Genomic DNA, 144,179 nt, shown 5'->3' with positions numbered 1-144,179 from the left:
ATCTTCTCAAACCATCTGGACTTACTTCCAGCTTTTCTTATGATTAGTGGGAAGGTCACCTGCCCCCCACATTCACGTTCAGTGCCTATAAATTAAAATTATCTTGTCAACATTGATTTTACTGAATTCAGAGTCTTGTCGTCTCTCCTTCCTTACCACCTTTTAAAAAAAAAAATTTCTTTGCTTAAACAGAAAACATGATTTTACACACTCTCATGAGTGACGGAACTATCCTGGTTGTCTCCAGTACCCTTCATAAGAATATGTTTTTATAAAGTGAAGCAGGAACATGGCTAAGATCCTTCCTGCCCTGGTACAAGACTCTCTGAGATTGAAGTTTCCAAACCCCTGGATGTGAACAGATTTCCTGAGTTCCGAGCTTCCGCCGCATGTGCCCCAGTGGTCCTTCTGTCTGGGTGAGAGACAGCACGCGAACCCCCAGACAGAGATGGCTGTCCTTCATGCGTGCCTCTGGAAAGCCACCCCAGCAGCTGGACCACTGTTATTTTTATGCAAACTCGTGTTTGAGAGATAAGGAGAGGTCTGCTCTGCTCTCTGGGGAGGAATCTTAACTCTAAAATGGTCAATTAGATTAAACGTCCCTTCTGGAAAGAACAAAATAACAAGCAAATGGAATTTGTGTTATGTAAAGATGGGTGGCTTAGATTTTGTTCCAGATAACTTCTGAATTCACTAACAGGACTCCCTCTTCGCAGGAACAATTAGGCAAGAATCCAGCAGTGATGATCTCAGAAACATTCAAATCTTGTTCATTTGCTGGCTATATTCAGATCACAGCAGGGCTCCTCCGTAGTCCTTGTCATGGGCTTACAGATCTGTGGGTTGGAAGAGTCCCCCCCCCACACACACACACATTTATGTTCGTGCATTGTCATGCTATCTGGGGAAAGTTATCAGAAGCAGAATCACTCTCCCCATTTCACGGGGGAAGGGACTGGAACACAGGCTCACGCAATTGGGTGTTGGTTGAACTGTCCCCAAACTGAGACCTTTGCCGCCTAAGAGAGAACTCTGCTGCATCATAATTCTTTTTATAGCTGCTGATGTATTTTGAATATAAGCTGTCAGAGAAGGTGGTAAGTACCACTCTCACGAGGCCGCTTGTCAATTCTAACTGTTCGTTTGTAATGGATTTGGCCATTTATGTTCTTTATAATATAAATTTGCGGGTGGGGAGAAAGTGGCTCCTTGTCGTCCAGTTAGGTGACTCGACAATCCCATTGCAGTAAGGTCTGAGCAGATGAGGTCTTGGGAGTGGTGAGGAGGAGAGGCAAGAAGGCAGCCAGAGGAGATCCCTAATCAAAGCCAGTGATCTGGAATGAGGCTGTGAATTAGGCTGCTTTGGAGGCAGAATTAGGCTTCAAGCTGTAAAATATGGTGACGGTTTTACTCCAAGTAGCTTTTTTACAAAGTCCACATGAATCTACTATACTTTACAAACCTGAATTAATTCATTTTAATCCCATTCTACAACGAGGTGTTATTGTACCGTTTTACTCCTAGGAAAACTGAGTAAGTAGCAAAAATAGAATGTAAATGGTGGCATTTTTAAATTTGTTACATTGTGAATTACTGATTCATAACAGTATTTAGGAGACAGAAATAAATTTAACTCTTGGCTTAAACCTTGGTTAAATCCCTAAAGAAATGTCAACCTCAAAATATAATTCAGGAAATTATCTAATAAGTTTACCTTTTTTTTTTTTCACTATATAATAAAGGGGGAGGGGACTTAAGTTGAAGAAGAGAAAGAAATAGCAGATATGATGAGGGAATGAGCTGGTGAACTGATGTGAGCGGTCAGCATTGTAGTTCAGGCTTCCAAAAGCGAACAGAACATCTCGGTTAAGGGCAGGAAGCTAAACACCTACCATCATCTACAAATGCCCTTTGATACTTTGAATTCCTTCTCCTGAGCCCAGTTGCCATCTTTTGCATCCTCCTTAGTGCTTTCTTGGAATGCTGGCCACACTAGTGAACTGAGAGGCACTCCCCGATCACCAACTCATGTCATTGTTTGGACCCCAACAGAAAACAGAGCTTTGGAATGGTGGAAGGTGCCATAAAAGTGTGCTATAAAAAGACAGGCAGAGGCATCCCTGGGTGGCTCAGTCGGTTAAGCATCTGCCTTCGGCTCAGGTCATGATCTCAGAATCATGGGATCAAGTGCCACATCAGGCTCCTTGCTGGGCGGGGAGCCTGCCTCTCTCTCTCCCTCTGCTTGCCACTGTCCTGCTTGTGCTCTCTCTCTCTCTCTCTGTGTGTCAAATAAATAAATAAAATCTTCAAAAACAAACAAACAAAAAATAAAAAACAAAATAAAACAGGTGGAATTCCCTGACAGTGGACAGAAGGTGGAGGGGAGGGAGGGAAACAGTGAAAGGAAAAACTAAACAGAGCTTCCGTCTAGATAAAAAGCAGAAAAAAATTGTTAAGGGTGATACCACATGCAGAATACTATTGATATATGAAGATTAAAGAGAAGTAAACATTAAGGGTACGAATTTGCAACTAGTCGATAAATAGGGTCTGAAGATCCAGGGCACAGCAATATTGTACTGCATTGTGAACTTCAGAATTGCTAGGCGAGGAGATCCTCATTTTTCTCCCCACAAAGAGATACGCGATGTGATAGAGGAGCTCAAGGACGCTGCGGTGGTGATCAGATCTCAACACGTAAATGTCTTCCATCAACACATTGTACGCCCTACGCTTGCACAATGCTCTCTGTCAAATATATCTCAATAAAAATAAGAAGAAAATCATTATTTCTTCAAGGATCAGTGAAGATATAGGAATGGGGAAGGTCTTCCCTAACAACATTCATCATCCTTGATAAGAGTTGACTCCGTGTCCAAGATTTTTCCATGCTCTACCTCAGTTCATCTTTACGGCCTTTCCTATCATCACTGTTTCAGTGAGGAGGAAAAAGAGGCCCAGAGAGATCAAACAGCTATCCCAAAGGCACCCAGCCCCTGCAAAGAAAGTCCTTTCTGAAGAAAAATGAGTAAAAAAATAAGGAGAGCCAACATTTATTGAATGTTCCTCTGTGCCAAGCATGGTTCAAAGCCTTCCACGTGTATTATCTTTTTCAGTACAACATCTGAGGCAGCCGCTATTTTATCAATGAGGAAACTGAGGCACAGAGCACTTCAACTGTCCATGGCCTCCAGTTAATGCACAGTCAAACCAGGATTCAAATCCCGACTGAAGAACCTTGGCCCTTTAGAGTTAACAATTATACCAACCTCATTAAGTTGTTCTGTCAAATGAGTTGACACCTGTAGAAGGTTTAGCATTGTGCCTTGTACATAATAAGCATTTAAGAAAATTATTTAATTATATTATTACTAATAAGATCATACGCTGCTGCTTCTCAAAATGTAGACTGTGAAGCAGGCGGAAGTAAAACCGGAAAGATCAACATTCTAGGAAAAACTCTCTACAAGAGAATGAGCAACAGATATAGAAATAAGGGTGTTTCAAGGATAACTCACCTTGGATTTGAACGCCGGAATATTAATGCTCAGAGGAAATGCATCCAGGATACTGGGCATGAAATTGAGGAGAATGATTGGCCGGGAACACACTGAACCGAAAGTTGCCCGGGATAGAGTTTGGGGCTGGAAATCCAACACAGAAGGAAAATCAACTTAATTCCAGCAGGTTGTGTTTTTTGAGGAAAAGAAAGGAGTATAACACATTTCTAGAGCTCCATCTCCATCATTGCCCAGGGTCCTTGCCTTGTCTTCGAAGTGCCCAGAAAAGAGAGTGACAACTGTTTTTACCCTATTACCATCAATGAGGAAAAATTCATGCCACAGGAGCGAATAACTGAGGCTGTGGATGGGAGGGTCTCATCTGCGCGTGCATCTCCAGGTAGACTCTTGTTCAAGTTCACGCTCATACATGTGGGACAATGACTTATCCTTCCTTTTGAATAATCAGGTTGTATTCCTGGTTTGGACCTCTGCAAGATGAAGGGTAGTGGGTCTCTTAGCCTGGGTCAAAGAGCAGAGAATTCCTGTTTGATCTTTTGACCTTGCTTTGTTGTCTAAGATGAAATTGTGTTGACAGCAAAGCCAGCTTCCTGGGCCAGCAACCTGTGCAATCAGCCCAGACCCTGTGCTCAGAAGGACCCTGGGTTTGATTTAATGCTCTGCTGTCACTGTCTTGCAACTCTTTAAGAATTTTATCTTTGGACGGATGTTTTTTAAGTGAAATCCAGTGAGACAATGAGGAATATGCGAGCAGAGGAAACACACAGAGTGTTCCTCTGTTCCCAGTTGTCCCATTCTTGTCTAGCCTTTGGGATGCCCCTTGACCCTGGATGTGTGGAACTCACAGAGGTTCGAGGAGAGCGTGAGGTAAGCATGTTGCATTGCTAGAAGTTGCAGGTACCGAGAAGGGAAATAAAAACAGCTGAGTGCATTGTGTGTGGCATTTCCAATGTTCTGAAAAGCATAAACCACATATGCATATATGAGTGCTGAAACAGGCATTGTGTGATTTCCGTGCTTAAGAACTAAACGCTCCTCAAATTTCTTTGAAAACTGGCATCCCACGCTATAAAGATGAGTGGTACAATCTGTGCTAAGAGTTTAAATTTTTAAATTTTCTTTACCTAGAATGACATTAAATAGCACAGAGTCTCTGGAAGAAGAGAGAAGGAGTTTTAGATTTTAATGCCTTTAATGGCACTTTTTTCCTGCTCTCTGAGCAAGAGGCCCCCATTTTTATTTTGCACTGAGTCTGCAAGTGATGTAACCCACCCTCATTGACATGTTCCCTGTGCCCGAGAGCCATGGTGTTTCCGAGGCACCCCTTTCTTGTTGAAATTCATCCCACACAGCCTGAGTCACTACTTAGCCTCAGACGCTCTTGGTGTGTTTGGAGAAGCAAGACCAGTTACACTCCCAGTGCTCTGGAGTGACTGGTTCCACCGTACCTGTTCCCTCATTCACTACAACTCCCTTGCCTCGGTTGGACTAAATCACTGTCTTGTCCATTCCCAGAGTCCTCAGTGAGCATCACTAGATCACTTCTTGTTCTGCATTGGCTTGGCTTCCATGTTTTCTCTTCCCATTGGACTGTTAAGGAGTTCTTGGATGGCAAAGACAAGAAGTCTGTGTCATTTCTCTTGTCCAGTCCAGACCTTGAACACCAGTCACTCACAAACACTGTTACACTAAATTACGTCTCCTCCCCTCAATGTACACTTCCCCATTCCCCTTCATCACCTCCTCACACATGCATAACAAAACCCTTTCTCCCCTAGTCCCTGACAGTAGAGGAGAAAACTGTTTTCTTGTCTTTGCATTATCCCACTGAACTAAATACAGCCGCCAATAGTCGACCTAAGAAACACTCCCTCGAAACCCATGACCAACCCCTTCCTCCATCTTGTGGCATCTCTCAGTCTACCATGCCCCCATCTCCGAGGGCAATGGAAGACATAAATAACTGCATATGGTTTTATGGGCCAGAGTTGGATTCCCAGATTGGCTTCTAGCTCATGCCTCTGGCCAAACCAGTCAAGTTTCCCGAACTTCAATTTCCTCATTTTCTTAAACAGGCGTGCTAATCGTAGCCCCAGAGAGTGTGGTTGCGATATATGCCTGTCATTTCTACAGTGTTTGCTGTGTATTTTGTAGATCCAGACTACATAACTGGTGTATTATTACTATTCCTATCTTCAGGAAGTTTCTATTATTAGGTTTCAAATCAGTGAGACACCTGCTGAATGTTTGAAGACCCAACAAAGACCAAGGAGCTAAATAGCACCCACCCCCTGAGGTGGTCAGTAGGCATTGGTGCTGTGACTGCACACCCTGCTTCCCTCATTCAGAAGATTGTGCAGATGAGCTGGAACCTAAAATAAACAGGTCTGGTCTATAACGCTAAGTAGAGAGTAGGCACACAGGTTGGGGGAAAAAAAATATATAAGCGATGTATGTACGTGATTCTGTTCTTATTCCTGGTTATACCAATCTGTGTGCACACGGTAGGCTGGGGGCAAAGGGAGCAGCAACCCAAGAACATTTTGTTTTGAAGGCTGGGCTAGAATGCTCTAGGCTCCTCTTCCGTTGGAGTCGTACAAACCTGTCACTACTAGGCCTTGGCCAATGAATTCTGTTCAATGTGTGTGTGTGTGTCAGTAGAGAATATGGGATATGTAACTTAGACCGTGCAGTCTGTATCTCAACACAGGATATGTAGAGATAGGGACTATAGTCCTTTATTTTAGGTCTCCCTTCCAGTGGGCCAAGAGCTGCTTGCTTGATTACAGTTAAGGGTGGCAAGCACCAGTGTCCAGAGGCATCCTTGGGCTTCTGCTGGCCAGGTCATCCTCTGACTCACCTTCCCAGAAGAAAGCATTTTTAGGAAGAATCCTTTATTTATTAATATCTAGTGAGCACCTACTTTGAGAGCAGATTAACAAGTTAGCTGCCCTGCCCCTAAGAAAACTCAGTCTTTCTCAGAATGTCAGAAAAAGATACCGACCTATTTCACTAAAGACAGAGTGGACCTCTTCAACTGAATATTTGGACTCATGTTGCAAACTTTAAAATTAATATTTAAAGCCACAGGCTGTGTGCGGTGTTGTGTGTGTGTGTGTGTGTAGTGTGTGCGTGTGTGCACGTGTGCAGATGGACAGCTGACGAGGGAAAGTAAGCCGAGATTAGAAGATAAGGCGACTGTGACAGTTAATGAGTCAGCAGCTGCTGGTGGCAATGACTTCAAGAACTGGACACAAAAGCAGAAACTATTTTTAGGCTCCAACTTCTGTTCCTGCCAACTCTTTGCAAAAGAGCGTAGATCTTCTTTACAAATCATGGTCCTCCTTTTCCGGACTTTTCTCGTCCTTACCTGTAAGTCATCTTTGGAACAACAAATACGTAAGGCCCATCTGGAGATTTTTTTTTTCCAGGCTCTGCCTTGGCCGCGATTGGTCTGGCCTCCCAAACAAAAGAAAACTTCTTAATTCACTAGTCCTTTATTCGGTTACTTTCTTAGCCCTCTCCAGGATGGCTCCAATAAGGACGGCGTCTCCCTGAAGGCCTTTTTTAGCCGTATGGAGAGAAACGTCTCCCCAGACTCTGTGCTGTGTACACTCACCAGTCCTATAATGGAATGCCAGCAATGTTGCCTAAAGCAACCTGACACACACAACAATATATGTATTCATTGGCCTATTTAACAGTGAAACAATTCCACAGCGTAGGCTTTGTGATCCGTGGGTCACAAACCCTCAGATTCTCACTCTGTCCTTCGGCACACATCACCCCCTGTCCCCAGAACACGCATTTTATTGCACGTTTTGTGGCAAGATTTATGACAATTATCCCCCAAATCCATAATTAGCAAGTGGTAACAGATAGGCAGATAGACCCACCTAGAGTGACATCTCTGACAGACTGATACCCCTCCCCCCTTAAAAATACCTGCAAGGCTTCTCATTTTGAACGTGGCTCTCCTCACAGTGTTGGCAAGCCTAGTCTCGTGTTCACAGAAGGGGAGGGGGCTGTAAAAGAAACATGTTCTCACAAGCATGGCAGAGCCCATGCATAAACCATTGGGCTTTGCAATTAAAAACAGGTTTGGCTTCCCTCTGCATCAGTTAGACGACGTCAGAGCAACAGTCATCCCGAAAACTTTCCCTTGTGAATTCAAATGAACTGTGAGTCTTGGGTTTCTCTCTGTTTGCCTGTGCATGCCTGGAGAGTGGATTGTTGGAAGGGGTCTGTGTGTTTCTTTCCAGGGTCATGCATTGATATGTACGTTTTGAATCATTGCGACCAGCTTGGTCTCTGTGACACTTTCCATTCTGTGTTCCTTGGGTACATGGGTAGCATTCTGGATTCGTTCCGTCAGGATGATGAGGACAAGTAAAGTAACTCTCCGAGTCTGATCCTTTGGCTGTAGGAAATGAGCCCTCATTCTACAGATCTGCCTGAGCATTTGAGTCACACAGCTGAGCGTGAGTTTCAAAGATCCTGAAAAACATGAACACGTTTGCTCCTAGGAAGTTGAGTCAACTTGCCTACAATGACGGCTAATCTTATCTTTGCCGTTGTCATCCTTGGACAGTGCACTCAACTGTGAGATCGTATAATATTTGGAGAAATCACTCCTGCCCCTTGCTTTATAGTGAAGAGCCTGGAAGAGACTGCATCACCAATTCCAGTTCCAGTGAAATCACCTATTTTGTACAAGGCAGTTTGCTTCCATGCTTTTCCTCTTCTTCTTTTCCCCATTCAACTAAACAGAAAGGAACAAAACAGACACTGCTCTTGAGGCGTTACTGCTAAAAGACAGGTTTGGAAGTTTGCCACAGAAGAAACTACAAAGTAGCCAAACCTAAGCCAAGATGCAAAAACTGTCAGAGCACCGGCCACTGTGTCTGTGAAGAGGTTTCCCCAGTAGAACAGGCCGCCGGCACTCGGACCCCTCCACTGATGTGCAAAGAAAGTTCTGTGTAAAGTCCATATATGAGGAATGTCCAATTTTCAATAACGATGGTGGTGATCAACATTAATTAAAAGAGAGAGACAGACAGAAAACAACAATTAATCTTAGTGCCCTATACTTGCTCTAACAGCTATCCTGGCATGACTCGGCCCCTGTCTAACTTAGAAGTCTCACCAAACCCCACTTAAGAAATTCTAGTCTGCTCAGTGTTTCTTTGGGCAAAATTATTTTACCTCACGCAACCCCTCCAAAAGTTGTTCAATAGAATAATTGTTAACATACAGATGGACTTTTTGTTGCATCATTTGGAAATGCATAGTTTGAGACGAATGTAAAACATTTTTGTAATGTATGAAGTAAAAAAATTATCAGAACAAAGTAAATAAAAATATGCTAAGACACATAATGGTATGTGTCGTTGCACTGAAAAACTTAAAAAAAATGTTTAACCTATTTTGTCATACATTTTACCCTTAGATGCATGCATATAATTTCATATTTCTCAAAAATATATATTTTGCCTGTTTTCGGTCTGTGGACTCACTTCGAATAGAAAAAGAGAAAATAAATTGTCCTAAATACAAATTTTTATTTTTGTCTTGTTAAAGGAAATCAATTTCCTCAATTAGTAAGGTATTAACTATAAAGAAATATTTTCCATTTTCATCAGTTCCACATATCAGAGATTTTGTATTGATTTGGGCTCCCACTTGCTAGACTGTGTGTTTTAGAACATGGTACATAAAAGGGTAAAGCATAAGAAGCAACTTTAATTTCAGTCCAGCTAAGGCAGAGAGATAAATTCAACTTTTAGTATCATGAAAATCACATTATAACTTCGTAAAAATTATGCACATAAAAATAAAACAAATATCTATGTGTAAAAATAAAATAAAATAAAATAAAATAAAATTTTATAAATTTTATAAATTTTATAAATTTTATAATTTTATTTTGTAAAATAAAATAAAAATAAAATAATTTCACACATCTCTTAGTAGCTGGAGTCTCCACTGCATTTGTCAGAATAATGAGCAAGGAACTGCCATCGACTCGTTTCAATATTGACGAGAGGGGAGAGAAAAACTATGCCTTTTGTACGCTTGTAAGTTTTACTGGAAAAGTTACTTTACACAAGTATATTCTTTACTACTGCAGTGCTAACAGCTTCAGTTCCTCCCAGTTATGGATCTCAAGTGTAGTAGGAAGAAAAGAGGAATAAAGGGGGTGATAGGTCTCTAAGCTCACGTTTTCAAAGACCCAATAAATGACCCGATCCAGCGATTAGAGAAAGTGACTGAGCTGGAGAAGGGTTAAATAATGGAATGCTCAGAACTCATTAGGAATTGTGATAATTACTTCTTGCGAGAGCTCCCGCGGACGGAGGGCGAAGGACGGCTTCCAGGAGTGGGCTGGAGAATCGGAAAGTTATTAAGGAAAATTCCTAGATCTTAATCACGAGCTTACGTTTCTGTACATTAAACGCCCTCCCTGCAACAGAAAAGGTGTGCACGTGTCATTGATATCATTATAGCCAACGTGTTGCATGTCTGAACTGAAAAGTCCCACTGCCGGAGTGCCTCCTGGCAGCTAGAGTGACAGAGCGGTGTTTAAGCAGCTCGTGGGTGTTTTAGTTTTGTTTTTTAGCCACGCAGCCAACCTTACAAGTTGGAGACTTTGCTTTCCTCTTTCTGAGGAGGCTTTCTTGGTGAAAAGGAGAAGAAATGAAAGCACCTGCGGATCGTAGGGCGCTGATGACAGTGGCCCATGCGAGTAAGCAGGCGAGTCCTGCCTCCCTCCCCTGCGCTGGAGAACCAGGGACGGGACTTGAACGTGAACCTCTGTCTCTCTTCCTTTTTATTTTTGCTCGCACACAGCCTGTAAAAACAAGGCTGAAAGCACAGACTTACCACACAGGTGTGTTTTGGAAGTCGCTAGTAAAAATGATTTTAAAACTTGCAGAAACTGCCAAGCTCTGAGAAAATGCTCATTAAAGACCCATAAGCTTGTGAAAATTGAGGAGAAAACATCCAGTAAACTTTTTTTGGTGTGCTTTAAAGAAGTCGGTGTAGTCTCTGCGCATGTGGGCTTGGCTGTGGTGAACTTGGGCAAGAAAAACAAGCTTGGCCATTATTTCTCAATAGAGCGCTGGGGAGAGTGAAGACAGCAGCTTGGTATGCACGAGGTCGGCCGGGAAGGCAGTGGGTCCTGCCCTTCGCCCTTATAATTCTGCACCCATCCCTGAGCACTCCCAGACAGTGCCCACGATCTCGATGCTAAACCAAGTAGGAACACTGTCACATGAGCCGGACGGTGGTCGCTGAGTCCGTTTCTGCCAGAGATCTGCAGCGGGAGGAGGGGGACTGAGCCAACTGGTGGGTGTTTTTCACCACTGGCCTGGGATTCTTTCGTGGTGACTGTGATGAGAATCAGACTCGCATGGTCTCCCAGCCCCCGATGCTGCGTCGGCAGTCTTCTAAGAGCTTACGGTTTCACAACCAAAAGGAGGGAATTTATTTCTCTAATTTTGTGACACCTGTAGAATGTTTATTTTTTATTTAAAAAATTATTATAAGCTTAAAAAAATAAAAAGAAATAAAACAAGAATTATTTCAAGCAAAAAAATTGTTTTTTATTTTAAGCTAACTCAGTCGGCTAAATTCTACGTGGTCACTTCATTTCTGAGAATCTAGGGACTCCGGTCTTTATTCAGCAGCATGTTTTTCAAACTTGCATAAGCCTGAGACTCTCCTAGGCTGCTTGCTAAAATACAAAGTCCTGAGCACTGTCTTAGTCCCAAGGGATCAAAATCTCTAAAAAAGAGTCCTGAACATAAGACATTTTTTTAAGCATTTTAAGTATTGCTCGTGATCAAGCAAGTTTGGAAAATCCAGCTTAATTTGAATCGATTCAATGTTGGAAATAACAAAATGTCCAAGGAGAAGACAGAGAGAGCCGTCTCTATCATTATATCTCCAAGAAGCGCAGTGATCTCGTTCCTTAGAGACTCGCTGAGGTCTGGTGTACAGATTTAGAGATAATACACTCCCACAAGAGTGGGTATTCCCTCCAAACATGCATAAACACACATACGAAAATATTTTCGAAAGCTGTCTCACAAGCTTTAAGGAAGTATATAGGGTAAAAATTATAAGAACCTCAAACATAGTGACCCAAAAAAATGTTAAATAATGTTGAGTGAAACAGAAAACTACCCAGTCACATAATAATACCTAATTATCCAGTAGCTACTAGGCATCTCATGAGAATCCATTCCAACGTAGTGAATTTAATAAACCGTAGGGATGTGAGCCTGAGCCGTGGGTGCATCTGTGCTGAGATGTGTGTAGACCTCCAAGAACCCAGCTTCTAGAGATGAAAGCTGGTAACAGTATATTGCTTTGAGTGAGATGGACTAGCACAGTCACAAAAAAATATATAGTGCTTTCTTTTAAGTATTATTACTTCTGTACTGAAAATAATATAGGTTGCAAAGCCAAGAAATGCCAGTAAATAAGTCATCTGAAAATTATTATTTTTGTTTTGCCTTCTGGTTAACAAAACTATAGCCAACAACACCAGACCACAGGGCTTAATAATTCTGATTTTTTTGTTTGTTTGTTTGTTAAGGAATACAAAGTCACCCAGCCTGCCTAACGTAGAAGTTTACATAACAAACAAGTAAAAAAGAAAAAAAAAAAAGTATGGGTTCTGTTGGGGCAATTCACACAAATTCAGTGTAATACAGTCCTCTCTAAAGTGATACCTCTTTTAGGTCAAAGACCCCTTCCTACTCCCCAACTCCCCCAGAGACACAAAGTCGAAGTGGTGGAGTGTAAACACTCTTTTTTCTCACCATTGCAATTCCTATTCTAGATACTTTTCCCAGAGAATTCTTCTGAATAAATTGCTCCTGCCGCTGATCAAGGTAATACTCTTTTTGTGTATCAGAAACATAGTAACATTTAACAAATCAATGGCTTCCTCTCACCTTATTACCAAGGCAGAAGCTGGGGTACAGTCAGCTGATTTGCCTGTGTTCATGGGGGCCAGAAGGGGTTTTAGGTCCGTGAGGCTGATCAATATCCCAGAAAGACCAGGGTGGCCAGCAGGGAGTGAACAGTAAGTACTGCCGTTATTAGTGTTATCTGTATAGTCCAATTAAATAATTGTCATTTCCATAAACTTCACAAGGGAAAAACTGCACTGAATATTTAATGCAAAAGTACAAAATGAAATTCCCGCCTCCAGAAATGTTAGTGACTGGCTGCAGTGGCAATCTTGCCACAGACATCGCTTGCCCTTTCACTTAGCTTAAATGCCTCCAGGGGATCCTAATAGCTAGATGATATGTTTGCTTTGGAATCAGATACCTGGAACGGTTAGCAGATGACCTGAACAGTCCGTGATAAATTCAACCTTGTCTGTTTGCTTGTTTGTTACCTGTATGTTGTGATTGAACATTCCCACTCCAAGATTGGCTTTAAAATTAAAAGCAAGAGTCTGGAAAATTGTTCAGATGATATTCGCAGGCTGAGGTCAAGGGTAGTACCTTAAGTCTATTTCCAAATGGAGATAAAAAGGAGCTGTACCTGCCTCTCCATTTTTTTTTTCCTTTACCTATAGACAGAGAGCCTACTTTGCCACCTGCTGAGAACCCCATCCCTTGTGAAAATAAGGTTGAACCTCCAAGCTATGTCTTCTTTCTCTTTTCCCTGGATTTGGCTGCAGGAGAGGTGGGAAGTGAGACCAGACAGCGACCCAAGGAGCTTATTCTTTATCTGTTCTCATCTCCCTACTCCCACCCTCCCCAGGCCACCGGTGGGAGCAAGGCAATGCTGTAAATCCAGTGGGAGTTCATGGGCCAAGGCGTAACGTCTCCTGGACTCCCAAGTAGAGCAAACTTGAAATTGCTCCAACAATGGATATTCCTGTGTATGGGGATGTCAGATATTAAGAGAGGGGAGTGACAGGAGGAAAATCCCGTCAATGGCAAACCACACAGCCCCTGGAAAAGAGACACCTCATCCTGCTGTTGCTGAGTACAAACCCACCTGCAAAACAGGACCTAAGTTTGTTATCGTCAGGGCATCCAGGTCCCAGAGAGAACCTCTCTTTATGACGTATAGAGGACCGCCGCTGGGACCCAAAACCAGCCTAGATCCGATCCAGGCCCCCAGGAGTTTATAATCTCCGTGAGCAGGAGATTTAAACATGAGGACATCCTTGCCAAAGAAGTGACCCATGAAAGGTAGACAACTGAAGTATGACTATAGCAATAAACACATCCTATGGGATTTCCAAAAAAGTGAGATCAGAGGCTCCCAACATGGCCAGGAAAGGAGAAATGACAGAGTTTGCACCATTGAAGACCTAAGGGAGTCTCGAGGTAGGACAAACCCTCTGAATAATTATGCTCAGGATTTTCCCTGAACATCTCGTTGTCCCCGACCCACCTTACTTCATCGAAGATGCTCTCCCAGAGGAAGCGGCCACAGAAACAAATGTTAAAAGGGCCTTTTCCTTGTGTTACGTTTTCAGTTTGTTTGATTTGATTTATTCCTTCCCTGTAGCAGTGTTTGAGGCTGGATTCGCCGGCTGCTCTCGGAAGGACGAGGCAGGGGTGTTGAAGAAATCTCTGAGCGCACCGAGTAATTATGCTGTTTTCCTTCGCTTGCCCTCCTGATATCCCAGTCTTCGGAGCTCGAACAAGTCGGAGCAGATTTGCAAAAACAAAATTAATGAAGAAGTGAGACGACAGTCAGCTCGTCATGTTTTTTTTTGTTTTTAAGTTCCTTTGTTATGTCTAGCCATTCTAGCCCAAACTTCTCCACAATTCCATACTTGTTTCTAACACTGACTTAATGTGTTCAGACAATTTCCCCACTGTACATTTTCACAACTCTGTGCTGACGGGAATGTCTCCCGAGCCCCGTGGCAGAGAGAAACCTCTACTTCCGCAGCTGCCCACAGTGCAAGGTCATTTCAATGACTATCGCACATGCGTCAGAGCTGAGTGTCCATTATAAAAAATAAAAACAGAAGAAGGAGGGAGAAAGGAAGGGGAGGATGGGAAGAGAGAGACTAAGAGGAAGGAAGGGAGGAAAAAAAAGAAAAAAGAAGGAAGAAAAGGAAGGAAGGGGAGGGGAGGGGAGAGGAAAGAAGGGAGGGGAAGGCAGGAGAGGGGAGGAGAGGAGAGAAAAAAGGGAAAGAGAAAGGACAGAACAGAACAGTGAGCGGGCATGGCTTCAGAGCCCTGTCTTGGCTTGTCACAGATGTTTCCCTTGACTGAAATAATAGTGCAATAAAGTTAGAGCATCAGTTAGTTTAACAGCAAGCCTCCCACCCACACAGCCCTGCCATTCAAATGTCTTGCTCGTTTTTCTTGTTACCTTATTATGATCAGTCTCTTAGTCAAGCCTCAGTTTGACTACCTATTGCCATAGGTACCAGCCCATCAACCTTTCATCCCATTTAACAAAGCAAGGCTGTGGCCCGAACACTCCTGCTGCCTCCACTACTCTCAAGGCTCCCACCAGACAATCTGGCTAATTCACTGTGTCTGAGACTGCGAAGGGGTCGGTCCTTTAGGACCACAGACTCTTTTTCTTTAGCCTTCCTTTTACAGCAAAGGTGTAGCTTGGGGTCAGTTCTCACTCAGCGTTCAATCCATTGAGACAAGTATTAAGGAATATGTCGTTTTTTCCCTCTTCCCATTTACCTTTGAAGGAGGGACACTTCAGTCACGTGTAAAACTGTGACCAGAACTGTGATTAGAAATAAAAATGATGGTAATCACTGACATGTTGTTTCTCATGTGCCATGGAGCTCTGAGAAGTTTACCCAGACCAACTCGTGTACTCCTCCTCACAGTTCAGGGGCATGGGTGCTGTGATAACCCCCATGTTAGAGACCAGAATCTTTGGATGCCGAAAGTGGGTTGTTTTTGCCCAGGGTCACACGGTCTCTAAGTGGCACAGTCAGAATTGAAATCCAGGCAGCCTGATTCCAGACGTACACTCTTTCTTCCTCCTGTTTTGCTGGAAACAATTCAGGAACATGGCTTTGTAGAGTTTTTTTTGGCAATCAGCACACTTATCAAATCTGATCCAAGTAAAAATTCTAAATATGAAAAAGTCTTAGGAAAAAGTGGCGTATGGGGTCAAAAGGCGATTTCCTCACATCTGTTGTTGAATTCTGGGACTCTGAATCCACGCCTTGAATTTTCTCCATTGCAAGCACCATATGGTTAATACATTTCACATCCAAGAAGCACGAGCCGGGTTTCCCCATCCATGTAATGGAACAACCCGACCTCGCAGGGTTGTTGAGGGGATAAAGGTAATGCCGGCCGAGACCCTGGCATAGTGGCCGATACACGCTAGGTGACCAGTATGTGCAGCTACTATTTATAACTATTTATTGGATTTCCTCCCTGTCTTCCTTTGCTATCAGATCGACCTTACACTTAGGTGTCTATTCTCGCTCCAGAAGGCAAGTGAATGTTCCCACTCACCCATCAAAACCAACCACAGTGCTATGAACTGATATCCTCAACAGAACCCTGATTGGGAAATAATGAGTACCCAAGCCAGTGTTTCCTGGACTCAATAGTCAGCTTTCAAATGAAACACTTACATCGGATGGTGAAAGTTGTGTTAGAAAGATCTGTTAGAGCAGATACAACGGTGAAAAGTTGGATAGGCGTGCTAGCCGAAGGAAGAAAAGTTACAGCCGCGCAGCTATAATTAGATAAGGCGCATCCAAATACATTTACGATCTGGTAAGGGAGCTCCGGGTGTCTGGGGAGCCGTCAGAGCGTCTTTCCACCGCACATTCTTCTCTGCCAATTTCCTCTGTCTCTCCCTCCCCTTCAGAGAAGAGCAGGTATCAGATCATGGGAAGGAGCAGGGCTCCTTTTCCTCATTGCCCTGTTCACAGCTTGCCCACTCCGAGATGGAGTCTTCCTTCCAGGGGCCCCAGAGGCACAGGGTTCCAGGAGCAACCCAAGACGGTGTTTCTCATCCCTTGATCCAGAGCACATCAAGTTAACCCCCGTAAATTCTCAAGGGCACCTAACCCAGTTCACACCTCCCGACTTCTGGCCAGCATTTTCACTTCCCACACGGAGAGAGATCGAACCTTCATTCAAGTAGATGTGACCAACATGGGTTTCATAGGGAGGGCAGAGACATGCCTGTGTCTTTGCCTTTGTCGGTATGCTTGTGTGCCTGACTTTGTATGTGTCTGTGTAGGCATGCATCCTAACATACGTGTGTCCGTCCGTGTGTCCGCCTAGATGCGTATGTCTGTGCATTTATGTGTATCTTTCCATCAGTCATGTCTGTATGTCTGTATGTGTGAATCTGGAGGCACACGCCGGTCTGTGGGGCAGGCATCGCACTCCCGCAGAGAGAAATACAAATGCGTTCTAGAACACAGAGGCCCTGTTTAAGACACCAGCCCCTAATGCCTGTGGGATCCACACTTGGCCTGATCTAGGGGAGAAGAAGAGGGGAAAGAAGAATGGCGGGGCCATAGTGCTAGAGCCAAGGACCCCGTTCTCTGATGCCTTTGTGGCTGTGCCTGATTTATGCCACTCCCGGCCATGGTGCACGGACTGCCTCTCGCCCAGGTTTGAAGTGATGTACAGGAGCATGTCCCCGGCGCCACAGCAGGTCCCACTTCAGGAAGGCAACACTCAAGAAGACCGAAGAGAACTTCTCCCTCCCCCTCCTAGAACACATAGTAAGTGCCCACGAGTCCAAGAGGAGTAACAGTAATGTTAGTTCACTGGGTGATTTCAGAACAGGTGTCACGACCTTTCCTTCCAAAGCTTGCCTTATTGCTTAATCGAGCTAGCATTTTCTTTCTTTTTTTTTCTTTTTTAAAGGTTTTATTTATTTATTTGACAGACAGAGATCACAAGCAGGAAGAGAGGCAGGCAGAGAGAGAGGAAGGGAAGCAGCCTCCCCGCAGAGCAGAGAGCCCGATGCGGGGCTCGATCCCAGGACCCGGGATCATGACCTGAGCTGAAGGCAGCCGCTTTTAACCCACTGAGCCACCCAGGCGCCCCGAGCTAGCATTTTCTAATACAAACATTACCACTCGAGATCAGAAATACCAAATACACAAATCCTGTACACGTTCTAAAGTTTGGCTCCGCTCCCTCAAAAAATACTTTCCTGGAAATGTTTGCAAAATGACAACTAATAAGTGAAAATGACACTATTAAATGATAGATAAAGAAACAAGCATGACACAGAGAGCAGAAATAAAGGTGACACCTTGAGAGACCTCCAACCATGAAACTCTGGGAAAGACCCAAATGGCTTAATTAGCCACTGATTAACTTCTGGTTAGAGATACCCTCTTAAAAATTTTTGAATTCACTAGCTTGATTTAAAAAAAAAAAAAAAAACTTTTACACACCAATTTTGGTCTCTGGTTACAAAGCTAATACCCAGGATGATTTCTCCAGATGTTTTTCTTCTCCAACATTCCCTGATCATTATCCTCAGGACAATTCTGCAAAAGAGCAGAATTCCAAACAGCCCAAATCCCCATCCAAGCCCTAATCGTGTATTAGAAATTATTTTGGAGTGGTGTGAAGAGGGGAGGAGGAAAAAGAACAAAGTTGAGCTGAAAAACAACTCTGGAAAAGTTTGTAAGCCAGAATGACGTGGGTGGGGGGGAGAGGGTGTATAATTACAAAAATTGATATCATGCCACTTTTTTTTACAATGTCAGGGCTGATGGTCAGGAGACCTGAATTCTAATCGTTACCCTTCACCGATTTCTTGATTGACCTCTTGCAAGTCACTTCAAGTCTCCCCGTGGTAGTTTCAAGGGCTCCTCCTGGCCAAGTTGTGTTTACTTGAATCCTTTCTCAACAACTTAATAGTTCCTAACTTTAGGCAAGTTACTTACCCTTTCGTGCCTCTGTATTCTTATAAGAGTTGGAGGATAATCACTTCCAGTTCAGAGAGTGGTGACAAAGGGCAAATGAGACAGTAGGTATAAAATGAGGACGCCTGAGTAGCTCAGTCAGTTAAGCATCTGACTTCACCTCAGGTCATGATCCAGGGTCCTGGGATTGAGTCCCACATCGAGCTCTCTGCTCAGTGGGGAGCCTGCTTCCCCCTCTCCCTCTGCTGCTCCCCCTGCTTGTGCCTGCCTTTACACTCTCTCTCTCTCAAATAAGTAAATAAATAAGTAAATAAACAAATAAATAAATAAATAAAATCTTTTAAAATAAATAAATACGATGTAATACAATACTCTCTGCAGCATCCAAAATCCTCAATAAATATGAGCCGCTATTACTAGCTCTGAGTCAATGTCCTCAGGTAGAGCAGAAGGTCAAAGTAGACGACCTAATGAATTCTTTCGTCTTCAGGGACCGTCATAGAGAATACAGCTAATAAGCCAGACTCCCCAGTCCCTGTGGCCACAAGGAGCCTTCCTCAGATCTTGTTTACCCGAGCTCATGTATCATGCTGTCGATAGGTCCCACATGCCCTGTTGATTCATCTGCTACGCGCAGTTCCGGCGACCATGTTTATCTTATTTCTTAGACTACAGCAAATTGGAAGCCCGCACGAGGAAGGAGAAAGAATGTTAGGAGAAAGACACCCTGTGGGCCAGACGGACTGCAGGTGATCTGATGTGAACAGAGTCAACGGCTGCAATCACGGAATCATGGGTGCACCACCATGACTTCAACTCATCAAAAAACTCTTGAATCGCATTTATTACACTGTTGAAGGCAGCTTTTAATTATCAAACTATTTCTATTAAAATTATTCATAATTATTCACATTTTACAGGCTAGGGGATTATCCGCTTCTGATAATTCCCTTTATTGGCGAGATGTCACTGGTGATGATTTAAACCTCTCCCCCGTTTTGCTGGCCCTCTTTCAGCTCTCCTGGTTCCGCATCTCCAGCCCCGTGATGCAGGTGGTAGGGCTGGCCAGAGGTTCTTTGTCTCCCAACGGGGAAGTGGACAGAAGTTGAGAGAAGATCAGGCCAGGTAATCAGCACTGACCACACCAAAGCCTCCCTAGGTGAGCCTGATTCATCTCCTAGCATCATTCGTGTTTCTATTGTGATATTTTCGGCACAGGTGATAGAAAGCCCCATCACCAAATGGCTCAGATAACAAGGACTTGTATTGTTTCATGTCATTGCAAGACCAGGGAGTGGAAGGAGGGTTCCAGGCAAAGTCCGATCACTAACACTAGAATGTCCACAACATCTACGTGTCTTTCTCTTTCCTCCTTCTTGCCCTCAACATCAGCTTCTTTTTTTTTTTTAAGATTTTATTTATTTATTTATTTATTTATTTATTTGTCAGAAACAGAGAAAGAGCAAGTGAGCACAAGCAGGGGGAGCAGCTGGAAGACTCCCCTGAGCTGGGAGACTGATGTGGGACTCGATCCAAGGACCACGGGATCATGACCTGAGCCAAAGGCAGCTGCTTCACCAACGGAGCCACCCAGGCACCCCAACATCATCTTCATTCTAAGGGTGGCCTTACAGTCATCAGTTGGTGTCTGAAATTGGAGGTGTACACTCTCTTGTTCATGTCTAGTAAGGTGAAGAGAAAAGGCTGTACCTCAGGCACTGAGCACAGGTCCTTCCCTCTGTCTGTTGGGTGGACTCCAGTTACAAACCTACCCCTGGATCCATAAAGAAGCCAGAAGAATGCCTGCACTTATCGCCCCAGATCAGGCACGATCTACTCCTACGGTAGAGAATGAAGTCATCTGCTTCTTTGTCATCTCAGGGAGGGGTAAACACATAAATAATTAGGATCTTTATGAAGGAATTCAGGGGGATAGGTGTTGGGTGGGTAATCAAGGGTTTCCACTCTACAAACTAATAATAAAATTCACTGTTGAATTATTAAAATGGCATTTCCATGTTTAATCTACCTGTACTCCCTTTAATCAAAGTATTCATGTCAGGTGATTATTACAATAAAAATTGTGAAGACAGAAAGCAAGGGTATTTTCCCATAATTGTTTTTATTTATCTTAGGCCTGCATTATTTTAATTTAAAAACAACAAGCACCAAGATCTTTCAACTTTTTATACAAAACTTATCAAAGGTGATGGGAGTTCCCACAAAACTGAGTTTTATTAAGAGAAAGCAATTTAGAACATGGATGTATTTCATTTTCCTAAAAGGAAAAGAAAATTTAGTGTAGTAGATTCGTCTGATAGGGAAGAAATATGTAGAATAAAATTGAGAGCATGATACAGTGGGAAAAGCCTCAAGCTAGAAATTGGAGGAGCTCTGTTTTTGACCCACCCAGACACGAAAATATGGTGTCCATGTAAGTCACTTAAGAATAGAAATAAATTGGGGTACATGGGTGGCTCAGTGGGTTAAAGCCTCTGCCTTCGGCTTGGGTCATGACCTCAGGTCCTGGGATCGAGCCCCGCATCCGTCTCTCTGCTCGGCGGGAAGCCTGCTTCCTCCTCTCTCTCTCTGCCTGCCTCTCTGCCTACTTGTGATCTCTGTCTGTCAAATAAATGAATAAAATCTTTAAAAAAAAAAGAATAGAAATAAATTGAAAGTTACAGATTGGCATCATGCCAGCCAAATGTGGCCCTGGGGTGAATTTTTTGAGCGGCAGTGGGTAGCAACTACTGTCTAGCCGTATCTGACATAATTCTACTCTCAGAAGCATAGTAACAGAGCTCCTGAGAGTAAGCACAACCCATCACCAAAATTCAGGAATTATATGCAATTGTTCAGAGTCATATACAATGACAACATGCTTAGAAGTTATCCTCAGAGCCTATGAAGGTCCATTATATTATCAGCATATCAAAAATATATGGCCAGAATTATTATTTGCCAAGGATAGTTGCAAGATAGTCTGTATAACTCGAGTCAAAAATCGTATTATTATCCTGTATCATATGATCCAGAGGGTAGTGGTTTAAAGGGACAATCTCTCAAAATTGTGGCTGTCATGTTTTAATTCCATCATATTTTTTTAAAGATTTATTTATTTATTTGAGAGAGAGAGAGCACGAGTTTAAGGGGCAAAGGGAGAGAGAGAATCTCAAGCAAACTCCATGTTGAACACAGAGCCCAGTGCAGGCTCGATCCCACCACCCTGAGATCATGACCTGATCTGAAACCAAGAGTCCGACGCTTCACCAACTGAACCATCCAGGTGCCCCCAAGGTCCATCCTTCTTAAGAGTTTACATGTGCTCTAGAAATGGAAATTACCTCTTCCATGGAATCAGAGGGAAGGGCCATTTGTATACACGGATGCCGCTTTAACTCAGTTGACTTGCAAAATTGCCCCAATTCAGTTTCATCAAGTGTCAGTGAAACCTTTGTCTAGCTGGGAAGCATTGTCCTTTCAATGTGCTCCAGCCATAGGTCTCCCCGGGGCCCATGAAATGTCTTTCCTGATGCATGTGTCCAAACCCGTGCAAAAGTGCGTGTAATGCATTTCTTATTCACTGCTCAGAACTCATTCATCAGCATCAAAAGTTTTTGGCACATGCTGAACATTGCATAATCATATGTCAGTACAGAAGCTTTTAGTCTCTTGTCACTGTTCATGGTGAGTCATCCTCCATGTTGTAATATCAATGATATCTCCAGAAGATAACCCAAAGGTGTCTACTGGCTATATAATTTGTCAGACATTAATAAAGACTGGAACTATCTGAAAATATACAGTATTTTTATCATCTTTTCCTGATAATGGTTTTGATAAAATTTAAAAGTAGCCTCAGGGGTAGTTCCCTTAGGTACCAATGTTTGTTTGCTCGCTTGCTGGTTTAGAACAAGGGATTGAAACTGCCCCACGTGCTCATCTTTCCCCCTAGATGCCAAAGACCCGCTAAACTTGCTGACTTCCACGGCCAGCTTCTGACATCTGCTTTCCTCTTGTTAGAAAAAGTTGCTGCTTTCAGTGTGTTAATCCTTGATCCCAGTGAGGGTAACATTACAAACCTCAGGGAAATTCTCAGGAAAGTCCCAAAAAACTTTGAATAAGTGTGCGTCCATTAGCAATTAACAGCTTCCAAGGATCCTCAGTCAATAGCTTTCCGAAGACCCTAGCAATTTAATTAAAAAAAAGCACAGAATTCCTGCCTTCAACTTTCGTTACTTAAATGCAGTTGCTCTCTGCCAGAGCCTGAGGGTTTTCCCAAGTGGTGATTAGGAAAGTGAACAAAAGTGATCCATTTGACCACATTAGTTGATCTGTAGAGTGGAATTTCAGAAATCTGTTGCTGAGCTAATTATCTAATTTTAAAACTAATCTGATGATATAATTCAGGAAAAAACCCACAACTTTACTAGGTCCTTTAGATTAATATTTCAAAGCTCTCAAACATCTGGCTCACTTGCCCTTCACAGGATTTTCAACATGGCGTTGTTGCGTAATGCACGTGTTCCAGCCAACTGGGTCTACTGTCAACCACGTGTATCTTCACCTTCCCTTCTCTTCACCTTTGTCCACCATGTGTCCTGGCCTGACATGCTTTCGTTTTTCTCTTCTTGGCTAAACTCAATTCATGCTTCCCCCATGAAGTTTTGGCAAACTACTTCCTCTCTGAACCCCTATCGTACTTGTCATCCGTTCCCACATGTACAATCTCTTGGATTATTGCTAGCCCTTCCTATCTCTATTCCTGTTCGTTAAATGACCTCACATAGATTTTCTGTTCCCAGACATGTTGTGTATTTGTCTTTAAGTCTTTCTGGAGCCTTATGAAATGCCTGGTGTGTGGCCGATGTCAATTATACCAATCTGAAGGGTGGAACTGACGTAGTTAAATCACTTAATTTGAATACAAAGATGGAACAATGGACTGTCAGGTAATAGTTGTAAGATAACTAATGCATATCTGGGGTCCAGGAACCTAAAATAGATTTTCGAATCTGCCACTTCGGAGACAGTGACTTATCTTGGACAAGTCATTTCATCTCCCCTGCTTCAGGTCTCTCATGTGTCAAACTGGAAGAATAATAAAAACTCTCAGATAAAAACCTTCTGCACAGGGGCACCTGGGTGGCTCAGTGGGTTAAGCCGCTGCCTTTGGCTCAGGTCATGATCTCAGGGTCCTGGGATCGAGCCCCGCATCGGGCTCTCTGCTCAGCGGGGAGCCTGCTTCCTCCTCTCTCTCTACCTGCCTCTCTGCCTGCTTGTGATCTCTCTCTGTCAAATGAATAAATAAAATCTTTAAAAAAAAAAAAACAAAACCTTCTGCACAACAAAGGAAACAATCACCAAAACTAAAAGGCAACCTACAGAATAGAAGATATCTGCAAATGACATATCTGATAAAGGGTTAGTGTCTATAATGTATAAAGAACTGACACAACTCAATGCCTAAAAACAAATAACCTAATTAAAAAATAAGCAGAAGGGGCCCCTGGGTGGCTCAGTGGGTTAATCTGCTGCCTTCGGCTCAGGTCATGATCTCAGGGTCCTGGGATCGAGCCCCACATCGGGCTCTCTGCTCAGCAGGGAGCCTGCTTCCCTCTCTCTCTCTGCCTGCCTCTCCGTCTACTTGTGATCGCTCTCTGTCAAATAAATAAATAAATAAATAATCTTTAAAAAAAAAAAATAAGCAGAAGACATGAGCAGACATTTCTCCGAAGAAGATATCCAGATGTCCAACAGAATCATGAAAAGATGTTCATCACTATTTACCTTCAGAAAAATGCAGATCAGAACTACAATGAGATCATTTACACCTCTCAGAACACCTAAAATCAACAATACAAGAAACAACAGGTGTTGGCAAGAATATGGAGAAAGGGGAACCCTCTTGCACAGTTGGTAGGAATGCAAAGTGGCACAGCCACTGTGGAAAACAACATGGAGCATCCTCAAAAAGTTAAAAATAGAACTGCCCAACAATCCAGCAATTGCACTACTGGGTATTTACCCCCAAAATACAAAACACTAATTCCAATACATGCACCCATATGTTTATAGCAGCATTATTTACAATAGTTAAGATATGGAAGCAGCCCAAGTGTCCATCAATTGATGAATGGATAAAGAAGATGTGAGATATATAATGGAATATTACTCAGCCATTAAAAAGAATGAAATCTTGCCATTTACAATGACATGGATGGAACTAGAGTATAATTCTAAGTGAAATAAATCAGAGAAAGACAAATGCCGTATGATTTCACTCATATGTGGAATTTAAGAAACAAAACAAGCAAAGAGGAAGGAGAGAGAGAGAGAGAAACCAAGAAAGACTCTTAACTATAGGGAACAAATTGAGAGGGAAGGTATGGTGGGGGAGATAGGTGGAATAGGTGATGGGATTAAGGAGTGCACTTGCTGTGATGAGCACCAGGTGATTAAAATAAAACTTTAAAAAAATGACTTTCTTACGTGTTTCATTAGGTCTGTGAGAGCCAAATGATGTAATGTTTTTTAAAGTGTGGAAAAATAATTACCTTACAAATATGAATGTTCATTGTTAGGCAAAAGAAATAGTAACTTTAGAAATCCCATGTCAAATGTAGTGATGAGATCCTTAGATTATCAATGCTGCTGTTAGTTTTAAGGTATATTGTGTTCAACTTTACATAGCACTGTACATCAAGTTGTTCTTCTCATTTTACGGATGAAAGTTTGAAGTTTTATAGAAGCTAGTGATTGATACAAAACGAATGACAGCACCAAAATGAGATACCTTCCTTGTTCTACTCAGTAGCTTTGAGCCCAGTGGCCACCATGACTTCTTTTTAAATTTTTCTTGAAGCACCATTAAGGGTCTGATTCTTAGGGATACATATAAAGCAATAGTCTGAAAAGATAAATCTCTCCTCTCTACAGTTCCCGGTACCCCTACATCAGTATACGTAACCACCCCTGAATCCATGACTGGACTCCATATCTCTTCTGTCTTCCAGCATTCTTCTCTGGACGTTTGTGTTAAGCCCAATCCTTACCATTTCTCCATCACCAGCTTCCTCTGAGACAGTCCCGTTTGCATGTCCCACAAGAATGTCCATTGAAGAAAACCAAATCTGACTTGTCATCTCTTCCTCTCACCCTTCCCATCCTGAAATGGCATCTCTTTCTATGTTTTCCATCTCAGAAGATGTACAACCTTCCACACAGTGGCCCAAACCAAAAACCGAGAAGCCATCCTCGGTCTCACTCTTCCTGAAGACCTAGTGATTCCTTCTCCTTCTGTCTCCTTCCCATCTGATCAGTTCCTAGGCTGCCATGAATCTGCATGTCCAACACCTGGGGTTTAGTTGTCCATTGCTTTAGATTACCACCACACAGTTTCTAACTGTATTTGCATCCTTCCAACTCATTGTCCATTGTATGACCAGAATGATCCCTTTGAGATACAAACCAAATCCTATCAATCCCTTTCAACCCAGTGACAATCTCATGGGCCCCCCATTTCCATCCAGCAGGGGAATACAGATGAACCATGTGTCCAGCTCCTTCACATGCAGGAGCTTTTGAGAAAAGTACTCTTGCATTCCTGATAAATCTGTGAATAGATCTACCTTTACAGAAAGCAGCATGGGCATTGGGACCAAGGGTCCAAAAATATTAAAACTCTTCAATCTAGTCATCTTGCTTTTATTTTAAAAGATTTATTTATTTATTTATTTATTTATTTATTTATTTATTTATTTAGGTGAGAGAACAAGCAGGGGGAGAGGCAGAGGGAGAAGCAGGTTCCCAACTGAGCAAGGAGCCCAATGCGGGACCTCGATCTCAGGACCCTGAGATCAGGACCTAAACCGAAGGCAGGATGCTTAGCTGACTGAGCCGCCCAGTGCTCATAGTCCTTTTGCTTTTAAAAATGTTTCCTACAAAAGCTTCAATAAAACCCAGAGGGACGTATATGCAAGGTCAACTACTGTGATACATTTATAAAAGAAAAAGAAGGCTACTCCCTAAGTATTAGAGAATTATTTTTGATATCTGCATACTGCTGCATAACCTGCCCCCCCCCACAAATATGTTTGAGGAAATTAATAATGGGCATAAGAAGAAATGCCGCCCAAATACAAACTTTTTGGGAGGCTTAAAATCTGGCTCCTGAAGGAAACTGAGTTTCTCACACAAGAAAAATTGAGAATTACACTCTCTGTGCCAAAAGGCCAAAAGCCTAAGGATACTTACGGTGTTCCAGGAAGGCCAAAACCTCCTAGAGTAATTGGAGTATAGAGTTCATGGGAAGAAGTGATAAGATATAAAATAAAAAATCAGCCTCATGAGTTTTAAAAGATCAGTATGTCGTGCTCACAGCCCAGAATATATTTGGCAAATGCAAACCATTAGAGCTTTTTTTTTTTTTCCCAAGATTTTATTTATTTGAGAGGGAGAGATCGAGAGAGCACAAGCAGGGGGAGTAGCAGAGGGAGAAGGTGAAGCAGGCTCCCCACTGGGTAGGACCCCGATACCAGGATTTGATCCCAGGACCCTGGGATCATGACCCGAGCTGAAGACAGTCACCTAACCTGATGAGCCATCTAGGTGCCCCCACATTAGAGATTTTGAGAAAAGCCTTAACACAATTGTTTGACTTTAGAAAGGTCATCCCATTTTCCTTCTTTGGATATTTACCAAATGGAATTAAAATTTTTTTATTTTATTTTTATTTTTTTATTTTATTTTATTTTTAAGATTTTATTTATTTATTTGACAGACAGAGAATCACAAGTAGGCAGAGAGGCAGGCAGAGAGAGAGGAGGAAGCAGACTCCCCGCTGAGCAGAGAGCCCAATGCAGGGCTCAATCCCAGGACCCTGAGATCATGACCTGAGCCGAAGGCAGCGGCTTAACCCACTGAGCCACCCAGGCGCCCTTTATTTTTATTTTTTAAAAACGCTTAAAAATTAATAGCAAGAGATAGCTCCCAAGTTTAGCACACCAGATGAGGGATTATAAGAGCAGCAAGATTCACAGTGATTTAAAACATCTCATTATGAACTCACAAATGCTTGTTGAATCCATTATTTTCATAGGAAGGCAAGCCCATTTTTGCCATCGCCTGTTTTTTTTGTTGTTTGGGTTGGATGATTCTCTAACGAAGGCTTGTTTCCTCAACTTTGATCTTTTTTTTTTTTTCTTCTACCTCCTGGGCTGTTTTGCCCCACTTTTAGAACACAGTTTAGCTCCTGGGTATTTTTCAAACTCTATTTTTTTCTTCTTTTTTTTAAATTTTTATTTTTTAAAGATTTTATTTATTTATTTGACAGACAGAGATCACAAGTAGGCAGAGAGGCAGGCAGAGAGAGAGAGGGAAGCAGGCTCCTCACTGAGCAGAGAGCCCGATTCGGGGCTCAATCCCAGGACTCTGAGATCATGACCTGACCCAAAGGCAGAGGTTTAACCCACTGAGCCACCCAGGTGCCCCTATTTTTTTCTTTCTTAATAGGTTCATCAATGCATGCTTGTGCCGTTGGGAATCCTAAATCAGCTGTCCAGCGAAGGCGAATTATTCCCCTTCGCCTCTCCATCTCTGAGTCATCTTTTGCAAAATGGCAGGCACAGCTTCCAAACAGCAGTCCAGGCTCGGAGTGGTTACGCCCTGAACAAACACACCGTCTCCTTGGCCAAACTTTTATCAGAAGGCGTTGCAGAAACTCATTAAGTCACTTGAGTCAAAGATCCAGTTGAGTCCTCTGAACCTCCACCCAGTTCAACTTTTCCCTCTGGTAACAATTAATTATATTTTTCCCTTTCCTACTCCCACCTCCACCACATTCATCACCTGTTCCACATGGTCACACACACTATTGAGTTTACAAAACTCATATAAGGTCACTCGCTTGGCACTCACAGGAGAGAGATAAGAAAATAAAATGTCTCTAGCTTTTCTACGGAGTGCCTGGCAGTAGGAAAAAAAAATTTTTTTTAAACTTAGTCCTTAAAGTCATGTAACTTAATCTTAAACAGCATTTGCTATTTGACTTCACATTTTAACAGCTTGGTGAAGAGAATGTAAGGCAAACACTCTACGTGAAAATGTTCCGGTGAAAGTATGCTATCTTATTAATTATTAAAGTAATTAACATACCTTGTCTGGTGAGACCCAGTCTGGGGGGCGGATCTGTGAATCTCAGATGTGCAAGAGAGTACTGGTAGACAGTACACGGCTCAGGGCGCCTGGGTGGCTCAGTCAGTTAGGCGTCTGCTTTGGTTCATGTCATGATCTTGGGATCCTGGGATCAAGTCCCGTGCTGGGCTCTCTGCTCAGCCAGGAATCTGCTTCTCCCTCTCACTCTGCCTCGCTCCCTGCTTATGCTCTCTCTCTCTTTCTCAACTAAATAAATAAAATTTAAAAGAAAGAAAGAAAGAAAGAAAAATTGCGGGGGCTCTGCAGTTAATCGAACTGGGTCTGAATATCAGCGCTCTCATTTCCCGCCCTGTGACTTTAACGAAGTCATTCCACCTCACATAGCTGTGACTTCATCTATTGGACTCATCCCTATCTCAGATGGTTGCCATGGGGACCCAATGTAACAACATATTTAACACTCAGCGGAATGGCTATTCCTTGAGCAGTAATAATTCAACAGTAATAAACAACAATAATAACCACGATGCTTAGCATTCTATCTAAAATAACTCCAGCCTGTCAACAACCACATGAGGGAGATACAGTTGTCCCCTCAATAATGTAGGTTTGGAGGTGCTGACAAAGATCTATGCATAACTTTTGACTCCCGCCCCCAACCTGAACAACCTATGATTGATCAGGAGCCTCTGGACAACATACACAGTTGAGTAACACGTATTTTGTATGTTGTATGTATTAGATACTGTAGTCTTCCAATAAAGGAAGCTAGAGAAAGGATATTCCTGACCAAAACCATAAGAAAGAGAAAATATCAACAGTGCTGTACTGTATTAATAAAGAACAAAGCTGTGGGAGGGGATATGCGTGTTTCAGACCCATGTTGTTCCAGGGCCAGGCATACTACGACTACTCACTAGGTGACCCACAGAAATGTGAATTTCTGTATTGAAGATCATAACTTGCTACGAATTGCATAAATCAGATTCGAGTCCAGAGTCCATGCATTAAACCAGCATGCCTTGGATACATTCCCTTCTCTCCTTAGAGATTACGAAGAGGATCCGCTGACAGTCTCAGAAGTTCAGCCATCTCGAGGGTTAGTAATGGAGTTGGAAGTGAGGACCTGTCAACCTGTCTCCAATTCCATTCTTGTTTATTTCCCTGAGAAACAGAACAAAGATAAACAAAAGACGTAATACAGCATTGGATACAGGTGGATGGTGGGTTTCGAATAAGAAACCAGAATGTTGCCCTACTGCCTCGTGCTAATGAGGAGCCCAGCTACAGTGACTAATTAGTTGGTAATGACCTGTTCTGAAATAGCCTTGTCAGGTCCTCACCCTGCTTAAGAGTCAGAGGCATGAAGTTCTGGAAAGATTCTGTCTAAGGAGGAAACAATCTCTGTGGCTAGCACCCGGGTCCACCTTCTTGTCTCCTCATGCTAGTATCTTACTTATCTGCAGCCGGCACCCTGCAGCGCTGTAAAGTAGGCAAAGCTGGGTTCGGGTGCTGCGTCCCTCCTTTTCTCCCTAGTGTCTCTTCCTCCGACTCACCGACCCCCTCCTGCCCACCCTCTGCTGGTGAAGTAACAAATCCCTTAAGTAAAATGACTGCCAATAGAATTGATGTGGTCTAGCCAGTGATGGAGCCCCCAGAAGTCACCTCAAGGCAACAGCTGACCACCCCCCCCACAAGACAGCCCATTTCCTTGAGTCGTATCCATAGACCCATCATAGCCTTCTAAGCCTCCTACCGTTCTGGGGTCATGAACGCGCCCAGCAAGTCCTGCATCATGTTTCCATCTCTAAATCCACAGGTATTTTCCCACACCCACCCAAACAGCTACCCTGGCCCTGCAGTTCAAGGCCAACGGCAGTGAGGAGAGAGCCAGCTGTAATTGGAGAGATGGGAGGTGTGGATTTGTTATCTGGGCCGCACCTGCTTCTGGCCTGAGGCAAGGGGAGCCCTGGAAACCATTCTGGCTCTAATAAGGAAGACGTACTGTAGGTCAGGGAGACGTAGTGAAAATAGACTCATTCCCTTTCCTTAACTGAACAAATCCGCAATGGAGCTACGAGGTGTTGGGAGAGTGATTACCGTCTATCATGGGGAAACTTCAGTAGCATGACGATGACAATTACAGTTCCCATGGCCGGAACACTTAACACGCCAGGCATTCTTCGAAACCCTTCATGAAGTGACTTGTTTAATATCCTGACTAAGTCCTTTGGGGTCAACACCATCATTCCCATTGTACAGATGAGAACACAGGTGGAGAACGGTTAAGCAATCCTTGCCTGACTCCTGGCAAGTGAGGGAGACAGGATAGAAACCCAGCAGGCAACCACCGGAGCCCTTGTCCTCAACTCCATCTCCACAGATAATCAAAGCCGGGATCGGCAAGCTTGGCCTGGGATGACTCAGGTAGTAACTGTTTTAGGTGGCTCATTCTGCCATAATGAACTGAAAGCCGCCATCACCTACTTTAAACCAGTGGGCTTTGCTACGTGTCAGTAAAACTTTATTTATGAACAGGGAAACTTGAATTTCATGCCATTTCCTTTGTCACCAAATATTCTTTTGAATATTCGATTAAATAGGTATAAACCATTCTTGGCTCATAGGCCCTATGAAAACAAGCAGCAGGGCAAATTTGGCCCCCCAGGCAGTGGTTTGCTGATCCCTAATCAAAAAGATTGAAAAAAAAATTAAAAGAAAGACAATTGGAGACAATTTTTTTTCATGCATTTTCACCTTGTATTTATTTCCATCTGAAGGCTATTTCCATCATCCCTTTTCCTATCATTTAAACCCACACAGTCCTGCTGCGGAATCTGGTTGGGATCTCCATGTTTAATAAGCCATGTGGCCTTGGGCAGTTACCATAACCCTTATGTCATGGCTTCCTTGTTTTACTAACAGTAGTTGTGTCACAGGTCTTGTTGTTGTAGGTGTTCAATTACATCACGCATGCCAAGTAATCATCCAGGCCTTCAGCACATTGTAAACTCTCAATAAATGTTAACTCTTATTACCACTAGTATCATTATCATTACAACTACTGTTATCAACACCATCATCCCCCCAGCTGAGAAAATGAACATGGCACCTCCCCTGAGGTTCACCTCTGTGACTCTCTTTTGACTGAGGTTCTACCTTGGAGGTGAGTTTAAAAAAAAAAAAAAGTCCTCTAGGGGTGCCTGGGTGGCTCAGTGGGGTAAGCGTCTGGCTTCAGCTCAGGTCATGATCCCAGACTCCTGGGATGCAGCCAAGAATCCAGTCTGGGCTCCCGGCTCAGTGGGAACCCTGCTTCTCCCTCTCCCTCTGCACCTCCCTCCTTCTTGTGCTCTCTCGTGCACACTTTCTCTCTCAAATAAATAACATCTTTAAAAAAAAGCCCTCTAAATATTGTCCCCATTCTCCTCACGGTACCACAACCCAAACACAGCCCCTACAGGAAAAAAAAAAAAAAATATATATATATTTTATATATAGATTTTTTCTAGACTGTTGAGAATATGGAACAATACAGAAATACAGAAGCATATATATATTTTTTAAATATATATCAAATATATATAAATATATATTAAATATATATAAATATATAAATATATTATATATAAATATATAAATATATATTAATTATATAAATATATATTTAAATATATATTTATTTATATATATATAAATCTGTCACCTATAAATCTGTCGCCATTAAATATATATATAAATATATATAAATATAAAAATTTATAAATATATAAAAATATAAAAATATATATTAAATATATATATATATATTTAATGTATAAATATATATTTAAAAAATATATATATATGCTTCTGTATTTCTGTATTGTTCCATATTCTCAACAGTCTAGAAAAAAAAATCTCATCTACAGAGAATTCTAGCTGTTGGTCTTGAGCTCACTCCCTGCCTATCCAGCCGCTTTCTAATCTGTACTAATTACCAACCTTTCACTTGTCTTTGACTGTCGGTGCTTGTTTGCAATGCTCCTGGGTCATAAGAAGAACGAGGAGATACCAAACCTTCATGAGGAGCCTCTGTGAATTAGAACGAGCATAATTTCTCTTTCTTATCTGATGGGGCCATATGTGTGCGGAATGCTTCTCCGGGGCGGGAGGGAAGGCAGTCGTCTGGTGAAGCGTGTTGCCTCACCCTCTGAGCACAGCTGTCACCACGGTGAGCCTCCTTCTCTGATATTCACTGAGCGCCGGCTGGGTCTCTGGCCCGGTGAAGCTCTCGGACCATTTCTGCGAAAGTGACAGGTGAAATGCACAAATAGGGTGCTGAGGCAGACACGGAAGTTACCCCCTCACTGTGTGGGCCAAGGAACACCATGACTCCGCGGTTGGGTCCCGCTGCCTCATGAGCTCAGACTCGCTGTTTTTTTCTCAAAAGACTTGTGGGCAGGGAGCGCCCGTGAAGCTCATTTATCGGCTGGCAAATCAGCTGAGCATGACTTGGTTATCTGATTCTCTAGTTCAGAGGACTGACGGGTTCTGTTCTCAGAAGGGCATGACAATTCATCAGGAAAAAGAGCGAGCTCGGGTTCCCAGAAAGTGCCTTACTTGTCATTCTGAGGTTTCCATATCACTGGAGCCAAATGTTAGCCCTGGTGGTCTTGGAGAGCAAGAAGGATCCTGGCCCTTTTTGAGAAAGAAATAGGCTCTTGGGAACTTTTCAAGTCCTGTCTTCCTTTGTAGGGTTGACCCCATGGCTTCCAAAGCTACATTTCGTTAGTTAGGTGACAGCTTCTCCTGCTTCCCAAATCAGCTAGCAGTCTATGTGGGCCAACTCTGTTGATCCAATGTTTTATTTTATTTCTTTCTGGAACCACAAAACTACTCAATGTATTGAAATCCTAAGGGTGAACCTATTGGCCCAACTAGTTTCTTGAGTTGGTTGTAAAATCAAGCACTCTAAGGAGTGAATGGAGAAATCATTGGGCACAGAAGTCTGCCTCTTCTTTTTCCCAGGAAATCAATCTCAGACGAAAACACGAAGTAGGCAGAGTTTACCTCCACGCACGATCACCTCTGAGCCCACCTCCTCACTGCTGCTTCCTTGGAAGTGCCTTCCTGGGGCCGGATCCCTCTTAGTTAACACCAAGAAGTGATGCTGGAGTATACTCTCTCCATTCCAGTATGATGTGATATTTTGTTTTGTTTTATTTTTTAAATTACAATAATGCTAATGCAAAGCAGTGAATATCCCATAGCAGCTGCTCACACATTTATAACAAGACAGTGGGGATGGGGCATCCTAGTAGAACCCTTCCGGGGCCTCTCCTCTCACACTAGCTGACAGCCCATCCTCACATACTCCGCCAACACGTCTACGGCCATTTCGCTGTAAGTTCACAATCTGTTACCCAGTTGGGGGGCATAGTAAGAGAGATGAATGCCTGCTGTAAACAGAGGTTTATCAAATCTTTTTTAAATAAGGTTGTATTTATTTATTTGAGATAGAGAAAGAGAGAGTGCATTCACAAGCAGGGAGAGTGGCAGAGGGTCAGGGAGAAGCAGGTTCCCCACCGAGTAGGGAGTCCGACACGGGGCTCAGTCGCAGGACCCTGGGATCATGACCTAAGTTGGATGCTTAACTGACTGAACCACCCAGATGCTCCAGGTTTATAAAATCTTACCAGGAATTAACAGATAGTAGAAATGCAACTCCTCATTCCCTGTCAGAAGATACAGGGGATCTTCAGGAACATCTCCTCTCTCTCCACCCTTCACCTCCCCACACACATGCAGAGACTTGATGGAAGAGTATTGGGAATAGAGAATCCTAGTGTAGAAAGGCAGGAAATGCATCTTTGTTTGTTCAGAAACATCCTCGTCGCTTACTTCATTATCAAGCACACTGCCCAAAGAGTGGCTGGCATATAGTGGTCACTCAATTAATATTTCCTAAATGACCAAAAATGTGACTAATTCATCAAGCGTTTGGAAGCAAGCTGAAGACACATTTTTTTTTTTTTTATTCTGGGGCCTTATGAGTTAAAGCCTAAAGAAATTCTTCCTCAAAAAGTTTAAGTATCAAGAGCCAATAAATGGTTCTCCGGTACATTGCTTTGAGCGTTTATATCTGCTCTTATTTTCCAATCTGAAAAGAAAATTTTTTTCTTAAGTATAACTCTGCCCAAAAGAAATAAAAACTTACACCCACACAAAAGCTTGCACACAAACATTTATAGTAGCTTTATTTGTAGTCACTAAGAACTAGAAACTGTCCACAGATCCCTCATATGCAGAACGGTACCCACACCAACTGTGGTACATCCACGCAGCGAACACCACTGATAAAAAGGAGCACGCTACTAACTCAAGCAACAGCACACAGCAGCTAGCGTTATACTAAGTCGGAAAGAAGCCACAGGTCAAAGGCTGCATATCATGATTCCATTTATATGAGGTTTTTGTTGAGACAAATGTATGGAAACCGCAGAGCTGGTGGAGGAGGGATTGACTGAAAAGTGGTGGGGGACATCGGTGGCACGATGGACTGGCTTTACATCTTGATTATGATGCTGGTTAGGCCGTTGGACACACTTGCAAGCCATGCGGAGGGGAGCACCAAAAGGAAGGAATCATCATATGGTTTCACCCAGGTGGAACCTAAGGAATAGTGTGGAGGATCCTAAGGGGAGGGAGGAACGCTGAAAGGGGAGAAATCAGGAAGGGAGACAAACCACGACAGACTCTGGACTCTGGGAAACAAACAGGGTTACGGAAGGGACGGGGGTGGGGGATGAGGTAACCAGACGATGGGCATGAAGGAGGGTACAGGTGGGATGAACACTGGGTGTTACACACAACTAATGATTCGTTGAACATTGCATCAAAAACTAATGATGTACCATATGCTGGCTAACTTAACATAATAATAAAAAATAGATTTTTTTAATTTATTAAAAAATGGAAGAAAAGAATAACAGTGCTCTGTGGCTCAGTAAGGTGGACAGACTTTTAAGTATTCAGTTTTGGTCTTTGGTCTACATTTTGGTTAAAATGTACCCTCCCCCCCCCCTTCATGAATTTTAAATTTGGAACCAACAAAAGCAGCATCTGTTTTGGAGAGAAATACCCTGGAGATTCGGGCACCCTGGAAGGGGTTTGAATCTGGAGGCATTATTGAGGGGACCCAGGATGTAATATTGTAAGGACTTCTGGGTCCCCTAATATTCTTATCCACCACGATAGTCCTTCTTATCTGGCTAGAGTGTAATAAGGATAAATTAGTTAATGGGTGCAAAGAACTTTGAAGATGAGAAGCACCAGATGAGTTCTGGAGCACCATTGTTAACCCTGAGACTGGACTGGAGGCAAAAGCATTTTCAAAGGCAAGACCCGGGCAGATTTTTCTATCACTTTGTGTCAATTTTCCAACCGGCACTCACATAGCAATTACACAGCTCTGCATCTTTGTACTGAAGCACAGAGGGCTCAAAAGAAAAAAGGCTCTGTACAAATGCTGCAGAAACAATAGTGAGCTTGGCCAACAGGACAAGTCAAAGCCAAGAGCAAGGGTGGGAAAGTAAATACCTTAGAAATAAATAGAGCAAAACATATTATGAATTACAGAACATCCCACCTTACGGAACAGATGCATGTTTCAAAGTCCACTGCATACAAAGACTTATTCTACTAAAAATTTATTATGGAGAAATACAGAATCTCTTTATTAGTAATCCCATCCAAAGGAAAGTGATGAAGTTCAGAATTTTATGGATTAAACTTCTTACAAAAGGCCAAGGTCTTCATTAGAGGGGTCTGCCAGCTGAAGATTGATATGTCCAGATTCAGCATTCATACCTCTTCCTTCAAACACAGCGAGCACAACGAACACTGCTAAGTGCAGTCCACAGATAATCCCAACCCTCACGCCATACTTTTTCTTCCAAATGGTTGCACTTATTGTTCTGATTTTTATCCCTGTTTCTCCTGCCTCTTCTCTGATTGAAATACAAAGTAATAGCAAAGACCTGCCCAAAAGCCAATGAGTCTGAGGGAAAAGGAGGAGAAAAGAGAAATTTGGTGAAGCATCCCATGAGATAAATATCCTGGCCTCGCGTCATTAGACTTCCTGCTGTAAGAACATGACAAATGAACCTGCACATATTCCTGCTTAATTGAAAGAGTGCAACGAAGGACCAGCACTCATATTTTTTACCTAAAAGTCTAATAAAATCATTGGAAGGATGGGTCTCTACACAATTTTGATGAACAACATGGCAGAGTGAAAAATTTTATGGGCCCAAGTATTTTGAAATCTGAATTCTGCTATTAAATAGCTGGGTGGACATTGTGCAAGTTTTGTGGTCTTTCTGGACCCCAGTTTCTTTGTCAGTGAAATTAGAGTATTTCGTGAGATAATCTCTAGGACCCCCTTTCAGTTTTAATGTCCAGATTCTATTTGTTCCCCTTAAATAGCTGTTTGTGAACCTAGAAATAACTCCAAGATTTGTCCCTCTTCATTCCCCAGTTTTTCAAACAAGCTAACAGGAAACAGCACCATTACTACACTGCGATTGTTAGTTCCTTTATTTTTATAAAGAATGGGAATCTCATATTGAGCCTTAACTACACTGACTATTCAAAGACATACCTGGGTGCACTTACAGAATGAATAGAACGAAAAAAATAACACTATTTGTATGCAGGCCGAGGAGACTCCTGTTAGAAGACTATCCCAATCGTGCAAAATGGTCCCAATTAGAAAGTGTTACATTTGGAAGAGCAGGTGATTCTGACAACCTAGTGTCTGGCGTTTGGATCTGTCTACCCGCCGAGCCCCCATGGCACCCTTAGTCAAGTTATGCAATGTAATGCCTGAAGAGAAGAGTGACATTCTTTAGCGTTATGTAGCATAAGCATCTTGAGAATGCCGAAGATCTGTAGGGGAGAAGAAATGGCAGTATTTCCTGGCTGATCTGACTGTGTGGAAGCCACAAGGGTATAGCCAGTGTCACAGTAGGACCCATCCCAGCAAGGCACAGCTGGAGTGGTGGGAACACCAGCAGACAAGGGTTTCCAGTCAGGAACAGGCTGAAAGCGGATCAGCATTACTGGTTCCCCAATTTCAAGGGAAGGCACACAAATTTTTTTTTGTTGTTTTGTTTTGCTTTTGGGTGGGGGGTTAGTGAGTACATTTGAAATGTTCCTTTCAACGTCCAGTTATAAGGGTGGTGGAAGGGATGGGAAGTCATGGTCCAGAGGGCTAAAAAGGAAACAGGAGTGTGACCCAACAAAATTCAGGTTGTAGCTATGTCTTGTATTCCCCATGTTGCCATAATACTATTATTTTCACAGAGGAAATCAAAGGAGAGGAGCTACAATTTTTAATCCAGTTCACTTGTAAGTGTTGGAGAGAAGAAGATATACATCATGTACGTAAATACTGAAAGAAAATCCCAGAATTCCTTCTCTGCTCTCAGTTGAATGCTAAGGGTTTCCTGGTGGTCTCTGTTGGGAACCAGGAGACCTTCCCAGCCTCACCTTTCCCTCCCCCTAATTTTTCATTCCCTAATTTGGCTTCTGTCCATCTGCATTATTCGATGTTACAAAACTACCTTGAAAAATGTTTCTCATGTATATAGTGAAAAGAACCATCCCATTCAATTAAAGGTTTAGGGGATTGAGGATTTGGATAAACTTAGTACCTAACTTCAAAATATTTTAAGTTAGGGGGACTTAGGTGTCTCAGTGATTTAAGCGCAGACTCTTAGTTTGGGCTCAGGTCATGAGCTCAGGGTCCGGAGATCGAGCCCGAGTTGGGCTCTGCACTCAACATGGAATCTGTTTGAGCTTCTCTGTCTCCCTTTGCCCCTCCCCTCACGAGATCTCTCTCTCTCTCTCTCAAATAAATAAACAAGTCTTAAAAAATATAACTTAAGTCATATTTTATATTTCAGGGGATCTTATCAAGAAGAAAATGCCCATAAAACATAATTACAGACCTACTTAATATGACAGAGCAAAGATACTGAGCTTTCTTACAAAACAATCAAATCGTGACATTAGGATTATCTTCCACACAGTTGGCATTATGTTGTTTTAGAACTGTAACTTCTCTCTCCTCTCCCTCCCTTACCCCTCTGACTCCACTCCTCCCTTTCCGTATCTCTAGGAAAACCTCTCCATAATATCATCTGACATTTCGTAGGGGGTCTAGGTCTTATCGGCCCGAGTGATGACTCCCATAGATTCTGAGGCATTTCAGTCGTCCAGATACACCTGGCATCCTTCCTTTCTGGTCAGCAGGCTGCTGGGACTTGGGAGCTGGGAGAAAGTGCAGGTCAGGTGTTCCTGCTCTTATGTGATCCCCCAGCCAGGTCACCCAATCCTTCTCTCATTCATTTTTCCCCCCACTCAATCTTTGTTTTGACAAATGTTTTTGAGTCCAACTACTCATGAGATGAAATGCAGGGCACCTTGTGATTTACTTGTGACTTTTATCATGTTCTACTTTATTATCTTTGCTGTCCTTTATTAAGGCATTACTATGTGCCAGGAACCAGACTAGGGACTTTATATGCATCCATTCATTTAACCTTGAAAGCAAATCTGTGAAGCCTGGGAGCCTTCCACATCTGACAGATAAGGAAACAGGCTCAGAGGTTTAAATGGCACCAAGGTAAATAGAAGAGATGTGTCTTCCCGAGTTCCAAAGACTGTTATCATCAGAGCTACTCTGACTGAAGCAGAGGTCAGGGATTCAGAGACCCCTCAGCCCATATCCCCCACTCCATGAGGAGCTCTGTAGATCTTCAGGGTTCCCCAGTCTGAAAACCACTGCCCTAAAACCCTAATACTCTAAAACCACTGCATAATTTAAAATCTCCTCCATGACGAGACTAGTAGCTTATTAAGTGTATTAATCTCCATAGAGTCTAGCTCTGAGTCATGAATGTGGAAGGTGCTCAGTAGAGAGGGGCTGAATTCTTCAACTCTCCACTGTACAGAACGTTATGCTGGAGAACAACTATCATCCTTTATGAATTTCCACAGTCATTGGGTTTGATCGCTGCTTTCCATGAAATTGAGTGAATTCACTTGAAGGTAACATTCTAGGACATAGTTTCTAGGAAGAGGACATCATAGCATCAGAAATTTCCAGAAGGCAGGTTGTGTGTGTGTGTGTGTGTGTGTGTGTGTGTGTGATATCTCTAAGTAGAATTTAGAAAGAACTAGAGTTTCAAGCTGTTTTTGCAAATATCAGATAGGTCAGGAAAGCGCATGACTACCTCCTCAGGAAGAGCAAACTAGCATTAGGAAACCAGTCATCAGGTTAAAGAGACATGAAAAATTTTACTCTGGTGGCTTCTAGAGATTGGGAGAATGGCCTGAGCTGGGTAGGGCAGACATCTATCCAGGCACATAAACCAACTGTTGCCATGTGAAATGGCAGGTAGAAAATTTCAGAGGGAAGTGTTGCCCAGTTGCGTGCCAAGGAACCCTGGTGTCCCAAGATGGTAAGGGATGTAAATACAAAAAAGATTCTATGGACAAACAATTTGGGGAAATATTTCCACCCACACCTGCTCCTAGACTTTGCCTTTGAAAAGTTAAAGTCTCCAGAAGACTTGCTCACATTTAGAAATGTTGTTCAAGGACAACCAATTACCATCTTGCAGAATACTAGCTTTTGTTACACTCATTTTTGCTACTTGTACGGAGCAGAATGCTATTCTTCCATTATTGCCAACCTTAGGCATTGGTCTTGGTCTAGGAATGCAGAGAGAGCCACAGGCCTGCTTGAAGTCTGATGACAGACCAGAGGAGACTAAGACAGAGCCAGAGAGCCAAATTCCCACTATCTCATGTCATTATAAATAAAGTTTTATTGGAACACAGCCACACCCTTTCATTTGCAAATGGTCTTTGTCAGCTTCCGGCTACAGTTGCAGAGCTGAGTCGTCGTGACAGCAGTCATGTGGCCTACAAAGCCTAAAACCTTGCTATCTGGCCCTTTGCAGAAAATGTCTGCTTACCCCTTGGTCGAGACCATCTCATTTCTACTTAAACCGTGTTTCACAAAAGCTTGAATTTCGAAAATCAGTACATCAACATATGTATCTTCAGTTTCGCTCTTAACTCCAAACTCCCACGTGTATGCATTTCCTGGGGTGCCTTGCCATATTTCCAGTGTGAGAACCAGTTCCCAGGAACTGTGGAAATAATCCTGGTTTGTACAGCCTGTGAGTTCAGCCTGAATGAATGAACCAATTCTTACTGTTTTTTTTTTTTTCCTTTCCTATTTCTACTTTTGTTCAGATCTTTATTCCCTTCAGTGACACTTGCTACTCTTACCTTCCAAGGCTTTCCAGCTCAAAGAAATATTCTAATGGATGCCAGCAATGGCCACTAGTTCTGCCACAAATAACACCTTCACAGTATCCTCCACAAACATGAAATACAGGGAGCAGAGTCTCCAGCTCCACGTGGAAGGTGACATGTTCCTGTCACCACCCAATTCAGGTTCTATCCACCAGGCTCAGTCGACCCTGTATTTAAATGCGCTAACTGTGACAACATTTTAGCAACATAAATAAAAGTTGAATCCCAGCGCAATTTGTCAATGAAATCCCCTGGGAGCATCATCCTGCAGAAGAAAGTCCCAGGGCTGTTCCTTTAAGGAAACATGTGGATTGTGCTCTTGGCTTCTTCCAATATTCAAAATTAAGCCCCTCCAAATGGCTTACACACTGAAGTTTATAACCTCAGCCTACACAAGTCCGGTGCGGAAAGATCTACAGCCTGCAGGCAGAGCGAGGAATCTCTTTAAAGATGAATCATTTTCATAAATGAGTGCAGAGGGAGGTCAGGCCAGGGGACAAGGAAGGTTTCATGTGTGCCTGAGATAAGGCCCCATCCATCCTCCTCTTGCTGTTGGGTCTTGATGGGTGAACGTTGCCTTGAGCTCCCATAAAACATGTTGTTTGCAGAAAACTTGCAGGTGGTTCATAAAAAAGTCCAAACTGTTACCATGAAATTTATCTCCCACTGCGGGATCTGTTTATAATAGAAACGAAGGATCTCAAATAGAAATTAAGTATCTCAGACTGACTTATATTGGCTGGGAGGATTGAAAAATTCAACCTGCTTCCCAATCACCGCACTAAAAACGCCAGAGTGTTTGTATTGATGACATCTTGACAAGATACGAGTATGTTCAAAAGAAAAATAATGTACATTGTGTGCACAGCCCTTTATCCCGGAGGTAAGAATAAGCTAGGTGAGATTTTATTGGGGGAATTTAATCAGACGACTGAACTCTTCATCACATTTTATTTCTGAAGAGTGTCAAGGATCTGTTATTTACAATTTTCCCATCTGTATGGTCAAAGTGAAAAGGGCATCTCATTTTTTTTTTTCCCAGTTGTTAGGAGATGTTTATTATCTTGAAGCCAAAAAGAGATTGGGGGCAATGGTAACATCGGCCATAATTTGAGTTATCTCCATACAGAAATTGAAGGGAAATGCTGGGACAACTCACGCAGACAATTCAGACCCTAAAACCTCTGGTACTTGAAATAAAGAGATAAGTGAGGGAGGAGAGCTAAATTGTATTTGTGTTTGTAATTGATCAATTTATCGCATCACATATACCTGCAAGGTGGTTTCAAGTTGCTAGAAGGAGTTGTCTTCATAAATTTTGAATTGATGAACTTAGCACATCTGCATGCAGAACAGGAGGCTAAGAACAGTTTACAGGATCCAAGGATGTCAGAGCTGGACGGGATCTTGGGGCTTAGGCAACCCCTGAGTACAGATGGGTCCTCAGATATCTGCAAAAAAAGGTTTGCATGCTCCGTCCACCTTGTCAGTAGCTGCGGTCCAGGTCCTCATCCCAACGCCCTCACACCCAAACCTCTCCTCATTCCTTCCCCCAGGCTCAGCACATGAAGAGGGCTGAGCAGCACCATATCTGATACCAGACCTTTATTTGACGTATGTGGGTCATGAGACTGGAGCTATACCAAGAAACCAGCAATGTTCCTCCAACACCTTCCCAGTGCTGTTGTGTCTCACTTCTCCCTGCCTCCGGCCCCACACTCTGGCCATCCTAGCCGTGCTGAATCACTGGCCGGCCCTCATAAGAGGGCCTGGGCTCTCTACCTAAGTACTCTGCACTTCTCCTAATTCTGTGAAAATTAGCATTTTGTCCATGCCCTGTTTCTTCACTCACTGCCAAGAAATCGTGTCTCAGGGTTTAATAGTCCTAGGACTTAAGGTTTCCCTCTTTGTAATAGGAACATGTTGAAAGGGGAGAGATGGTTCTGATAATGCTGATCAAATGTGTTACCACAAAAGAATGAATTTATAATTATGGAGTTTCAGGTCTTGTGAGAACCAGAAGAGGAATATGTATGGAAATAAGAGATCTTCTCAGGACTTAAAGTGACCATTTTTGTATTTTTTATAAACATGTTAAGTGTTTCAAATGTTGGGTTGCAGGAACCTACCAAGTCATGCCCTCAGTGGCATTTAATTGAGACTCTCCAAAGCAGATCACTTGGGGATGAGTCATATGCCGGAAGGCAGTATTGTCCACATCATTGATGGATTGATATTTACGATTTTAAAATCGTCAAATAAATATGACTTCATCAGCCTGCCGATCTTACTGCTCCAAGCACTATGCTATTTCAGATGACACAAATGAGTTACTTTCCTAATCCTAAAGGCCTCAATGGACAGATGTGTCCACAATCTCTCTCTCATTGCAGTATTCCCTATTACACACTGTCATGGAATTCTTTCCGACCTAGGGCCCTCCATGAAAAATGCAACAAGGCTGAGACTCATTCATTTCCTAAACAGATATAATTTGAGCTCATCCAACATGCAAATAAAGTATTTCATATGGCCAAGATTCCATCAAGAAAAAAAAATGTAAATATCTTTGTCAGTTGCGCTATACAGTTATAACAAATATAATAATAATAATAGTTAGAACTTATCTAATGCTTTCTAGCATAACAAAAAGTACTATGCTGAGGATGTAATTAAAAACAATTTACTCCTACAGCAACACTATGGAAGGCTATTATTCCCATTTTACAGAAGAGAAAATTGAAGCTTGGGTGAAGTTACTTGCTCAAGGTCATCTAGCTAGAAAGTGTCAGACCTGGGAGTTTATCAAATGAAATTTCAAGCTTTCTAAAATATTTTCAGTACTTCCCACTTCCATGACCTCAAGGCACCTACTAATAACTTTTATCTAGAAGAAGAATAAGCCTACTCTGCATTTCAGTGTGCCACGCAAATGTCTCCATGTGTTGTTAAGCTGTCTTGGTCTTAGCTCAGCTTCTGAAATGATAGTTCTCAAAGGACAGGTTTATGAAGGACACAAAACTGGACTAGAATACCGCTATCCTAGTCAACTCGATGCTTCGCCAATGGAGGCTTAGTGTTGAATTTCTATATAATAATCTGCATTGATCCAAAAGGAAATCATCCAAAAAAAAAAAAAAATCACAGGACCCCATTCTCCAATGTCCAACCCAAAGGGCCATAGTTGTATTTCTTCCCACCAGATAGGCACCAGATAAACATTCCTAAAGTTTTTGGTCATTTAGAATGGTTTTGATCAAACTGATTTAAGTGAGTCATTGTCCTAATTTACTCAACCGTTCTCCAAGCTTTTACTGAACACCTATGACCAAGCACAAAACACATCGGGAAATAGAAAGATGGGCTAATGCCAACCCTGTCCTCAAGCTGTCTTGTAGTCAATGAAGGAGGTAAGATAGGAACATCAATAAAAATAAGGAAAGTGGGAGAGGCCGCAAGAAAATAACCCCCCAGTGTGGACATGATCAAATTAGACTTTGTGGTAGATGGGCCTTTCAGTCAGAACTTGAAGAGGGGAGCAATAAATACACATTATATCAAAGTCCAGCGGAGCAAAAAGAATGTTTGATATATAAGAACAAAAAACTTTTTTTTAAACCAAAAATGTAGGCTTTATTAGATCCTGTCTGTGGCAGTCATACAGGGGTGCCTGGGTGGCTCAGTTGATGAAACATCTGACTCTTGATCTCAGCTCAGGTCTTGATCTCAAGGTCATGAGTTCAGGCCCTACACTGGTCTCTGTGCTGGGCATGAAGCCTATTTAAGAAAAAAAGAGAGAGAGATCTTCTGACAGTCATACAAAGGGGTTTGAATTTTATTCTCTTGGAAGGAGGAATTCGTTAAGGATTTTTTGAACAGGGCAGGGGTAGACATTCAAGTTTTGCTTTAGTACTACTGGTCCATCTTACACCAGCCATCAACACTTCCTGAAACAAAGAATATACATAATATGTGTTTGATGATTTGTTGGGTCAGCACAGGGAATTGGGAAAAGAGACAATCAGAGCAGTCAAGGGATATTTTATTAGAGCCCAAACTAGGACAGTGGAAATGCAGAGGGAAGAAAAGATAAGAAAGATCTTAGAGAAATACAGTTGACATAATTAGACATCAGCTATCAGCTGATGGACAAAGGTAAGAAAGAATCCAATATGAGTCCTCTGTTATAGATAGGAGAGTCATAGCACTATCCAATAGCACAACATATTAGAAATACGATTTCTAGTTGCCCAAAGCTTGTCAGTTTTGTAAATATTGGTCTGAACCTTCTTAGGCCACAATGTATACGTTTCCATCTGCAGTAAAACACCGTATGCTCCAATGAGACACAATAGAGGCAAATGTGGTAAGACGTGCATTGCCAAAGACATGTGCAGATCAAAATTAAAATTCTGCAGTGACAAAGGACAGTATTTGGGGAACGAGGAAGAGAAACACTTGCAAAACACCTGGTTCATTATTCAGAAGAATCACTTTGCTCTAGCAAGTTGCAATCATTCTCTTGGAGAAAACCAACCCCAAAAAGTTAAAAAGATACAAACAAATGAATTAATATATAAGCAATGAATTCTGGAACACTGAAAAGAAATAAAATAAAATGAAAAAAAAAAGATACAAACAATGACAAGAGAGTAGGTAATTAGACTTTATTCCAAATTTGGAAATATCTAAAAATTTCCTTTCAATCTTTGTAGGATCTAGGCACCTCTAAGTAAGTAAAAACGAACAAGGCACCGTTGAAAGACCCAACTATGTCTGGGAAGCTAGAAGGACTCCAAGGTCACCCATGAGCTGTGCTGAGGGTGAGGGGCTCCCTCAGCACTGGGAAGGGTGCCGGTAGGGATGAAGTCTAGTGTGTAAAAAGGCACAGGAATGGCAGAATATTCGCATCACTAGCATGAGCCCCGATGTCAAGAATCCCAGTGCCTCTCGAAGAATGACATCCGAGGAAGCCTGACTTCCAGCAGTCACCTATTCACCCATGAAGGGGTTTCCACATTTTGTAAAGAGGCTGGTTTCCAACCTGTGGGTCGAATACCGAGACAGAATGACAACCACCTGGGGGATATGTGGCCTATCTCGGGTGACTTCTCTTTGGGGAAATCAAAGAAGATTTTTTTTTTTTTTAATATCAGAAATGACAGTCAGGATGGGCTCCAAAGCTGAGATGGGGAAGAGCGTTTCTGTGGGAAAGACTCGCACAAGAAATGGGACAGGACAGGAGGTGCTGTGTCATGTCCCAGAACAGCAGCCACGCCAGGGGGCCTGAAGCAAAGAGTCCTGACTGGAACGGAAATGAGGAAGGCGCCATGCAGGACCGACAAGGAAATCCACAAAGGGCCTCCCACCCCCAGCTAAGCTTTGGGGAATTATTGGCAATAGGGAACGTGGTTTGGGATGGATTAGAAGGATAGGGGCAGGGGACCTGGTTCTGAAACAGAACTGTGACAACAGTCCAGTCACCGGTTAATGGAGAGCTGAGCTGGCATGGAGAGACAAATGGAAGAGATATCACACAGGCAACCTGTTTTGGGGGGGGGCGGGGGTTGGTGAGGAGGAGTTGCAGGATTTCTGGAAAGCCAGAAAGCCTCAGGCTCCAAACTTACTCAGGCCCTTCTCGGGTTTCCTCTTGTTATCCATGAACTCCAGGATAGAGTTAGTAATCGGGACCTATTCGTGCCAGCATGTCCCATAAAGATATAAAGGGAGATACACAGATAGACTGATACCAAGGTACATCGGCTTACAGATTCAGGTACGCCATCTAACTGGAAGGATCACCCGTCTGATATCCCAGAACTCGAATGTGCATTACAAGGAGGGGAAAAGAAATGTTTCAGACTTAAGTTCCAGACGTTTCTAAAAAAACAAAAAAAAAACCAAAAAAAAAAACTAGGTGATAGGTCAGAGCGTGAGTGGGATGAACAGGCGTTCTAACGTTTCCAAACCAGTTCTTCCATTCTCCCCACTACCTGGCATTTCCAGTATAACAGGCTTCCCTGCTGATTGAACATAAAGACGCTCCTACTTCTCCCCCAAATGCCCCGAGTCCTTGGAGGTGCACACGGAATTTCAGTTCGCAGCCCTCTTTCTAAATGCGTGCACACCGCACTGAGAGTCACATTAAACTGAGGAGTCAGCCACGCCGGGGCTTGGAGCCTCTGTGAAGTTCCAGGTGTTCCAGAACCTCAGGCTTAGGACACCACACTCCCCCTCGGGCTTTTCTGAGCTCTGTAATCCCCAGCTGAAGGCAAACAACGACAATCTGAAGGGTTACAATAGTGGTGAAGGCGGTTTGTACGTTTCATAAATGCTGACCGGGCTTAAGTCACCACCGTCTTTGTTGTGCAATGACTCCCGAATTGCTAGGTAGCTTAGTTGGGTTTATTAGTTAATGCTATATGATACATTGTAATCACAATTAATTCTATCGCATTCAAAAGGAAGTAGCATAAGGATCCTACACTGTGGTTTAGAAAGCAGAGGTAATTACAGCTGTACCCTATAATTGCATGGTTTATCTCCTTCTATACGCATGCCATTGGCTGGGAACAATGGAGATGCTGTGCAATGTTCATTGAGAAACTGGGGAGCCATGTGCAATGGGTAAGGGATTTACCCATAAAAATCTGAATTCTTGCTGGAAACAAAGGTGAAGATCTTATCCAGGGTGATTTTTGCGAGAGAGAGAAAAGGATTTAAAAGGGAGAGGATTCACACAAGGAATAGGAGCTCCTTTATGAATAAAATAAAATAAAATAATTTTTTTTTGTTTTTCCAACTGATTTCAAACTGAGAGAGCAGCATCTTGTCTAAGGCTTCCTATATAGGAAGGTGGAGAAATGCCACGTATTCTGGTGGGTCCGGCTGGGCCTCTGGCTCTAGGGGGTAGGTAGCGATCTGTCAAAACAGCTCTTTCTCGGGGCGCCTGGGTGGCTCAGTGGGTTAAAGCCTCTGCCTTCGGCTCGGGTCGTGATCCCAGGGTCCTGGGATCGAGCCCCGCATCGGGCTCTCTCCTCAGCGGGAAGCCTGCTTCTCCCTCTCTCTCTCTGCCTGCCTCTCTGCTTACTTGTGATTTCTGTCTGTCAAATAAATAAATAAAATCTTTAAAAAAAAAAAAAAAAAAAAAAAAAAAAAAAAAAAAAACAGCTCTTTCTCCTCTGTTTCTGGTCCTCACACAGTAAAAGAAATTATGTCCCATCAACAGATTGGGACTGATGGCTAACTTAGATGATTATGGAGATAGCAAGTGAAAATGCTTAGCAAACTCTAAATACTGAAAAAAAAATTCTACCATATATTTGGTACCTGATGCTCTATGATCATAAGACTATAAGGTATTGTCTGAAAAACACTAAAATGCATTCAATTAGAAGTTTATGAAATGAAAACTATGATGCATTACTTCCTAAACCATCATATTTTGAGTTTGGCCATCCTCCTTGCTATAGGAGTGTCATTTCAGCTGGATATTAATGCCAGTGCTGTTTAGCAAGGCCATATGAAGAAATTGTTACATAGTGAAGCATAAAGGTATTACGGAGTCGACCACGGTTACAGCTTAGATGATGAAGCAAAATATGACTGAATCGAATTGAAAACACCCCTAGCACTGGGTTCTCTAATAACCTTTCACATCCAGGGAGAGAAGGTTGGACAGGATTCTGTGACTAGTCCTAAAACCTTTTTGTCTGTCAGATCGAAGTATCTGTAATGAAGTGTGGAACACTAATCTCATTTCTTGTTGTAAAGAAACAAAGCTAGTTAAGTCCTGATGTCCATTTCCCCCTAAGATCTGACCAAAAAAAGAAAAAGTTTTAAGTTTATTAAAGGGGACAGGAAGGAGCTCCTGGGTGGCACAGTCAGCTCAGTATCCCAACTCTTGGGTTTGGCTTAGGTGGTGGTCTTAGGGTCGTGGGATCAAGCCCCACTTCAGGCTCTGCGCTGGGCGTGGAGCCCGCTTGAGATTCCCTTTCTCCCTCTCTCACTGCCCCTCCCCCTGCTCTCTCTCTCTCTCTCTCTCTCTCAAATCAGTAAATAAATCTTAAAAAAAAAGATAAAGAGGACGTGAAAAATAAAAATGGGCAATAAAGAAAACAGTAAGAGAGATCTGGGGTTAAGACTCCAGGAATTTTCTTAGGGGTCTGGAAACAGTACCAGCGTCTGCCCAAACCTAACCCCAAACTTAGCCTCTCCCACTCCCCAAGCCAGCCTGGATGAAAGCTACTTAAAGAACCTGTATCGTCATTCCCAGACCTGTTTCAGCCCCTTTTAATAGATCAAGTCAGGATGGTATCCTCATAATTTCGCCTTGTGAATAGGACAAATGAAGCTTTCAATGACATCTAATCAGAGAATTTTCTTTTCTCTTCCCTCAGACCATTATTCCATCAGGGTCCAGATTTCCCCAGCCTGTCAGTCACTGCAACCACAAACTGCCCGAGCGTATTTGAGAGCACAAAATAGCTCATTTGCCAAGATGGGTTTAGAAGACATGAGACCGCTCCCACTTGCAGTCTCTCTGGCTCCTGCCGCACAGAGTGGAGTTTGGAAAGTCACAGGGGATTTCTTTTGCTGCTGGTGAGCTATTGTTTCAACACTGATTGCCTCTTTTTTCTATCATTCACGTCCCCCCACTGCCCCGTATGCTGCCACCACTGGTCTCAGACTTCATCCACAGCCCATCACCTGAAAGTTGTGTGCTCAACGTGCAGACAGAATGACCCATTTGCTGGTCAGAGCATAGGGAGAAAAGAGCACTAGTAGATATTAACTGAGCCTTGAGTGAATCTCTCTTGTCTACTCAAAAAACTTACATGCTTTTTTATGCCATATCCAATGCAGGATATACAAGAGAAAATGAAGTAATTCATGTTAAAATAATTTTGTAATGCAAAAAAAAAAAAAAAAAAAAGGACTCTACAAATGCAAGACATTTGAGAAATCTGTGGCATATCTCATGAGGAAATAAAAAGATCCTGGACAGTTTTTCTCAGCCTGCTTCGCACAGAGGAGGTACAAGGTGACTGGCCGCCGTCCAGGAGAGGGATGCAGATTTCAGAGCAGGCCGAGTCAAGAATCCTGAGTTGGTCTCTGACTGGTGCTCGTGGGTAACTTATTTCTTCTCTTTGGCCTCAATTCCTTATTTGAAAAATGGAGATGATATCATCTCTCTCATAGGGTTGCTGGGAGTAATAATGAACAAATTTGCATAAAATGTTGAACGATCTGTGGCTCAGAATGAATTATCAATAAATAGTGGCCATTATTAGTATCTTATTATTACTATAGTCTTGTGTTTTGGGATGATCAGAGGCAGAGTATTTTTTTCATAAAACGTAACAGAAAGAATAATAATACTATTAAGCGCATATATGGTATCAAGTACGTGCCGTGCCTCATGGTCGAAAGAAATTGAGGCCCAGAGAAAGAAAGCTATCTGCTGACGGCCATGAAGCTCATAAGTAGTGTGAGGCAAGATTTGAACCTGAGAAGTCTGGCTGCTGAGTCCGTGCTGCTCATCCTTCTGCTCTAAAATAAATATATTCTAAATGCAGCTATCCGTAACAGTTATGGTCCTTTGGCTATAAAAATCAGAAGCACTCCTAAATGAACTTGAGTAAGAAGAGTTCTACTGCAAGCCTCTACTGAGAGAGGCGCTTGAGGCCACGAAGGTCAAGTTTCCAACCACAACTCACAACTGAGTTCAGAGCAATCCCGGGGCCAGAATGGCATGGACCCTGCACAGCTTCTGTTCCCCCACAGCTCAGTTCCTCCAGTCCTACTAACTGGAGATTCTAAGGAAAGGAATCATCGTGAGGCATTTTAGGGGTAGTACCCATCTCTGAACCGGTGAGATCTGTTAAAGAGTCCAAGTCCCGGGACAAACATGGCTGCCTCCATGCTGCCTCCATGCTGCCTCCATGCACCACGAGCAGAGTGAGAGGAGGAAAGTATTCATTATCACTTCCAAACAGACCTTTCCCATCATGACCTTGTTGTCCTCTTATCCTTCTCACAGGAAGCTGAGGAACCTAGAAGTTGAAGCCAGTCTTTGGAATGAATGAGTGAGTCTCAAAACCAAATTCCATCTCTGCCATCCTTGGCTATGTAAGATCAGACAAGCCACCAGATCTCTCTGGGACTGTCTCCCGAGGTGTAACATGGGATGATAATAATTAGAACCACCTGATAGGTTTACTCTGAGTATTAAATAGATATAAAACACCTTGGCATAAATCTTGGCACGTAACAAGACTTCACTAAATGTTACCCATATTTTTATCACTATTCCCATCTCAAAAGGCTTCTTGAATTTACTTTGGCCTTTTGAGTATTGAGCCCTGTAAGCTCCTTTGTCCTCTTTCCTTCAAAATATTTGCTTTTCCAGTATCCAAATACTCAAGCCACCCTAGGGACCAGAAAGGGCTAAGAACAGGTACAAAACTCGGCAGAGTAAGGTGGCGCGCAGAGAAGTGTCTGTCATTGACATAGCTGATTGCCACCAGTAACTGAGTCTCAGTTTTGTTTATTTTGACATGGTACCCAGATAACATTACATTTCCGGCCTCCTTTGCATGGCCCGTATGGTCTTGGGACTAATATCCGATCACTAAGATATGAAGCAGAGTTCTGGAGTTTCCAGAATGTTGTTTAAAGCCACCTAACTCTAGATGCCTCCTTTGGCCCACCTGTCTTTCTCCTCCAGCCACAACCAGAAACCTGGTGGTCATATTTCAGGAGCCACATTAGGAAATACATCTGTTAGAGATGATAAGAGAGGGGAAGAGAGAGAGAGAGAGAACAAGCCTGAGTCCCAGAAATCTATCAAGGCTCCATACCAACTCTGGACTACCACCTCCAGAGTTCTATTTTGGGAACTAAAAACTTGAACCCGAGCCGTTGTTAATTTAAGTTATTTGCATTGGTTTAGGTTATTTGTATCAAAAGAGAATATAATTCTAATAGAATAAATCTGGAAGTCTTTGGTTAATATCTAATCATTGAAATGCTGTAGATACATTAATCAGAAGAGAATGGATTAGTGGAAAGGGGAAGATAAAAGAAGGTGGATAAGACACTTGCAATCAGAAGTTATCTTCCTCAAAACAAAAACCACATCTTATAGTAGAGTCATTGTTATAGTAGAGTCATTGTTAGTTTGTCTAAAGGGATTAGCCTAAAGGGAAATTGTCAGGAGCTGGGACTCCACACTTGGACACACGTGTAGGTATTTTGATACCTACCAGAGCCACTCATTTGCGGAATGCAGTGAGTAATGCCTTGAACTTATCTTGAGTCTTCTGTTTCAAATGGACGTCCTAAGCCTTACTGTACAGAGATAATCTAAACAGCATTTACTTAGGACATCACCCAAAATACTCACTAACATCCTCACACATTTTCTTGCACTCTTGCCAACCAATTCTTCTTAGCCAAAACTATCATCTCTCATGTTCTGACTCGGGTGAAACATCAGCTCAACCACCGACACAAAGACCCATCAAAACAACAGATGGAAGAACACAAGGGCTTCAAAATATCTGTAGGGTCCAGGCTGCCATGTTGTGTGATCCGTACTTATTTGACTGATGGAAATATGTTGTGCCTCTAAAATCCTTATTCAGTTTCAAAATTATTTAACTTCTTGGAACTTCTGTTTTCTCATGGGTAAAATGTTGCTTCCCAACCCCCCCAACCCCAAGTGTCTTCCAAAATTTATATAGCATTCATTCATTCATTCATTCAGTATTTATTAGGCACTTAAAATGTTCCAGTTTCTTCTCAGTCTTTGGGATCCAGAGGTAAAACAAGATTCCTGTCCTTATGGAGTTTATTCTCTAGAAGGGGACACAGAGAAGAGAGTTGGAGAGGAAACTGTTTATTACGTTATGGTCACTCTGATGGTGGGGCTGGGACCATGTGGCCGCCATGTTGGTTTGGCCGGCAGCTCATTAGGATCTGCCAACAGAGGGTTGCTGGAAGGAGACTGCGATGGTTGGGGAGGTAGAAGGCACCTGCTTCTTCTCATTTGCCTCTTGTCTTCTGTCAACTGCACCCCAACAACAGCTCAACACGTCAGCAACAGTTGATTGCAGAAGCTGCAGATGATTCCAATTTTCCATTTTTCTACACCACAAGAACTAGCCTTTGGACCCCTCAGAAACCCCCACCCAAGACAGGCAGCGCCCTTTCTTCAGAGGCTAGAATTTCAGCTCAGAAAGCCCCTCCTACCAGCCTTTGAATTTTAATAATTCTGGCCTCCTCCAGGTGCTTCCCCACCCTGCATTAGTCCTTTAGAGCTGCTGAACAAATGCCACCCACCAGAAGCCTTGAACAGCGGACATTTATTTTCTTAGCTCTCAAGGCTGAAAGTCAGAGATCAAGACGAAGACAGGGCTGTTTCTTTGGAGGCTGCTCTCCTTGGTTTGCAACTGGCCACCTTCTCCCTGTGTCCTCACATGGTCTTCCCTCTGTTTCTGTGTCCTAACCTCCTCTTCTTATCAGGACACCTGTCCTACGAGATCAGGGCCCCCCTCAATGACCTCATTGTAACTTAATTATATCATTAAAGGCCCTGTCTCCAAATATGACCACATTTTGAAGGCCTACGGTTCAGGACTTCAATCTATAAATTTTGGGGAAGTCCTAATTCTCCCAAACATAGCCCTAGCTGCTTATTACAGTAACCACTTCTGTGAAACCTTTTTGGGGGCAGGGAGGGCTTTTCACTGCTCTAATACTAGATTAAGACTCTTTTATATTAAACTCTCACTCTTCATTGAATTATGCGGTTTCTCTCTTGAGCTGATCCTGGCTGACACAGTGTGTCAGATGGTGATGGTTCCAGGGAGCAAAGACAGAAACAAAGTGCAGGAAAGGAGTAGGAGGAGCTGAGGTGAGGAGACTTTCAAGCAACATAGGATGGTTAGGAAAGAGTTCTCCAGAAGGCGACATTTGAACAACAAGCCAGAGGAGGTGAAGAAGCAAACCATGGGGCTTTCTGGGGGCAAAAGCATCTTGTGGCTCAAGAGGTGGCATGGGGGTAAAAGCTCTACAATTCCTATCGAACCTTTGCGTAAAGCTCCTTGAGACAAGTCGCCACAGAGCCCAGCACTCTTCGATAATCCTCGCTCTGAGGGACTATCTGTCCTAGGCACAACAGCAAAAATTACCAGGGGTTGGGGGAGGAGGAGTTGGGAAGGGCTCAATGTTATTTTCACGGTAGAAAATAACAATCAAGAGTTTTAGGGCTGGCAAGGACCTTGTCGTTCATGAACCCACGTTTCGACTTTGTAGACCTAGACCCAGAGAGCTGAGTTCGCTTGCACAGGTCCACATGGTGACTGCAGAACTTGGACGAGTCCGTTGCTTCTTAGGGGTCAGCATTCTGTCTACAGGACCTCTGTGTGCTTTCCCCATCGATAACTGCAACAAACGTTGAGTTGAAAGGAGGCAGATAATTAGGGACCTACCTCCACCAGGAAGTCCACTTCTCAGGTCAGGATATAAAGCGCTATTGCTCCCTCAAAACTCAGGGTGTGCTAAAAAATCTTGGGCACACACACGTAAAGGCATAGGTGCTCATTCACAGCTTAATAAGGAAGCCAGTATAATGCCATTGTGTACGCTTCTGGGTGGTTTTCCAGGTTTCCTGGTGCCTAATGCCGGTAGAAGCCTTTAGATTCTCTTCTAGGTTGGACCTGATCTCAGCTGCTTCTCTGCCCTCTTCAAACTTGTCAAGAGTGGCCCCTGCAGAGGTCCCTTTGCCCCCTTGGAAGAGTAAGATCTTCTGTGTTCCTTCATTCTCACCAGACCTGAGGCAGCATTACCAGCCAGTAGCAACAGACAGATCTCTGATGACAAGGATAACAGCAGGAGGAAGGCAAGGCCCAGGCCATTCTGCGAGCTGTGTTCAAACGCCCATCTTGCAAAGCTCTGGCTAGGCTACATGTGTTGTCGTGCCATGAAGATAAAGGCTGTTGTTTTCTTTCTAGAGGAGATGGCGATAACGTGCCTATGCCTATTGGCCCTGCTCTTACCCTAATGCACATGACTGCCATTGAACTTCCAGAGAAGTAAGTTGACAGACTTGAGAAATACAGGCTGTACATCAAAATATTAGAAACACTCTGCAGACTTTCCAAGGCCATAGATTTCCATGGTACATTTGGCTTGTCTGGGAACCGCATATATACTGCATTTTTCTAGATCCAATAAGGGATCATGACAAATATCAAGAATATGAAGAACAAACAGTTATCTATGTTGACTCGCATACAAGGCATGGGGGGGGCAGGTAATGGCAATTACAAGACATAAAATTCTTAGTTAGGCCCTAATCATTCTCCTATAGCTGAGAACAGCAGAGACTGAAAAGATAGTGATTCTCTAGTTCATTTTAAGATCAGAGAGTCTGAGGCCAAGCTGGCAGAGTTACTCAAATTCACCCAAGTGGGGAGTAGGATGGATTTAAAGAGATACAAAGATCTTAGAGGAAGAGGAACGGTGAGGTCGTTATTGGGTTGGGTAGCTTTAGTAAGAACACATGTGATTTTAGAGAAATAAATATAAAACTTCATTAAAGACATTTTCTGTAAAGACATGTTTTCACATACGCACTAAATATGATACTAGTTTTAGATTTGGGTTCCAAATGACTGGGTAGCTCAGTCGATTAAGCTTCTGACTCTTGGTTTTGGCTCAGGTCATGATCTCTGGGTTGTGAGATCAAGCCCTGTGTTGGGAACCTGCTTGGGATTCTTTCTCTCGCTTTCCCTCTGTCCTTCACCCTGCTCTCTCTCTCTCTAAAATACATAAATAAAATCGTAAGAAAATATTTGGCTTCTATTATAAATATACTTGAATATAAATTCAATGCCTTTGGGAAGAAGGAGGGCATGGGGAGAGGGTATCTTTTACTTTATACACATGACTCTACTAAATGGTATTTTTTATCATAAGTATCTCTCAATCTTACAATAAAAATGTTTAAATAGATCAACTCTAGGTGACCATAAAAAAACTCAGCATGCAGAGGGTAAATCAGCCTAAGCAAACCAAAAAGAGAAGAGCTGAAAAGCTTGCCAAATATTATATTATATTACACAAAGGCACTGTTCCTGGATGAACAGAAGATCCAACAAATCCCAGTGTCTAGAATTCACTGTTTATTCAGGAAATCAGCCCAGAAAAAAGTCCTACCAGTGTAAAGGACCAAAGACCAAACATGATAACATACTAGAGAACCAAAAGCCAAGCTCTATGAGGACATTAGCCCTCCATCTCCACGGAAATTTCATCACTTTTGAGAAAATGATGATGAGAACTGAAAAAATGATCCTAGAGTTAATGTATTTAGACGTTGGCATGTGTGTGTTCATAACATCTAAACCTTGAGAGTCGGTTGCTAATTTATCCAAATTGACATCTCTGAGATAAATTACCAGTATTTACATTTGATCGTTAACATTTGGAGAGTTTGTTTGTTTGTTTTACTCAATATGTTTTGTTCTTTTTGTTTTTCACTTTGTTTTATGCTTGATTTTGACAGCATCCAATCACCAAGTGGATCATTTGGACAAGAATATGCGAAAGACGAGCTGTGGTAGGCTGGGGCATCTGGAGAAATCTCAGGAAGGAAGTGACACTCTGTAGTGAGCTTCAGTATCTCAATAGTCTTTCTTTCATTGCCAACTGAAAACGGAGCTAACGAAAATTTGGCATCGTGCCCCTCTTCCCTACTCCCCCCAAAAGCCACATTTTTTCTTTTTCTTTTTTTTTTTTTAATGCACCTGTCATGGTAGCTTTAGCAAAATATTCAGCAACATTTATCTACAAAATGTTTACCATTGCTTATATTGTTGCTTTTGTTTGTTTTAGTCCCCTAAATAGGAAATACAGTCTCACACACACACTCAACTTCATAAGACACCGAAAATTCACACTTTTTACATAATTATGGTTCCCTAACCATGGGGATGCATCCAGTAGGGGGCCAACACCTCACATGGTTTGGTCCACCTGGTTAACTCTCTCTCTGATCTGACATCCCTCTGGACCCACAAATCTCCCCAGCCCATGAAAAGAGCCGCCATCGAAACTGTTTATGCTTTACATTGGTTTTATCGTTGTTGTTGTTTTTAATTTTTATTTTTAAGCAAGCTCTACATCCAACATGGGGCTAGAACTCACGACCCTGAGATCAAGAGTCACACACTCCACCAATTGAGCCAGACAGGCGCCCCCGAGCCTGATGTCACAATAAGCTGAAACAAACATCATGACTGGTAGCAGAGGTAGAAATTAGATGGATGGAAAAGAGGTTTACTCTCATAGCTTGTAAAACCCAGCACTGTCCCTGATGTGTCTGCTCACCCAGTGGCTGCCCTCAGTTCGGTTCCTCCCCTACCGTGTACTCTCTCCGGCGCTAAAAAGGCTCCCTGACTCTCATGGTTCCCATTTGGGAGAGCACTGCTGCAGTTTGGATCTTGCCTCCCCTTGAGCTCCTTCCCTGTACTGTTATCCCACGCTGCCATCCTCCTCCTCACTTCGTTCTCAAACATAATGCCAAGTCCTGATTCTTGCTTGCCCCGGCGAGGATGAGGAGGCAGGTGTTCATTTGTCTAGAAGTCACTAGAAGTCTCCAGAAGTCAGTGCAAATCAGGGCAGCTCCCCCTAGCAACAATTAATATGTAGGAGAGTGCCAGGCTCAGGCAGCGTTTCTTTTCAATTATATGTACCCCGTTTCATGAGGTGTTATTCAATTCCCAAGGTTCCATGATAAATTGCACCAATGCCATTCAGTTTCCAAGCTCAATTTGTGATTCTGTTATGTGAAAAGCCCCTATATTAAATAAAAATTAGTCTTAATATTGGGTCCCTCTGTTCTCTACGCAAGAAACCCATTGCAGAGCAATTCTCATTTACAGTAATACGTCTTTGCTTTGAAAACCATGATAGCAGAAAACTGTGTAAAAGAGAAGGAAACGGAGCTTCAAAATGTCAAACAACATCTGTTTCCCATTTCTGAGAATTACGGAGCTTTCTCCAGCCCCGTAACCCCGTAGCCCACATTGTATCTGTCCCTCCCTAGTTTATGAGCTTTATCTCCAGAAGCCTTTCAGTAAATGAAACCTGATACAGAAAGTGAATCTCTGCTTTAGGTTCTCTCCAAGGATTAGGGACAAGATTTATTAGAACAACACTGTTCATGCTGTGATACTTTAAGGTTGTGTCAACATTTCAATTACAAACCCATGCTTCCAGGGGTGTGTACACCCTGGAAAAGAAAATAATTCTTCAGCTTTGAATTTGGAAAGTGGGATAGTCATTTGAGATCGTGTTTGGTTTCTTCGAATTTTAAAAAGCTGCAGGTGATTGACCTTTCTAGGTGTAGAAAATTACATCCCACTGACTTTTGTTATTTTATACTTCAAGACTACCCCACAGTCAAAGAAAAATGCAATGCTGAGATGATAAGTTAAATAATTAGAACAAAAAAAAAATCTAAATGGGATCATTCTGGGAAACTGCAGAATGAGTCTGGATTTTAACATTTATTTTAAGAACAAAGCAGAGGCGATCTTGTCACATATAGTAATGGGTCTGTCGCATTATTCTTTCAACTGTAGCTTTAAGTCAACCAGGCAGCCGTGGTTTCTGCTGTGTGACCAACAACCCACCCCTCCGCCCTCTAGAAGAGCAATGGCTTGGAGGCCTGACAGAAAAGTGTTGGGGGGCAAGGGGTGGGGGGTCAAGGTCAACCTGAAACAAAGCCGTGGGCATGTGCATTCATCTTTGGTGCCCTCCTCCTTGGAGTTCACCACCCTCTGTCCACCTCGCCCCACACTCTCCCCTTAGCCTGTCATCCCAAATCATGGCTCTGACTTTACACTATCTGCTGTCACCTTCCTTGTCACCTGACACCATCCTTCAGTCAAAGCTTCTCTGCTGCCCATTCGACTGGTCTGTAAGATTAGAAAGCATCTGCTCCGTTTTTCCTGATTACCAGCAGCTGCCAAATCATAGCCGGTTGTCTGTCCCAAAGATGTTTGCATTTTCAAGAGACAGAGCTAGTGGAATTTGGGCAACTCTAAGGGTGTGACAGGAAGGTATTTTAAAAGCACTCTTGGCTGTGGTATATCTTTGTAATGGAATATTATTCAGCCATAAAAAAAAGAATGGTCCCTTACCATCTGCAGTGATAATGGATGGAGCTGAAGAGTGATTTGCTAAGTGAGTCAGAGGAAGACAAATACCATATGATCTCACTCACATGTGGCATTCAAGAAACAAAGCAAACAAATGGGGGGAAAAGGACAGAGAGGCAAACCAAGAAACAGACTCTTAACTCTAGAGAACAAATTTACTGTTTGTACTGTTTGTTACTGGAGGGGGAGATGGGTGGGGGGATGGGGGAAACAGGTGATGGGGATGAGGGAGGACACTTGTGGTGATGAGTACCAGGTCATGTATGGAAGTGTTGAATCACTGAATCGTACTCCTGAAACTAGTATGACACTATATGGAAATGAAGTAAATTTTTTTAAAAAGCATCACAAAAAGCAACAGTATATATACTTCTCTTGTAATGAATTTTTTCTATTTTTCTATATGATGTAAAGAATTGTTCAAAACATAGAAGCTCCATGAGAACAGAGCTTTGCTGTCTTGCTTCCTGCAAATCACCAAATATCTAGCACCAGAAACACATTGTAGATATTCAATAAATGTTAAGCAAATGAAGGAATTAATGAGCATATTAAGTATATTTGTATCCATTCTGAAAGCTCTACCAATAAGTAGCTTGCACAATTCCTCAATGCAGAAAAAAAATCTATTAACATAAAGAAATGATCATCCATACGTGGGCATCTGGAGTGGAGTGATGCAGGAAAGATTGTGTAAGAAGTAAGTAACTAAGAGAAATACCTAAGAACAAGGTTTGTGCTTTCTTCTGACTCTCAAATACCACCCAACCCTTTACGATGTAGAATTTGAAACTGAAATGAAGGTTGATTCATGTGTCTCACCAACTACGTCTCCTGTTTCTCAAATATGGGCAGTATCTCAAAAGAAATTCATATTTTAAAAATAGATAGTGCTTTGCTAAGGTAATCAATCAGATTGCAAGTGCCTTGAAGGTAGGCAGGTACAATTTTGTATCCATTTTTTATGCCTACAATGAACCCAAGTTGTGGGTTGCACACAGACCGTCTTCATAAAGTGTTGCATTTTCTTAAAATGATTTCTTAAAAATGCATTTTCTTAAAAGACTTTCACCCACCTCTGTGACAAACATCTTATCCAAACTGCTTATTATGAGTGACAGGTACACCTTTCTGTTCATCGGCTCTCTCTTCCTCACTGAGGCTCAGACGGAGCGAGAGGAAGCGATAAAGGAGAAAATGAGACAAAAAGGAGAAAAAGTCTGATGGGGAGATCTTCTCGGTATTTGCACAACAGCCTGTGAGTGTTTGGGGAACCTTCGTGTATTGCTTATCTCTAGTTAGTAGTTTTTCTACACTAGACCTTGATGAGGTATTACCTTTATGAAGAAAATGGCATGCTCGTTTGTTAATGAAGTCTCGTGCCGCTGTTCGCAGAGGAACTTAACTTGTCCACTTGACCCCTCTTGGTCCATACTTGTTCTCGAACCTTTAAACAGGTAGACCAGATGGTCTCAAAACTACTTCCGGAGCTGACAATTTGTGCTATTCACCCATCTTCTATTAGGCTTATGTGGCCTTTCTGGAGCACTAAGACTGCCTTCAAGTTCCCTCTAAGTTGAATTCAACTTCAGTTAGCCTGCAGAGTTCTAGACCTTTCCATGGAAAACAAGGGACCTCGTCTCTTTGGAACTGCACTCTCCGGCCCATTGAGAAGAGGGAGACTCTCCATATAATCCAAAAAATAATAATAATAAATGTATTGTGCTCATAAGTGTTTACGTTCTTAGTTTTAATAGCAGTTTCTTTATGAGAATAAGGGGGGAAAATATCTCTACATACTGGCACAATCATAGTCTGATTTCATTCCAGAAACTAACAACAAAACAACAACAACAAAAGCGAGGGCTTTTTTTGTTTGTTTGTTTAATTAAATTCTTTCAAGCCGTGTGGAGCAATACTGCTGGGTAGATCTTGTAAGAAGAGATAATTAAAACACAAACAAACTAGTTCTTTCATTTGGAATAGCAACCACCGCACATGCTTAGGATGGCAAGCCCTCACAAAATCCCAGAGGACCCTTCCTATGCAAACCCGGTGGGCTTGAGAAATAGGTTTGCCGGTCTGTTCGAAAGCTACAAACCCCTTCACACAGGGAATCAGGCAAGATATCTCTGAAAAGTCAGATTTTTTTCTGAGACACCGCCAAAAGGAACCAGCAAATGAAACGGTCCCTTTGACGACAGGCTCTCGATGGACTCGTGCGTCTCAGAAAAAGAGCTTTCTCAGTCTTGGGCTGAGGTGAGGCCACCAGGGAGCTCTGGGCCTTTCAAAAGAGAAAGTGGGAAAAGGAGAGAAAAATAGGTTCACACTTCCCCATGGATCTCTGCTAAAACGCTAGTAGATTCTGTTTTCAGATTCCACACATCATGTGATCTGACCTGGAGCGATGTGTCAAGCCCACCACACTGTTTACGATGTTTCTAGGGCACAGTCGGGATCGCTGGCAACCGTACTGAAGGTAGTAAGTAAGGTACAGTGACCTGTGTGCCGTCTGGGCAATGACTTTGAAGAGAATGTAGCATTTGCAATGAGATCGACCTACACCTGAACCCTGTCTTCCCGTGCGATCTTGACAAAGTCAGTTTTTTCGGAGCATCGCTCTCCTCGTCTTGAAATTGCGGATGAAGATATTTGGACTTCGAGGCCCACTTGACTTCAGGGCAGCTGTGATGACTGTTCCAGGTCCACTGGAAGGGTCCACCTTGAGCCCTAGACCGGATATCTGCAGCCCTTTTGCCTCCAGGCTTTCTCTGAGGACCTTGGACACCACTCAGTTCAGACACCAGCCCAGCCTAAAAGGCAGGGAGATGAATATCCCGACCCCAGGCTCGTCCCCAGCAGCCCTGAAGCTACAGGGACAGGAGTCCCTGCATAAAGGCTCAGCCCACCCGTCTCAGGTAGGACCCCTCAGAAGTGGGTTTGCGTGGCGTTTCTCTGTGGCTGCCCACAGCACGCTCGCTGCCCTCGATTCCTGGTGTCGACTGGTGAACTACGGGCACCCAAGGGCACGCTTCAGCTTCTGCTTTAGAGGAACTACACTAAGACATGTCTCATTTTTTGTCCCCTATTTGTCGCACAGCTTGAATAAGAGAACACGAGGAAATAATTCTTTGTGAACCCAAAGCGCATGGGCGAAAGTGGGTTACAAATAGTAAGATGTTGCGAGCTATTATTTTGATGCAAAATGACACTGGAAACATTGAAACTATATAATTATTTTATGTGTTTTCCCTATTGCAAACGTGCTGTGGCTGTTAGGTTTGTAATAAACATGTTCAGGACAGGAAAAGTACATGCAGCACTGGAGAAAAATAAACAAGTGAGTAAGGCTGGTGGGTATCAGGTGTCTGTTACTTATTCTTGTGTGTTCTCTCCCTAGAAAGTTCTTCTTGGTCTCATCCTCCCACCCACTTCCGACTTAGCCCTCAATGCTCGGCTAATCCATCCTTTCATCCGTTCACCAGTGTTTGCCCAATATAGCCGTATGCCAAGTTCAAATATACTCTAAATGGCTTCTACCTCAAAAATACAAAAACCTTGACCTCATCTCCTTCTCCAGGTATTGACCTTGCTCTCTTCCCTTCACGGCCCGACTTCTCAAAATGGTGATCCGCACAAAGTCTCTTAACTTGCTCATCGTCCACACCTGGTGCTTAACCTCAAGCTCTTCCTAAGGATGAACGGTCTCTGTATTAATAAATGCCAAAGGCAACCATCTTTGTTTTTAAGTGATTTCTCAGTAGCATTTCACCCTCTTGGCCTCTCACTCCTTATTTGGTTTTACATGATTCCCACTGTCCTGGTTTCCTCTTAGGGTTCTAGCCAGTGCTAGAAATTTCTTTGTATTTCTAAATGTCTTTCTTTTCAACGCCCTTCCAGTTTCTTCTTCTCTAAATCAGTTAGGCTTCTTAGCTCAAAGCAATGGTAACAAAGGTGGATGACAAAGAATTCAAATGAAGTGTTCTGAGTAGCTAGGACACACCCCCCCCCCCCCCCCCCCCCCGCCAAATCATCCTAGGTATGACTGATCCCTGGAGGCAGGAGATCATCGGCAGCAAGCCAAGCAGTGGACCCTGCAGCTGGGCCAGGAGCTCCATATGGCTTCAGCCTCACCATGCTAATGCTGCCGCACCACCGCCTGGCGAATGGTTTCGCTGCCCCCACGTCAGTTGCAAAGAGAGACCTCGCTATCTCTTGAATCTAGACCCAGGACAAGTGCAACCGGCTCACAGATCTACAGCTCACAGCCTGCCTGCAGAACCAAGCCTGCGATGTTCATGACACCTGTCAAGCGAGGTATTCTGTGTCCCACCGAGTCTCATAAAAAGTGGAATTCCCCAGCCATACGAAGATGGCTTAGAGGCTAGGCAGCTGAAACTAGTGTCAATTAGCCACTAGCTTTCCAAATCATACATTGTCTTCAGCTTTCCCTAACTCGACCTCCGAATCTGGATTTCCTGCTCGGATCTCTTTTCTGAAGTTCGGATTCACATATCCAAACACATACATGATGGCTCCATTTGAATGGCTCATAGATATTTCAAACTCAAGAGGCCAAATATGAGCCCTCACTCTTCACGCCCATTCTCAAGCCAAGATCCCATTCCTGCCCCTACCCCAGCAAATCCCCTTTCCCATTAATGTCTTTTGTAGTGCCTCATGTACTTTTTCTTAAGGCGTGTGTATGACAATATTCACTGATCTCTGTCTGTCAAAGTCGGTCACCTCTGAGGGTTCTCGAGATCAGATGCTGTCCCGGTTTTGGTCACCACTGTCATTTCTGTGCCTGGTGTTCATTTCCCCCTTAGTCATTCGTTCTTCAGTTAGCCAATCGGCTGGTGGATGTGATTTGAGCATCTACGACGACGCCGGAAGTGAAAAGACACGTCCTTGCCTTCATTGGAGCTTCCGCCTCATAGAACAGGTGCTCTCAGGTGCATTGTGAGAACGATCTCTGACCTCAGCCCAAGAAGGAGTTTCTGCCTGTTCCCTGACTCCTGGGACAACAGTCATATTGGTCACACTGCTTGGTGCTGATCTACCCACCTGTCTCCTCCACCAGACTGTTAAGTCTGAAAGCAGAGGTACTGGGGGTTGTTTCTTTATCTTCAGTATTGGGCCTGAATGCTAGACACATTCTAGCATTTAGGTAGCCAGCAACTGCTACCTAAAATCCAAAGTCACCCAGGCGATGCGGGGATATCTGGTCAAGAAGATGCTGTATTTAAGAACAATATGAGTCTTCTCATCTTTTCTTCCTTTACTGACCTTTTTTCCCCCACATTTCTACCACAAGTGTCTGTTCACAAATGCATTGTGAGCAAAGAGAAGGAAAGTGAGCACACTAACAATAAGTCTGATCACTACCATTTGAAGAGGCTTCCAGAAGTGTGTGTTTCCATTGGGCAATGCATTGCCCCCGCCCCTGAGTGTGAAACCAGCACTGGGGCCCACCTAACTTCCACCAGAAGGAATGTTTCCTTTTAACAAATCTGTGGATTTCAAATATTTGCAGACTTCTTCGAAAAATTGGCATCAGGCCTTAAAGACACAAACTATGTACTGCTTCAATCCACCATGAAGACAAATTTGCAAATTATTAGAATAGCATTAATTAGGATATCTGTATTTTCTGAATCCCTAGTTGAAAAACATAATCCGACAGTGAACTTTTTCTTCTCGGGTGTACTTTTATTTTAAGGCTTTGCAATTGGATTAATTTGATAATGATTTTTTAAAAGTGGAATTCCTGGACTTCGAGATTCCTCAGGAGGAAAAATGAGATTGAACATATAAAGTCAAGTCTGATTTACAAAACAATGGCTCTACAATCACTCTGTGAACCACGTATAATTTTTTGAGCTATCATAAATTTTGCAAATACTGTACTTTATTTTGATTTAAGACTAACCTGGCAAATCTTTTTTGAGTGGTTTCAGGGCTAGTCATCTGGCCCTACTGCCAAAACTTACCTCCTGGTTCATTTGTTAATACTATTTAAAATTAGGCCATTAGAACTGCATTCCTTTAGCTTAATGTCTGGTTCCCCGCTAAAATGCAAATGTTCTTGGGTAAGGCCATACTTAAAGCAGTGACCACTATTTGCCTGTAACTCTTGTCTCAGTGTTTAAACATGGGTAGAAGTGGGGAAAAGGTAGGATCTGATTCTTAGGCCCACCAACAGGAAACGGGTCCAGAAAAGAAAGTCTGGAGATTCAAAATCAACGAAATGACATCTTTGCCTAAAACCCTGCCCTGAAAAAATAATTTGAAACACTGGGGATCAGGCTGTGCAAAGCACTCTACCAATATCTGCATATAGAGAAGAAAAAGAAAACCCAGAAGGAAATCTTCCTTGAGATATCTCTTAGAATTTCTCTCATTACTTCCTTGATTATAATAAACAGCCGATAATCTCAAAGCAAACTGCTTCTGATGTCTGTCACCTAATACTAAGCTGCTATATTTAGCATTCCTAGCTAAATAAATTCATTCCTGGCCAACACTGGAATTAAAGAACCCAAAAGGGGTTTTATGAAAATTCCCCTAGGTAATTGATACTTTTGACTTGAGTTAGTCCCGGATTAAATACCTGAAATGAAATGTGATGATTTGCTGGAACACCTAGGAGCCAACCACCCATGGCCAAAAGAGAATCATCTGGAAGCCGTCATCTTGCCTCAGAAAATCAAAGTATCAAATGCCTATCAAATTGCACCTCGAGGCATGAAGAAGAAAGCAGAGTATAAACTCACTGAGATGATTTGGAAAGGGCTTCTCTGTTGATGTCACATTAGCAAACTTCACCTTCATTCCTCATCCTCCTCTGGCCGTAGACAGAGAATGTCATTTTCCTTCTCTTTCCATGACTGTGTGTTTTCCTTCCCCTGCAGAACAGAGACACCCTGTCACCTCCGGCTGAGGTCAGGCATCTCCACTCAGGGTTTCCCTTGGCACAACAGTCCCGTCTGGTGTTGTTAAACACAGTTGACAATCAGACTGAACTAGACATTCCACAAAGATCGGAAGGGAGGAACGTGAACGCCAACGCATCACACCAACAAACCATCGGTCCCTGTCCATCATTAAAGGTTTTTTGTGTTGATGCCCCACAGTTAACTGATGAAGCTTTAAGTTTTCCATTCTCAAGACAAATTGACTATTTGTGTAAAAGATCCAGACTTCGGGGTGGCCGTATTCGTGAAAATCTGTTCTGCTTAATATTTAAGGAATCAGGCTCAAAAAGGATATTTCTGTATCATAAAACCCTTGATCAGTGCTTACCTTACTGTTGTTGCTGTTACTTAAACAAATAGCATGGCCTTGAGAATAGAACAGTGAAAATATACATCGGTATCACTGATACACGGCCATCTGAGACCAAGCTTTCACAGCTGGGTGAATTACAGAAGATCAAGGTGACACAATTTGCCAGTTCGCTGTCTGGCACGAAATGTCTGTGTCGTCCCCACCTCCATAGGTTGAAATCCTAACCCCAGTGGGATGGCTGGGGGTGAGGCGGTCATGAGGGTAGAGCCCCCATGAATGGGATTAGTGTCCTTGTAAAAGAGACCCCACTGAGCTCCGTCACAACCCCCCACCACGTGAGGGCACAGCAAGAAGACGGCTGTCTGTGAACCAGGAAGCTGATCTGCACCGGACACAGGATCAATCTGCCGGCACCCCAAGCCTGGATGTCCCAGCCTCCAGAACTGTGAGAAGTACATGCTTAGTGCTTAAGCCGCCCAGCCCATTAGAAAGTTTTAAGCTTCTAGTATCTCCTAAGCATCTTGAACGTTTATTTAAACCACTCACAAATCAGATTACTTTTTTTTTCAGGATTTTATTTATTTATTTAAGAGAGAGAGAGAGCGTGTACCCGTGCATGGGTAGGGGGGAGGGGCAGAAGGAGACAGAGAAGCAGACTCCCCACTGAGCAGGGAGCCTAATGTGGGTCTCCATCCCAGGACCCTGAGATCATGACCTGAACTAAAGGCAGACACTTAACCAACTAAGTCACCGAGGCACCCCTGAATGGGAATGATCTTAATTTCTTATTTACCAAAATCATCAGCCTTAATAAATTTCATAATTTCATTTTTCTCTGCACCTCACTGAGCAAATTGAGGCAACAACCCACCTGGAAATGACATCATAGGGTTTTAAGTGATAAGACCATTTTGTTCCAAAAGAAAAATAGAAGACTAGCTCTTCTCCAGGTCCCCAGATCCTTTCCTTGTGCCTTTTAATCCAGATGTGTCCTACTTTCTGATCCCCGAGGCAACTGCCTCCTATCTTACCACCACAGTCCCCCCTCCCCCCCACCTTAAGATGTTTTCACATTACTCCAGCCTTTCCCACCCAGAAGGAAAACAATTTAACCATCCGGGATTATTTCAGACCAAGACCAATGGATCTGTGCCTTGTTCTGTCATTTCTTCTACAATGTTTGGAGCTTAAGACATTCTGGAACCCACCGAGAACCCACTGGTGGGCAGCGGAGAAGAGACACAGACGCAAAGACCTTCCACCATGGGACAGACACTACTAAAGGTGCCTGTGTGGAGACTGTTCTCTACTCCTCACACTCTACTCTCTACTCACACACACTCCTCCTTTTTCTGTAAGCCTAAGTGTCTCTTTGAAGAGGTTAAATAAATTCCCTGAGGTCACACAGCTAATAAATGCCGGTTTTGGGATTCCAATCGAAATCTGTCTGACTCTTGACTCTTGTGCTGACGGGCTTTTCACTACACCAAACCGAACCCAAATGACTCTCGGGTGGGGGATTTTAACACTGGTCCTAATGGTGAGTGCGACTGTGGATCAGTGCCCACAGATGCCATCTCTGTGTGAGATTTTCCTTTCCGTATACCTGACTTTTTTCTTTGCCATATTCTAGCTTCAATGACTTCCCATCCTAAAGTAGCCTTGAGGGGTGTGTGTGTGTGTGTTTAATCAATTATTATTCATTCAGTCTTTAGACTAGAAACCCTCTAAAGACCTCCAGGCACCATATAGAAAAATATTGCATAATGAACAGTAAACAGTCAGGTTAGCTGGAGGGTACAGCTGAGAATGTGGCATTCTTTCTTCTAGTCCTGGGGGAAAGTGGAAAGTTTTACCAAAGTGAAATGGGCTTTTTCTCCCACAGCTCCAGCCAGGCTTCCTTTCACTCTTACTGAATATGAAGCCACGACTCGACAGATCTTCTGACTTGACCCCCACTACCATCCTTCCAAAATGTACATGGATTCCTTTACCAACATCCTGTGCCTACCCCCCAAATCATCAATCTTCATTGCTTCTCCAAAATGATTTAGATCTTCAAGGAAACAACACTTAGGATGTCCCGGGGCAGTTAATGTGCCCAGTTGAACATAAGCATGTCATGCAGTCTATCTGACCTTGAATGTCATCTTCATGACCAACTCTAGGTCCACTGGAGCCCAAGCGAGAGGGGAGGTTGGACCAAATGGCAACCAGCACATAGGCATAGGCATGAAGATGAGTAAAGACATCAGTGAGGATGGTTCTTCTAAGTCTTCTTCAGTGTTATGGTTGAATCATGTTCCTCCTTCCCCTGAAAAAATGATATCCTGAAGCCCTGACCTGTAGTACCTCAGGTTGTGACCTTAAATGGAGAGAGGGTCTTCACAGAGGTAATCGAGTTGAAGTGAGGTCATTAGGGTGAGTCCTATTGCAGTATGACTGCTGTCCTTATATAAAGGGAAAATTTGGACACAGAGGCAGACATGCATGGAACAGGGAGACAATGTGGAGGGACATGGGGAGAAGACGGCCATCTCCAAGCCAAGGAGAGGGGACTGGAACAGACCATTCTCTCGAGACCATCAGAAGTAGCCAACCCTGCTGACACCTTGGTTTGGGACTCCTAGCCTCCATAACTGTGACAGAATACATTTCTGCTGTGTAAGCTCCCATTGGTGGCACTTGTTATAGTAAATAGCAAATTAAAAAACCAGAGAATGAGTTAACGTAGCTGGACAGTTGATGGTTGTCCTGAAAAGCCACAGAATTATGTTATCTTCTGAATGACAAAAAAAGGAATGTCCAGAAATAAATCCTCCAGCCCATTAGGTGATGTTTCTATCCCAGGAAAAGGAGGTAAAGGAATGTAGTTTATCCCAAGGTCACAAGTTAGATGCTAGCTCCCACATCAAGGTGGTCTAACTGGAGAGGAGAGTTGCGGAACTAAAATTCATTTTGAAGAAAAGTTTATGTTTTGTATATCTACATGAGGAATCTCAGAAGGTTCTCCACAAACACTGCAGTGCGATTCTGTTAGGGTTTGGGGTTAGGGAGGCAGGAAAAGCAGCCCTCCTTGTGGGATCGAGGACACAGTTACCAGCTTGGTCTGGAATGGGTCTCTTCCAAATCCATCTTCCAAATGGATTCTAACTAAAATGGGCTGATAGACTTGACAAAGCACCCAGATAATAACTTCAGGCATCTTAAAGAAATTCCTTTACCATGATCTTGCCAAGGATTTAGGCTTCTGTTTAGGAATTTCCTTTGGGAGCCATGGGAGCAGGGGAGAAGGGTAGAGCCTCAGCCTTGCTCTGTATGTAAAGTCCAGGTAACTCTAGGGAAATGTGCCCTGGGTTTACAGTTTAGTCGGATCTCAGAATCTGTGGTGCATTCTCTTAAATGGTGACTCTCATTAGACCCAAAACCTAGACCCAAAGTTGCTTGATCAAACTGTGCCTGAGGCTTACCATCCACCAAACAGGGATATTATTGGAGTATGTATTAAGACCATCGTCTGAAAAGTATGCTAGTGGAAAATAATTGGTAAACGAATACCAAATTCTGTACATTGTTCCCAGTCACATCTCCTCACTGGCGGGAGGACTCACTTCGAGCGGCGGGATCCTTATCGTCCCCTCTATGCGCGTGTATTGGGTCCTGCATTAATTCCTCGTGGCTGCTATTGCAAATTATCGCAAACTTGGTGGCTTAAAACACAGAAGAAATTCATTCTCTCACAGCTGTGGAGAGCGGGAGCAGGAAATCAAGCTGTTGGCAGGACCACACCCCCTCCCGAGGCTCTGGGAGAGACGCCATTCCTTGTGTCCCCAGCTTCCGGTGGCTGCGGCATTCGCTGGCCTGTGGCCCCACCGTTTGGATGTCCACCCCCATCTTCACATCGCTCTCCCCTCTGTGTGGGTCTCTGTCTGCCTCTACCTCTCGTATAAGCAGATGTATTTAGTGCCCATGTGGAAAATCCAAAATGAGCTCTTCCTCTCGAGATCCTTAAACCAATCACATTTTTTGCAGTATAATATATAATGTAATATATATAATGTATATATAATATACATTGTGTATAATGTAATATATATCATGTATATATAATGTATATAATTTAATATATATTGTAATATATAGTACATATAATGTAATAGAGTATATATAATATATAAAATGTATATATAATACCTAACATATATAATTATAATATTATAATATTCATTCTTTTACCATAGTCATTGTTTCTAGGGATTTGGAAGTGAATATATCGCGGGGGGGTGGGCAGGGAGTGTTCATTTTTTTCCTGCTTACCATAGGGCTGAACCAAAAAACCTAATTTAGGATTATGTTTGGATAAGCCTGTCTCCTAACGATGACCACTGCCCCTTAACAAGGGATTTTCATTTCAGCCTGAATCCCAGATCTCACATCAAACTGCCTCTGAGATGTGTGAGAGGAAGATTCAAATGTTGAGGAGGCCTACCCCTCCCGTTCTCTTCTCTGTTTGTGACAAGTAGCCAGTGAGTTAACAGAGAGTGAAAAAAATGGTTTCATTCACCCTAATTCTGGTAAGAGTGGTAAGAGAAGCGAAGATTTCGTCCTTGTGGGTGCTCTGTCTCCAGATTACCGAGGGTCGTAGTCTGGTATATGAAATAGATAAAAACTGTACTGACCACCAACACCTTGGCTTGTCCTTCGACGATCTACAGCTCAAAAGATGTGTGTGAAGCCATGTTTTTTCCCTCAGGGTCAGAATGAAGCTCTCCATACGGAAGTACAGTTTTTACATCTCCAAAATGCTGGAAAACTCTAATGTCCCAATAGTATTTTTCTCTAAGATTTTACAAGAGTATAAATTTTTCTTTCTTTTACTATTTCTTTTTAACCCTTGATCACCCAAATCTTTATCTCTCTAGAATCATGTAGCCCAGAGGAAAAAAACTGAAGGAAAATGAGAATTTCTAAAAAGTATTCTAGAAAAAATCTGAATTCTCTACAAAGTGTATCTTCTACTTTTGCAAAAGGTGATATTCGAGGGAGTTATAATTACTTGATCTAAGAGTTGAATTGAGGAACTAGCTGGGATTGAGCATAATTTAGGATTTGTTACCCAAAAAGGAATATATATGTTTAATGTTGTTTTAAATAGTGTATAAATAGATACATGTATTAGAAGTGTGGTTTGAGATCAGGAATCATTTTCTACACTTCAAGGAGCAAGGCTTTAGAAATTCAGTGGTGCTCAACCCTAGCTGTATGATAAAACCTTTGGAGAGCTTTCTGAAAAATCCCATTCCCCGGGCGCCACCCCAAAACAGTCAAATGAGAATTTTCTCTGACGATTCTAAACGTGGAGCTACTGTCGAGAACCACAGAGTTAATGTTGATTTTAAATACTTGTAACCTGGAGAGTGAGGTAGCCTGTCTATCATCTGCCTGTGTGGTCAAGAGTGCACAAAGAAAATGCAGTCAACAAGCAGCAACAAATAGTAAATAATTTAAAATAAAGCAATTATAAGGAAAAGCAAGGGCGCGGAGGCTGCCAGCGACGGAAGACATACGGGCATGGCTGCCAAGGGTGAGAATTGTGGAAAGGTGTGCAGTCCCCTGTGAAAATGTAAACCCTACTTAAATCCTTTATCACCCACTGTGTGGGTTCTAGGGAGCTAGCTTTGGGAAGAAATATATCTCTGGAACTTCTTACTAGAAGTCTGAAGTTTGGAGGAAGCAGGATGGGAACAGACTCTGAAATTCCAGAACTGGATAGTTAGGTTAGAAAAATCCCCCTGAGGTAAAATAATAATAATAATAATAATAATAATAATAATAATAATAATAAATTTTTTTTAAAAAGGGAATCTCCATAGAAACTCATTTTACCAAGCTGACCATGTTCGTATCTAATTTGATCATCATTTTGTATGTTCTTTAGAGAGTTGCTGAGTTGAAATAGTTATCATCGGACAGCAATCCCTACCAATCTCCTGTCATCATTCTCTATGAATTTACTATCATTGTTCCTGCAAATAAAATTTTAAAAAGCTAAAAATTATTTTATTTTTTTTTTTAAAGATTTTATTTATTTATTTGACAGAGAGAAATCACAAGTAGGCAGAGAGGCAGGCAGAGAGAGAGAGGAGGAAGCAGGCTTCCTGCTGAGCAGAAAGCCCGATGTGGGGCTCGAACCCAGGACCTGGGATCATGACCTGAGCCGAAGGCAGCGGCTTAACCCACTGAGCCACCCAGGCGCCCCCTAAAAATTATTTTAAACTAACTCATGGCACTTTCGTTCCAGGAAGTTTTTCCCTTTGATTTAATAAATCACTTGGATATTACTTGATCATTATCAAAATGAACTTCGAAGAACTGTGGCTTCTCTTCCTTTCTCCAGGTTCCTGCCCTGACCCTCCGTGCTCTCTCCAACTCTTAGCCAAGCTCTTGATGTGCTAATTTGCTGCTCAGTCCCCACTAGCCTTGCCCCATTTAATTAATAAATATTTAGTTCTGAAAAGAACAGCGTAAACAGAAGTCTAGTTCATGAATTTGAGTATTGTTTATTCCCCCACTGTGACCCTCACTTGAAACTGGTCCTGAGTCTTATCAGTCGGCACTGTTTTTTTATGCCTTTTAATTTGCATATCCAATGTATCATTTTAAGCAGGCTGCTCACGGGCATGGTCAGTTAAAGAACCAGTTGCCTACTGCAGCTGCGGAGAAACATCTGTAAACCACTGTGATTACAGGAGAAGAAAGGGGGACAGGGGTTATTCTCACCTCCCATTCAGGCTCTGTTCTCCAGAAATCAGGATCTTCCTTGTGGCCTGCTTTTGTATGCTCAGTTGATTGGCTGATTGACTTGGTTTTTAATGGAAGTTACCTACTCTCCTGAAACCAGAATGCAACATAGAATTTTCCAACATTTAAACTTTGAGCGTCCTGCCACCAAAACCTCACTGGACCCCTGCAGACGGATGCCTCCTCAGACTGTAAGGGCGACTGAGGGAACTGCATTATCGTGATGGAGAATCGGGGCCCCTGGGAAATCGGTGGTCTTGGCTAGCTCTTCCCTGGAAACAATTTCTCCCTAAATTCCAAACAGGATGATGGTGGCTACCGATTCAAATCACGTCCCATTATCTTCGTAGTACGGGGAATTTGGATTTACAGAACTGGGAGAGCTACCGTAATTCGATCCCTGCCTCTCAGACTGGATCTGCGGAATTTACCAATCCACCACCTGGCCCGAATCCACCTTCTGTGGACTGGAGGACACCCTGCGTGGCTTAGATTATCCAAATGTAATATTCAAATCTCTGCTAGGGTTAATGCTGTTTCAAAGATTTTAGAATTGTGTTTCAAAGCTGTTTTATTCGTATGACCCACTTCCTCTAAAATGCCTTTGGGAGATGTGATATCTCCAGGCACTTGAAGGCAAGAGAACCAAGAAAGATCCAGCTCTGAGGCTGACGCCTGGCTTTTGAGAACTCCACACAGAGCCCCAGAAGCAAAAATAAGAGGAAAAGAATACCCTCATCGTGAATTAGGTTAATTATGCACCTAAAAGTAACACTGTCTCCTTTCTTAAAAAAAAAAAAAGAAAATATCACAAGGGCTACATGTCAGATTTAATCAATGTATTAGAACTAGGCAAGAACACTGGAAAATAATACTGTGGGTTTTGTTTTGTTTTGTCTTGTTTTTTAAGAGACAGAGACTGCCCACTTACCAGTGGGGTTTGGCGAGGATGACCGGGATAAGGGGGGTGGGAGAGAAGAGGCAGAGGGAGAGAGAGGGAGAGAATCTTAGCTCAACTCAGTGCTCGATCTCACAACCCTAAGATCATGACCAGAGCTGAAATCAAGAGTCGGACGCTTAACCGACTGAGCCCGCCAGGCACCCTAGTACTGTGGTTCTTTATCCGGGCCACAATTATATGGTGTTGGGGCAAGAACGCTGAGATTGGCGGCCTGAAGACCTGAATATTAAACTCCACCACCAACCATCTGGCATGTGAGGAAGTCATATCCAATCTCTGGACATCCGTTTCCCCATCCGTAAGAGAAGAAGGTTGGATGACACTCACATGCATTCAGCTCTGCACCTCAGAAATGTTCTCAAGTGTTCCTTCAAAAGATGTATGTGGCCCGATAATTTGGGGCATCACTGTATGTGTTATACACACACATAACCGTGGAGATTTGCAAGGTGACTTAGTGTATGAAATGCGTCCCCGAGACATTCTCACAGAGCTTTTCAACAGATAAACCAATTTAATTGCAATTTCCCAAACATATTTTACTGAGAATCCTGTGTGTGTTCAGAACAGTTTGGCAGAGAGAGACAAGATTTTTCAAAGGGTCTTCCCGCTGTAATCAGCCTTGCCTTGGTCAGACAGGCCGGGCTTGCTAATGGAACATGAAGTATAGTGGTCAAAAGTGGGAGCTCAAAACCTAGACTGCCCAGGTTCAAAGCCATAGGTACCTTACCTCCTAGCTTTGTGACCTTCATCCCCTATGGAACTTCTCTATGCTTGGTTCCTTCCTCTGGAAAGCTTAGACAATCATGTCATTTCATAGGGACATGATGAGGATTGAATGAGTTAATAAAATTATCAAGTGCCTAGCAGATTCCCTAATACCTTGTAAGTGCTGTAGAAGTGTTCATAGTATTGCTACAATATCATAAACTCTCGTCAAATGTAACAATCTAGGAGAAGAAACAGCGCACATATGAAGGGAATTGACATTTGCTGAGCATCTTACTAAATGCCCAATTATGTATACATACGTAAAATCTCACTGAACCCCCGTAATCAAACTAAGATCAAAATATAACTATTTCATCTTATAGGTGAGTAAAATAAAACTGAGATATTAAGGAATTTGCCTGATATTACCCAGCTATTAAGGTGAAAAAACTGAACCCCCAATTCAGGTATGCCTGACTTCAAAACTGAAGTTTTTTCTGCCCTATTATATTGCCTTAAGGGTGAGAAGTAATAACCTTTATATCATGTTATGGATAGAGAAACTCAAATATGTCTAGGATCACACAATAAGATTCAAATTAGAAAATAATCCATATTCTGTCATCCAACCCTAGAATGTGTTCATTATTGAACCCCGAATGCAGGACACATGCAAAGGGAAGAAGGAACAATCTCTAATTTTGATCTAGTGACCATTTTTTACATTTAGATGATTTTGTCTCTTAATTAAGTACCTACTGTATGCATTATGTCCCATTTTAGTAGAGATTTTGCTCTCCCCTACCTAACTCAGATCATGTTTTTAGAGAAGCATAGACATTTAAAGGTCAAATTAATTCTACTGCCTCCAGAAAGGATTGGATCAAAATAATTCTCAAGCGATAATCCTTTACCCTATTCCACTTTTAAATATTCAGAAAGGAAAATTCTGTGACTTTGGTTAAAAAAGAAAAAAAAGAAAGAAAGAAAAGAAAAGAAAAAAAATCAAACATTAATAATATATTTAAAATCCCATAATATGCAAGGACCTTTGAGACATTTTTGAAAATAAAAACACATTAATCAAAAAAAGAGAAAAAGTAGAATAAGAAGATGAATTGATTTTCCATGATGCGGCACGGTATTGCACATTAAGAACTGAAATTCGGGACCAAGGACTTGGGGAAGTAATTTATTGGATATTAATCTTCCCTTTTATCAGGCAAGGCACAACTTTACTTAGATATGTCTGCTGCATCCAAAGTTTTAAAATATGGGGCCAAAAACACATCCCTGCCCCATATCCCATGCTACCATTCTGCCCGGTTCCTCTTATCACCGAAACTGGTTTTTTACAGCAATGTCAAAGATGATAGAGCTTAGAGAGATTTCCATTTTGCAAGTTAAAAAGGGCAGACAGGTGGTGCACAGCCAGCAGAGTGTACGTCGATGGAACAAGCAGCTGCTTAATCCCTATCGTCAGAGCCTAGCCCAGGACCACTGGGCATCTGATGATGGGGCGATGTGCAGAGGGAGGGAGGGGCGCTCTGGAGGCTTCTCAGCATCTGAAATTCTCCATCTCTGCTCAGGGAGTGAGAGGAGGGATGGTGATAGGCGCTCTGATTTGGAGGAGTGAAAACAATCTCTGTGTTTGCGAGTTTATGATGATGAGACCCCGTACAGCGATACTGACACGGGACTTCTGTTAACCAGAGCAGCAGACAGAGCAGGGACCTGCCTGCATCCTATAGCTAGTACCACCAGCAGTTTGAATTCCCGGGAGGGCTGCAGAGCCACGAGGGTGTTGTTTGCAAGTCCTGGTCTATGGCTTTGCTGTGCTTGCACAGCTAAAGCCACTGGAATTAGTGGGTTGCCCCCTTGCAGATGCGGAAGGCAATGCCCACTTCCCAAATGAAAATGTTTGGGCCCAGTTTGTACTTTGGCTGCTGCTTCCCCACTCTCAGAAAACCAGTCCTTGTTGGGGATTGTTCCCTCGAGAGCCAAGAGAGATAAAGGTGGATTTGGGTCCCCGGGGGTGTGACAGAAGCTCCCTTTCCGGAATGTAAAAAATAAATGGAAAAGTCCTGAGGTCCTAAGATTTGTGTGATGCAAAATGCGAAAGAATTCTCGTCTCTGGCAATTCCAGCCCTTCGCCTGAGGTTACGGCGAAAGGCAAAGAGGTACAGCAAAATCGTGGTTTCTGGGAGAACAACTAACTAGAACCTTCTGCATTCTTATGCAACGTCCAGGACCTTTCCCGAAGCTGCCCTTCAAATGGACACTTGAATGAGAGCAAAGAGAACTGGGGGCTTCTCGCGTTTCTCCTTGTGCTCATTTCTTACAGCATAAAATGGCCAAAATCCTCCTTGGAGAGACAGAGTCCCTGTTCATCTGAGGAAGGGATACCTCATAGTTACAAACTGCCAGACAGAAATGACCATTCTGATTCTCTCATCAGCATCAAAGAGGAAGAAGAGCCTAGGACACCCTATTTCCTGCAGGCTCTATTCTTTAAGAAAATCTAGCGTTTTTTGTCATATCCCGAGGTCCCCAAACACCCTTTGCACCCCTAGGATTGCCCACTTCATGTTTTTTTCGACTTTGAACCCTCTGTTAGGATTCCTAAGCATGAACCCTTCTACTCTTAGGATATCACTTCCGTTTATAGGAAGCACTTTCTGACTCCTTTATTAAAATGAAATTGACCCATGTAGAAACCATGGAAAGAGTGACTGTCCTAAAGGAAACTTTATGTGCTAATATGATCTTCTATTTGCGTGTACAAGGAAAGCAGACTTCTGAGAGAATTCGGAGTTATACCGTGCCATTTCAGAGTTTAAACAACAACAACAAAAAAGATTTGCTGCCCCTAGACATCTTCCTCTCCAGTTTTCTAAATACTTCTGCAATGGGGAAGTCTCCAGAAAGCCCCCTTTAACATGCAAATATGTTTTTACCCTAAAGGTCCCCTATATTAGCTCATTATGGCATTAGCAGATTAGTTTATCAGATTAGCCTAGCCTACCCCTGAGGGAAAGAAACACAGGACAGGTAAATTTAACTAGGCCTGCTCTCCTCAGGGAAGGGGGACTGAGGACCAAAGTCATTTTTCCAGACAGGAAGCTATCAGCCCAGAAATCCAAGTCACCAGAGAATCACATGGCTGTCAGGCGTCCATTCCCAGATGCTAGCCCTGGGCACAGTCTGAACTCCAGGGCCTGTCTGTTGTCCAAAGACTTCACTCTCCAGGCGACTCCTGGCTCTGCCACTTTCTTAATTAGCCTTTCTGGGCCTCAGTTTCCTTATCTATAAAATGTGAATAATAATGGCACCTACTCCATAGGACTGTTGAATTAAATATTGATTTAATTAAATAAATTAGCCTATTAAATATTAATTTAATCAAACTAGCCTACATAAAGCACTTAGAATAGTGTATGACAAAAATAAGTACTAAGTGTCAGCTATTAATAGCATCAGGAATCAGTAACTAGGGGCTCCTGGGTGGCTCAGTCGTTAAGCCTCTGCCTTCGGCTCAGGTCATGATCCCAGGGTCCTAGGATCGAGCCCTGCATCAGGCTCCCTGTTCAGTGGGAAGCCTGCCTTCCCTCTCCCACTCCCCTGGCTTTTGTTCTTGCTCTCTCTTGTCTCTGCCAAGTAAATAAAGAAAATCTTAAAAAAAAAAAAAAAAAAAGAATCACTAGCCAGATGGTCCCATTTTTGTAACCACACACACACACACACATTACAGAAAAAGCTTGGAAGAGCATAGAATGAATGTTAATGACTCAGGGGTGGAAATTATGACTGATTCTTTTCATGTTTTTTCTCCTTACGCATTTTCTAAATTCCCTACAATAAATATGATTAGCTTGGCCATAAAAATGTGTAAAAGACTCATTAATGCTTTATGGGAAAGGATGATCATGAGTATTTTATTTATAATAACAAAAACTGGAAACAGAAAACAGTACCCATTAATAGGGATTAGTTTAAATAAAATATCCATACTAATAAAGTATCCATATATTATAATTATGCACCTACAATTTAAAAATGTAACACTGAAGAATGTTTTTTGGCATAAAACTCATGATACAGTACATGAAAAATTAACTAACAACACTGAATAAAAATTAATTCTTAGTTTACTAAAAATAAATATAGTTTTATTTAACCAAAATAACATGTGTATTTCAAAAAAAAAAAAAAAAAGAAGTACTAACAACAGTTATCCTTACATGACAGGATTGCAGGGACTCTTAATTTCTCCTGGATGTTTTTATACATTTTCTAAATCTTCAGTAACAAACACACGATGCTTTTAAAACAGAAGAAAACACCAACTGTTATAAAAATGAATAAAGATTGATCACCACAGTTTCAGTCAAAAGATAGAAGAGTTGAGGCTGAAGCAAGGAATTAAGTTAGTAGAAAACCTGGTTGGCCTCATTGCCTTTCCTCTGCCCAGAGCTGGCCCTGAGCCATCCCCCAATCGGACATGTGAAGAACAAGGTACAGTTAGAACCAAGAAAGGAAAGTTCTGGAAGAGGCTTCAAGATGCCGGCCAAGACACTAGAGCCAACCTTGAGTTCCAGAGAAGAGCTACCCCACTGCATCCAGGGCAAGTGTGGAACAGCAGAGACTAACTCTGTCTCCTTCCAAATTTTACCTATAGCCAAGCAAACACACATTGCCAAACCAAAGTACCTTCCTCCTCTCAGAATTTCTGAGGACGTTGAAGAGTGAAAAAAAAAAAAAGGAAAATATAGATGTGTAACTTTATTGAATAAGTAAGGAAAGGAAGACTAGTCAAAATAAAGATGATAAGTAGCCCCAGAGTCGTGAATGAAGCCCCTTAGAGCCAGTCCTTGGCGATTGTGTTGGTGGCAATGGGAGGAGGGAATCCTCTTTTTTGGCATTCCTTCCGGCCTCCAGCTCCAATCTAGTAAATGTGTCCACATTAAAGCATTAGAAACAGAATGTGCTAATTTACCAAGAGAGATCAGGATTTTTTAAAATCCTGCTGAGTTTACAGGAAAATCTTAATGCCATGACACAAATTGCTAATGGCGGCATCCTAGAGCTCAAGGACCAAAGTCACTTTCCTAAGACTCTTCAAATCAGGCAACAGATCTCTCGCTTCAGCTATGCCCCAGGATCCCAAGATCAATCTTGTTTCTTAAGACAATCTCTCTGTATTAAGTTGTGTGTGTGTGTGTGTGTGTGTGTGTGTGTGTGTGTGTGTGTTGTCCCTATTCTTCAAAATGCTAGAGGAAGGGGAGGTGAGAGGAAAGGCTCCAAGCATCACACAGACCCAGCTCAGAATCTAGATCTCTCTCTTTTCTCCCTGAGACACTTGGAGAAGGCTGCTGGCTTCTCTGTGTCACGGCTCATCATCTGTAACCCTGGGCTTAGAAAACCAGCCTCACAATGCAGTTAGGTGACTCAAGGTGTCCCATGAAAAGTGCCCACCAACATGAGGTTTAGCGCAGGGTAAGCACCTGAACTCGGTGCTGCTGGGCTTACGTAAAACTACAGACAGGAACAGAAGTCGTTCTCAGAGTCCTCCACCCTGTCTCAGCTGCTGCTGGTACAATAAGTTCCCATGTTCCACTGGGCCTTTGGGAAGAAAGGGGACCCGTGCACATGGAGTGTCCTCCAGCCTCCTGAGCGACTTCTGCTTCCTGATCACGCAGCGTCCACCTCTCTACTAATAACCCCTCTAAGAAAGACAGGACTCGGAGATGAAGCAGCCACATATTTGAAAACAAAAGTCGCCTTAGACAGCAAGTCTCTAGAACAGGAAATTATTATTATTATAATTAATTATTATTAATAATTATTCCCTGCCTGGTATTCAAACTGCTTTGAGAAATGAGCTATTTCTCATTATTTTTTGCTTTCTTTAACGTATTTTTTTTCTTTAACATATAGTGTATTTAATCCAGGAGCCCCAGTAAACATCATTTTTCCAATTAAACTGATGGCCCCAGATTCAAATACACCTTGACCCAGTGTGACAGCCTAATACAGACACATGGCGGTAACTTTATAGGTCCCAGGTTTGTAGCATCTTTCTTTTGGAGAACTGATGTTTAGAAATAGCAATTGTTTTCCTTCCTATTAAACCACCTGCCTGGCTTCAATGCAAATATCCCCATTTACCTTACGCAAATGCAAACACTCCATCCCAACACTTGCCGTCCCCCCCAGAAAACGCAGAAGCATTTCTCAAAGCAGCAGAACTCCACAGCTTTGCAAACTTCCTGTTTCAAGCTTCCAGAGAGAGAAGGGAAGGAGGGGGCGGAAAAGAGTACACCGAGTTCCTCTGAAGCCCCCTCCTGACATTTCCAGACTTATTAGCCAGTTTTCACACTGACTTCAATCAACCTCTTTAATCCTCCAAGGAAAGAGCATTTTTAATTCACCGATTGGCTGATAAGCTTGAAGCCAAAAAATGATTTACACGTAGATGAATTGTGCTTACAAGATGGAACTCGGAGCATTAGAAGCGGATCTGAATTTCCTATCTGTCATTTTATTTGCCACATTCATTTTTTCTCTGCCATTACCCTGCTGATTGCGATCTTTCAGCGCTATTGGGCCCCTGCTTCCACAGTTTTTAATCTGCCTTTAATCCCATAGATTTTAAATATTCCCGGCACCGAGAGACTGGAGGCAATTAACCGCCCTTCTGATGCTTTCCTTATCAGTTTCCTCCTTGTATCTCCCAGAAGCAGCCTCAAGACACTTCCAGGCTGACAAATACTCCCAGCATTTCAGATGAAGCATCCTCGGCAAATGGGGACGTGAAGTCCAGCTGTGCGCTGACGCTGAGCAATCACGGCCCTGCTCGCCGAGGAGGGGGACGGCAGAGAGAGGTTTGGGGGGCACGCACAGGATGCCCGGAGCCCCCCATGCCCGTGCTCCGAAACAATGCCCTCGTTCTGTGTTTTGGGACTTGAAAAATATGTGAATCATCTAATCTGTTTAATCTGATTGCCGTGTTTAACTAGAAAACCATTTCCAGCTCTCTGACTTTAATGAAGGATTCCAGGGGGATGTCAAAAGGAGACACATCAGGTAGAACAGCTACTTGAATCTGGCTTGCGTGTCCTCCCAGGCTCTTGTTTAATTTTGTTCTCGTGTCTTAACGTGTTCCCGTGAAGATCTGCCCAATGGATTTCCCAAATGCTACTTGATCAATTTGCCAGTGCCTTTCACGGATGTCCATTCAAACTTGAACTAATTTAGACTTGTCCAACACAACTTCAGACATGGCCCCGCTGTAGCCCAGGCTCCTGGGCCTTGAGTCCACACCCGAGGAGCGTTCGCAGGGTGACCCAATGAGCCGCCATGACAGATGGGAGAATGGTTTTCTTTAAAACCCATGTGCTGGTCCACGAATACAGGGGCATTTAAATGCACTCTAAGAAGAGCCAGGACTCCAGTCGGAGGCCATTCAGTGCCCTGATGGGAGCATTACACATCCAGAAGTATCCAAAGGCTACCCTTCGGCCTCTGGGGGAGGAAAAATAAGCTTGACCCTCTACCATTATCATGGACCCCCTGATAAAAAGTTTGAGCATTTTTTGTAGTGAAGCGTTCAAAGAAAGCAAGAAACTCAGAGCCACACCCCAAAAGATGGAAAGAAAGATACTCCTCTATCCGCTATGAGCCCTGCAGGCCCCAGAAGGTGGAGGGGCTCTCTAACTCAGCCCCCCAGTTCCTCAGCAGACATCATCATTTGATAGCAATTTGGCTCGAAAATGAGCAAGTGAGACGGGCTTTTCTGGAGAACGATGTGCAGCTCATTTGAGTGTCCATAAACCCATAGAAAATTCTTGTGATTTCTCACAGTCAGGCCAGGCCACCATGAGCTCCCACAGAGTGGACAGACTCTGTTGGCCAATTCCTCCACCACGTATCCGATCACGTTCATTGTCGTCTGTGCGGACATCTCCTAGTGGGGAAGCCATGAGTTTCTCGTGAGAGAGAGACGCCCACCCTCCCTCGGTGGGGAAAAAATGAGACAAGTTTCTGAGTTCACTCAGTCTCGGGGTCGGTCCCCCAATCAAACGGTATCCTCCGGGGGTGAAAAATAGGCATTTGACCAACAGGCCATTGTGCATCCCCCAAGAGTTCTCTATCTTTGGGAAGCTGCTCTATTTTTCCAAAGGACAAAAATTACAGAGGGCGATGTCAACCGGGGAGAAAGGATACGGCAGGGGAGACAAACAATGCGTTAAGTGCCACGTGCTTAATTGATTAGCTCCGTTCTCTGCACTCAGGGAACAACGCAGGCTCTTTCCATGCAGCTCCACGGCGAAGCCAGAACACGGGAGATGGATGGTTTCCGCCACGCAGAAAAGCTCTGCTTGAGACGTTGTTTATAAACAACGCCCGGCAACACACACACACACACACACACACACACACACACACACACACACACACACACACGAGAGGGAAGCATCAAGAAAAGCAAGTGAGGAGGAAGAGGCCACAACTTCGCGAGCGGCGAGGGAACGGCAGAGACACACCGGGGAGCAGCTCGGACTGTGTTGTTTTGCTGTGACTTGCAGCTTTGCTTAAGCATTTTAAAGATTTTTGCAGGTCTTTTTCAAGCTACCAGCCCTAGCCTACGAATTATGGTAATGTGCCACTTCTGAGCCCTCGGCAGGATTTGCAACAGAGAAATCACATCAGCCTATGCTGATTAACAATTCCATTCCATCCAGAGATTTATATAAAAAAACTATCTTACATTTTGCTTTTTAATAAGAATGATCGCTATCTCAAATTGAGTCCCAGCAAATTTTAATAAAGGCCCAAGGTTGAGTGGCATTTTGCATGCTGATTTCGCTGTGATTGCTCGCTTTTGATGAGCACTAGGCTGGCATGTAGAGCTCTCCTCAGAGCAGGTTTAAAGACCAGGAGTAGGGAAAAGGATAAAAATAAAAACTTTCAACGAAAATTCGAGGTCTTTTCTTTCTATGATTGATTACCGAATAAATACCAACATGTATCTTTGGATTCAGCCTAAGACTGAAATTCCCTACAGCAAAACAGCTGTTTTTTAATGGCTTTTAATATACTAACCTGTCAAAATATGTTAACTTTGATGACTGCAATTATTATTTTAAAAGATGTTATCAATCTGTTTATCCGTCTTCCCCCTCCACCCCGATATTTTTTCTCTGATCAAATAGAGAATCGCAAACAAGTCGCATTTTTGTTTCCTGATAAGTGAGTTGTCAATAAATAGGTACCTCTTGCGGGGAGGTGGGGGGGGAGAACATGCTCCTTTGTTAAACTATAAGGTGCGTTAATTGTTCTGAACAATAAAACTGGATGTTCAGCCTTTGCAGATGGTTGATGAAACATGTCTCCAAGAGGGTAAAGGGTAAATGGAAACATCCAATTGTGGACGTTTGGGGGTCTTTCTCGTATCTTAAATAACAAAACACATCAGTGGTTACGGTTCCGTGGGATGATGTTTCTGCCATGTTGTTGGATGGTATTTACCTTCATTGCCATTGACTTTGTGATGAGGCAGATCTACATACGTAATTTCAGGCTGCCCTGAAAGCCACCCCAGAAAGTCAGGAGGACATTCTACTCAAGCTCGCCTGCCTCTCAAAGAAAGGTTTGATTGACCAACCCAGAGCAGATTTTTTTTTTTTTTTTTTTTTTTTTGGAAAAAAGCTAAAGAATGCAAATGGGAATTCAGCTCATTAGCTAAAGATCAAATTTCACCAACTGGGTAGAGATCCTGACCTAGAAAAATGTTGCAGGTAAATCACAGACATAACTACATGTCGGAAATGCATAAAATGTGTTTCAACAGAATGTTGGAGGGAAGCAAGTCTCCTTGCAACAGGGAAGTACTTCTTGGATATAACACTACCGCCAACCACCCCCCACCCCCCGCCAGAAAGCCTCGTTTGGTCCGTGTTTTTAAGGGGACGATCGAGAAGTGAGCCAATATAGTGTTCATTACAAAAGAAAGTAATCATGTGAATTATTATATAATAACTTAGCTCACCAATTGTCGAGGAATTTTCTAGGTAACTAAAGTCTATCCCTTTATATTATTTTTAACCATGTGCAGTAGAAATGTACTTATAACTTCTTTTTATTTTTATACTTTCTTAAAAAAATATGTATAACTTAACTATTTTTGCTTCAGTTGCTCATAATGCACATTTCTGTGATGTCGTAAGTACGATGAGGATATTTGTAAATGACAAATGAGGATAACATAAATATTATGTACGATTATTTACTTTTCCAGTAGGTATGTATTGAGCTGCTGTGATTGCCAGGTCCTGGGATACAATGATAACTAAGACCTAAGTTCTCTAAGGTAGCTTACGCTCTACCACAAGAACAGGGAAGAGAAATATTTATCCCACAGGGTAATCTATGCTATGACAAGGGAATATACTGGGTGTTAGGGAAACCCACTGACTGATGAGAAGGGAATCAGTAAAAAGATCAATAATAGTTAAGATAAAAGAGAGTGGAGGGCCTGGGTGGCTCAGTTGATTAAGCGCAGGTCATGATCCCGGATTCACGGGATCGAGTCCCACATCAGGCTCCCTGCTCATTGGGAAGTCAGCTTCTCCCTCTGCCCTTCACTCTGCTTGTGCTCTCTTTCACTTGCTCTCTCTCTCTCTCAAACAAATAAATAAAATATTTTTTAAAAAAAGAGTGTGGAGATCGTAGAATTGAGAAAGGAGAAATATAAATAAATCTTAATAGCAGCAAGTAGAGGATATTCAAAGCATTTAACAAATATTCATGGGCATCCTCTGTGTGCCAGCAACCTTTCACATGCTGGAATACAGTTATGAAAGAGACAGCCCATCCTGGCTCCCGTGAATGCTACCTTTTTGTGAACAGAGTCCAAAACAGTATTTTTTTTTAAAGCAAGCTTAAATCATTGTATTATACATCTGAATCTAACATAAGACTGTACATTAACTATACTTCCATTAAAAAATTGTTTTAAAGCCAACAAATCTACAATTCCATGCAAAAAAGAGTAAATATGACAAAGAAAATTAACTGCAAAGATGGGCTTGGGAGTGGTTGGAGGGTTATCTCGTATCGGATGACCAGAAAAGATTTAAGGAATTTTATCCTATAGGACATGGGTAACAACTAGAAGATTTTTTTAAAAGTGATCAGGTTTCCATTTTAGAAATCCACCACAGCTGCTCTAAGAATAACTTGGAAAAGAGTAAGACCGAAATCTGGGAGACCAAGTAGGAAACTGTTGCTTTAATTTGGGTGAGAGAATAAAGTAATCTGCCTTAAGGTAATGAATGGCTCTCCACTGTGGTAGTGGTAGAGGGAACTGGGTGGTTCCAGAGCTATTGAGGAGGTGAGAATAACAGGTTCTTCCAATGCAGTAGTGTGGGCTGGGCAGGCAAGAGTCCAAGACAGCACTGGGGCTGTTGACTTAAGGCAGTCCTTGGAGAGCACTGTCACTGACATTGGAAATACACAAGTAGACTTGGGGAGATGATTACAGGTTTTCAATTTCGATCATGTAGATACGAGTATGAGTGTTAAGTCTAAATATGAGTGTCCACATGATATGGACGTCCATGTGGATAAAACAGATACGTGGTTGGACATATAGATCATATAGATTGGACATATAGATTGGACATATAGATCAGAAGTTCACTAGAAAGATCTAGAAAGATCTGCCCTTGTGCTAGATGGCTGTGAATCTCTTCCCTTCCTTTTACCTCTCCTTCAAGATCAGCTGTTATCTATGTACACAATTCATTCTGTTTTCATTTCTCTGAATACCTTACATACTCCCACATGTTGCCTTTTATTTCTGCTCTTTTTTTATTACTTCTTCTGTCTTCACTACATTCACCTATCCAGATTCTAACCCCTCAAATAAAGAGTAAAATTTAAGAAACAAAAATATAAAAGAATGAGAGTAAGGTAGGGGCATTACGGGTTTTTCACAGGGTGTGTGTGTGTATGTGTGTGTGTAGGGGAGACTTAACAATAAAAAAAGCAAAGAATAGGAATACACGATTTAGAAAACAAAGCTTTAGTTCAATAAGCATATAAAAGAATGATTAACTTCACTAAAAACCGAAGAAGGTTCGAAGAAAACAGTGATGAGAAACTATTTTCACCCAGTAGATTCCCCAAAAGTTAAAGGAGATTCCCCAAACGTTAAAGGAGTAATTTTTTTTAATATCCTTATGTGGGCGAAGATAAAGAAGAGTAGGTTTCTTCACATATTGCTTGTAAGAATTGAAATTTATAGCATTTCTGGAAGGGAATTTGGCAACATATCTAGTCAGCCTTAAAAGATTTATACTCTTTCCTAGTAAAATCATACTGAGAACTTGTTCAAAGGAAAAAATCAGTAACATACATAAATCTTCATGTACACGGATGTTCATTGCAGCTTCATTTATACTGGAAAAAAATACACTAAATATTCCATTAACAGACCATTAATTAAAGTACAATAAATACAAAAGGTGGTATCATACAATGCATTCAAGTATCACTTAAAGATTTTTAATAACCCTAGAATGCTTGTAATATCTTTTTATTGTTAACACAATGATACTTATTATGTTAAAAATGAAAATGGAAAAAATATCCAAAAAAAATCACACAGATAACCATTTTATATATTATTTTGTCTCCTGGTTTGTTTTTTTTTTCCCCCCACATACTGTTCTACTATGAACAGGTGCCACAAAGATACTTGGTTAAAATTAATATCTACTTTGACTTTATACATGAATAGGAGAAAATTTCTTTAACATACTAAATAGTGAACGATTCAAGGAAATGTCATTGAATTGACTGTTGCTTAATATTTTCTGAGAGTTTCAGACAAGTAAATAGGACAAGAAAATGAATAAGAGTTCCATACATATTGAGGAAAAGATAAAATTATCATTTAGAGATGTATGTTTCTCTACCTAGAATGGAGTTGAAAACTATTAGACAAAATGAAAGTGCTTAGTAAAGTGAGTAATAAAAATTATGTGTCACAAGGCAAAACTGTGGTTGCCAGGCAGGGGCTGAGGTGGATGAATGGGCAAAGCACAGAGGATTTTTAGGACAGTAAAACAGTTCCACATGATGTTACAGTGGTGACTATATGTCATTATATGTTGATCCAACCCATTGAGTGTACAACACCAAAAGTGAACACCGAGGTTAACTATGGACTTAGAGTGATTATGATGTAAAATGAAGTTTCATCCTTGGTTAAAACAAAAACAAAACCAAAAACATATACCATTCTATCCAGTGATATTGATAATGGGGAGGTTGGGGGGAGGGAGGGGTACATGGGAAAACTCTGTACTGCCCTCCAATTTGTTGTGAACCTAAAACTGATTTTAAAAAATGCTTAAAAAAAAAAACCACCCCAAAGCCACAGGATCCATGTAGGTTATAGAAACCAGTTAGAAAATAGAGGGGAAAAGAAATTTCTCACTCACAATAGCAACCTGAAGATACAAAATAGTCATAAGTCAATAAATAAAATACCAACACTCCAAGGGTAAAATGGACCTAAGAGAATGAGCATCTGAAATGATAAAAACTGGATAGTTGTTAATGTTGAAAGAGCACAAGGAAATGAACAATTCCATGTACAGTGGTGGGGCTTATAAAATAATATAACCAGTTTAGAAAGTACTTTTGTCAATATGTTTTAAGTATACAGTCTTTAGAGTAAATATAAATTTTAAAATCAGAAATGGCCAAATACACATGGTTTCCCTGATTCACGATACTTCAAAAAGAATGGGTTTTCTCCAATCCTGGAATTTTCTGGTCCTTTTTTTTTTTTTTGTCTTTTTCCATTTATATTTAGTCCTGTTGCACATTTGCATCTGGCCTTTCTGCAAAAACAGTGTTTTATTCAACTTTCCATGTTCTTTGCACACTGTAGGTATCTGTTAAACGTTTCTGTAACTGAATTCCAAATTATAGAAAATTTCTATTTAGGAACAATATGATATTTACAACCAAGAAATCAAAGCATGTTCTAATTGACCCAACATTTTGATAAACATTTTCTAAACAACTGTAAACTTGGTAATAATTATTCTCTCTAATATTTATGTTTAATAGATTTTACATAAGATATACATGATGTGGCCCAAAAGTTAGCACATACCATACACAAAAATTGTTGTTATAAAATATATGTGTGTGCATATTCATATATCTAGTCATATATATCAATATATATTTATGTATCCATATATATCTATATTGGAATTAAAACTAGTCCCATAGGTTGCATTATGTGGAGATGATACATTTTCAAGTGATAACCCAGCAATTAATAAATAGTCTTGGTAAATTAAAAAATTCACCCTCTCATTGTCATTATTGCATCAGATGATGTTTGATGGGCTTTCAAGAGATTATGTTGCATAACCTTTTCCCTTCAGGCAAATAAGATACTACTGGGCTCATTTCATAGATAAGAAAACTGAGATCCAGAGAGGGCATGACTTTCCCAGGGTTACCCAATTAGTTGATAGGAGATTGAGAACTGACATGAAGTTTTTCTAGCTCCAAACCAAATATTCCCATTAAACCATGAAGAATTTTAGGCACTCATTTGCCACACACAGAAAATAAAAATATACTTCTTGCTAGTTTCCTTCTCCAAGTTCTGTCATTCAACAAAACATGGACGCATATATGTGTGTATGTGTGCGTGAAAAATGTCAAAAATACCGATTAGACAAAAAGGAACATCATGAATGAGAATGGAAGGGAATCATCACAAGGAACCCCGAGTTTCAAATTGGGATTGCTTGAGAATGATAGTTCTGCCTCAATATCCAAGAAACTATGTGGAGAAACATGGAGAAAGAAAATCCTGGAAGGAGCCAGGAGAGAGAGGGGGAGAAGGTGATAACAGCTAATGCATCCAATTAAATCTATGAACAAAACAAAGATTATAGCTATTTCAGTCTTTCTCGTCTTTTCAGTCAATGTTTCTTAACAATATGCACAGTTGAAACCAACGCACTCGGACTTGTGTAAAATTTTAGCCAGTCTCTATTCTTTGAAAACAGAGTCAATATTGACTTTGAAAATAAACTATGAGCACAGAGATAAATGATGAAACCAAGTGGCCAGAGTTCAAGAGAGAGCACAGATAGGCAATCTGTGTTTTCTTCATTATGCGTTCAGTATTTTCTAATTTGTAGAGTAAGCATGCATTATAATCTGGGGATCAATCAATATACTTACAAGAAAAGAAGTGTTGAGGGAGACATGGAAACAAATGGAATAAACCAGAAGTTTAAGTATGAATGTAAGAGAAGAATAGAGAAGAAATAGGAGGAGGTAGGTACCAGAGACACTGTAGGCAAGAAGGATCTATGATGGTCGGGGAACAGAAGAGGAGGAGCCAGTGGTAACCAAATAAAGAGAAAAGAGATTCTTGAAAGGGACTAGCTTCCAAAGGATGTTGGTGGGGGGAGGGGTTGTAAAAAGTGAGGCATAGAATAAAAGCCAGGACTGACTAAGAAGCAATGAGCAGATACCTCCTCCTCAGGGAAGGTGAAAGGGATGGGGAAGGTAAGATGTTGGGTATAAAGAAAGATTTGTAAGAATCAGACAAGGGGATAATTGACCTTACAAGGGGGTTTAATTTTGTCTATAAAAGGAAGTGTAAGTAGGCTGATGAATTATGCTCTGTGAACACACAGACATACACACATGTAGGGAATGGGGAAATCTCAGATACCAACAGGGAGTACTGGGAGATAAACATTGGATGATCACCTGGACACTCTCAAAGTCCATTCTGAAGAGTTTATTCTGAATAGGATTGAATCCGTACCTTGCTGTAGTATGACCCCAGGTCTGACTTATTCATCAAACTGAGTAGACACAGAAACTACTGTCTCTAATAATTTCAGGGTTCCCTGAAAATGCTTTAAGTTTTTTTAAGATGGGTGGGGGGAATGAACATTTTAGGAGAAGAGAGTCATCTTTATACCAAAGCAGTCATAAAATATGAGTCTCAGTATTTTTTAGTGAAGGAGAAGACCCACAAAGGCAAAGCGCCTAGGTAGGTCCCAGGAAAGTTATGAGGATGTGGGTTCTCAGGGCAAAAGTTATGAGGATGTGGGTTCTCAGGGCAGCAAATGACAAAGCCAGTGGTGAGGCCATCAGGGGATTAAAAACAGTGTCTGAAAGGATAGAGGATGGAGCATTGGGTTTTAGTCAGGGCCTTACCTATTGGCTGATGGTATGGAGTTGAAGGCAGAGAAGTTTCATTAAAAGAGAAGAATCAAAAGGAGACAAGACTGAGAAGAAGCAGAAGAGAAAGACGTGGAAGAGAGGAGAAGCAAAGAGGGTGTGGTTGGAGATTGGGAACACCAAGTGTGAGACCAGAGCAACAGAGAAGTGCCTTGTGGTAACAAGACTAAGGGAGCTATACTTGGTAGGGCACAAGATTCAGGGGCTGAGGATCAATGACAAGGGAAGGGACTTGGAGGTGGGGGAGTAGTCAACATTAGGTACACAAGGAATCCAGAGGCTCTCAGAGTTTGGGGCCACCAGATCAACCATTTCCCAATGAGCCTTTTGCACTAGTACTGCAAAACTTGGTCCTTGTACAGTGGCTAGAAGAATACTGAAGGAGGATGGATGCAAAGACTTGGTTCCAGGTTGGCTTTCTCACTAGCCAGGTATATATGGGACAGGTAAACTCTGATAAGTGTCATGTCTCCAAATGGTTTTATTAATACTACGTTTGCCTGAAAGTAACAGACTGGACATTCTCAATCCCTTGATGTGTCTCCAAGCTCTCATTTCTGTTGCTCCATAGTTGCATCTTGGGTACAATATGGATTACATCATAAGAGTGGTATGGATCATAGATATGGGTCCCATGGATTAAGAGGTAGACGAAACTTATAAATGGGTAGAAACACACAGGTGCAAGAGAAATGGATATTTCATCTCCTCCTTTGTTCAAGAGGAGAAACGTGGTTGTTATCAACACATCACTTCTCCCTTCTCAGTAATAACCATGAAAGAATATGCCTCCACTTTTCCATTTCTTGTCCTTTGAAGTTAATTCCAATCCTAACTGTAAATCAGAAATGGTACAATCTTTTGATATGTTATAGAGCAATGAAAATTTAATTTAAATAGTATCTTCCCTTTTTTTTTAAAATGCCTTGTTCAATTGAAGCAGAAGCAGCTGTGAATGATGGCTAAGTTAAGAATGAAAAGTAACATCAAAGTAATGTCTGTCACTATGATTTCAAATAGCATGTGCCACTTGGAAAGTTTTGGGTAAAATATAAAAAAGGATGTGGTCGACTAACTGAAATAGAATACAGGCATATAGAAAGTGAGATATCCTATAGATTTCTGAATTACTCTGCCCATAAAAAGTCTAAAGGACAATTTAAAAAATGGACAAGCCCATTGGACATTAAATTCTAGTAAGACTATGTGTGTATGTGTGTGTTAGACCCGGGGCATTGCTATTCAATTACAAATGCCTCACATGGGTTCCTGGCTTCAAAAGTAAGTGTGTTTTTTTGTTCCTGGAAGCACCGAGCTCAGAAGGGTTCCTGCCTCCATAGCCTCCAGACCTACACTGACATCCAGAAGTGGGAGGGTTGCCACAGAGAAAGGGAAGCAAAGGAGTAACTAGCGAGGGGGCGGAGCATCTCACAGGCCACGCCCCCGTGCTCTGCTGGGCATCTTCAACTATACTAACCCATGGGGGTGGGATTTATAAATTCCCAAACTTGATGTTGATTTGGAGAACAAGGCAAGTCACTTAAGGAAGTAAGATATCTCTTGGAATAGCGGACTTTTACTATACAGTAAATGGGACTGTCTAAACAGCAGCCCTCATTACTTAAAAGCTCTAAGTGTGCATATTAGTAGACTTCTACGGAGAAAATGCGTCTAGTTTTCTGCCAGCAGAGTAATTAGTTTCACGTCAAAGGCCTTCCAGGGCATGTACAGTGAGAGTCCCAACACCACTGGCTTACGTGGTGACCTGAGCCTACTTTGTCTCAGTGAACACCAAAAGCCTCATTAGGAAAAAAGGACAGCCACCTTGGCCTCTGGGAGGAGGGGGTGAAGTCAGACCCATTGGCAAACTCACTGGCAAACACAAGCTAGTGCCTGTGACACCTGCAGACCCTCTGTTAGACTTCGAACAGCACGTTCAAGGACACCAGCCCCAGCTCCTGGGTGCTCCTTGACACTGCTACTCCCAGCCCTGATAAGATGCTATCAGCAGGCCCCTCTAAGTACTTAAAGGACTTTAAGCAGATCATTGGGGCAATTACCATAAAGAGGGAAAGATATGGGCCTTTATTGACGGGAGATTAATATTGACCAAAAGCTATCGATTTTTCTCTGCATCTTATTTCTGATGGTAAACCTGTTTTGCAGGTTGGTTGGTTGGTTTGTCATTATATTGGAGAGTGAGTGAGAACATTTAGATAGAGCTATTGCAATGAATAGTTGTGCTTTTAAATGTGTACATGGTGTTGTGTGTTTGGTTTTCTCATTGAAGTGCTAGGGACCATGAGAGTGTAAGTGGTTATAGAGAAAGATTCTTACGTTTCATATAATACCACTTATTAAGTGCCTACTATATCCCAAGCAGTGTATTAGCTTTTACATATATAGTATAATTTACTTTCAGGAAATTATACCCAAGGCAAGTATGCTATCCTCACACTAAAGATGAAGAAACTTGCATCCAGAAAGATTTGAGAAACTTGCCCAAACTTAAGAGAATAAGTAAAGAAGTAGGGATTGGAATCCAGTATATATTAGTATAATTCTATATAATTCTAAAGGTAATTTTACATCTATTCCATTAATTATTTAACAATTATCCATTGCAAAGATAATGGAGAAATAGAATTCAAGGTATGCGAAGGTTAATTGTAGGTAGAGACTGTGAAAAAAAATTTTTTGAAGGACAGAATGATGACTCTGAAGTATCCAGCCTGGGCGTTTAAGACCAGGACAGTGGCTTTACGTAAGTCCGGAAAAGAAAGAAAACAAACAAGGGATTAGCAGCAGGTGAGAAATGACAACTTCAGTCTGGGACCCTTTGTTTTGTTTTTGGTTTTTAAAATACACTGTTACGTCATTAACGTAATGTAATAAAAGAAGGGAAAATTGGGAGAAGTGACAAAAAATAAGAAATCATCCATAATGTCACTTATTCCAACACAATTACCCCCAATGTTCTTTTTCCAATTTTTTACTGTACATCTTTTTGCTTTTAATTGTGGTGGGAGCACCCATTGCAGGGTACTTCTTTCTTTTCGTGACGGGCTGTCTCAAGGGCATTGCTGCATGATCTTCACGCTTACATTTTATGGATTCCATCTCCTCCAGAGGACACACTAGATAGCTGACTTCACAGTTTCTCCTATGGTTGCATTTTGCTTACTTGCGGCTTTTTGGTATTTTAAATCACCTTACATTGAGGACATGTATGTACTTTTCTTATAGTAAATTGCTCCGAAATGGGATGCTGGGCGGGTCCATTTCTATTTGTTTTTGAAGCTGGTAAATTCAAGTGACATCTTTATTAGACATGTGAATTGCTCCTCTACTATTCAGGAGAAAGTCAAGGTCAGAGACACCAATCTGGGAGGAGAGAGGCAGACATGGTGGATGGGTGCAGTCCTGGGCACCATGGGAGTTTTCGAACATGATTCCTAATGCTTTGACACTTCTTCTGTTGAGAGCTTAGATCTACGTCCCTCATCTGTGAGTCTGGAAGGACTCATAGTGCTTTGGAGGAAAGGCTTTTTAATGGCTGGAGGGAAGAGGGATGGCTGAAATGGCAGGGAGGAGACAACGCTATGTAATATCCAAGACTAGACCATGTAGGTTACACATCTTCTGTGTGCTTCTTTTGGCATGTTGATTCACTGGATGTCCCCAGTTGTCATGCTGTGAGAAGCCCTGGTGATATACCAATGCTCTGGCTGAAAGTCAGGTGACACCAAGTCTTCGAGTCATCCTAGCTCAATACCCAGAATTATAAGTGAAGAAGCCTTCACTTCCCCACCTCCCATTGTTCAAATGGTTTACCATGTTCTTGATAAGGTAATATGGAATGGAAGCAAGTCATCCTTACTGTGCTCTGTTCAAATTCCTAACCCACAGAATACACGAGCATGATACAACTCCCAGTTTAGGGTAGTTTAATAGATGACAAGTACTGGAAGAGCATTTGGTACCTAAAAGTGGGTTGTGTTCTAACAAAATCTAGAATGTGAGGCCTTGGATTTCTGCCCAGTGATCGATAGACAGAAGTCTGATGGGCCCCATGGAAGTTATCAGGGAGGTCTTAAAAGCAAGTGAAAACATAATGAACTCAATAATCAAGACAAGAGGAAGAGTGTAGAGGGTATCATCTTGCTTTTGACACCCCAAAATAAATTGAGACAATAAAAGAGGTAAACTAAAGAGTTAATTACTCTGTTTTGACTATAATCTGGAGAGAAAATGATGGAAAGAAATTAACAACTAACAAATTAGGAGAGGGTACAAGAGCTAACCAGCTAGCCAAGGGTCCTCAAAATAAGAAATGGCCCCAGGACAAAGATCAAATCCTAGGTCAGGAAGATATGGTCTCGGGGTGAAAACAATTTCAAATTACAGAATCCATGAGTATTGTAAAAAAGTGGTTGTGTTATCCCACTACATTTGGGGTGGTTTTTATGCAGCAAAACATACCAGAAACATGCACAAATGAGATTGTCAGAATGGAAGCCCCTTGGATGAAAAAGGAGAAACAATTTGAAGCCTGAGAGAATGAGGGAAGCAAGAGATTTCATAAGCAGGATGAGAAGAGATATTCCTTAAAGTTAGAAATTGCTCCTCGGTGCTAAATGGAATGCAACTTCTTTCCCTCAGAGGATTATTTCAAGATTCGGCTGTGTTATTTCTTGTACTCCACTGGAGAGGCATACCACCGGTTGGTTTTCCTTCTGCCCTTTAACAGACATTTGTGGTGTTTCCAGATTTGGTGATCATAAATGATGCTGCTGTACACACTCATGTACAGAACTTTGTGGGAATCTAACTTTTCATTTCTCTAACATGAATTCCAGAAGTGGGATCGCTGAGTCATATGGGACATATGGTTACTTTGTGAGGAAACTCTCAGTTTTCCAGAGAAGCTGTACCATTTTCCATTCCTACCAGCAATGTAAGAGAGTTCATTCCAGTCCATTATCCATCATTCCTTGGTATCAGTGGTATTTTTTATTTTAGCAGTTTAACAGGCATGTAATGGCACCTCACTGTGGTTTTAAATTTTTTTAAAAGTGATTTTGTTTATTTATTTGTCAGAGAGAGAAAGAGAGAGAGAGAGAGAGAACACAAGCAGGTAAAGCTGTAGGCAGAGGAAGAAGCAGGTTCCCCACCGAGCAAGGAGCCCAGTGTGGGCCTGGATCCCAGGACCCTGGGATCATGACCTGAACTGAAGGCAGCCGCTTAACTGACTGAGCCCCCCAGGCATTTCACTGTGGTTTTAAGTTATATGTTCCTAATGTCTAATATATTTTCCTACTCTTTATCTTCTTGGTGAAATTTCTGTTCAATTTTTTTGCTCACTTTTCCCTGAGTTGCTTGTTTACTTCAAGAGTTCTTTATTTGGGGTAGATTTTTTTTTTAAGATTTTATTTATTTTTTTTTGACAGACAGAGATCACAAGTAGGCAGACAGATAGAAGATCTTGCTAGGTATGTGATCTGTAAATGTTTTCTCCCAATCAGAGCTTGTCTTTTCCGTCTCTGCACTGTGTTCCTCAAACAGCAATGCTTAATGCTTTTAAGAGAAATGTTTAATTTTGATGAAATCCAACTCACTGATTTTCCTTTATGGATAGTGTTTTCCAAACCCAGGGTGGGAAGGGCCTATCTCCAAGGGCTCTGAATGAGGAAATTCCTTATGGCTGTTGAATCATTCTGGATCCCGTTTGTAGTAGGGGTTACAAGGATCTGTGTACGTGTTAAGACACAGAGAACTATACCCCAAAAAACTATGAATGCAAAGTTTCTAAAAATCTGTCACCTCTAACTAATTTATCTGTGGGGAAGTGAATGTAAATGACATGAATCAGAGCTTTCCCAAGGATAAATCTTTCTATTAAAGAAAACAATAAAAAGCAGCCTTTAACCCTGACGCGCACGTATCTATAACACGAGAGTGGCTTAAATCTATACTCTGACACTCCTCCATTGTTTAACATAATTTATGTGTTAATTGTATGCTAATTTCAATTGTCCGTCATTAGCAAAAGAATCAGTTCTTTCGGGAAATCTGCCCAATAGAAAAGATGCTGATGGTTCATTGATATCCAAGCTGGACCACACACAGGAAAAAGGACTTGGGAAGACTAGTCCAGCTGCTGATTATCTAACGACAAAGGAGCTGACGGCAGGGTCTAAGTGACCCAAAACGTTTAGGACCTTTCAAAACTATTCAGATTATTGACTCCACCTGCAGATAAACAAGATCAAACAATCTGGTCTTTTTTCTCTGCCTTTATTACCAATCAAAGCCTAAGGACTCAAAAGTACCTTCTAATTGGTTTCATTGTTTTGTTTATTGTGCTTATCACAGGGCTGTTAACATTTGCATTTCTAATAGACCACCCTGACATTTCAGCCAGGTTTTAAAGGACCCTTAATGGCTTCCCGCCTTTCAGCAGAACCAGTGAGTCCATTCTTAGGGAGTAACAGCTCCTTACAAGAGGGCTGCTCTTCCCCTTCACACCCCCTCCCCCCCAACCCCGTGGCCTTAGAAGGTATAAATTCTGCAATGCAGGTTCACAGGCATGTATTAGGAGATACTTTTGGAACACTGAAAAAAAATTAAATTTAATTAAAAAAAAAAGAAAAGATACTGTTCTATCTCATCCTGCCACCAGCAACGCAAATGAGACAACCAGGAGCTAACCCGTGTAGACTACTTGCATTTTCCCGTTTCTGCCCCACATTTTCTCACTTCCATGGCTTTCCTCATGTGATTTCCTCCCCCTCAATACCTTGTCCCATCCATCTGCCTGCCTTCACGAAGGCACACCCAATCCCACAATCCCACAGGCCAGAACAGAGGCCCCTCCCGCTCTCCAATGCTCCTGCATTGTATGTTAGTAATAATCCCGTCCTTCTTCCTATGTAGCTTTTGCCATATTGATCTCTATCACCATTCCACTACAGCTTCTTGCAGGAAAAGACCATGACTTATTCAATTTTCTCTCTCTCTCTCAAAGTGCCTTGAACACTGAGTCCTTTGATAGGTGATTTGCAAATGTTTTCTCCCAATCTATGGTTTCTCTTTTCATTCTACACTGTGTTCTTCAAGGAGCCAAGTTTTAAACTTGGGTGAAGTCCAACTTATTAATTTTTTTCTTTTAGAAATAATGTTTCTGGTGTCGTATTTAAGAACTCTTTGCCAAATCTAGAGATTAAAGTGAGGGTGGGGAGGAATTTACAAAGGGTAATCATGATGGAATATTGAGGGAGTGTTGGAATTGTTCTGTATTCTCTTTGTGGTAGTGGTTACAAGAATCTATGCATGTGTTAAAACTCAGAGAACTGTACAGCAAAATATTTATTTAGCACCTGCTTGATTCAAATGTATCATTAAGGAACCCGTTTTTGCTAACTTATCTTGAGAACTTAACTTCCTTAACCAAAAGTCCCATTCTCATGCCCCATGAGCTAAGAGAGCTAAGTAAATAGTGGCTCCCAATCAGCAGTCTAGATTAAGAGTTCACACTATGCAAAAGGACAAATCTTTTTAGATCTGCAGGCAGACATGTCCCCAATGACCTATGAGCCACGATAGAATAAGATATTGTCCAGCTTTGGAGGATCTTCACACCCACACACACCCTGCAATTTGGAATGATGGGAAAAGTGCCCCATCTATATTGTCTCTACATAGTGAACCCCTTCTGGAAGGAAAAGAGTGACATGAACACAGGAAGAAGAGGCAGAAAGAGAACTAACTTCTCAGTATCTTCCTGCTCCCTTGGGATACTTGTCTCCAAGGTGGTGAGGTACAGGAAGATTCTTCAGCTCTGAGCATTCTGCCATGGGCCCCACCATCTTGGGAGCTGGTCTGACCCACCTTGGACAGACCTGATTATATCATGGCTTCCTGAACAACTTTATAGGATTACCCCTGCAATGCCCCACTGGAGATGACCACTGGCATCCCTAGAGCTGGAAAGCTCGAAGGGCTCCCAGACCTCATACATAAAAAGGAACTTTATTGCTCCTGAACCCAAATCTTGGTGGCCTTCCCTCAGAAATCCTTGTCTTTGATTCCCTGGCTCTGTGCCAACAAGGAAATAAGCCAAGACTTAATGAAAGTTGCCCAAAACTTGCCACAGCGAGGCTAAAACAAACTTTAAAACAGATGAAAAACAGATGAAATTACCTTGGGCATACACAGATTTGCCCTATGATTCAATTTCTTTTCTTTAAAGTCAAAGAGGATTTCCCTGGAAAGAATAAATGAGCCCTTCCTCTGTCGCTTTGTTTGAAGAATGATGGCCCTGGTGGATGGTCATTTGGGAAGACAAGCTGCTCAAAATGTCGTGTTGACTTAGATGTGTGACTGATGTAGGACCTGTATACGTGCCTTAAGGTCTCCAAATCCCTGCACAAAATTACATGTATGGCAATTAAACTAAATCCATTAATTAGTAAAATGAATTAGAGGTTCAATCCTCAGCTAATTTAGAAGAGGACTAAAAGGTCTATGCCGTTGGCACTTAGACCTTATCCCTAACAAATTTCATATAGTTCTTTGAGCACTGTGGACCCTACCCTTTCCTAAATGGCATTCAGCTGTGGTCCACATGGTTCTGTAATAATATAGAGCCAATTAGCCTTCAAGATAGCAGTAGATTGGAATTCCAGTTGCAAACTCCCTACCGCTTAGCAAAACTCTCCAAGAAAGCACATGGAAACTCAGAATAGATTTAGGTTCCTGCTCGGGGGCCATTTGCCATGGCAGGGACTATCAGATCAATTTCCTTCTCTCCTTCTATCATGATTTTATGTGTCTTAGAACTGGCAGGGGATTGGGCGCCTGGGTGGCTCAGTGGGTTAAGCCTCTGCCTTCAGCTCAGGTCATGATCTCAGGGTCCTGGGATCGAGCCCCTCGTTGGGCTTTCTGCTCAGCGGGGAGCCTGCTTCTCCTCCACTCCTCCGCCTACTTGTGATCTCTCTCTCTCTGTCGAATACATAAATAAAATCTTAAAAAAAAAAAAAAAAAACTGGCAGGGGAAAAAGTGCTGTTCAACTGTTACATGGAAAATAAAATTTAAAATAATTAAGGTCAGGCCTTCTTAAGGATAACACTACATTACAAGGAGTTTAAAAAAGACAAAAAATATGAACAAGTTAAACTTCCTTTTACAGAAGTTGCTGCTTTTGTTTTCTTAAGAGCATCTGAAATAAAAAAATAAGTTATTTAATATCATTTACTTCAGCAGTCTACACTAAAAGAACATCCAGTCAAAATCTCACTGCAACATATAACATCTCCAGAGCTTCTATGACTACAAAAAAAAATTTTTTTTTTAAATGAGAAATCTAGGATAAGCAACAATTGAACTCAGTTACTCAAAAAGGGCACAGACAGTAAAATAGTAATTTATTCCATCTTTTACTGGATCAGTTTTGTATGAAGAAAGATGAAGTATAAGAGAGAAAATATTTACAAGGTCAGGTAGCATGAAAGACAGAAAAAGTACATTTTATTTTAGTATGCCTTTATTCAAGAACTAGAGACAAGGTGTTTTTTTATACACAAGATCTTTTCAAAGCACGGAGATGCAGTGATGAACAAACACAAAAGCCCCTGCTCTCATAGAACTTACATTCTCTTGAGCAAGACAGGCAATACACAGACAAGGATACAGAATGCCAAGTATAATGTCAAGTAATGAAAAATGTGATGTAGAAAAGAAATAGGGCAAAAGGAGAGAGAGCGATCAGAGGCATTGTGGTGGAAGGAATGGTCCAGAAGTACCCCATCACGAAGGAGATTTCTGAGCAAAATGAAGCTAGGAGGGAGTTCTTTCTGTAAGTATAAAAAATGTATACAGGGATTATGCAACAAATCATCCTAGGAAAAAAAGCCTTAATTATTTTGGGGAGAAGTAGATGTTTCTATGACCTTTTAAAGCAGAATTAATTCCAGACAAATTAAATTAATTAAATGTATAATAAATACAATTAGCTTTTAAAACAAAGAAATATAGGTAAGTATCTCTGTAATCTGGGGTTAGGGGGAAGGATGCACTAAACAGATGAGCAAAACAGAAACCTCTAGAGAAAAAGCTAAATTATACAAAGATGTAGAATTCCCGCATGCCTGAAAGACCCCTAAACAAAATAAATGAAGAAATGACAGAATGATAAAATAGTAGGATATATGGACTTAAAACGTCAACACGTAAAGAATTTTCAAATCTGAAACATGCTTTCAGATAGTAAGATTATCTGAGATTTTTGATAATATTAAGAAGCAAGTCACAAAAGAAGAGATAAAAACTCTCAATGAAGACAAGAAAAGTCCAGCCTAACTTGTGTTAAAGAGATGAAAATTAAAACAATATGGTATGCCATTCCTTTCCATTTAAGTTGACAAAGAGTGTTTGGAGATAATACAGGGCAAAAAAATTGCCACTTCCTTCACTGCTGTTGGGAATGGTACAGCCTGGGGGGCAAAGGGACCATATATATGCTTGCGTCCTAAGGAGATATTCATGTATGCAAACTAGGATTCACAAATGAGATATTGGTGCATTACTTACAGTTTCTCCAAAGCCACCTGGTTCAAGGTGGAATATGAGAGGGGACGTGGGGGGAGAGAGCAGGAAAGTCTGTGTGAGATTTTAGGGCCAATCAGAGCAGATAAACATGTGCTTGTTTAATATGTCAACATTTCAAGGAAAATTTGAATTTCAAAGAGGCTCAGCAGAAATGTATGTACATACATCTTGAACTATATGTATATACATACATGTATAGTGCCAATTTACATACATATTAGAAATAAGCCAAATTGTCAATATTAAGAAGTTGATTAAATAACCACATAACCATACTCTGACACTACTTGCAATTATATGGTCCATACTTAATGATTTAGGAAATGCCTATAATTAATTGCAAAAGGTATTTTTTAATTACAAAGTAGTATACACAGTATAATCCCAATTATATTTAGGAAAAAAAATCCATGACTTATGTAAAGAATAATAATGATGTGTTTAGAAAAAGACTAAGACTGCATCAAAATCTATATCGAAATAATAACAATGGTTTTCACTGGGTAAGAGAATTATAGATGATGAAGTGAACATTTTAGAAAATGAGTAAATTATAAGTCATGGAGGCCTTTCTATATAGTGATCCTAGAGGCTTATTATTAAATTTAATTAATTAGTATAATATACCAGTATGTCAATAAATTAAGTGCATCATAACCCTGAATAATTTTATATAATATAGATCTTAGTTAAAATCATATTATTAAATCTTATAGGTTAAATTTAAATTATGTATTCATTAAATATTAATATATAATATACATGATATAATATCTATCATGTAAGAAATAAAACCCTTGCTCTTTTTCTTTAAAAAGATTTTATTTATTTATTTGTCAGAGAGAGAGAGAGCACAAGCAGGGGGAGCAGCAGGCAGAGCAGGCAGAGGGAGAAGCAGGCTCCCTGCTGAACAAGGAGCCCGATGCGGGACTTGACCCCAGAACTCTGGGATCATGACCGGAGCCGAAGACAGCAGCTTAACAAACTGAGCCACCCAGGTGTTCCAAAAACCCTTTCTCTTTGAACAGATTCATGAACGACGGCCCCATTTATCTCTGATTTTAACTAGATACTTAACTCTTGTGCAAACCAGTAACAAAAAGATATCTCTTGTTCCCTAATTTTCTCTAAAGCCAAATGCTACTTCTCCATGTCCAGAATTCATTCCTATACATTCTAAAACAGGCCAGAGGAGAGAAAGAATAAAGAGATAATTGAGAAATGATAAACATCACCAATATTTATATAGGGCTTTGGAGTTCTAGACAGTTTCATGTATATAACCACACTTAACATTCAATAGCAATTGTGTAATGTAGTTGGGGAAGGCAAATACAGGTTTCATTCTTATAGATGAAGGAATTCGGAAGCAAAGGGTTTAAGCATCTGACCTGGGAAAAGACCTTTGGTTCCCTGCCTTTCCTACGTAACACACTTGAGTTGAGCATGAGATGCTGCACCAGTAATTGCGCAGCTTCTAATTACCAAGCCAAGCCTGAGAAACAACTTCTTTACTATCCTTTTAGATAGATGCCATACAGGACTCTATTGTTAAACTCAAATGAACTAAAACTGACTTCTTTTTGATACTTTTGAAAGCTCTACCACAGCCCTAAAGATAGAAATACCCTCAGATATTCCAAATGGAGTTATTCCAAAATGGAGGAAAGGAATCCTGCTCTGAATAAGAAAATGCTGTTATGGCCAAAATTCTCTGGAATCTGCATAGATGGTCGAAGAAAACACAGAGGCCAAAAGCAGTAACCAATAAAATCCAATCTTCTCCCTCCTTTCCATTCAATAAAATGTTGGAATATTAAAATATACCGAGAGGTCTATATTCTGCTGCTGCCAATTTTACCTATAGAGATGTAAAATTTATCTTTTTTAGGACAGGTGAGACAACAGGAAAAGTTTACTCCAGAAAATATTCAGAAGTATCTCAATAAAATACACTCCAGTTTTTCCAACGTTAGCATTAGATGCAAGGAGTAGCAATGGTCTACATCGCATAGAAATTCTACCAAGTAACCTAACATGGAAAAAATGTATTCAGTTTGACATGTATATTTCCCCACAGTCATCTCAAACTAAAATGGCCTCATTGTGATTTGGTTATTCACAATGAGGTTTTACGGAGTAACCTCAATCAAACCATGGGTATCATCTTAAACTCCTATCTGTCCTTTAAACCCCCTCTCTAAACTCAGCAATGTCCCATGTCCATCATCAGATTCTGTCACATTTGATTTGAACTCACAAACATATATCAAAAACATTCCAGCCTATTCCTGCTCATCCTGTGGTCCCACTGCCATCACCATAGCCCTCTATCCCTCACCTCTACAACTGCCACCACTTCCTAAATGCCCTCCCTGCTTTCATGTTGGTATCAATTCATTTCTAAACCCCACCATCTTACCCATCTCACACCCAACTCTTCTGGGTACCATTTGCAAAAATTTAAAAATTCTTATTTATAGAAGCCACATATATTCCCACCGTGGGAATTCTGAAAATTATACAATGAATAAAGGAATTTTTTAAGCCCCCAGTTACACCTCCCAAAGATAACCACTGATTTAAAAAAAAAAAAAAGTCTTTCAAAACAATACAATGAAGATGCCTAATAATGGCTGTAGAAGTGAGAGAATGTCCTGCAGTGATTCTCTAACTTGGCTCCTCTAATTTAGATAAAAACACAAGATTGGGATAGAGACTATTTCTTGTGTGTTCAGAGGATTTAATGTTATGATAAATTACACTCAGTTTTCTCATCATGTCAAGTATGTGTCTATTCTAAATGTGGTCCTATTTGCTTGAAATAAGAATGATATAGCATTTCCTTTGTAATTTAGTAATAATTTTAATCTGGTGAGAAAGAAGAAATTCAAGAAAAAAATTTGGTTAAAAGTCACCACAGAGAATAAATTTGAGACTGCTAAAAAGAAAAATTAAATCAAGGATGGATGGTACTATTAAAACAAACAAACAAACAAAAAACCCCAAATCTTAGTGGCTTACAACAACAAAGGTTTGCCTCTTACTGATGTTACCTGCCTGTTACAGGTCAGTTAACTCTGCTCCATGTGATTTCTCTCCAGGAGCCAGACTAAGGCAGTAGTTGATAAATGCTTGAGGAAGGGGAAAGAGAGCATAGTGAATCAAATCTGGCTTTTAGAACTCCTTTCCAATAATGTCTCACATACCATTAGCCAGAATAGTCATATAGCTAAGTCTTAATCACTGGAGTGGAGAAGCATAATTCTGGCTAGGGAGAAGCAACAAATATTTGTGAACATGCAGACTACTTCACATGTCTAATGCTATTATGATCTAATCTATAGGAATCTCCAGACAATGCAATAAGACACGAAAAATAACTAAGGAGCATAAACTTTGGAGAGCATATAGAAGTATCATTGTAAACAGATAATTACTTTCTTAGAAAGCTGAAAAGAACAAACTGAAAAATTATTAGAATTATTAAGAAGTTGTATTAAGATGGCTAGCAATAAAATACACAGGAATCAAAAGCTTTCCTACATGCTAATAATAACAAGTTAAAAAAGGGAGATACTGGACTTAATGTTCCTATTAGAAGTTAAGAATTCAAATTCCAACTATACAATTATATTCATATTGTTTATAATGCATAGAATTTAAGCACTTTGTACATATATTAGTTATTTCATTCTCACCACTTTTTATCCTTATAAATGAGGAAAGTAAAACAAAAAGAAAGTAAGTAAGTTCACAGAGCGAGGAACTGGCAAAAACAGAATTCAAGTCTATTTATTATAGCCCCAAGACCTATGCTTTTTACACTATTCTTTTTCTCTTATCTATCTAAGAAAACATGTATGGATATGACACAAATATTTCACCAAGTTAGAGAGACTGTTGTCTTGATAACACCAGAAAAATATATTACGATAGGTTTGATTATATCTCCAAACAAAATAGTAAACTTGATTAGAATCACTCTTTATTTTACTCATTAGGATAATGAGACAAAAGCAAGTTATCACATTAATATAGGAATAACAGAACTAAGAATAGGCTACATTCCTAAATCTACTAAATTATTTGTATAGTTTATATCAAGAGACTTTTTGTGAAAAAAAAAAAAACCCACTTTTAATTTAACTAAATACTTAAAATGGTAATAGTAACCAAGTTGCCTTTTTTTTTTTTTTAATTCCTCAAAGGAGAGAAGAAAGTATTCTAATAGTAAAATTGCAGAATGGGATGAATTCAGAATTTGTTGCCAATTTTGTGATCATTCCCATTAGGAATCTTGGCAAACTGAAGAGGAATTCATGAAGAAAGTGAAAAATGAATGTATTGTGTCAGGTGAGTCCCTTCTGGGCCATGACCTGTGGGTTTGATGTGAGCTCTACATCATCACATGGCATGGGATTTATTTGGAAAAGGAAAACCGGTGAGGCTGGGTCAGCAAGAGAACAGAAGACATGAATCCTCTAACTGGGTTATTATCCCACAGAGAGGGATGCATGGTCTAGATGGCTTCTGTTCCTGTAGTGCAGGCCTGTGTTCCATTAGAGGACTATTGTTCCCTGCCATTTACTGTTTTTATAGGACCAAAAAAAAAAAAAAATTGAAAGCAGTCTTGTCAGTAGGGCAATACACAGGCTACTGGGAAAGCAGCAGTTTGGAGATAGGGTGCCAGCTGTTTATTGGATTTGCCTGGTAATGCCAGGTGTCCAGCACTTGAAGTCCATATGTCACATAGGATTTTATAATACTTTACTTTGGGAGGCATTCACATTTTGTGGGACTCTGGGCTTGGGTGCAGTCCCTCCTACTAGGAAAGGAGACATCTCTAGGTCTCTCAGGCAACTTTCTGGCCAATCTAGAAAAAAGAGCTAGAGTCATTTCAGATAATTTTTTCCAGCATCACAGTTGGAAAGGGAACTTGAAGTTCTGGGCCTAAAGAGGTGCAGGTCAGGTTAAAAGATTTTCTTCCCAGTAGATTTCAATCTAAAGGGAATCCCTAAACAAAAACATAAGCAAAAACAAAACATCTAGACTTTCTGAACACTGCAGTGTTTCAAGCAATACATTATTTGCTTTACATGTGTTATTTTATGTGATCCTCTTGATAACAGCATGGCAAAGAGGTTACACTTTCCACCATACAGATGACTAGACCTAGGTTCAGGAAGGCAGAACTTTTCCAGTGTCACACATCTGGTATGTGTCAAAACAGAGGTGTGAACTTACACTAGACTGAGTCTTAAACCGGTTTTCTTAAACACTACTCTGCTCTATTCATCTTAAATTATCAATTACCCTTGTAAAAATGTTTATAAGCAGAAATCACTAATTGCTTTTTCCATATTTGGTGCATATCCTGATACGAAGGCCTTAAATTTATGTCTACAGAGTGAATCTGTAATGGACAAAAGACTAAATGAAGAAAAACTAGGATATTTTAAAATTAATATACTCTAAACATTTCTGCTTTCATTTTGGTACATATTGTAAAGTTGACTTACAATATGGACTTAATAATTCAGAGTAAGCAGAATTTGTATCAGGTCAGCTGTTATAAAGTAAATTCTACTCAGTGATATCAGTATTAGCCCAATAACGCCATAGATCAAGTATCTGCCTATTTACTACAACATGCAAGGGCATAAACGAAGACAGGGGAAAAGGGATGAGTTTCTTAAGTCCTGTCAAGTAGACTTGTTGGAGGAGAATATATTGAAGGATAAAGGAATCGCAGTAAACTTTCTTATGATCATGAATTTTGGCAAAATACCAAGAAGTTTGGAAGGTATCAAATATCTTTTATCCTCAAGAAAATGAAACAGGAGGCCTACTACCTTCATAAAGCCAAGACAACATATGTGCAAGCCAGCTGATGACATCCACAATTTCTTGGAATATCCATGCAAAAAACAAAAAGGAGAGTCTTTGGCACTGTGTTTCTCATGGTGAGAAATGACTGGAGGAACCAGATTTGAACAAAGATCGGAGGCCCTACAGATCTTTCAGGCAGATAAAAACAGAACATGCAATGCAGTGAGGTGCTTGTAGACAAACATTGAATTCCACTCCTTCCTACCAGATGAAATTTTTCCTGAGTCACCCAAGGAAGTTGAGCATTTGATGTTGGGTGCTCATTGGCATTAAGTCTTAACTGCTTTATCTGTAAATCCTATAAGCCATCATAGTAGGGTAATGACCCTTTTCTACTTCACAAAGATGTTTTGTAGATTAACTAATTAATGATTATAAAGTGTTACATCTTATTAAGTTTATTATGATCATTAAGTTCTCGTGATGAAGAGATAAATTTTGAAAACTTGATGTTCAGTAGGTGGCGTTCTTCCCTCTGGATCTATAGGGAATCCTATCTATGTTCTAGGGACTACCTGATGCCTTTGGACACTTAACTGTTAAAACAATACTATCCACCGGCACATCCCCCAGGCACATGGAAGAGTAAAGAAAGACATAGCTCTATTTCATCAAGATTTGAATAACATCTGTACAAGATTGGATACTGGCTCCCTAAATAATACATAGTATGTCATCAAGTATATATTTTCCAGGACATTTTTAAAAATATAATACAAAAACTAATTTAAATGTAAAACACAAATATGTAAAATAAATTTATAGTTATCCTTTAAAATAAATATATACAAATAAGATATATTTATGCAAATATATAAATGTAATAAAATGTAATAACCAACACTCAAGGAGCATTTAATTAGGTACTGTTTAATTGTCTTGTATTATTTCTTTAAATCCACTCAACAATCATTGTTGTTATTGTTGTTGTTGTTTATACAGTGGTAGAAGATTCATTCATAAACTATGGAGCCACCTATGTGAACCCAAGTTGTTCTGAATCCAAACTGCCACCTCTCAACCCCTAAGCCTTACTCCCTCCTGTTCTGCCTACCTATCACCGAGTCCCCATGAGAAACCGTGTATAATAGTTTTATTACAAACACAGAACATAAAATTTGCATTCCCTCTATGGAAAAGAAGAGGGAAGATACTGATTGGATATTGGTAGAAATTTGTTATGATGGTAATATTTTGCAATTATTTTTTCAAAAAGCTTGAGTTACTTATATAATAAATTCTTTGTTTATGCATGTAAGTATATATTCTACTGTTGCTAAACTTCTGAAAGATGTTCTTGTTTTCTTTCCTTATTAATTCAGGGAGTGTCTGTGTGGGGAACAGTTTGGAGAGGGATGAGCAGTGTGAGATGGATTATCGGCTTTAGAATTTCTGGATGGAGTTTCCTAGACTTAGTGACAACAGCAAACCTCTGTACTTTTCCTCCACAGGTGGAAAGTTTGGCTCCAGGACATTGTTTAGGTGATGGAACTTACTGGCAAGTGAACAGAGAAATTTCAGAATGCCTGGTAAATACTACCACTGTACTATCACCTTAAGAATTTTAATCTTTGATGTAACTAATGATCCTATTAACATATGTTGATCAACAGCCACGATATGTGATATGTATATCATTGAATCATTCTTTGGCCTCCCCCAATAAGACCAGAACACTAATATTGATTTAGATTTTTTCCAATGTAGAATATGATCAATAACTGAGAAAAACAATACAAAATAGATGGGTTTTGATCTGTCATTAAGAAATATAGGAATTGCTATAAACTGCTTTTTAAAGATAATTTTTAGGGCACCTGTGTAGCTCAATAAGTTAAACATCTGCCTTTGGCTCAGGTCATGATCCCAGGGTCCAGGGTCCAGTCCTACATAGGGTTCACTGCTCAGTGGGGAGTCTGCTTCTCCCTCTCCCTCTGCCCAACACTCCCAAGCTCTTGCTCTCTCTCTCTCTCTCAAATAAATAAATAAAATCTTTAAAAAAAATCATGAAACATCTTCACTTAAAAAAAATAAGAAATAAAGATAATTTTTAGTTATAACTGCATCCAAAACAAGAAAAGTCTATGAAGTGCTAGACTTCATGGAAAATGTATCAGAAACTGATGCTTCTAGAACTTCTATAAAATTCAGTGCAGACACAGCTTAAGAAAACTGGAAATGTAGCACCCATGTTAAGGAAAGCGGCAGCTCCTTTGCTAGTGTCTCAACTGTGGTGAGTGGAATTTTTGTCCTCTGGGACTGAACAGTCCAGTGGAACTCTGACTAGAGCCAAGCTTGGTACCCAACATTCCAGAGATGAACCTCAAGCCCAGTGTCTTTTCTTGGCCCAATATGGCTGCCACATACTTCCTGCTTGATGTCATCAGGAAAGGAGTTTACTTTTATTCTAGAAATAAAAATAAATAAGACTCCATGCCAAAGGTGTAGAAGATAAGAAAGAAAAGATAGATAAAACAGTAACGTATTTTAAAATTTTGTAAACACAGTCTCTCAGGGAATGACTCCTTGATGGCTGTAATCCAGCATGGCGAGTCTGAACTATTTCTCTGAGTGGTGACCTGGTCTCTCGATGTGTTCCTTGTGGTGAGAAAAGAGAATACATGTGGCTGGGCTTTAAAACAGTAAGTTTAACATAATTTTTGAAAGTTCATAATAACTGTGACAATTAACTCTCCACAGATAACACAAGTAAAATAAATAATAATTTTACATATTTTTTAAACATTTATTTAAGAGAGACAGTGTGCAAACTGGGAAGGGGCAGAGGGAAAGGGATAGAGAGAACCCCAAGCAGACTCCACACTGAGTGTGAAGCCTGAGGTGGGGCTTAATCTCACAACCCTGAGATCATGATGTGAGCCCAAACCAAGAGTCAGATGCTTAATCAACTGTGCCACCCAGATGTCCCTAATTCTACATATTTTTAACATTGGTTTTCTGAATGATCTATATGCCATACCACTACAGGTTCGTAACTACATTTTCTCAAACTTATGTCAAATTCACCATAGACCATCTTCCCATATGAGCTTGATAAAGCATCCTAAAAATATTCTCAAGAGATAGTCTTTCAACAACCAAAACATCTCATGAAAGGCCTTTTGCCTCAAAATTATAGAATCTCATGACAGAAGCTTAAATGATTTGACCTCCATTTGTCACGTATACGAATACTTCTCTACAAATCACTTACATAAAAACGTTTATGCTTGCATCAATTGGGAAAAAATCGTGAAATCTCTCAGTTTTCTCATCAGTAAAGTGGAGAGAACAGTACCAACTCTACCTAACTCACTTGGATAAGGAGAACTGACTTGGAAATTAAAGCACTAGAAAAGAAAAAAAAAAAAAAGCTGTTCAAACACAGTTTATTCAAATTTGTCTTTTTCTCATTCAATGAATGTATCACCCTCAAAGTAGGACACAGCTTCTGGGAGAAACTAGTATTAGAGCAGGAAGTGATATGTGCCCAGAATAGAGCAAAATCAACCAAATACATTCAGGGCATTAATACGGAGACAGATGCTAAAGTCAGATGCTCTCACAACCACTTGCCTCCATCACCATCACTTTGAAATATGTCAAGATGCCAGGCATACACAAAACTTAAAGTTGAATTTACAGAACAGGGAATTTTTTTTTTTTTACTTTTTAAAAAAAATTTTTAAATTAATTTTATTTTTTTTAAACATATATTTTTATCCCCAGGGGTACAGGTCTGTGAATCGCCAGGTTTACACATTTCACAGCACTCACCATAGCACATACCCTCCCCAATGTCCATAACCCCAGCCCCCTCTCCCAAGCCCCCTCCCCCCATCAACCCTCAGTTTGTTTTGTGAGATTAAGAGTCACTTATGGTTTGTCTCCCTCCCAATCCCATCTTGTTTCATTTACTCTTCTCCTACCCCCTTAACCCCCCATGTTGCATCTCCTCTCCCTCATATCAGGGAGATCATATGATAGTTGTCTTTCTCCGATTGACTTATTTCGCTAAGCATGATACCCTCTAGTTCCATCCACGTCGTCGCAAATGGCAAGATTTCATTTCTTTTGATGGCTGCATAGTATTCCATTGTGTATATATACCACATCTTCTTTATCCATTCGTCTGTTGATGGACATCTAGGTTCTTTCCATAGTTTGGCTATTGTAGACATTGCTGCTATAAACATTCGGGTGCACGCGCCCCTTCGGACCACTACGTTTGTATCTTTAGGATAAATACCCAGTAGTGCAATTGCTGGGTCATAGGGTAATTCTATTTTCAACATTTTGAGGAACCTCCATGCTGTTTTCCAGAGTGGTTGCACCAGCTTGCATTCCCACCAACAGTGTAGGAGTGTTCCCCTTTCTCCGCATCCTCGCCAGCACAGAAGAGGGAATGTTTTATTCACCACCCATTGCAGATGGTCGTTCCACTGTCCTAAAGTGCTCCAAGAGCCAGTAAATTTCCTGACATTCTTTCATTAATCCCTAATCATTTATTTTAGTGTGTCAAACCCACTCCTGTCTCAAGACCTTTGCACTTGCTGTACCCTTATCTGGCCAGCTGTTCCCCAGCTTGTACCTCCACTCTACTCTGTTCTCTTCTTGGATGAATTCCCTGCCTGACACTCCTTGCCCCCTCCGGCTCTATGGAGACAGAGAAACCTGACTCTCTCAGCTGCAGTCCATTTATGTAATACTTAGTAAGCACTCATCAAATGTTCCCTGTGTATCAGATTTGCTAAATAATTATTTCTCTAAATTCTCACCACAACTCCAAAAGATCTGCATCATTACCTCCATGTCACAGATAAGGAACACTGATCCCAAAGAGGTTAGGTAACCTGTCCCAAATCACAGAACAAAACGTGGGAATCCATTACCAGCCAATACTAATTAACTGAGCATCTACTATGTGAAAGGCTTTTGTGGGCTGAGAACATATAATCGCACCATCCTTCACCTCTGCTCTCAAAGAACTTCCAATCTAGTTGAAAAGAAAAGTCCAAACAAGGTTGTTTACATACATGGTAAGAACACAAAGGAGGGAGGAATTGGTGTGAATGGAAGCAGGAGGAGGTCATGGACTAAATGTTGGTATTCCCCCAAAATTCCAGTGTTGAAATTCAAAACCCAACAGTGTGATGGAATCAGTGGATGGGGTCCCTCGGGAGGTAATTAGATTTAGGTGACGTCGTGAGGGGAGGTCCTTAAGATGGAATTAGGTGCTTCTAAGGGAAGACCAGAGAGCTTGGGAACACACTATCTCTCTCTCTCTCTCTCATTCTCCAAGCCAGGTCAGAAGTGAGTCCTCACCAGGAACTGAGTTGGCCAACACCCAGATCTTGGACGTCCACCCTCCAGACTGCAAGAAATACAAATCTGTAGTGTCAGTCACCCAGTCTATGATATTTTGTCAGAGCTGCCCATGGAGAGTTAGGCAACAAATTGGTTTAAGCAAATCAGCAGGAGAAGTAGCATTTTAATAAATGAAGGGGCACTCTTGGTAGGGGGAGTTCCCTTCTGACAACACATCAGCCCATAGGTATACAGCATATTAAATAAGAGTTCTTCTTGAACTTGAGAATAATGAGTTTCTATGCTGCTTCTTAAAGATATTCAGAATAAATCTAAAACACGCGTAGATGTACGGACGTGGAAATGATGTGTCTGTGTGGGCTAGAAAAATGAATAATGAGGGAGTACTGCGTACAGCCCTCTGTCTATAATATCAGAAGAGAATCTTGGCTGAATCACAGATTTCCCTGTAGGAAACTGAAGCTTTAGGCCAGGGTTCACAGATGTGTACATTTCTTTTCATCACAGAGTTTTAGAAAGAGTTTTCCCCCAGAGAAGCCCCCTGTAAAATGACATTTATCGTCACAGTTATTTTCATTGAAAATAGGTTCAGGTGTACAAGTTAAGACATGAACCTTCCAGCGGCCAACACGGCTCTGTCAGCCTAGGATCTGAGAACTCTCGTGATGTTTTCCTGCCTCTGACATCATTATCAACGAGGACACCACAATCCGAAGCTAGCTGACAACTGAGTTCATTATGCCTACAGCAAAAATATCAAACGCCTCCTCCCCCAGCTGGGCTCATCCTGCGCTCCGAGACAGATGTAAAAACTTGTTTGAGATGGTGAAGTTGGAAAGCGTGCCTTAAGACAGCCAGAGACTCGTTGGTGGTTCTCAGATTTGGCTGCATAAGAGCATTACCTGGGAACCTGGAAAAACTCCTCAGGCTCGGGATCCTAGGGGGTAGGACTCAGGCCTCTCTCTAAAGCTCCCAAGGTGATTCCATGGTGAAGTGGAAAGTTGAGAACCACTGCTTCCATCTGTCCAGTGGTTTCAACCCTACATCTACGTTAGAGTTATCTGGGAAGATTCACAAAATAATGATGTCCAGATACTTCCCTTGGAGACACTGATTTCATTGGTCTGGGGTCAGGAATATTCAAAAACTCCCAGGGCAACTCTAATAGACACCCAGAGTTTAAGAATTATTATTGGTACTAATTCTATACCCGTCACTACACTCATGCATTTCTTTCTTTTTTTTTTTTTTTAAGATTTTATTTATGTATTTGAGAGAAAGCACAAGGAGGGTTAGGGGCAGAGAGAGAAGGAGAAGCAGACTGTCCAGTGAGCAGGGAGCCCAATGTGGGGTTCCATCCCAGGACCCTGGGATCACGACCTGAGCTGAAAGCAGATGCTTAACAGACTGAGCCCCCCAGGTGACCCCTCTGTAGTTCTTTATCAGGAACATGTTGATTGAAAAATTATAGCCAGGCTCTCAGTAATATGAAACCCCAAGAGAGAAGGGCTACAGTTGCCCCCAAGACTGTAAAAGAGAAGAGGAATTTCCCTTTGGGCTACAGCTTTCTGAGTCAAATGTCTTCTTAGACCAATTAGACAAATTAGACGACACAGACTAAGACTGGGTACATATTAGGTATTTGTGGAGAAATCTCATTAAGTTTGTTACTCAAAATTTTCAGGTGCGGAAATACCAAGCCTCCAGAAAGTCTTCCTTGAAATCTTGCTCAGGCCCCAAGGAGATGGGCTCTTTTGACTGGACTTAGAATTTTTGCTTGTTTTTCTCCTAGGTTGATGGCTTCCCAGCCGTGAACAGCCTGCTGATCTCTACATTCTGACTGATGGTCTGTCAGCCCCGATATCTGGCATGTGCACACTGAAATCATCCTCTGCTCACACTAAATCATTTCAACCTTCCAGGTCCACTGTGTTCAGGAATGGTGCCGCCATTTCTTTTCCCACCCAAGCTCAAAGCCTTTGCGTCGCTCTCCTTCTTTCCTGGATCAAGTTAGAAATCATGTGGTGAAGTTCTCTCTCTCTCTCACAGGTACAACACCCACCCCTTCCTCTTCACCTTCAGGAACTATACGCTATGCTAGTCACCCTCAGCCATGTGGACACATTCCGGGACCCCCGGTGGATGTTTGAAACCACACCCTATATATACTGCATTTTCTGTTTTTTTCCCTCTCCATCCATCTATATGCACACCTATAATAAAACTTAAATTATAAATTAGGCATGTTCAGAGATTAACAACAACAATAATAAAATAGAACAACTGTAACAATATACTGTAATAAAATTCATGTGAATGTGATCTCCCTCCTCTCTCGGTCTCTCAAGGTATCAGATTGGACTGTACTCACTTTCCTTGTGGTGAATGAGATGACAGAATGCCTCCATGATGAGATGAGGTCGGTGAATGATGTGACATAGTGGGAGGCTACTAGTGACCTTCCGACCTTACGTCAGAAGGAGGATCCTCTACTTCCAAACCACAGTTGACCATGGGGAGCAGAAACCACAGAGAAAGGAAGCTACTAGACCCTCACATTCTTGCCAGTGTGAACTACTGACTAATATCACCCTTATTTTCACTTCCTTGTACATCACTGACAGACTAAACTCGCATGAAGGTCGTGTTCAGTCTGTTGCCTTCTAATTGATAAACACCCCCCCCACACACACCAGCGACTCCATTCTCTACCACTCTGAACTAAAATCTCCTTTTCTCAAGACACATCACCCATGGATTTTACACTAGTTTTCTGATCTTAGATTCCCAACGATGCCTGTAAGAGTGTCTGCCTTTACTTCCTCTTTCATTCCTGAGCGGTGTCCTCTCTGCTTACCCAAATTCCACCTATGCCAGAATGCCCAGCAGGGTAAGGACAAATGCCACTGTCCCAAAGTGTCCTTGTTTTCAAGGTCGGTGCAAGAATGGAGCTAGGCTAAAGTTCATTTTTATATGACAAATCTTGTGAAGTAAATTGTAAAGTGCGTTTTATGTTCGCGACAGAATGAAGAACACCCACAGAGGCAAACAGGACTTGACGGCAATCTCCATGGGAACTTCTGTGGATGTACACAGTTCTGCTGACCTAGATTCGGTGACTCTCATTAACTTCAAAGACTGCTCATTCCAAGGAAATTCAGAGGAGCAGGAAACAGGAGAGAGCAGTGCTCTAGCATAACAGAGCCTTGGAAAAGTAGCACATCCTGAAAATATGGTTTTTTTAAAAAATCCAAAAGACTCCATCTTAAAGTGCATCTCCCTTGCTTGAGTGGACCTACATCTCAGTGAAAGACCACCAAGACCCACGAAGCCTATGTAATATCATGAAGCCCACGACTTCAGCATTTTGTGATTCGAACATTTATAGGGAAAACAGAAGTTCTTAGTTGTTTGGAATTCATCTTTGCAGACCACCACTGTTCCATAGAATCACTCCAAACTGCTCCTCCTGGAATGAAGAAGTTTCCAGAATAGCAGTTCCCATGGTGTTTCTGCAGAGAGTGAAGACACCAGGGGAGGTGGTACACTGCATGTCAGGCAATGCCTAGCAATAGGAAATCATACCAAAGCCCAAGCCTTAGCAAAGGGGCATGGATCACCCCCCCTCCTCTCCGCCATGGGCTGTGTGCCTGTGTTTTCATTTTCAGCATTGGGCCTGTCAGGGTATGCAGGCCAGGCCACATTATCATCACCTGGTGATGTCAGACCTTTGAAGGATTTTTGTTTCTTTTTGATATTGAATCACCTAGGGCCATTTCTATTAATAAAATGTGTTTTGCTGAGTTTGGGGATATATTCCTTTTCATTATTTTCAAAAGGAACATTGAATTGCTTTTCTGGAGCACAGTTTTCAATCCCTTCTGTGTTTTCCTTGCATGTACACTATTGTCATTGAGGTTACAGAGCTTGGGAGAAAAAGAAATTCAAGAATAGAAGTGGAAGTCATGTTATGAATAAAATTTATGTGGTGAGTTTTTATACCCACAGAAAACAGCTCTCCTGATGCCTCTAGCATTTGAGAGCACGTCCCTGAGCATGGTCACATATTCTTACTCCGATCGGGGCAACTTTCAGGCCATACTTTCATTTCTGTCCTTGCCTCTCGCCTTCCCACTAGACACACGGCTCCTTTAGGACAGGAACTGTGTTGCTCATCTCTGCGTTTGCATTGCCGAGGCCGTGCTCAACAAATGTCTGTGGGATGAGCCAGAGGTAGAATTCTGTGCTTTGAGACATATGGAAATTGGAACAGTATTTGTATAAAGACTAAAGAAAAAAAAAAGGAAATTATAGTAAAACAGGAAGAAGATGCTAGAATAAGGATTAGTTATGAGGGGTAAAATGTTAGAAATGGTTATAGGAAAATTTGAGACAATTATAGTTTTTTATCTCCCAGAGGCATGGAGGAGACCATGGGAAAAAACAACAACAACAACAAAAAAAAACAACAAAAAAAAACCCCTAACACACATCTCCATCTCTGAGGCCAGGTCCAGATCAGAGGCTTACAGAACTCTACACATGCTTAGTGCCCTTCTTCCGCAGACATCTTGGGGCAAAAGTAAAAGAACTTTACTCCTCCGTCATGGGAGAAGATTGTCATAGGGAGTGAACCAATGAGAGTAACTAAGAGGATTAAAAGTGGAAGGATTGGGATTTTTATTGGTGTATTATATATGCACTAAATTTGTCCATGCACTAGTTTTGGATTTTACTGAGACCCCATAAAACAGAGCAAATCTAAGTAAATGTTTGACACCAGACATAAATACTATGGTGGCATCTGAAAATAGATACGCCAGGACCTCCTCAGGCGGAAACAGGTTTTCTGCAAGAGCTATCTTGGAATGTCCCCTAAAAATACAGGATTTCAAGTACCCTAACAAGCAGCTTTACACAGTTTTTCATGGGTACGGACTCTGGAATCAGACGGCCTGCATTTGAATCCCAGATCTGCTGCTTACCAGCTGTGTTACTTTTCAAAGTCTCTTTAATCAGTCTATACCTGGTTAATCAGACGAAATACGCTCTCCAATCTCACTGTCTTTTGTGAGGGTTTCCACAGAAGGACATGTAGTAAGTAACCAGTCCACAAATCCCGGTCCTTATTGTAATAATCATCCTGCTCGGTGTGCTGGTAATTTATGTTTACAGAAGACCCTAGATCCCATTTCTTAGTTCTATGCAAGACAGTAAAGGGAGCTGAGAAGATTGCTGGTTTACTGGTGTATCTGTAGCCTTTTAGAGCTGATACTGGAGCAGGAGAGTCTGGCTCATCCCAGGATGTCCTCCTGCTTTCAAAAGCCCCAAAGTCCAAGGGAGCACGAGTCTGATCAACCTGATAAATCCACTTTCTTAACAACTCCCTTTGTTTTTATGCATCATGTAAAAATCTCAAAACAATAAAAGGAGGCAAAGAATTAAAAGGTAACCAACCAAATTAACTAATGTTATATCTGGGTGAAGAATGGATACGTGATATTTTGCTTCTTTCTCTTTTTTTTTTTTTTTGATGGTTTATTAAAATTTATTGAAATTCAAAGTTTGATCTTCTATCCCATGAACATCCATTCAGGTGCCTTTCAGCTGGTAAGATGCTCTCATAACAGGCTTGCAGCTCCCATAAATGCTCTCTAAATCGCAGCTCCCATAAATGCTCTCTAAATCTTGAGGTTGACAAGTCTGCCTTGGCTTAAAAATCCTTGTTCTTGGCCTTGTAAGCCACCCAACTCTTCAGACCTTTATACAGAGAGGTCCTCAAAATCAGGACCACAAGCAAGCCATACATGAACGTGGCCTGTAAGCCCACAACTCATCAGTCCAGACATGTCGAAGACTCCAGTCCACCCCTTCAACTTCCGGCTACTTCCGTTTAGTGTCTGTTTGCTTGTGGCTAGGCTGTTGAAACTTGAACTTTAGGACCTAGGGAGAAACAACTTCTCATAAACTTAGTGGCAATCTCTAAGTTCTTTAAATTTAACACCATTTTTTTGTGCTTTCTTCTTTACCCTTTTTACATAGTCCACATTTTCTTGTCAAGATGAGATTTTGAGGGACAGGAAAATGAATTAATTTCAGATCATCTAGCTTATCTCAACAGAAGCTGGATTTCCCCCCCTCTGTTTACTATGTTTTTTGCATTACTTACTAGATTTTAAGACTGTTATCTCTGTGAGTCCTCATACTTTATGTGTCAGACATCAAAATTCTTAAGTAATAAAATTGTCAATTTGTTAAGCAAGACTCACTTAGGGAATGTCCCCTCATGTGTTCATTTGCTCATCTGGAGAAACCTCAATTTTTCCATACAAATTCAAAGCAAGTTGTGATCTTATTTCTGTATTGAGAGAGAGAAAGAGAGAGAGAGAACAAGCAGGCAGAGCAACTGAAGGAGAGGGAGAAGCAGACTCCCTGCTGAGCAGGGAACCCAATGTGGGACTCCATCCCAGGACTCTGGGATCATAACCTAATGAGATGCTTAACCTACTGAGCCACCCAGGTCCCCGACTGAGAACTTTTAAAGACCTAGTGAAACCTGTTTAGTCTTTTCATAAAGGTAGGTATCCGTGTTTATAAAATATGACTATATCATTTAACTGATATGAATTAATGACGTTTTCAGACTTAATAATAAATAAGGCATATTTCACTTATATTTCAACTTGCCGTCCAGGCTGTCCCCTACAGTGGCTACATTGAAGGACATCCTGTATCACAGTTGTTAATACCACCTGTTGACTTATAGCAAAGAGCATTAAGAAAAGATCATGTAGTTAATGGGAAAAAGTACAAAGGGAAGAAGGATTGGTTCAGTAATGGAGTAAGGGCTACGTATTAATGAAATGACGGAAAATGCCAAAATGGAGGCAGCAGTCAGACTGAATGACCTTGGGAAGGGATGGGAATTCAAAGAGACTTCAGTGATAGAAGCATTTGTTTAAAGGACATGTAAAGATAAAGTCCACTGATACTGTGGAATGACTTCTAAATGGTCAGCGGGACACCAGGGCTCTCTGTGTTTGAGGAAATGGGACTTGGACTTCAGACCCAACTAGTTCCTTAGCTGACCCTGTGTTTCTTTGTTTGTTTGTGGCCCAAGTCACATAGCTCCCTACTCCTCTAGAGTTATGTGATGTGTAGGGAGAGAAATCTGGGAGGTTTATGTTAAAGATGCCCACCAGTATTTGTGAATTTAGCAATGAATGAATGAATGACTCCTTTGGAAATGAAGCCCTCTGCAGTGCATTTAACCTCATAAAACAAAGCCTCAGCAATCATGCAAAGTGTGAAGAAGCATGCATGCCTGTTATAGTCAGTGGAAGTATTCCTTCTAAGACCTCTCACCGCCTGCATCTGGACAGCGACAAGGCTCCACCGGGGGCTCCCATTTGAAAAATACAAGGAACTGACTCTAGCCCAAACTTTTGAACTGTTCCTGGCCATTCCCAGCCTCACTGTCATGGACACTTCCCTTTGTCCACCTCGGCTTAATTACCCCCCTATGTGAACACAGAAAAGACATACTGAGATACCAATTATTCAAGCATATTGTTTCACTCGTTCATTCGTTCTTCACTTACTGGTCTGTTGCACTTGAGCATGGATGCATGTCAAAGTATTTTCCCAATCAGACATTTGCCTTTAGTTCCTAACTATCGAATGAAAAGGTCTGATGCTCTATAGAAGGCATTTCTGACAACAAGCAGACAGATGGACACCAGGAGCAGCTCTGAGGAATTCCTAAGCCCATAGTAAGTGTGAGTCAAACTTTTACAGTGAACAGGCTTACTTTCAGTTCAGGGGTGTTGGGGAGATAGAAATCAGAAAGAATGGTCTAAAATCTCTTCTCTTTCCTCCAAATGAAGATACCCTTGGCAGCTGACTACCTCCAGTTGGCCTAATCTCAAAAGTTGTTCCAGGTAGAAGGTGTGTGCAATAGCTTTGTATCATACTGGAGGCTGCCCAACACCCCCTCCAAAAGAACCCTCTCAATTCTGTCCTTTTTTAACATCCACTTTCTTGGCTTTTACACTTTCTCTTTGTCATCAACTTTCTGGAGATATATCCCATGTTTTCTGGCACCATTGGTATTTTTAGTTTGTATTAATTTATTAAATTATATTTTATATATTAACTTATATGTATAATTTATATTAATTTGTATTAATTTATTATTTTTTACCGTAATCCCCTCCCCTTCCTGATACCCTATAACAACCTCTATGACATTTGCATTTCTCCCACTTCTATAAATAAAATGGTATCAGAGAGAAGTAGTGAAAATACACTCTCTGTATTATTGGATGCCCCTCATTTTTTTTTCAGTTCTTCTGAGTGTACATCGAGAAACTTTTTCTCCTCGTTAATGTGAAAAATACAAACAATTATGTCACCTCTTTCTTACCTCCAGCAGTTGAGATATTAACCAACTAAGCCTCAAGGTGAAGCAACACAAACATAAAAGCTATATATCACCATCCATTTCCTCTTCATAACTGAAACCTATGCTAATGAATTATTGACAAGAAATAGAGCTCGAACATAGCTTATATCATGGCTTTAGGCCAACAGCCCAGTACAAAATAATACAATATTTGAGGAGGAAAGTTATGCAAATCACAAAGCCAAAACAGAAAATGTATCAAATGCATACTTCCGTGAGACTTACTCAGTACTTTATTCTCTCACTTTTTGGGGTCTTGTTTGTCTTTCTAGAGTATAGAAAAAGAGGAAGTAGTGGTTTTAAGATAACTCTGGGAATTCTTCTTTAGGGTAAATATTGTTGATAAGGCAAGTGTTCTTGGTAAGGTATTAAAAAAAAAAAAAGGCCCAATGACTTGGACAGGCTTTGTGGTTGAGAGTTTCCACCAGACACCAGAGTGCTGTTGGTAATACTCAGGGCCTCTATGAATCAGTCCTGGTGTGAACCGTCTAGGTAGGAAAGATCTTTTAATCTGGAAGCGTTTGGTAAAATTTAAGGAAGCTATAATAAAATGAAAGGAAATGGGATTGAAAGGGACCTCTAAAATGCATGTGTGCTCTCCTTGTGCCCCGAGGAAGACTGCCCTTCTATTGCTTTGGAGCCTTGGAACCTACAATACGGATAAGTTTAAAAGACGTAGGCAGCTGTGTCCTCCCCACCCCACCCCACCAGCATCACATGCAAGTAATTATTGCCACTTGCTTCATAACTAACTTTCATTCTCCTTTCTAGAATATCAGTGAACTTCTTTACTTGTCCTCATTGGAGATAGTAATGAGCTTGGGCCCAAAGTTCTCTATATTGCAACACATCTGAGGCTCAGCAGCACTAAGTTACTTTTCGACAGCCTTCTTAGATGTAAACAATTCCCACTCATTTCACTTGTATTTAATAATCCAACTTTCTAATGCTTGAAACTTTGCTGTCTTGCTGCTTTAGCATTTCTTTCTCCCACTTTGGCTTACTTGAAAGTTGAGGAGTCCAAAGTGTGAGAATTTCAGGAGAGTATCATTACCACCTCAGTTTTGATGTGTACCCAATTGCACAGGCAGATTCTTGTGGGGGGGGGTCACATTGAAAGCTGCCAATGAATATTTAGATTCTGAATTGCTAACATAGTCAGACCTTATGTTGGCCCACAAAGTCTAACATTTTTGGAAAGGGAGGTCTAAATATTTCTTGCAATTTCTGCAGTCCACAATATTTAAGGTACCTAAGGGAACATAGAGTTTAAGACAAAGTCTATACCTTCATGGAACTGATAATGTATTAGAGAAGGACTGGCAAATCACTGATATAAAACAGGAGACTGTAAGTTCCATGGGAAGGAATTACCCAAGTTAATCAAGAGATTCAGAGAAGGAATAAGTTATTTTATAAAGAAAGAGATTACAGAAAAGAAGGAAGGAGTAACATTCTATCTCAGACATTGCTGAGAGTGACCAAGACCCAGAATTGGACAAATCAGCTGGAGTGGAGCAGCTACTGGGGAAGCAGAGCCAGAACGAGGTGCTGGGAAAACATCTGGTCCAATAGGCAGACCATGATGTGTGGAGAGAATTGGAAATAACCATAGATGGTAACCCAGACCGCCATTGTTGGGGGTATGGAAGTAAGCGGAAGAGATGGCATATTACGAGAGTGGGTACAGAGAAAATGATTAATCCAAAGGAAAGGGAGAAAGTGAACATGCAGGGAGACAAGAGCAACAGGATGGTAAGTGGAAGGACCAGTTTGAAAAGTGATTGGAATTGGAGCCAAGCAGCCAAGCCACTGAGGTTCCCAGCTGGGATGCAAAGTCTAAAGAGGAACCACCATAGCAAACATCTCTTACGATGGGTAGCAGGCATAAGTGCATCCTGGGTATTAGCTCACTTGACCTTTCCAACAATGTCATTGAGTAGGCACTATTATTGCCATTTTGCAGTTTAGAAAGCCTGAGTTTCAGAGGGATTAAGTGGAATCCTGAGGTCAGAGGCAAAGCCAGTCTTCAAGCCCAGCATTCTGGCTCCAGGGTCATGCTCTTGGCCGCCACACTGCATTAGCTGGCTGAGGTTGAGTGCTGCCTGAGTGTTTGTAGACGATTTTCAAGAGAAACATTTTCCTGAGAGCTGATGTCTGCTCTGCAACCCTGTTCTCCTCCCAGTAGGAAATAATCAGGTAGATTTTCCCTTTCTACGCATTATTGAAAGGCACATCACACTTGCAAACCACATTTTGTTTCCAATATTTCAGACATATATGGGAAAGACAGAAACATAAGAAAAGGAAGGGGTTGGGAGAAATGTCATCTAGCTTTCAATATTTCCTCCCTGAATAAGATAATTGTCCGAATAAATAAAAGAATGAGACAATGAACACAACAATGGGTGATATTGGAATGCCAGTTTCTCTAAGCCACACTACAATGAAAATAAAGAAGCAAGTTAATCCCAGGAAAGAAAAAGTAGGGAGGAGCGCTTGGAACACAGTAACCATAAGTACCACCCACCATCGCAAGTAACAGCTTTTACCACTGCAGAAAGTTTCCCTTTGCTAGTGGAGAAAAAGAAGAGGGCCTACACTGGGAAGTCACAGAGAGGGGGGAACAAACACAAAACTAGTGGCTTTCAAACAAACAAACAAAAAAAAGGATGGGGAAGGTGGGGAGCAATCTTCGAGTAGGTCAGGTTAAAGTAGAAGACAGGATCGTACTGACACCAGGAATATTAGAACAAGAAAAAGATGCTGAACTGATTGCATATATGTCAGACCTACATGACACAGGACATCATTTCACTGTAAGAAAACTGCAGTTTAGGTTCAACTGTGTTGATACGAATTTCAGTTTCACCAGGCTAGGAAAAAAGTACCTATTCTCCCTCTACATCACGCATGTTCGCCACCATCATCTTCTCCTTCTCCTTCTCCCTCTCCCTCTCCTCCCCCGTCTTCGTCTTTATCGTCGTCTTCTTTTTCACTTGTGGAAGTTTTACTTCCTGTACAGAATTTGGGGTTGACATCTATGGAATGACTTTGTAATTTTCTCAGCTCTTTTACTGTTTATAAAGTATATGTTTTGCAGTTAAAAAAAAATGCACCAAGAGTTCATATGTATATGTACTTCAATATCTGTATCTATATGTTTATAGCTCCAGAGACTTAAAACTATAATTGAATTTTGGGAAGTGACCAGGACCATGTCCTAACTAGGCCAGCCATCGCAGCCATTTTAGGGATCCATGCAGATGGATGAATTCTGCAATGGTGATCAGTATCAATCATCAAGGTAAACAAGTGATCATAACAATTGTGTGGAAATCTGCAGTGGAAATAAAAGATATTGGTGGGATATGACCCAAAGAACCACATATTGGCTCAGTTATCATCTCAGCATACAAAGCACAACAATTAACATAGAATTCAAAGGATGGTACCCTCCTGAGACAGCTTCAGGATCCATCCATCCCCAGGGTTTCATGTTTGTTTGTGTTCTACGACAAGTCAGGAGGGATGTGCTCTCCCTCCAAACCCCATTCATAACTATATGCACACCACCACCACCACCCCTGCCCAAATTAAGAACAGAGCTTGTCCCCAAACCTCAGCCCTACCACCCCAGACTTGTCTGCCCACATGACAAGTGACCAAAATTCCCCCCAGCTATAATGTGAGCTTTCACACTTTGAGAGGGTAAATCCTTTGTCTGGGACTGGAGCTGTTACTCTTATGAAGGACTATTATGAGCACACGTGCTGAGCTGGAAAGCTAAGTCTATGCTGCATCCCAAGTCTTTAGGAGACTTTTTCCTGGACAATTGTGTTCATCTCATGCATTCCAAGCTTCACTTTCCCACCCCTCCCCCACTGTACCTCTGAAGCCTCCACAGTCACACCAAAAGACCTGAAATCTAAATCGTATCAGCTCACTCCCCTGCAGAAATGAGAAGTTCGCTGGCTTTCATCACCTTTGAAAAAAGGGGATTGACAGAGTTCACAGTCTATCCATATCTCCCCCAACTAAGACTATGTCATGATTTGTTTTTAACATCCGTCCCTATGGACCAGCAAAGAAACACCTCCTTCCACCTCTGCAATGTTTCAAATCCAGCTCATCAGCTATCCTCACTGTGAAGCCTTTGCAGTACTTTCCAGACAAAAAAAATCATGTGGTCCTTTATGTTTTCATAGTACCTCGGCCATTCATTTATTCACACACTTACCAATTCTTCATTGAACATCTACCATGGGTACTTGCTATTCTAAGCACTGAGCATTCAACAAAACTGACCAAGTCCCTACCTTTAAGGAGCTCATATTTGAGTGGAGGGAAACAAATGATAAAGAAATCTGTAAGAAAATATATCAGAGGACAATAAGCACTCTAGAGAAAAGTTGAATAGTGTGAGGGAGACAAGGAGAGCCAAGAGGTAGAATGGGGGCACTGCGATTTCAATCAGGTAGACGAGGAGAACCTTCTTTAAGAGCTGAGACTGACCAGAGACTTGAAAGAAGCAGGAGGGACTCACGTACAACTCTCAATGGAGAGCATTCCACACAGTGGAGAGCAGTGCAAAGGCTCTGGCTGTGGTCAGCACATTCCAGGAGAGCTGGGGGCTGAGTGGAGCAAACAAGGGGCAGGAGATGAGGTTAGGAAGGAAATGGGGGGCAGATCCATAGGAGCTTGCAGAACAAGACAGAAGATGGGCTTTTTCTTGGCATGAGATGAGAAGCCTTTGGAGAACGCTGAGCAGAAGAGTGACAGGACTGGATTGACACTGGATGACACATTGTCATCCATTGACACTGGATAGACAGAATTAGTCTACAAAGAGCTTGTGGAAGAGAGGAAGACAGCGGATGCAGAGAGGCCAGTTAAGAAGGAGGATGCTCCAATTATACAGGAAAGAAATGTGGGTGGCTTGGAGCACCTGGGTGGCTCAGTGGGTTAAAACCTTTGCCTTTGGCTTGGGTCATGATCCCACGGTCCTGGGATCAAGCCCCGAATCTGGCTCTCTGCTCAGCGGGGAGCCTGCTTCCCTTGCTCTCTCTCTGCCTGCCTCTCTGCCTACTAGTGATCTCTGTCTGTCAAATAAATAAATAAAAATCTTTTTTTTTTAAAGATTTTATTTATTTATTTGACAGACAGAGATCACAAGTAGGTAGAGAGGCAGGCAGAGAGAGAGAGAGAGGAAAGCAGGCTCCCCGCTGAGCAGAGAGCCCGATGTGGGACTCGATCCCAGGACCCTGAGATCATGACCTGAGCCGAAGGCAGTGGCTTAACCCACTGAGCCACCCAGGCGCCCCAATAAATAAAAATCTTAAAAAAAAAAAAGAAATGTGGGTGGCTGAACTATATAAGGGGAAAACGACAAAAAGTATATCTCGATCAGAATCGAGATATACTTTGAAGATAGCACTGAGAAGTTTTACTAATATATCCAGTGTATGTGATAGAAAAAAAGGAGCAAAGGGTGACTAGGAGAGTCTTTGCTCAATTAACTTGGAGAACGAAGGAAGCATTTACTGAGATGAAGAAGCCTGGGAGGAGGAAGGGAGAACCCATTCCTTTTTGTTGGTGACATACTTGTGATACCTACTAAACACCCTAGAGGACATAAGGACTATGCAAATGGATATTCGGGTTCGGTGATTAGGGAAGAAGTCTAGTTTAGAGATGTAAGTGTGGGGAGTCTGTCAGGTTATATAGGTATTTAAAGCCATAAGATTAAGAAAAATCACTGGTGGTGGGGTGGGGTGGGGAGTATATATGGAAGAGAAATCCAAGAGTGAGCTTCAGGACCCTGCAATATTAGAAAGTTGGGTCAGTGAAGAGGAACTGATGATGGTGTCCTAGACCTCAAGAAGCAAGAAGGAAGATCAGCTGTGCAAAACGGGCCAAAGGCTGTCAAGTAAGGAGAGAACGAAGCATTAACCACTGGATTTGGTAATACGAAGGCCATTGATAACCTTGAGGAAAAAAATTAATCAACTGGTGGAGGTAAATCCTGATTAGCATTGATTTAAGAAAGAATAAGATGGTAAGAAGTGAAGACAGTGATTTGTAAAAGATGCTTTCAAAGAGTTTTCTATAAAGGAATGCAGGGAAATGGAGTGGGGCCAATGGAGGGAGATTTTTAGACTAGAGAGTTCAGCAAGTTTGATGATAATGAGACTGACACACCAGAAGAGAGAAAAAAAGTTGATAACACAGGAAAGAGATGCTAAGGTCTCGAGTAGGTTCCCGAGTTCTCGAGTAGGTCAGAGAGAGTGGGATCTAGGGTATAAAAGAGAGATTGACCTCATTTTGAAAAAGGAACATTTTTGTCAGACAGAAGGTGCTCACAATAGGGTAGTAGTTGTGCTGGTGAGGACACTAGGAAGTTCTTTTATGATTGTTTTTATTTTCTTAATGATTGAGGAAGCAGGATCTTTAGCCAGGATGTTGAGAAAGAGAAGGTGTGCAGTGGTCTAAGAGAGAGTGGGGCAGTGAATGGAGAAAAGAAATGGACTAAGGCTCCCTTGAGCGCCCCCTGGAGGTTGTGAACTTAAAGAAACCGTTGAGCTAGATTTAGACCGTTGAGCTATCTCCCAACCCCCACCCTAAACACACACACACACACACACACACACACACACACACACACACACACACAGTATTTAGGTAGCTGTTCATTTTATTTTCCACACCAAATCCTAAGCTCTTTTTTTTCCTTTTAATTTTTTTACCTTTTTTTTCTAAGCTCTTCAGATAGATATCCTTTTTAAAATTTTTATTTTATTTTTTCAGTGTTCCAAGATTCATTGCTTACGCACCACACCCAGTGCTCCATGCAAGATAGATATATTTTAGTCATTTTTAAATTTTCAGCACCTAGGAAAAATGCCTGATAAATACTGGCTAAATCATGATTGCATGAAGGACTGGACACACATAGCCAAGATCTATCCCTGTCCCTTCACCTTGAGGCTGAATAAATCAGGCTTCTGAGCATCTCGAAGTGATGGCATCAGTGTATACAGCATTGCACCTCTTGGCACGCTGAGCAAAGAAGCTTCTACTGGTGGCAATAGATATTTGGTTGATATGTAAGAGAGAGAAGCTTTTTAGGCTCTGTTATGGATTCTTGTGTATTGAGAGACTCAAGTTCCCAAGGGTTCTCAGACTCCTCAGGAAAACAGCCTGTCCTTACTCTTCATAATTACAATAGATTTTTTGCATTTTGAGACTGGCGAGCGTACCGAGATAAGTTTGTACAAAGAATCGGCTCCCACAACCTATGATTATCCCCCAGCCCAGCTTGCGGAAAGGTAACCTGACACACGCAAAGGTCATACAAACCTAAAGGTCACAGATCGGAGAGCCTGCTCAGAAGGTGTCCGAATCTAATCTATGACACACTGGTTATCAGCTTGTATTTGAACAACAAATAAGGAAAGTCAGTATATAAAACACACTTTACTGCTCTAATTGGACCTCCCTAAAGAGAAATAATACTTTGCCCCAAATTGCTATACAAATAGTATATTGATTTATTTACACTTTGTCTCAGCCCACAAAGAATTCAAGGAAGCATATCGTTTGGTATTTTCCACAGACAGAACAAAAAAGGAAAGAAATAGTAAAATCTTGCAAACCCTGAAAATCTTCCCCAGGGTCCCGATGTCATGGGTGTTTGCTCAACATGCTATATTCATCCCATATAACCCTGTTTATAATGCTCAAAACCTCCTTTTTCACCTTTTCTTGGTAGAATTTAAATTTCCATCCTAATTCTCCCCAAACAGGTGAAAAAAAGGGTCGGGAATTTCCCCAGCCACACCGTGAGACCTAATCAGAGCCAGATGTCAAACTTTCAGAATCAAGTGGGCTCATACACCATAAAAATGAGTGATGTATTTATTATAGGCCTCTAATTAACAAAATATGGTTTTAACATTCAGCTAACAGAGTGTCTCCCACTGTGTGCCCATAAAATACGGCTGGCAAATTGAAAGTAACATAATGGCTAAATCACTGTGATTTTCACCACATTAAGAAGACCCAACGTGAGCTGTGCATTACCTCGACCTCGCATCAACCATATGAGGAGCCAAAGTCAAGTCTTCAGTCAATATTTAGTACCGAACACACTCAATAAAAACTTTCACGTGTATACTATAAGCAAAACCCAAATACACAGGTCACTGGAAATAGAAAGTGGATCCTCTCTACAGCCCCAGTCGCAGACACACTTTTAAGTCATAACTACATTGTTTAAAAATGTCATTAAATGATTACGTTGTAAATTAATCAATTACAATGACCGTTTGGGGGGCAGAGGGTAGACAGGATTCCCTTATTCTTCAATTGTCCCTTTCGAGAGTCTGTTTAATTATTACAAAACAAGCCAGTTTAGATGTGGCTTCAGTGCTCATCGACTGTTTCTTAATCCTGTTGTCATTATATTAACACTTCAGGGTAATGTTAACTGTAATGAAGAGCATTATACATGGTAAAGTACTTCTCGGTCAGTTACTCGGACAATTACTTGATTGAGGCACATCCGGGCTATTCAGTTTTTCACAATCGGCAGGTGTATCTTTCAGAAAACCCTATTCCTTTAGGCGCTGCCTTTTAGGTCCCAATAATAACACTGAGTATCAATCAATAATCAATGATCAACAAGTAGCCCCGGATAAATACCTATTATCTATCTAGTCTGTGCCCAGAATATTACTTGGTGCTGGGAAGGGATGCGACATAACTATGAGACATTTTCCCCACTCGTTCTATATTTAAAGAGTACATAATTCACTTAATAAGTATGAGTATATACTGTAGGCAAAACTAACATACACAAAACCACTGGAAATAAAAGGTGGTCCCTGTCTCTAGGCCAAATTTCAGGCATGCTTTTAAATCATCATTTATTCCATATGAAGCACCAATATTTTCAAAAGTAATATCTGCATGTCTTCTTTTTTCCAGGAAAAGATTTCTTTAACCGCTTCTCCTATGACTAGATCTTAAAAATCATCCCCCATCTTAACTGCCTCTTTCTCAATGCCATCCCATTTCGAGCCTCTCCCTTAATGTGATGCTAGCCTAGGCGCATTCACGCTATGAAACTCCGTCTTCTTATTGTGGGGGGGGATGGCGAAGTTAGGCAAGATTCACGTGATTGTATATCCTGCCATCACTAGAGGCACTGATGTGAACAGACTTGCCCTGCAATGGCCAGACGCCTCTAGACCTCCAGGGACCATCCGCAGGGAGTACTGTCTTCAGACCCAACTTGTTGAAATGAGACCAGGACTGCCTGGGAAGCCACTGCAGAAGATGTGGTCTTCGGACAATTTGTCAGCCACTGAGGTCTTAGGCTGCGCAGTGTGACGATGGACTGACTCATTTGCAAGACACCCGAGGGCATGATCCGCAAAGGCTCTTGGAGCCCCGCTGGTGGAACTCATTCTCTTCACTGAGTAGAAAACAGAAACCCACGTGCCAAGCCACTGGTTCAGAGGCAACACCACGAACAGCGGAGTGTGTCTTCCACGAAGGTTAGCAGCGGGATTTCGGATTCCACCTAGTCTTTGTCACACCTCCCGCAGGAAGCAGGGAGTGTACTTCCCCTCCCCCCGGGGATAGCTTCAAGGAAGAGGATGGAACGAGATGATGCCACGTGAATTCTGGGGCTAGCTCACTATCGGCCACACAGATTGGCATGTTTCTCTCTCCCTCTCCATCTCTACCTCTCTTCGCACATCTTTGGAGCCCTGAACCACCATGAAATAATTCTGATTTTCCAGAAGCCAACAACCGAAGAGAAGTCATGAAGAGACCAGGGAGAAGCATGAGGGAGGCCCCATGCTATTGGAGCTCCCACCTGACCCTCCCCTCGGGAGGACCACTGCACCAAGCCGAGAGCCATAAGAGACAACAATATAATGTAGTTACTTTAGGCCACTAGGTTTGGAGATGTTCTCCCCCAGCAATGGCTGACTGGAATGCCCACAGTGTTTTCAGAGAGGAGGGGAAGCAAGACCTCTTGCTTGTTCTCCTCTCTCTCTCTCAAATAAATAAATAAAATCTTTAAAAATGTGTACAAATGATAGATATAAAACTTGCCCCACAGCAGGTGTTCAACAAATGTACTTGCTAATATTATTGCTGTAGCTGATTTGTATTATTGTGATGCTTTAACTCATTTCTAATAATAAGAGTATTACAAAAATTACAACCAGACATGATCTCTGCACGTTGAACTCATAAATTAGGGGGAAAGGGCAGGTAGGTGTTTATAGAAAAAAAAGCTATACTCTAAAGAAATTATTCTTTTTTTTAAGATTTTATTTATTTATTTGACAGAGATCACAAGTAGGCAGAGAGACAGGCAGAGAGAGAGGGGGAAGCAGGAAGCTGGCTCCCCGCTGAGCAGAGAACCCTACGCAGGGCTCGATCCCAGGACCCTGGGACCACGACCCGAGCCGAAGACAGAGGCTTTAACCCACTGAGCCACCCAGGCAGTTCTTTAAAATAAAATTAAATCTGGAGCTTTTGGGGAAATAAATACTCAAAAGCGTAGAACTAAAAATTTTACAGATTTGATTAAGTAAACTTGTTAACCTATTATTTGCTCAAACCTAGGTGAAACCAATCAAAATATCTGAAGGGACTTGAGTAAACATAATGTTCTGAAGTTTTTGTTTTCTTATATTTTTAGACTTTTCTGGGATTTTGTTGTTGCTGTTGTTGTTAGTGGGGAAAGCAAGACATAAGCACTGGTTGCAGGTTGAATATTCTCTTAGCGGCCCAGGTAGATGCCATTAGCCACACGTGGGAGTCTCAGAGCAGAGGAAGGGTAGGAAATGAGAATGTGGTCCCCAGAGAAAACTATTATGGACCTGATCATTCTCAATGGATGAATGCAGAGGGGGAAAGGGATACAAAATTATTCTGGGAAAATGGGAGCCTAACAATGGGTCTTATTAAAAGTTACTTTTTACCTGATTGGTATCCAATTCTATACTAGAAAATAGGGGGAGGTAATTTCTGATTTTATAAGATGACTGGACACCCTTGTCCCTAAAATCTGGCATTAAGAAGATACCGTTCTGGTGAGTAGAGGTGCTTCTGGGACCAGAAAAGAGAGTCTCTCAAAAGCAGCCCTAGGCTTTGAGCCTACAAGTTCTCTCTCTTGAAAGATGACTGTCGGTTTTTAGATGTCACTTTACGAAGGGAAGTGAGACTGAAATTTGCTGGGATAGCAGGTTAGAATGGAAGCTAGGTAGAGTTTTTATGTTGCAATCTTGGGGCAGAATTCAGCATTTTCACACACAGCATATTTGATGGGTAATTTCATGATTCAGCTCATTAAATGATGGAATGAGCTGTTTGGTCCAATAGCCTAGACTCTCTCTCTCTCTCTGTCTGTTCAGACTCACAAGCCCCTACAATTGCATGAGCCAATTCCTGAAAAGGAATTTCTCTCTGTACACATATACCTGCTATCGGTTCTGTTTCTCGAGAGAATCCCAACGAATCCAATATATAAAGCCCCGTTCATATCTGCCCAACAAGAAAGGTATGGATGAGCCCATCTCACAGATAAGAAAGCTTCAGAGAGTTGGCCTGCACCAGCCATCCCTTGGTGACTCCCTCATTGACTCCCACCATTATCTTTCATCTGGGAAAGCAACAGACATTGACTCAAACCTACTTCTTTCTTGCTTCCAAATCCACTGTGCCCACTCTGCCCTGGCAGAGACTTGTGCATGCCCTTTAGTCCCAGTTGGGGCATCGGAAATATTTAAGGAATACGGTTTGCCAACACTTGACCGGAGGGGCAAACAGAATTCCCTTCCACAATTTGGTGTCTCTGGCAATTCCGTGGTCCTGGTTCTAAAGTGGCCTAGCCCACAGAGTTTAGGAAGGAGCATTGGACAGGAAGGCTGTCCATGACCTCACAAATTACCCACAGAGTTTAGGAAGGAGCGTTGGACACGAAGGCTGTCCATAACCTCACGAATTACCATCTCAGGCCATGACTTACTCACACTCCGGGAAAGCTACAGCTCAACGTCAGAGCCTCTCCCCCGACTCTGCTTCATTTTTTGGTCCCTACTTCGATTGGTATGAATTTCGATGTTTGGTGCCTCTTTGGCATTTCTCACTCAAGGGCAAGCCTTATTCGTATGCGTAGATGAGTCCTAAATTATACAAGAGTGAAAAACCATCTTATCATGAATGTTGCTTTTCCCTCAGCCCACCAGCTTACCCCACAGAATTTCTACCAGGAGCAGACTTAACGAGCTTGGACGCGTCTGTAACTCAGTCCCTGTCAGGTGTCTCACAGGAACCTGAAGACAAGAGGGGGTTAACCACCAACGGAAGTTCAACTTCAACAGCCTTTATTAACCCTGCAAATGATTCTAACCACCACGTTCAGGATACAGCAATGGGACCTGGTTTCCTCGCCTCTCAAGTACCGCAGAGCTGATATTTAGGAAGAAAAAACTGTTAGTGCACCTGTCTATGTCTCATGTGGCTTTTCTTACTTACCAAAGTAATCAATGTAATCACTTTTTTTGTTTTTGGGGTTTTTTTCCCCTGTCAGAGGTATGTGATTTCTCTTGCTCAGAGCTTTTCTTATGCTTTTACGAGTCCTTTAACTATCAAATTATCAACTTGCCTTTTTCTTAGGCCTCCAGAATGAAGAGTGTAGGAAGGTGATGGGGGGAACAGGACTGGTACCCTATAAAGGTCATGGCCCAGGAAATCGGTTATGAGATGCAAGAGTCCCATCGAATCACCTCCTTGGATTCCGCTCAGTTCAGGCAATACTGACCAGCTCTTCGGTGTGTACTGGGCCTTGCACGAGTGCGAGAGATGTAAAGACAAACAAGCCCCCGCCTTGCCTTCAGAGAACCTGAGGTCCACTGTGGGAGACTTTATGTTCAAAAATACTTGCGATACTGGATGACCATACCTCAGCAGGAAGACGACCAGACGCATAGAAAGTACTGGACAAAATGACTCATTCACTGAGGATAAGTTTTAGGGCATGTTTCTCCAGGAAGGGGAGAGCTAGCTCAGCAAGAAACTCACATGAGGAACAAAAAGGCTTAGGTAAAAGATTTCCATGTGTCTCTCAGCCTTCTCTGAAATTCACCAGTTTTAAGGATAAATCCAATAAATCCTGAAAACCAGGAACTTCCGGAGTCAGGAGGTCTTCTGAGGGGCCTGGGAATTTGTGGCATTGGAAAGTGATACAATCTCATCCTTGCTCAGGGCCCAGCTGCTGGGCAGAGTTCCGAGAACCAGTAGCCGTCCCATCTGGTCACTCCCAAGCCACCAGGAGTCCATGTCAACATTTGATGAGTGAACAAGCCAACTCCCAGAATCCTCTGCAGCAGACTCTGTGCTAGGGGAAAGGCAAAGCTGCTGTCCGCCCTTGAGGAGCCCACAGCCAGACAGAGGGGAAAAGGCAAAGGAGAGACAGGGGAGGTCTGACTGCAAACCCAGCAGAGTGGAGAGCACAGAGAGGGATGCAGACAAGGGGTTGACGAAAGGGAGGAAAACGTTTGCTTCCAGAGGAATCCAAAAAAAGGCTTCACGACATACGACGTCCAGTTGAAAAGACCATTGAAAGGCAGAGCTAACAAAGAAGCAGAACATTCTGCTCCGAACCAGCCATGGGAGCAAAGGTGGGAGAATACAGGTGTTTTAGGAAGACACGCACAAAATTGGACTGGCACTATGGAATAAAATAATAATTGTTATTAATGTTTTTATAAATATCACTATTGACTGCCTACCCAGTGTGCCAAGAATTCCAAGTGTTTTATTTCACCCTTCACCGCCAGTTGGGGTTACGGGCGTCGTCCTCATTTTTCCAGTCAAGCGAGGCTCGACTGGCCCAGCTGGGATGTTGGCATAAGTTTTTCTGATTTCAGAGTCCACGTTCTTCACAACCGTTCTTGTTCAGGGTGCAGTACATGGCCCTCAGCTGGGAGGTATACACTTCGCCCGCATGGCCATGGGAGCAGTGTCATTTTAGAAGGGGAAACCGGCATAACACAGCAGATAGACTAGGCAGCAGTATGGAAAATGATCTAGACCTGGGAAAGTCTGGATACGAGGAGCTCTTTGACCTGAATGCTATTGTAATGATAGATACACGAGAGTATGGAAAGGCTCAGAACTAAAGCAATCAGCAATCGATATACGCAGGGGAAAAAATGACACATAGGAGAAAACATTGTACAGGTAAACTCACTGGAAACTGGCTAGTGACTGGAGAAAGGGAAAGAGGGGAGAATAAGGGGAAAGTGTGTATGGGAACCCCCCCCAAATCAGAGTTGTGCCCTCCACCCTGCCCCCCAGATCCAGAAGCATCAAAGAGCGAGTTTTCCTAATGTTTTTCTTTGCCCTAAACTATGAATCCCACAAATTCAGATGTCTCTGGGACCCCAGGATATGGAAGCAATTAATGAATATTTCTGATTGTCCAAGAAGGGTAGCCTAAGAAAGTTTATCCTAAGTTTTCCTTTACAGAAAGTCTGTCCCAATCACCAATTCCTGGAGAACATTGCATTTAAAAGCTGCTTAATGGATAGGTTTCAAATGATTAAATAAATAAGCCACTAGTATTGCAACCTCTTTCTCCTTGCGACGATTTTCTCCATACCTTTTTTTCAAACCAGAACTCCAGAACGAGGAGCTAAGAAAAAAAAAGAAAGAAAGAAAGAACATAAGGATGCAGTTGTAGAAATAGAATGTAAACACATGGGAAGTACCATCAGAGACTTGGGAAGAAAGCCGGGTCTGTCTTCAGATATTTGGTACGGCTCGGAACACATGGTAAGACCTCAATAAATATTTGTTTAATGACGAATAAATGAATAAATGAATCAGAACATCTAAATTGGAAGATCTTAGTAGCGCATATTAGAATAGGCAAGTTCGCGAAGCCACCAGTCCCATTAACCTAACATGCCATGGTGATTAATGTTGCTTTTTCCAGAAGTCTTGGCCCGAAAAACTCAACACTGAACACCTGAATTTAAAAAAAAAAAAAATCCCATTAGCAAAGCTTGCTTTTCACAGTGGGAGACTCCCAGCAACATTGCCAATATCCCCAGGGCCCCATACCTTTCTGACTTTGCAATAACTCCCAAGTTAAACAAATTGCCAAAGAGTTATAAGCTTCTTATTCGCTGGCTGGAGTCCTCCAACTGCTCTGCTGGCTTCACTTTCCCCGCACACATGTTGGTGAGTTCCATTGATAATTCGTGTGCCTGCAAGTTTGCTCTGCAACTGGGGAGCGCAGGCATTTCTGGGTTAGCATCTGCACTGTGATCTATGATCTACGATCTCCACTCCCTCTTGCCTTCACTTTGAACTGAAGTGCTGTGTTAAGCAACCCCACTACCCACCACCTAACAAGCTGAGACGTGAGTCTTCATTAGTGTTACAACACTTGCCGTTTATCCCAGGCAAACCAGTAACACCAGTATTCAAACTGCAGTGTGATGATGATACCCACAACGACCTGGATGAAAAGGCCGGCACCATTGCTGTGATGTCAAGGAACACATGAGGATTCTGTGTCAAGGAACATGAAAGGATTAAGTAGCAAGGGCACTGGAGAACACCACGGAAAGCTCCCACAGAGAAGCGGCATTCGACTGTGGCCCTTAACCGACACAGGTAATGGAATGGAGAACTGGAAGACGTAGAGTACCTTCCACCCAAGTCAAGATCAATCTGATCCACAGGGATAAAAATCCACTTTGGAAATTAAATCATTCATTTCAGTTAACAGCCCTCATTCATTTGTCACTGTCCCTATTCCATTTTGAGTGGAGCAAAATTTAGCTTTCTGCTTGGATTCCTATATAACAAGAGATCTGTGTAATGATTCCATTACACATGAAATGAGAATGTTCTGTCGACATTTATTCCCAACGATAACTCCTGGAGAGGAATTATAAGCTAAGGTTTCTGTTTTGTTTTATTCTTGGGTTTTTTGTTTTTTGTTTTTTTTCAAAAAGTGCGTATGTCTAAAGTACACTGGCTCCACTCTTCTCTTGGGGTGAAACGAGGTTTATGACAAGGGAGCCCATGGTTCATTTTTCTGCACTATTTGTACTGATTTAAGCCTCCTCCCCGGGATTAGAAGAAACAATCATTTTATTAACTACAGTCAAAGGGTTATGGAGAAAATCTGAATCGACCGGATAGCCATAATTCCATCTTTCCTCCTTAGCAAGGTGATCTTATTTCATCTAGGGTTTTTCCTAGGTGCACAAGCAAGATCTTTCAGAAGATGGGGCTGAGGAGTGGGAAGACGGAAGTGGAGGAAAGGGGAGGGCCTGTGTACCTGCGCAAGGTGTGCCTAAGCAAGCAAATTCCACACAAGGCTCTGATACTCAGGACCTCAATCTGAAATAGAGTGGACACGGATTGGAAATGAACATGGCTGGGACCTGAAGGCTTCCCGTGAACCACTCTCTCCTTGTCCTAAAATGCACTATACTTTGGTGCAATAGGACAACAGTTCCTTCATAACTGCCCTCTCTCGTCGGTGCCCTTATTTCTGCAACTTCAAGAAGACAAAGAGAAACAGTGACCTCCTTGGAGTCTATCCATGGTGGTGAGGCCTTCCCAGGTCAGTCTTTTCTACTTCTTTGTCATCACTTCATTTTGTTCGCAAAATAAATCTGCCACTCAGGGTTCTCTAGAGACTTTATTATTTATACTCCCACACCCAGAAATAGATCTTGATACAGCAATGTTATTTATAACTACTGTGTACCAGACATCAGCCAAAGCTTTACCCACCTCTCATGGTATCTTTCTCAAACATGTCTTTTAAATCATTTTATGGACAGGAGCTCTATTAATTCCGTCCATTTATTCCTCTTAGCAATGTATGTTTGACGCAAAGAAGGCAACCAGAAATAAAATGGCTGGGGTCACGCTGAAGGCAATTGCTAAGATTTTTGGGTTGTAAGATGGCCTAATCCATGAACAAGATTGCGGATCCAAAGCAGCAGGAGCAACTGAGGTCTGGTCTAACCCTGCCCACCCATCCTTCATTAAGAAAGCCGTCTCACTCTTGTACTTCACAGTGTGCCCACCTGAGAATAAGGTTTTTTAGATTTATTTATTCATTTTGGGGAGAGAGAGCAAAAGGAGAGGGAGAGGGAAAATCCACAGAGGACTCCACGCAAAGCGCAGAGCCTGATGCAGGGCTCGGTCTCACAACCCTGAGATCATGACCTGAGCCGAGAACAAGAGTCAGACACTCAACCCAGCCACCCAGGACCCCCCTGAGAATGAGCTTGACTACAAAATGTTGCTTTTTAGAAGAACAGGAGATACCCCAATTGGACACTGTGAAACAACTGGCAAAATATTAAAGTACTTATTTATCCTAATCATCACTGGTATTAATAGGCAAGTCTGTGCTTTCCTTCTGAGTGGATGGGAAAGTGAGCTCTTATGAGGTGGGGGTGGGTTTCCAAAGTAATATAAGATGTTAACCCTAGGGGAGAATGGGATGAGGGGTAGACCAGAACGCTGCACTAACCTTTCACCCTCTCTCTAAACCTAAGGTGTTTTCATGATTAAAAAAAAAAAAAAAAATCATTTAAAAGAAATCGCTGGGGCTGGAAGGTGGGAAGAAGAAACTTGGGGCTACAAGAGCACTGAAGGGTTTGTTCAAAACTCCAAGCTTACATGACAGATAATAACCAGAGGGAATGCCACCTGAGGTGCGCAGAGGACCCGTTCCTTTGGTGACATAGATGAGCGATGTCTGGATTGCTCTTATCTCTGGAGAATGGAGTCACTGACACCTGTGCTGGGCAAGGAAGACTTCAATCGCTTCACACCTAGCAGCACATCTCTCCGGCCTCTGCAAGGAATCCTCTCAGAGGGTCATTTCATTCAAACATCAGGTATTTTCCTGAGGGCGTTCTCTTTCTCCCTCCCTCTCTCCTTCTCTCTCTCGCCCTCCCTCCCTCCATGTAAACATGGCGCTTTGGTAAGCCATTATCTTCCTTCAACAAATATACCGTGTGTGTGGAATCCAGTCCTAGACGTTACAGTGAGCAAAGATATATGGTATCTATCAATCTCTTTTGTGCGTGTGTGTGTTCACACAGGTGCACACGCGTGCACTTTAATCTGTTATTTAAATTGTAAGGCTTAGTAGGAAGACAAAGAGAGAATAGGAAAGCTGAAAGCAGTTATATCAGTTCTGTGCAAACAAAGTTAATGTGGCTTGGTGTGAGCCAAGATTAAATGTGATTGAATGTTTCTGTATGAGGAAAAAAACTCAGACAGAAAAGTAGAAAACCGCCAGAGTCCTTTGCCAACCTTCTTAAAATAACTACCATTGTGTTGGATTAAAAGGCATTTGCTGAAGATTTTGAGAAGAATTAAGCTTATTTGTTATTCTTTTAAAACAGAAAGGAGAAGAAAAGAAAAGCTGTTAGTCAACATTGTCTTAGAAGATAAAGCTTTCAAGATAGCAGAGTATCTGGGTCAGTGGGAAGTTTCAGTGATTCTGCTTTTGACTGGCAGCTCTTCAAATACTCAGCTGCAAACTTAAGGCTTCCTCCTCCACCTCCAACTCAGGGCTCATCAGACTTGGTCACTGAGAAGTGGTTCCATGCCTGAGAGGTAGCATACCCCCAAGAGTCAAACCATCACCTGCCACTGTAGGACTTGGGGACCAGAGACAAAAAGAGGAAAGTAGAATTTGACATAGAGAAGGAAACTCCCAAAAATGGCAAGTGCTTTTCATTGCTTTGATGTTCTATCTGTTGGTTCTCCTTCCATAGCTCTGTGAAAATAATAATAATAATAATAAAACAAAATCATGCTTTCCCATACAAGAGCCCCCAGACCAAAAACCTAGCATCAGCTCTGGAGAAAGTAGTCTGCTCCCACAAAGGCCAGAACTCCAGCAGCGGGGGAGGTTCTGGAAAAGGTTCTACCTGTTCTATGCTAAGCACCAATGGGCAAGGCTTGTCAGTGTTCAGCATGGAGCCCTCAATATTTTCTCCCTGACGAAGATAGAAGGGAGGAGGGCGGGGGACACACTATGACAATTTTATCGATTGCTGTTAATTTTGCACCTTGATTAGGTTTCACATGGCCTGGGATCACTTCCCTCAAAGGCCAGAACGATGTCATTCAGACAGCATGAATCTCTGGGCTTTCGGTTGGCTCTTTACATCAAAATGATTCCAGTGTAGATATTGCTCTTGACAGAGGTTCTCAAGCAGGGTGATTGTGCCTCCCAGGGGACACCAAGCAATGTCTGGAAATATTTCTGGTTGTCACTCTGCTGTTCACATCTAGTAGATAGAGCCCAGGGATAAATTCCTACAGTGCACAGACTGCCCTCCATGACCGCAGGTGATCTGGTCCACATAGCAACGTTGCCATGGTCGAGAAACTTAGCCCTAGAGGATGGAATGAAACTTAAAGTCTCTACTTTTTCCTAGAAAAGATTTTCAAGGAATTTTTAGAACTCCACCAGAGAATGTCCCAGCATTAAAAGTCCTCTTTCTATCATCCCACCCTACACATCAGGATCTTCACAAGCCGCTCAAATAAAAGGACTAGCAAGGAATCACCAACAACAGAGAGCAGATATTCTATATATATACCACAACTTCTTTCTCAGGAGACTTTTGTCAATGAACTCACCAATAAACATGGTGAGTAACTACCAAATGGTCAGCCTCATGCGTGTTGCAGTAAAGAATATAAAGAGACACAGCATGTATCTAGAGTCAAAATTTTAAAAGGCACACACCAGTGGAAAATTAAAATACAATATAGAAAACAATAAGAAAATCTAATAGAGCATACAATCAGTTAAATATTAAGAATAGCAAGTGTTTACATTACATATAGCCATTTTAAGGAAATTAAAAGTTTAATGACAAGTAAGAAGTTCAGTGGCTACTGTTTCCTTTGCTTTGGAGAGTGGGTATCAAACCAGTGGATGTCCATTAACCTGATTTTTAATTTTCCAATTTAATCAATGAGATTCTTTCTTCAAAGCCACTAGAAGGCCACTGAGAAATTAAATTGGCCCGGGTTTACCCAAAAACAAAGTGATAGTTCCAGGACAGTTATCAGAAAGGAACTATTCAGAAAAAGAATTTATCAACCTTAGGATAAACTGATGTAGGTCACTCTTCACAAAATCAAAGATGTGTAATTATTCCAGAGAATAGCACAGAACTAGGTGTCAAAGGAAAAGACTTTTCCATATGGATACACAACCCTCTTCGTAGCTTAATTTTGCTCAAACATGAAAAGGAAACGTTGAATCACCTGAATTTAAAAACAGTGAAAGAATTCAAAAATAAAAATTAGATGAGTGGGAGAAAACCCGTGTGTGTGAAATCGAAATGAGAACTTGAACTTCCCGTGACCTAACAAGAGTATCGAACACACCAAACGCTGAGCTAGAGCAGCACTTAGAATCTGGCATCTGACCGTCCTTCCTTGTGATACTAAACTAGACCCTATAATTGCTCGACACAGTCAGAGGCAAGGATTTTCTAGCAAATAGGGTCTTTGGTCAGTTGAAATGAAGCTGCTGTTCATTTCCCTTGGAAAAGCCTCTGACCCCTCAAAGCCAAGCCAGGCTGTCCAAGAGAACTCCTGGCCCCTGGGATGTAATGTAGCAGGGCTGGGGGAGAAAATGGTTTGTGGGCGTTAAGTGACAGATTATAGTGCAAGTGTATTGGACTAATGAAGGTTTCTGTTTGCTTGTTTGGGACTGCCATTCATGTTTCCCCATCTATCAAGCAAAAGAGGAATAAAAACTTAAAAAAACAGAACTGTGGGGAGTTTTTACTTACCTAAGTGAGAATTCCTTTGCCTCTTTGCAGCTGGCCCAAGGTTAGAAGTTCAGTTCTTTGCATCGCATCCCTGCCAAAAGGGCATCTCGTAGGTGCCTCTCAGCCTCTCAGTACTGCCTGGCACTAAGTTACTTCTGATTTGCACACTTATACTCTACTTGAAAACACGGATAATACCTGGCATGACATCAAAAACTCTGAGCAACAGAAACTGGCATCTTTCTGGGATGCTTGAAAACAGCAGAGCCATGAGAGATGACGGACACCTGGTCTACCATGAGTCTGCTTAGAACTACCCCCGATGGCAGCAGCCTTGCAAAGAAACCTACCATCACAAGGGATTAGGAGCTTAGGAACTTGTCAGCTTCTACAGACCACATCTCATAGGAGTGAGCAAACTCAAATACGAGGAGTGGAATTTGGGTATAAAAAAAAAAGTTCACAGAGAGAGGGCCAGGAGGCATTTACTTTGACTTTAAAACAAAATAAATTTTAAAAATATATACATACAACCAGATATATAAATGCTTTCTAGAATCTGACGGTTACAAAAATAACTGCAAAAAAAAAATTACTTGTTGATTTTTTAAAGGTATTTACACCTGGCTCACATCTAAGACTGTGAGAGTTTAGTAGCAATAAAATACATACTTCAGGACCAAATGGGTTTCCTAAACCATCTGGAACTCAGAGAAGATTCCAACTTTGCGAAGGCATAGCCCAGGAAGAGTTTCTGGAAAAATCTGGAGTTGAGCTAGGTTTGAAAACTTGACAACCCAAAATATAATTTTCATTGTATTTTTTTTTAATTAATTAGAGTCCCCTCGAAAGCCACCAGCATTTCTGTTCAGAGGGTCTGGCAAAGTGGCCTCAGATTCCTCACTAATGCCGTGTCCGCCTTAACCTAACGTCTCCTACTGCTGCACCATTCTCAGTGGCCGGCCTGCCTGGATTTGTCTTTTGGATGCTCAGGAGGCATCTGCATTGTTGATGCTCCTCTCTGGTCAATTCTGATACCAACAGCAGCCTGCTTTGGCAAAAGCACAGAGCTGGTGGAAGGGGCACGGGCAGTGGCCTTCAAAATAAAACCTTTACCTAATACAATTTTCCTCGTACCAATATTTTACATACTACAGACTCATTAATAGACACAGAGAAGAGGGAGATGCTCTGACCCACATAGAGCGTCAGAGATGGAAACCTTGATCTGCAGTTGAACCTCTAACCCCCAAAACCAAACAGCTATACCGCCAGACAACTATTACCCCTTGTTTAAGACTGATAAGCATCATAATGTTCTTTGTAACATATCAAAATGTGCTGACTGGAAAGTGCATTGCATTTTGCCCTTGAAGGACACTGGACACGTGGCCCTACAGTCAACGTCGTTTCTCAGTCACAGAGACAAACTAAGACACGTAGAGTCTGTGGAAGGCAATCTACTTGAGGGGCCACTGAGTACCACCCTCATGGAACATTTGAATTCTCTGCAGAGTCCCAAACCAGTCGCCCAACAGTCGGCTTGAACACTCACCCTGATGGGGAGCTCACAACCACCGCCAGCCCCATCGGTATGCAGACAGTAGTGACATTTATCAGTTATTTCCATCATCAAGCTAAACCTGGCCTCCTTGATAGTTCTCACTAATCACAGTTTTCACCTCTGGAAACGCTCAGGATTCTAGGCTCCCGGTGGAAACGGTGGCTACTCAATTTCCACATACAGTTACACCTGCCATCAACATACGTCCCCTGGGAA

Source organism: Lutra lutra, chromosome 8 (assembly GCF_902655055.1).
Source record: "Lutra lutra chromosome 8, mLutLut1.2, whole genome shotgun sequence".
Taxonomy (NCBI): Eukaryota; Metazoa; Chordata; class Mammalia; order Carnivora; family Mustelidae; genus Lutra; species Lutra lutra.
The sequence above is the reverse complement of the archived record's forward strand: the minus strand, read 5'-3'. Positions refer to the sequence as shown.